This window comes from Zalophus californianus, chromosome 7 (genome assembly GCF_009762305.2).
Source record: "Zalophus californianus isolate mZalCal1 chromosome 7, mZalCal1.pri.v2, whole genome shotgun sequence".
NCBI lineage: Eukaryota > Metazoa > Chordata > Mammalia > Carnivora > Otariidae > Zalophus > Zalophus californianus.
Window position 1 is genome coordinate 143,787,483 of NC_045601.1, and position 125,637 is coordinate 143,913,119.

The 125,637-nt window shown below is 44.8% G+C and overlaps 10 protein-coding genes across 19 annotated transcripts; 4 read left to right on the plus strand and 6 right to left on the minus strand.

Moving 5' to 3' along the window:
- The first annotated feature begins 6,794 nt into the window (after window positions 1-6,794).
- TRIM38 (tripartite motif containing 38) lies at window positions 6,795-23,599 on the plus strand. Of its 3 annotated transcripts, none has more exons than XM_035728505.1 (7): window positions 6,795-7,266; window positions 8,354-8,775; window positions 10,221-10,343; window positions 11,957-12,187; window positions 13,186-13,208; window positions 13,305-13,417; window positions 20,159-23,599. In XM_035728505.1, the coding sequence occupies exons 2-7, from the start codon at window positions 8,383-8,385 to the stop codon at window positions 20,680-20,682; spliced, it is 1,407 nt and encodes a 468-aa protein (XP_035584398.1). In that variant the 5' UTR covers window positions 6,795-7,266; window positions 8,354-8,382; the 3' UTR covers window positions 20,683-23,599. The 3 variants fall into 3 exon arrangements, with proteins under 3 accessions (XP_035584398.1, XP_035584397.1, XP_027457964.1); XM_035728504.1 differs by having other exon boundaries at window positions 6,795-7,197; XM_027602163.2 differs by lacking the exon at window positions 6,795-7,266 and having other exon boundaries at window positions 10,248-10,343.
- A 21,090-nt stretch (window positions 23,600-44,689) lies between these two features.
- On the minus strand, window positions 44,690-54,378 carry H1-1 (H1.1 linker histone, cluster member). Of its 5 annotated transcripts, none has more exons than XR_003521427.1 (5): window positions 53,404-53,695; window positions 48,919-49,014; window positions 46,817-46,877; window positions 46,294-46,429; window positions 44,690-44,999 (listed from the first exon to the last, which is right to left on the minus strand). XR_003521427.1 is itself a non-coding variant. In XM_027602221.2 (5 exons), exons 1-2 carry the CDS (start codon window positions 54,341-54,343, stop codon window positions 48,978-48,980), a joined length of 672 nt encoding a protein of 223 aa, XP_027458022.1. In that variant the 5' UTR covers window positions 54,344-54,378; the 3' UTR covers window positions 44,690-44,999; window positions 46,294-46,429; window positions 46,817-46,877; window positions 48,919-48,977. The 5 variants fall into 5 exon arrangements, 4 of the variants coding, with proteins under 4 accessions (XP_027458022.1, XP_027458025.1, XP_027458024.1 ...); XM_027602221.2 differs by lacking the exon at window positions 53,404-53,695 and adding an exon at window positions 53,709-54,378; XM_027602224.2 differs by lacking the exon at window positions 53,404-53,695 and adding an exon at window positions 53,709-54,378 and having other exon boundaries at window positions 44,690-45,271.
- A 2,443-nt stretch (window positions 54,379-56,821) lies between these two features.
- Window positions 56,822-57,589, plus strand: LOC113926866 (histone H3.1). The gene has a single exon (XM_035728421.1). It carries the CDS (start codon window positions 56,827-56,829, stop codon window positions 57,235-57,237), a length of 411 nt encoding a protein of 136 aa, XP_035584314.1. The 5' UTR covers window positions 56,822-56,826; the 3' UTR covers window positions 57,238-57,589.
- A 6,946-nt stretch (window positions 57,590-64,535) lies between these two features.
- On the minus strand, window positions 64,536-64,862 carry LOC118357174 (histone H4). Its single transcript, XM_035728448.1, has one exon. The coding sequence runs from the start codon at window positions 64,860-64,862 to the stop codon at window positions 64,551-64,553; it is 312 nt and encodes a 103-aa protein (XP_035584341.1). The 3' UTR covers window positions 64,536-64,550.
- Window positions 64,863-69,602: 4,740 nt separating this feature from the next.
- Window positions 69,603-70,291, minus strand: LOC113926895 (histone H3.1). Its single transcript, XM_035728422.1, has one exon. It carries the CDS (start codon window positions 70,278-70,280, stop codon window positions 69,870-69,872), a length of 411 nt encoding a protein of 136 aa, XP_035584315.1. The 5' UTR covers window positions 70,281-70,291; the 3' UTR covers window positions 69,603-69,869.
- Window positions 70,292-71,103: 812 nt separating this feature from the next.
- On the minus strand, window positions 71,104-71,656 carry LOC113926867 (histone H2A type 1-B). The gene has a single exon (XM_027602240.2). It carries the CDS (start codon window positions 71,634-71,636, stop codon window positions 71,244-71,246), a length of 393 nt encoding a protein of 130 aa, XP_027458041.1. The 5' UTR covers window positions 71,637-71,656; the 3' UTR covers window positions 71,104-71,243.
- Window positions 71,657-80,785: 9,129 nt separating this feature from the next.
- Window positions 80,786-82,095, minus strand: LOC118357169 (histone H2B type 1-B). The gene is made up of 2 exons (XM_035728441.1): window positions 81,596-82,095; window positions 80,786-81,094 (listed from the first exon to the last, which is right to left on the minus strand). The coding sequence occupies exon 1, from the start codon at window positions 82,061-82,063 to the stop codon at window positions 81,683-81,685; it is 381 nt and encodes a 126-aa protein (XP_035584334.1). The 5' UTR covers window positions 82,064-82,095; the 3' UTR covers window positions 80,786-81,094; window positions 81,596-81,682.
- A 321-nt stretch (window positions 82,096-82,416) lies between these two features.
- Window positions 82,417-82,824, plus strand: LOC118357163 (histone H2A type 1-E-like). The gene has a single exon (XM_035728427.1). It carries the CDS (start codon window positions 82,417-82,419, stop codon window positions 82,807-82,809), a length of 393 nt encoding a protein of 130 aa, XP_035584320.1. The 3' UTR covers window positions 82,810-82,824.
- A 5,825-nt stretch (window positions 82,825-88,649) lies between these two features.
- Window positions 88,650-92,707, minus strand: LOC113926856 (histone H1.2). The gene has a single exon (XM_027602227.2). It carries the CDS (start codon window positions 92,679-92,681, stop codon window positions 92,040-92,042), a length of 642 nt encoding a protein of 213 aa, XP_027458028.2. The 5' UTR covers window positions 92,682-92,707; the 3' UTR covers window positions 88,650-92,039.
- An 18,603-nt stretch (window positions 92,708-111,310) lies between these two features.
- On the plus strand, window positions 111,311-119,613 carry HFE (homeostatic iron regulator). Of its 4 annotated transcripts, none has more exons than XM_027602215.2 (6): window positions 111,318-111,632; window positions 114,549-114,812; window positions 114,991-115,290; window positions 116,092-116,324; window positions 116,508-116,621; window positions 117,545-119,613. In XM_027602215.2, the coding sequence occupies exons 1-5, from the start codon at window positions 111,557-111,559 to the stop codon at window positions 116,601-116,603; spliced, it is 969 nt and encodes a 322-aa protein (XP_027458016.2). In that variant the 5' UTR covers window positions 111,318-111,556; the 3' UTR covers window positions 116,604-116,621; window positions 117,545-119,613. The 4 variants fall into 4 exon arrangements, with proteins under 4 accessions (XP_035584300.1, XP_027458016.2, XP_035584298.1 ...); XM_035728405.1 differs by having other exon boundaries at window positions 111,320-111,632; window positions 116,092-116,367; XM_035728406.1 differs by lacking the exon at window positions 111,318-111,632 and adding an exon at window positions 111,664-113,505 and having other exon boundaries at window positions 116,092-116,367.
- The last annotated feature ends 6,024 nt before the right edge of the window (window positions 119,614-125,637 follow it).

Here is a 125,637-nt window from a genome sequence, read left to right on the forward strand (position 1 = left end):
TATGATTTGAGAAATCCATGTCCTTGATTCCAAAAAATTCTCAACTACTATCTCTCCGAATACTTTGTTCTGCTCTTCTGGATCGACCTATTATATGTGTACAGAATCCTTTGTCTACTTTCTTAACTGCATTTTCATGTTTTTCTTGTCTTTCTGTTCTGTTCAGCATTCTGAGCAAATGCCTCAAAATTTTCTTCCACTGCCATAAGGCAGCACATCTGAAATTTAACATGCATATGAATTACCTGGGGAATTTACAAAAGTGTTAAGCATCTCAGTGGTCTGGGGTGGACCTGAAGTTTCACATTTCTATGAAGCTTCCAGAACAATGCTGATCCTGAAGCTATTAGTCCACTGATATTTTGTGCAGAAATGCTCTTATACTCTCTTCCACTATATTTTGTCTATAATTCAGTCCAGGAATAATATTTAGTCTAAGATTTATTTCAGCAATAAGGTTTCTTCTTTTAAGGCCAATGTTTTTTCTAGTATTTCTAAAATTTTAGAATAGTCCATTTTTCTTATCCAATTTTGACCTATTTCAGTTTCATAATTTCCTGGTGTTTTTATCATTTATTTCTTTGAGCATTCTAAACATAGTTATCTTTGTCTGTCTTTAAAATTATTTTCATCTGGAATAAATTCGCTTGTCATTTGTTGAGTTTGATCCCTGTCTTCGGGGTTCATGTTACTTCATGAATGTTGAAATTTTGGTGTGCAAACCAAATTTCAGTGTTTTTACTTGTCTGACTCTGACTCTGTCTCCTCCTTCTCTCTCTCCTTCGGGGCTTACCTTGTACTGTCTAGGATTTTTTGTGTTGCTTTCACCTGCATTTTAAGGTTCGCATTCCAGAACCATGCCAGGTCTTATCCTAGCATTCGAGGTCTCCCGCCTTGCAATGATACTCTGGCCATCACAAATCTGGTCTCTGATCCTGTAGGCAGCTTGACTGAGATGCTAGCTGCCAGCCTTAGTTTGTATTTGCCTCCCTACCTCTTCAGGACTACATCTTGCTAAGGCCCAGAGCCCTGGACATATGCGACCACAGACTGGTCTGCAGCCTCCTTCATGATGTGATAGACAGACTCAAAGATGCCTCCACGATCCCTCTCTCTTCATGTCCATGTCTGTGTTCACGTCCTTGAGTATGGATGTGACCTGTGATTTGTTTCTAACCAATGGAATATGACAAAGGTGATGGGATGTCATTTCCACGATTATATTGTATTATGTTATATTAGCCTCTGTCTTTAACAGGTTTGCCTCTCTGTCTCTCCTTTGCAGGCTCTGAGGAAACCAGTGATTGTATTTAGGAACTCCCATATGGGAAGACACTGTAGGCAACCTCTACCAAGAAATTTAAACTTTCAGTTCTGCAGCTGTAAGAAACTAGATTTTGGTAACAACCTGAGTGAGCTTGGAAGTGGCTATTTCCCCCAGTTGTGCTTTCGATGAGACCTCAGAGTCAGTCAATGTCTAGATTGCAGTCAGGTGAGACCTTGAAGCAGAGAACCCAGCTAAGCCATGCCTCAATTTTGGATTTACAGATGCTGAATAAAAATAAGTATGCATTGTTTTAAGCCTGTAGGACAATTTTGAAAAGCTCTAACATTTGGGTCATCAGAGCCTCGGAAGTACAGGAGAAATAGTACAGAGTGGGGAAAAAAAATATTTGAACTGATATTGACTGAAAACATCTCAAATACATTGAAAGACATAAGTGTACAGGGTCAAGATAATCAGAAAACTCCCAACAGGATAAAACAAAACAAAACAAAAAATCCATGATAAGGATGGATTGGAAGTACAACAGGCTGGTCTGGAAGTTCTCCTCTCAGTTGCAGAAAGAGAAAAAGATAAAAAAAATAAGCAAGCAAGCAAACAAACAAACAAACAAAAACAAATAAACAAGCCATCACAACACAAAGCCATTGGGGTAGAGAGAGATTGTAGACCAGACCAAGGGAGTGATAGTGAGATTTGATATACAGAGGGGTGTGTGTGAGAGACAGAGACAGAAAGACAGAGCCCTAGTCCCGAAGGGAAGAACCAAGCAGCCTATCTCCTCCTTAGGATCCCTTCATCTCACAGCCTAGAAGGCACAGGGTCCCTACTGAACCTGGGCCCTGGTGATATGGGTCAAAGGTCAATGGGACTTGTGGTTTTTAAAAATTTATTTTGAAATAATTTCAAACTTACAGAAAAATTGCAAGACGAATACAAAGATATCTCCTATACCCTTTACCTAGGTTCACCAATTGTTAATATCATGCCACATTTGCTTTCTCTCCACCCATGGATCTATTTATAGATCTGCGTCTCTCCCTCTATATAATTGCTGAAGCATTTGAGGTGAAGTTGCAGATACCGTCCTCTATCCTTAAATATTTCATCTCTAAATTTGAATTTCACTAACTGTCTTAATGATGTCTCTCCTAACGATCCCGCCTACCCCCAACCTGGGATCACACATTGCATTTAGTTGTGGTGTTTCTTTAGTCTCTTTTAATCTGAAACTCTTCCTCAGCCTCTTCATCTTTCATGACAATGAGTTCTTAAAGGGTAGAGGCTAGGTGTTTTGTAGATTCATTGAACTTTTAAACCCCCTGCAAAGTGCCCTTGGGGTCCAAAAATGTCTTGGCAGCAATGTTCAAAACAGGTGGAAGGTCTTAGGAGCCAGAGAAAAGGATCTGATCCAAGGGCTGATGGCCTTCTCATCCCCGCACTGCTATATCAGGCAAAGAGCTATGGACGTGGCAGCACCCCCATGACCCTGAATGGTGTCGAGGATGGTAAGGAGTCTTAGGGGTAAGAGACTCTTGGAAAGGGAGACTGGTCTGAGATTGAATTTAGCTGTACTAGGAGTCAGGGGTGGGTTTTAGTCCATCTCAGGGTAGAATCCACCTCAGGGCAGGTTCTGTATGTAGGTAATAGGTCCCTGGGAACTGAACTTAGGCTGTCTGGGCCCCTTCAAAAGGAGAGGATTTGGTGGGGAAGGGGAGATCCTAGCTTGGGCTGAGCAAACCAAGCAGATTCATTCTTCACCTTCCCCCAGCATCCCAGCTCAGTGGTGGTTATGAATTTTCCTTTTCCATGTAAACATCCTATAAAGGAAATGTGCAGGGAGTGGGGAGGAAGGAGATATGAGTTCTGCTAGTTGCCTCACTATGTTGGTCCCAGATTTATTTGAAACCAATCCTCCTCATGGACTCCATGCTCTTGGTTCTGGAACTTCACTGTATTCACATAACATGGAATACTTTTAATGACTCTTGACCTTTTCATATAGAGTCTTTCTGAATTCCTGGCCCCCTTCTTCCCCTGGTGAACTTTCCCTTCTCCTTCAGAATGTAACTCAGAGGTTATCAACTCTGCAGAAGTATCCAGATTCTGCCAGGACTTGCATGCTTCTTTATTTTTTTTCCCCAGCTTGTTATAGCATGTAGGATATAAATTTTTTTGTTACATGTTTTAGCTTTCTGGAAACTTTTATAGGAAACAAAGTATCTCTAATATAATTGGTATGTCCCCAGGGTTCAGCCTAGTGTCTGCCATAGAAAAGCTATTCAATAAATGCTTATTGTGTGAATAAAAACATTTAAAAATGACTGGATGTAAATGCTACTGTTAGCCATTTGAAGTCATCTATAAGAACAGATTAAGTTTACAATTGTTTTTAATATTGATCAAAGAAGTAGTCATGCTTTCTTAAAGGCAAAACCATATGGACATAAGACACCAAAAATGCAAGAGTGCCATCTATTGATCAACATGTAAGCGAAGAGGTCACCAAGGTGCCATGTAAAATACATGGTTTCAATAATGTGCCTCTTATGTAGTTTATATAAAATGTGAAAGAAAGATGGAAACAAAATTAAGAGATGTTGCTGTGGTATTTTCCTGGAAAATATTTTCTCCTAATAATTCATGCAAAATGCAATAATTTTATTTTTTTGTAAAGATAATTTAAAATGCCATAACAGTATATCAAGAAAAAATATATTTAATTTTAAATTATTAAAAGCTTTTTCCACCTCTGCCCTTCCCCCTAGATTAAGAATGAAACTAGGATGCCAATTCTCACAACTTATGTTCAATATTGTCTGGGAAATGCCAGCCAGGGTAGCATGGGAAGAAAAGTAAAGGTTAATGTTAAATGTTAATGGTCTAAATACTCTAATTAAAAAGCAAAGATTGCTAGAATCCATTAAAAAATGGAAGAACTAAACATGTTTGCTAGAAGAGAAACATCTGAGATATAAAAAAAACAGGTAAGTTTAAAATAAATGCATAGAAAAAATGTACTATATAAACAGTAAGCATAAAAAGACTGGAGTGTCTATATTAATAACAGATAGAGTTGAAGACAGAGAGTATTTCTGGAGATAGAGTGATATTTTGTATTGGTAAAAGGGTCAGTTCTTCAGGATGATATAACAATCATAAATGTGTATAAGCTTAACAACAGAGTTCCAGGATACATGGAGTAAAAAATGGAAAGAATTAAAAGGAAAATAAACAATTCTACAATCACAGTTGGAGATTTTAATGCCCTTCTTTCAGTAATGATGGAATAACTAGATAAAATATCAGTAAAGACATAGGAGATCTGAAAAACCCTATCAATCACTGGAATGAATTGATACTTATAAAACATTATACTGAATATCTGCACCCACTTTCTTTTCAAGGACACATGGTTTTATTCATGATAGACCACATTCTGGGCCATAATACAAGTTAATAAACTTAAAGGGATTTACTCTTTTTTAAAGATTTATTTATTTATTTGAGAGAGACAGAGAGAGAAAGGAGAAAGCACAAGCAGGAGGGGCAGGGAGAGGAAGAGAGAATCTTAGGCCGACTCCTCACTGAGGGTGGAGCCTGATGTGGGGCTCAATCTCACAACCCTGAGATCAGGACCTAACCCAAAACCAAGAGTCAGTTGCTTAAAATAGAGCACTGTAAGAGGGATCAGAAATGGAGAGGGGTGCATTTATAAATAAGTGGTCAGAGTAAGCCTCGTTGAGAAGGGATACCTGAAGTTGAGGGAAGGCACCCTGGGGTTCCGTGAAGGACAACCATTCCCCAAAGAGGCCACACTCAGAATGCATGCCTTTTAAAGGAGACTACAGTGACCCAGACTCACAGGGTTGAGTTTAGCCTCACTTATTGGAGGAGATGCATTTCCCCATGGGGCAGCTCCTATGGGTCTCTCTCTCGGCCCATATTTGGGGGGCATATCTCTGAAGGCTCATCTGCATTCCGCCTCTCTTCTAACCCTGCGGCTCTCTGCCTGACTCGTCCCTCCTTCATGCAACAGGCAAGAGGCGCAAGGTGGGGCAAGCTGTCAAGACAGACTCTGTCACGAGCCTGTAGCTTTTCTCTTGCTGTTATTTGTAGTAGCGGCAGTTCTCTTTTTGCTGTTCATTGGCTTCCTTTTCCTGATCCTTTGACAGGACAAGTTTGGGATGAGCTCCGCCTGGGTCCGGATCACATCCATGACAGGGAAAGTCATGGGGATCTGCAAGCATGCGTCATCGGATCAGGGATTCAGGGCGTCGCTCTTCGTCTTCTGTCTGCGTGCTCGTTGCCTCAGCAGCAGCTGTGTCCCGTGCGGGGCGCGGGGCCTGCCACCACCGACGCGCCAGCCGGGCACGAGGAGCCACTGGGGGGCAGAACAGCCGGAGTCTCTGTGGGCGGCCCAGAGAGCACAGCGCGTAAGAGAGACCCCTGTCTGGGAAGGGAAGAGAGGAACGTGTCCCACAGTTTGGGGCCGGCAGGACCTTGGCTGGGCGAGGACAGCCCCATAGCCTGTCCTCCATTGTGCAGGCGCCGTGACGGCCCCAGCTGAGGCCACTCTCGGCTGGGCCATCGCGGGCTCCGCTCTGCAGTCCTGGGCCGCTGCCTCTGGCCGTGGAGAAGTGACGAATTTGAATCCTCCGAGGGCCGCCGAGGGCGGAAAGGAGACACAGCGGGGGGCAGGGAAGTGGGGCTGGCGTGGGCAGACTTGGGGACACCCACAACCCTGCTCCTGCCACCTTCTCCCCACGCCCTTCAGCAGGAAGAGAAGTGCACGCGACCCAAAACAGCACAACACAAACATCAGCACCGAAGGCTACGGATCCCAAAGGGGTTAGTGGCAAAAGTAGAAAAATCTTGAATCTCTGCGGGTTTTCTGATTTGAGATCCTCTGTGCTAAGGTCACAAATGGTTGACGGGGTTATTCATTTGTCCCATCTCTTTATTGCTGTCAAAGAAGGGTATTTCATCCGCCCTCTTCCCTTCCCTCAGAGGTGCTGAGCGCAAAGCTGGCGACTCCTCCCCAGGGCCTGGCGGGCGCCCCCTCCCCGCGACCGGACCGGCGCCTCCGCCCCGGGACCTGACGCGCGCCTCCGCCCCGGGACCTGACGCGCGCCTCCTCCGCGGGACCTGACGCGCGCCTCCGCCCCGGGACCTGACGCGCGCCTCCTCCGCGGGACCTGACGCGCGCCTCCGCCCCGGGACCTGACGCGCGCCTCCGCCCCGGGACCTGACGGGCGCCTCCGCCCCGGGACCTGACGCGCGCCTCCGCCCCGGGACCTGACGCGCGCCTCCTCCCCGGGACCTGACGGGCGCCTCCGCCCCGGGACCTGACGCGCGCCTCCTCCGCGGGACCTGACGCGCGCCTCCGCCCCGGGACCTGACGGGCGCCTCTGCCCCGGGACCTGACGCGCGCCTCCTCCGCGGGACCTGACGGGCGCCTCCGCCCCGGGACCTGACGCGCGCCTCCGCCCCGGGACCTGACGCGCGCCTCCTCCCCGGGACCTGACGGGCGCCTCCTCAGACCTCCTTCCGGGCCCTCGAGGCCCGCCTCTCACAGCAGTTTCGCTTCTGAGTTTGAGGCCGGCGACCCGCTCGGCGGGGCCTCGGGAGGCGGCGGCAAGCGTGTGGCGGTTGGCGGTGGGCGAGGGTGGTGGGCACGGGTGTGTGGCGGAGGGCCGAGACGCACGCGTGTGCGCGGGGGAGTGTGTGAGGGGCTTCTGTGTGCGGAGCGCTCGCCGCCGGAACCCTGCCGACCGTCGGGGCTGCTGTTGGGCTTCCTCCGCCCGCGGAGTCCCCGCCGGGCCCGGGAGGGGAGCGCCCGGTGCGCGCCCGCCGAGAAGGCACCTGCCAGGGAAGAGAGGTCTCCAGAGGAAATCCTCGGTGACTGCGAGGTGACTGCGAGAGACGTTATCGGATGCTAGTAGCCCATCTCGCAACTTGAGCCGAAGCCCTGTTTTTAGGTCTGGCGCTGTCAGCGGGGCAAAGGAGAGGTCACTCTCTGAGCTGCTTCTCGCACCTCCGCGCCCCTGCCCGCCAAGGCGCAGGGGCGGGGGAGTGGGGGACAGGGCGAGGTCCCCCAAGCAGCTGCCGGCCGCAGTGGGCGCCTCTGGTCGGGCCTCCCTCCCTGTCACGGGTCGTCGGGTCCCCTCGCGGCTGGAGGCCAGGAGGCCCCGCCGGGGGGACGCCCCCCTCCCGGGCGCGGCCTGCCTCCTGCTTCCGCGCGCTCCTGGCTTCTGCGAGCCGCCAGGGCTCCCGTTACCCCGAGAGCCGCGCCCTGGCCTGGAGGAGAGCCGGTCCCCTCCCTCACTCTGCGGGAGCTCTGTTCCCGGGGACAGCCCTTCTTTTCCCAGCTCTTTCCAGATCTTTCTCTCGGGTCTGAGAGGACGATGGCAAAGACGCATTGGTTCTTCTGGTTGCCTTATTTACTTTCGTTATCATCCCGGCTGGGGCTCCGTTGAGACTTTATTAACCTGCTGCCCTTTGTTCCCTGTGGGCTGGGAGTGGGGGCAGAGAGAGCCGGCAGTGGGGTTCCAGTGGAGTGGAATTTGATGATCTCAGGGGAATCCTTCAGCGGCCACCCAATTACTTCAGGGTTGCCGCCCGCCGTGAAGAAGCAGTTCTGGTACTAAGGATTCTTGATGTTTATTAGAGTAGGAAAGAGTTTCACGCTCCCTTACTGAGTCCTCTCTTGCTACAACTTTGGTGAGGAAGCCCTCCTTGTTCTCTATCGCTGTCAGTGCTTGGTCTGAGAAGACTTTCTGCAACCAGGGAGTGTTACATATGGGTGCTCCTGGAGCCACCAGCGACTGCAGCTATTAAGCAACTGAAATATGGCTAGTGGGGTTGAGAAACAGAATTTTATTTTATTTTAATTAATTTAAATAGAAGTGGCCACATGTGATCATCACCACCATTTTCCACAACGCAGCCTCACTTTATGTGCCATCTCAGTCCCAATCCATTTCAGTGGCAGCCGGGGCAGTGCGGGGCACGGAGGCTCAGGTGAGGTGTATTCCCATACCTTTGGATTTTCATCTCCGCCTCTAGCTCCCATAGTGGAACTGTCAGGAAAAGCCATGGCCTCAGCCAGCAAGATGAAGGAGGAAGCCACGTGTGCCATCTGCCTGTCCCTAATGTCTGAGCCGATGAGCATCAGCTGTGGACACAGCTACTGCAAACTGTGCATCGTCAGCTTCCTTGAGAAGCAGGAAACATCGGTAAATATGGTCGCCTGTCCCCACTGCCGGGCTCCATTTCATTTGACCAGCCTCCGGCCCAACAAGCAGCTGGGAAGTCTCATTGAAGTCATCAAGGAGATGGAGCATGAGATGTCGTGTGAGGAACACGGAGAGCACCTCCACCTATTCTGCGAAGACGAGAGCCAGCTCATCTGCTGGCGCTGTGAGCGGTCACCACAGCACAAAGGGCACCACACGGCTCTCATCGAGGACGTATGCCAAGACTACAAGGTGAGCATATGGGTTGGAGGGCTTTGGCGAGTACCGCTCCCGTGCTGCTCCTTGGGGACTGAGGTTATTTAGCCTATAACCTGAGAAAAGGATCCTGAAATCCTTGTCTGTCATCATGTCACCCTTCATGTCATGTCTTTCATGATACGAGAAATAGTTTATTATGGGTCCTCATTGAGTCAAGTCCCGACTGTCCATCCCGACCTTCAACAGGATGGTCACACTCTTGTTCCTCTCCATTCTTGCTATGATGAACATCTCCCTGCTCCAGAATGCAATGTGCTCAAACCCAGACCTGCATGTTTTATTGCTTTGCACCATGTATATAATTTTAGAAACCATAACGTGCAAGACCATATGATACACTCTGAAAACACAGGAGACAAAGATATACCACCTTTTAGGTATCCTGTAGTCTAGTGGGGAAGACAAATCAGCAAAAGAGACTGCCTGGAATCAACTGGTTGGGGTGATGAGGAGGGACACCAAGGGGTGGGGAGTGGTATCTGAGGAGTCTTCTCAGAAGTGACTCCTGAAGAACATGTCACAGTTAACCATAGATACAGGCATGGAGAAAAGAGGGGGCATTCCAGACAGAGGAGACCATATGTGCAAGGGCATAGCCAGGGCGGGGGATGCAGGGAAAGCCAGGTGATGGCCTGGGAAGGGAGGTTTGGCCCAGAACCGTGGTATCAACTCAGAGTCGAAATCCTAGCCCAGAGTAGTACTGGCCACTGGGGGGGGGGGGGGGGGGGGGGGGCGGGGGGAGGGTTATTTGCAGATTGAAGGATCAGGTTGACATTGAAAAGGGCATTCTGGCCTTGAAAGTAAAAGGAGTATCAAGGAGTAAAATTCAGCTTATTCCTGTGAGAAGGGGGAAAGGGGCAGTTTCACGCAAGATTCAGGAAGGGGAGCTAAAGGATTTGAAAATGATTGTTCATGGAGGATGAAGTGGAGGGAGAGGTTTGGGGCAAGTCCTGTTTCTCACTCAGAAGCAGTAAAGGAAGGCTGGCCATTGCTGTAGGGAATGAAGAAAGGGCACAGTCCTGCCACCTTACTCTCTCTCTCCTGCCTAGATTTGAGAAAAATGTCCCCAGTGCGGGGCTCCTTATTCCCGGCTCAGGCCCTGGGGTAGCGGATGAAGTTGGAATCACAGCTCGGTTCAGCCAGTCAGAACCATCTATTAGTGGGAACCAGTTATAGCACCTTGGGCAAGTCATTTAACCCCTTCCTAAGCCTCAGTTTCTGCTGCACAGAAATGATGTTAAAAATCCTACCGATTGCTCAGTGCTGCCAAGGGAATCAAATATGTGATTGCACATACAGCCCTCAGTGTGCTTCCCAAACTACTAGAAATGACTCAGTGTATATTCAGTGTTATTCTAATAGTCTTGGAGGGCTGGGGTTCCCCTTACATGCCTAATGAAGAGTTACTAATTGAGTAGACTTTATTCACCCAATTTTTCCTTCAGGAAAAGCTTCAGAACGCTGTGACAAATTTGAGGCAACTAGAAGAGGAATGTATGAAACTGAAGGTGTTCACAACAAAGCAAATAAGCGAATGGAATGTAAGAATTTGTGTTTATTGATCTCAAGCTCTTTTCCATCCTAGAATGTAGGCATAGAGGATGGTTGGCAAAACACAATGATAATTTATTTTTACTAAACCAGACCAAATGAAACCAGATGAAACCCCAAAAAGAAACCATTGTTTGTTTTTATGCCCCTAGTTGTCTACATCTGTGAGAATTTATCTCCAATCCCTTCAACTTTTCAGTAGTAATTGGCTAGGATTCCTGATGCCTTAGTAGAAGCAGAATTGGTATGTCTATTTAGGTTAGAGCCATCCTTGACTAGGTTTCAAATTTTAAACCCCTCAAAGTACCTTCCTGGTTTGAAGGCCTCAACTTTATTATTTGGCACGCTTACCACAGTGCAGGCTGTGGCTTTCAGCCTCACAGGTTCAGAAATCAATCTTTGTGAACATTAAGGAAACAGAATCACTCCACGTTGAGATTCATATTGCTCAAGCCCATGAGGCTTGTATTTGATTTATAAGGAGGGTCGTAAGTACTGCAAGAACCTATACACATAAACTGCAGACTAAGTGTCTCTAAGATGATCCCCACTGGCTGACTAGCTCCCCATGATCAGAGATGCATTCCCTTTTGGAAATATTTATGTAATCCATCAACTTGTAGCCAAATCCCTCAGGCTGGTGGACCATTTTGCTTCTCTCAGGGGTCTCTTCCATCCTCTGCCCTGATCCTTTGTTTGTGGATGTTAAACTCTCCAAGGACGCTCTTACTTCCCTACTAGCCTGGTTGTCTTAGAGTCCAGTCTGAGTGATGTTTATTACAAGCTTTTGCTTCAAGAAATTTCCTCAGGCTCAGAAATACCTCCTTATGACCCAATAAAAACTCAGGTTTTTTTTTTTTTTTTCTCTGTAACTGGGAAAGTGTTTGACCTCAGCCTTAGTTCCACAACTAAATTATCTGGCACTACTGCCCCTCCTTCCCCCTGCATCTTGGCTGAAGAAGAAGGAAATAAATCAGGTGACTGTAGAGAATCATGACAACTGTCCTCTCCCACATCTGAGTGCTTGCCTCCTAGGCATGACTCTGCGGCAGGGAATTTATGACTTTCTTCCAGCTCTGATGACTCAGTAACGGAGAAAACTTTTTTCTGTGATGTTAAAATACACATAACATAAAATTTACCATTTTAGTCATTTGTAAATGTACAGTTCATTGGCATTAAGTACTTTCTCATTGTTGTACAACTATCACCACACATCTATTAGTGGGAGCTAATAGTGGAAACTAATCTCCAGAACTTTTTCATCATCCCAAAATGAACTCTGTACCTATTAAACACTAACTCCCTATTCCTTTCTCCTCTCAACTTCTGGTAACCACTATTCTACTTTCTGTCTCTATGAATTTGACTAGCATAGATACCCCATATAAGTGGAATCATATAATATTTGTCCTTCTGTTTCTGGCTTAATTCACTTAGCATAATGTCTCCAAGATTTATCCACATCATAGCATACGTCAGACTTTCATTCCTTTTGAAGTCTTAATAGTATTCCTTTATCTATATGTGACATTTTATCAATTCATTCATCAATGGACATTTGGCTTGTTTCTACCTTCTGAGCATACTTTCTTGACTCTAGGAGAAGACAGACATTCAGAAACAAAAAATCCAGTCTGACTTTAAGGATCTTCAGAGATTCCTACAAGAAGAGGAGAAGTCTCATCTGTGGAGACTGGAGAAAGAGAAAGAGCAGACTCTAAAGAGACTGAGAGATGATGAGGCCACTCTGGAACAGAAGAGCCAAGAACTCAAGAGTCACATCCTGGAACTAGAGGAGAAATGTCAGGGCTCAGCCCAGAAGTTGCTGCAGGTGGGGTTGTGCACTCGGGGGGAAGGAACTCTTGAGCTATTAAGAGAAGAAGAAGGGTGAGGGAACATGGGCAGATTGGTGAGGCCTGCCTGCCTCACTCAAAAGTGGCACATTGGTACGGGGAATTTAAAAAAATGTTTCTTTTAGATATACCTCAGTATGGCGTGGCCTTTACTAGTCTGTAGTGAATCACAAAAATCTGTTCATGTGAATCTGAAAAATGTAGCCCTTCTGGTGGATATGGTGGGGTCCTTGGCTAAATGGAATCATGGGGTAGCTTTTGCTACCACTTGCCTCTTTCCGTGTGCACAGAACCCTGACTGTGAAACTGCCTCCTGAAATACTCCACCAGGTGACTGGTGGGTAATAAAGTAGGGCAGCCAACCTGAGTGACAGTCTTTTCCCTAATTTGCTTGTACAGCCCTCCACAGCTCTTATGGGGCCTTCTTTCAGCTATATGAAAGATCCAGCCCATTAAGATAAAGCATGCCTGGAGCTATTAATTCTAGTTCCCACTAACAGGACTCGAGGTTACACTGTAAGTGTGAGACCATAGCATGACTGCCCCACCACCATGGTATACCTGATACCACCATCTTAGCGGGCCATTCTAAGAGGCTATGTGTGAATTCACCACTCAGGAACCTAGTGATAGGTGGTCTTTCATATGGGCTCACTCTGAAAGGAATTAGGTCACTGAAAGCAAGTCTTGGCAGAGGAAGCATGGGCAAAGCTCCTAGGCCTCTTCCCTAAGCGTCCCACAGGCTGTGACTGCAGACACCACAGCTTCCCACAGATCTCGGCAAGAAAGACAACAGACTCAGAGGTTGAGAAACATCCTGCTGACTATCCCAGGGCGCTGGGCTGGGAATCGTTCCGTCTGAGTATCCATCAATATCTAAGGCTAGGGTCACTCTCTTAACTTCTTTGGAAGGCGCATTTATAGAGAACAGAGCCCCATGTGCCTCCACTTACTTTTTGTCTTTGTTTCTCTGTAGGATGTGAAAGACACTTTGCGCAGGTAAGTCCTATATGACTGCACGAGGGAAGGGGTGTGGGTATATAAAGCTGAATGGAATGTATCACCGAAGAAGTCCTTGGCCTCTGCTTATTCCAGGAGTTGGGCTGTGACGTTGGAAAGACCAGAGGCCCACTCTTTGGAGCTTGATACTGTGTGCAGTGTTTCTGAGCTTTATTTTGATGTGAAGAAAATGTTAAGGAGCTATCAAGGTATGTGAAGAATCCCTAAATGCTATGGATGGAAGGGACCTCAAGTCGAAACCATGTTCACCACCTGTCCCCGGGCGGGCTCGTAGCCGGAGAGGTCATTTAGTGATTTTCAGTGGAGCTGTCTTGCCCCCCCTTGTTAGCATGCTCTAGTGCTTAGACAAGGACATAGCATACTGGTTATCTGTGCAGACCCTTCACATTCCTGATCCCCCATATATTAGCTGTGTCACCCCAGGCAAATAACCTCCTCAGTTTCCACAGCTGAAAAATGAAGATATGAACAATTCCCATTTCATTGGGTTGCCATGAAAAGTAAGTGTGTCAACATGTGTAAAGTGCTTAGTGCAGTGTCTGGGACATAGTGTTTGTGGTTAATATTTTAATCAACTTTCAGAGCAATATAAGGAAGATCGGTGAGTATTATGGACTTTGATTCAAATGGTTTCAGGACCTTGACCCAGACAACACAGATGGTAAATATTTAGAACCATAATGAAAACTGAATTTTACCAATTCCAAAGCCTGAACTTCCTGCTTCATTGATTCTCTTAATCAGTGCTTTCTATATTTCTGCAATCTGTTATTTATAATTACAAAATTTAAAAAGCTCTGAAGACTGAAAGTTTTTTAAAACTTGTTTGGCTACAAAATCAAACCTAACCTAAAATGATTTGGTGACTGTATTATCTCTTCCAGTAAACAAATTTAGCAGCTTTAAATAATACACACATATTATCTCATAAGTTTTGTGGGTCAGAAATCTGGGCACAGCTTAGTTGGTCCTTTGCTTAGGGTCTCACAAAGCTGCATATTAAGGTGTTTGCCAGGCTGGGTTCTTGTCTGGAGACTAGACTAGGGAAGAGTTCTCTTCTAAGCTCACTCAGGTTGTTGGCAGAATTCATTTCTTTATGATTATAGGGCATAGGGCCCTAGCTTTTTGTAAGCTGTTGGCTGGAGGCTGCCCTCAGCTTCTAGAAGGCACCCCTCAACCTCTTACACATGGGCTTCTCAACATGGCCAATTACGTCTTCAAAGTGAGCTCAGGAGAGTGTCTCTAGAGCATGTCTTTTAGAAAGATGGAGTGTCCCATATAATGAAATATAATATTAGGAGCCACATCTCATCATTTTTGCCATATTCTGTTGGTCAGAGGTAATTCCCAGGTCCTGCCCACACTCAATTGGAAGGAATTGCATAAGAGCATGAACACCAGAAGGCAGGGGCTATGGAAGACCAAACAGAATCTAACAATACATTAAAAAAAAATCATTTGCCATGATCAAGTGGGATTTATTCCTGGGAGGCAAGGGTGGTTCAATATTGGCAAATCAACAATGTGATACATCACAACAACAAGAGAAAGGATAAAAACCATATGATCATTTCAATAGATGCAGAAAAGGCATTTGACAAATTATAACATCAATTCATGATAAAAACCCTCAACAAAGTAGGTTTAGAGGGAACATATCTCAACATAATAAAGGCCATATATGAAAAACCCACCACTAACGTACTACTCAATGGTGAAAAACAGAACTTTAGCCCTAAGGTCAGGAACAAGACAAGGATGTGCACTCTCACCACTGTTACTCAACACAGTACTGGAAGTCCTTGCCACAGCAGTCAGACAAGAGAAATAAATAAAAGGCATGCAAATTGATAAGGAAGAAGTAAGACTTTCACTATTTGTAGATGACATGATACCTTATATAAAACCCCAAAGACACCACCAAAAAACTACTAGAACCACTAGAACTAAATTTAGTGAAGGTGCAGGATACAAAATCAATATACAGAAATCTGTTGCGTTTCTCTACACTAATAAGCAGCAGAAAGAGAAATTAGCGAAACAATCCCATTTACAATTGCACCAAAAGTAATAAAATACCTAGGAATAAACTTAACCAAGGAGGTGAAAAACCTGTACTCTGAAAACTATAAAACACCGATGAAAGAAATTAAAGACAATATTAACAAATGGAAAGATATTCCAGGCTCCTGGATTGGAAGACCAAACATTGTTAAAATGTCTTACACTACCCAAAACAATTTACAGATTTAATGCAATCCTTAATCAAAATACCAACTGCATTTTTCACAGAAGTAGAACAACAATGACAAAAAATTCTGAATCCAAACCCATTTGGCCCCAGGGGGTTCCGATAAGGATTATGAACCTGTATTTGTTTTCCCCTCAAGTTAACAACAACAAACAACAATAAGAAAAATTACAAAACAAAGCAACTCTGTATTTGATCCTATAAAGATTCAGGAAAGGAAAAAATTGGACTCCATGCAAATCACATCCAGATTTAACTGAGCAGATTTGTCTATTCTTGGCTTTTACGGAAGGATTACAACATTGTGCAAGTCCATCTCTTTCTAAAATGGGCTCATCTTTTAACTAGATCATTTATCATATTTATCATATTATTAAAACTTTTCTTCTTTCAAAAGTAATACAAATAGGGCGCCTGGGTGGCTCAGTTGGTTAAGCGACTGCCTTCGGCTCAGGTCATGATCCTGGAGTCCTGGGATTGAGTCCCGCATCGGGCTTCCTGCTCAGCAGGGAGTCTGCTTCTCCCTCTGACCCTCTTCCCTCTCGTGCTTTCTATCTCTCATTCTCTCTCTCTCTCAAATAAATAAATAAAATCTTTAAAAAAAAAGTAATACAAATAAATTATAATCAGTCAAACAATATAGATAGATATGAAGAAATATTCAAGGTTTCTCCCGCCCCTCTCCAATCCTACTTCTGTAGGTAACAATATCTATGTCTTTCTCTGTTTTTTTTTTAACAAACATTTAATATATAGAATGTCACTCGTTGCTTTTTAAAGCTAATAGTCCATAAGTACATCATAATTATACATAACCATACCCCTACCTTTAGAGCTTCAGGCTGCTTCCAGCACTTGGGTATCACAACACTGCTGCAAATAACTGCCTGGGCCACGCAAACTTCCATCCTTGTGTTTTCATACCTGCAGGACACATACCTCGCACTGGGGCTGCTGGGCTTGTTGTTAATCTTAATGCATATTACGTGTGGCAACATACAGTCTCACCAGCACCAAGAAAAGCAACTTACATATGCCAAGCACTCTTTTCATGACAGATGAGAAAAGCTACACACGTGTTTGTTACCTGTTTCATACCACAGTCCTCTCTGTAGGAAGCATTTTTCACTTTATAGATGAGGAAACTAAGACACAGAGAGGCAGCCAATAAGTGGTAACTCCGTATCTCTCAGAACACACTCTCTTAATCAATCACTCTGCAGTGTGGCAAAAAAATGAATACGTTGTGGTTTTGAATCCATTGTTTTGTGGAGCGGGCATTGAAGTTTATGTATAGTTGGTTTTGTTTGTTGCTGGTGCACACCATGCTACTGTGAATACTTTTCCATGTGTCGTTGTGTTCTGTGGATGGTTTCCTCTGAGACTATACCTTGAATTGAAAATGCTGCCGTGAAGGAATGCACATCTTAATTTGACTAAATACCGCAGATCTTGAAATTGTATCAGTTTATATCCTGCCGACAACATAAGAGCTCCCACCATTCCGCATCTCCCTGAGTCTTTGCTTATAATTTATAATTTTTGACAATCTGATGGATCTGAAATGGTACCTAATTGTGGACTTAATTTGTGCTCTTTGATTTTACTAGCAAGGTTGAGCCCCTTGTTAAGTCCATTAGCCTTTTAGTCTTCTGTGATTTATCCATGATTTGCTCTGATTTAAGCATTTTTCTATTGGGTTCTTTCTCTTATTGACTCATGGGAGTTTATTATAGCTAATATCTCTGGTAATGTATGGCATTTTACATTTTCATTCTATCTTTTGATATATAGGGTTTCAAGACACATTTTCCTTCAAAGTCTATGACTCTTGTTTCCAAGGAGCTCCGTCATCATCAATGGGCATTGAATTTATCCATGAGTTAGTTGTATTAATTGATAGGATCATGCAGTTTCTCTCCTCTAATCTGTTAATGTGGTGATTATGATAATTTTCTAATGTTAAACCATAGTTGCAGTCTCAGAAGAAGCTAAATTTTGATGTATATACAATATATATAATATAGGTTTGATAGCCAAATATTAATTTGTCATGAAGATCATTATTATGCTGTACTTACGTTGCTAGATAAAGGTTAGTTGCATAGAGCAGTTAAACAAATAGTCCATTGAGCAAACAGGAATCCTGACATTTGAAAAGTAAAGAAGGTTTAGCTGATACCTATACTCTGATAGCATGATGACTATGATAGAGTGAAGATGGGGACAGTTGCTGGGTGTGTCAGGAGAGGCTGCTTACACATCAGACCTCCTCACATAAAAGTGAGTCATATGTTTTCCTGGTAAGTATGCCTCTGCAAACACCTTCCTTCCCCATTACTATGACTAATACTCTATCAGCTCTGTTGATGACAACATTGTATGTTGGCTCCTCACCTTGACTCCTTGACTCTTTGTCTAGTTGGTAATAAAAACATCCCAGTCTTTTCATACAATTATACACACAAACAGAATATTATATATCTAATAATATATACTAAAACATTTGATATATAATATAGAGAGATTTTTTTTTTATTATGTTATGTTAGTCACCATACTGTACATCATTAGTTTTTGATGTAGTGTTCCATGATTCACTGAATGAGTTTTACTAAGAACTATTTTTCTAGAAAGTTATTCATGTTGTTGATATTTTCAACTTTATTAGCAACATAAAGTTTATCATAAATTCTCTTAATTTTTAATTTCTATATTCATTCCAATTTTGACTTTTTTTTTCCTCTGTTGATAGATTTTTTGGGGGATATGTCTATTGTATTAGTCTTTTCATGAAAGCTACTGTTGGCTTTTCCCTCTCCATTGCAGTCTTACTTTCTTTCATTTCATTGGTTTAGTATTTAAACTTTAGTTTCCTTTTTAAAAAAAAAAAATTCTCTTTGGGTTTCTCTGTTCTTTTCTTTTTAAGATTATTTATTTATTTATTTAGAGAGCACATGATCAGGGGGAGGGGCAGAGGGAGAGGAAGAGAGAGCATCTCAAGCAGACTCCCCACTGAGCTCAGAGACCCATGTGGAGCTCTGTCTCATGACCCTGAGATCGTGACCTGAACCTAAACCAAGAGTTGGACACTCAACTAACTGAGCCACCCAAGAGCTCCATTCTCTGTTCTTTTTCTATTTTAAGCTGGATAGTTAGCTTCTTAATTTCCAGCTTTTTTCTCTTTCTAAAATAAGCACTTAAAGGCTATAAATTTTCCCAAAAATTCCACCTTAGCTTCATTGTATAATTTTTTATATGTAGCATTTATTATTGCTCAAGTCTGTATGTCATCATATTATGATTTAGAAACACTGACATTTCCTAATATTGAGAAGATTTTTTTTATTGATCTTTTTAATTGGTTTCTAACCTAATTGTATCGAGGTGAGAGAACATGATCTATGCAATATAGGTTCATTGCAATTTGTTCAGACTTGCTTTCTGACTAGTCTACTCAATTAGTACATATTCCATCTATAGTGCAAAAAAGTGTGTATTGTCTATTTCTTAGTTGCTGAACTTTACATATATTTATTAGACTGGGCTTGTTGGGTTGTTCAAATCTTCCATATCTTCCCTTTTTTGCCTGCTTGATCTATCAATTATGGGGAAAAAAGAATGTTAAAATATCTCATGATGATTGTAGAGTTGTCATTTTCTTCTTGTAATTCTGTAATTTTTACTTTGTATATTTTGAGACTATAGTATCAATGCATGCTTGTTTGGAATTAGGATCTCTTCCTAGTGAATTATATATTTTTTTTAATTAGGTAACCCTTTTCGTCCTTGGTAATACTTTGCCTTAATATCATTTGATATGAGTATATAACTGTAACACCTATATATTATCCATCCTTTAACTCTAAACCTTTCTATGTCTTTTTGTTGTATGTGTCACTTATAAGCAATATGAGGTAGAATTTTTTTTAATCCAATTTGATATCTTCTCCTTCAAGTGGTATTGCCAGCCTATAAGCATTTTAATTTCTTAACTTGGGTTTTCCTGAATCACTAAGATAATAAAAATTGAACCCCAAACTTTTTGAGTCAGGCTCATGATAAGAACCGATTGGATAGCATTTAATAAAGGGGTTATCTACAAAGATGAGCAGTGAAGCAGCCAGGGCTGGGAATAGGTAGGGAGCCGTCACCTCCCTGGGACCTCAGTAGCAGGTGGAGGAACTGTAGGAGAGTATGACCAGAGGCAGGGGAAGACAGACCTTCCAAGTGATAGGCGGTGGGGAGGGACTTGGGGTACTAAATACTCTGAACTCTGCTTCTTTTTGCCCTATGGTCTCCTCCAGTACTTCCCATTGGCTTTGGAGAGGATAGTAACTATGTCAACTCTGGTTAGTTCTAGTCCTTGGCTCCTGTGAGTGACTAAGATATTATTATTACTACCACTTATTGGGCACTTACCATATTCCAGGAATTTTACTGAGTACTGAGCATACATTAACTCATTCAATGCTCCCACTATTCTTTGTGACGGATATGATAATTTCTACTTCATATGTAACAAAACTGAGTCTTGGAGAATGACTTGCCTAAGCTCTCACAGCTAGTAAGAGACGATGCTTGGGTTTGAGCACAGGCTGGTTTTATTTAAATTAAACTGTGCTCTTGGCAACAAAAAAATGTGTCTTATCTATTTATTTACTTACTTTTTTTTCAGTCAGTGTGACTCTGGATCCAGATACAGCTCATCGTGAGCTAATTCTGTCTGAGGATCGGAGACAAGTGACTCGTGGATGCCTCCAGGATAATCTGGACAACTCTTCTAAGAGATTTAGGATCTTACCCTGTATTCTGGGCTGTGAAGGCTTCACTTCAGGAAGACATTACTTTGAGGTGGATGTGGGAGAAGGAACTGGGTGGGACTTAGGAGTCTGTCTGGACAATGTTCAGAGGGACGTTGGTCTGACACAGAAGCCTCAGTCTGGGTTCTGGGCCATTAGACTATGCAAAAAGAAAGGCTACTTAGCACTTACCTCTCCCGTAACTTCCCTTTATCTGAGGGAGCAGCCCCTGGTTGTGGGGATTTTTCTGGACTGTGATACCGGAGTTGTATCCTTCTACAACATGACCACTGGATCCCACATCTTTACCTTCCCAGAGGCCTCCTTCTCTGATACTATCCGGCCCTATTTCCGGGTTTATCAACATTCTCCTTTGTTCTTGCCTCCCCCAGACCAGTAAGGAAAGAAGTAAAATCTCATTCTTGGTTTAACTAGCATAGAAAATATGTCAGTCCTGTGAGGGCAGAAATTTGGTCTGTTTTCTTCACTTCTTGTGCTCAGAACAGTGCTGGGCTTTTAGTGGCTACTTAATAATTCTGCTTTGAATGAATGGATAGAACAACTGCAAAAATACCACAGATGGTCAGCCTGAGCTGGGGAAAGCCAGATAATAGCAATGATCATGCATTGTCTTCCAGATCCCCCCCTCAGTGGATTCAGAGCTTTGATTTCCAAGAGTCTTTGGGTGACCTGCAGGGTGACCCAGAGGTCAGGAGGTCTGAGTTCTCCCAGTTTGTTTGATGCCATAGGAACTCATGGGTGGGGGATGAGGCAAAGCTGCAATTGTCTCTGCCAACTGCAAGAAGGAGCAGGAGAACCAACATAGTGACTCTTCTAACCACTGACATTTGATTATTCATCTGAGCCATAGCCCTGGATGATGCAGTGAGTGCAGATGCCTTCCAGACCTAGTGAGCTCTGCCTGGGCAATAACACGTAAAGTATGAAAGAAGAGCTAAAATTGGCTTACAGTGATATGTTTCAAATGGGAAGGAGATTCAGAATAAAAACAAATTTTCTTGCGGGACTCAGTACTGGAAAAGAAGTTGATATGTTCCAGACTGTGCTAAGCCAGCTATCTTGAAATAGCTAAAGATCTCAGCAAATGGTTACCACTGGCATGATTGTTGGCAGACTTTGTTATGATTCTTGTATGGTCAAAGAGACTTTAGCTATACCTGGGTCTATTTTGAAGAAAACATTCCATGTCAAACCTAAATTATCATGGCTGAGTTGACTAATGGCAAGATCATAGTGAAGTCAGCCAAGCCACAAACAACATAGATGATGCAGGTGTGATGCCTGGGGCTTGAGATCCTAGGGATGGTAGAAGTATGGCTAAAAGGGAGCTGGCAAATTTGGGGAGATGCCATACCAGCAATGGACTCTGGATTTCCGGGACTTTCTACATTTTCTGGACTGTCTACATGGGAGAGACATGAACTTGCTTCAGCCACTATCATGTTGGGTCTTCTAGTCAATGGAACTTAATCTAATCTACCAGGGCACAGTGAGTTGCTGTTCCTTTAAAAAAAAAAAAAAAAGTAGCCATAAAATCATCTACTCTTTACATGTTTTGTTTCCATGTATTTAATTGGAATTCTGTAACTTTCTGAATTTCATTTGTATGTATGAGTTTGTTTAGATTTTCATTCCCCTTCTTGGGTCAGTCAGGTCATTCAATTTCTTTTAAAAAGCAGTTTATCAAAGTTTTCAAATGTATTTGCACATAATTCTTCAAATTACTCTCAAAACTATTATTTCCTGTATATGCTCTTTCAGGTTTCCATTTTATTTCCTGTTTTCTTTTTTAAAAACCTTTATTAGAGTAGCTAATGCTTTGTTTAATATAGTAGCATTTCTTCCTGGTAAGGACTAGCAAAACCTATTTTTTGTTCTCTAACTTGCCTGAACCCCATCAGTTTCTCATTTTATCTTTATTATCCTTATTGTTTCCAAAGGTTAATTTTGTTAATCAAAGAAAAAAAATTTTTTTAGTTGAATGTTTATCATCATTCTTTCTTGTTCAGCAATCTGAGTGTTTAAGGGTATAGACTTTTCTCTGAGCAGGGTACTCGGTTCTAGGCCCGGTCAACATTAGGAGGCCACTCCTCCCTGGGCAAGACCACATTCCAAGCTGTAGGATGGAGAAAGGGACACAGAAGTAGAACAAAGGGCCTGCAGCTAACAGCTGATTTTTATGTAGCTTCCGAAAACCTACCATACGGCTTCCTACTTGCACTGCATTAGCCAGAACCAGTGGGCAGAGGCTGTGTGCGGTACCCTGTATGTATTTAGCCAGAAAAGAAGAGGGCCCCCCGGTACCCCTTCCTCAGACCTTCTAGACGACCTCTCCCACTGCAGTTGCTTGCAAGGTCAGGTATGTGTGGTCTGTGGCGCTGCACCAGAGGACCGGAGACCGAGCACCGCAGGAAGGAGAGGACAGCAGCTGAGGGAGCTGGAGGCATGAAAATGATCAACCGACCCAGAGTCTGTGCTGGGGTAAAACCCAACCTCCTCACCATGGCCTAGAAGGCAAATTCTGGCCTCACAGGCCTTGCCTTCTGGATTAATAATTACTTTTCCTACCTCTGACCTTCCACAAATAATGGTCTTCTCTTTGGTCCCAGACAGGGCCAAGGTTGTTTTGGCCCAAGGGCTTTTGAGCATGCTGTGTTCTAGGTTCAGAACGGCCTTTTCATGGCTGCTTTTCCTGACGCTGGGTGAGCTCATTCCGATCGCCCGCTGTGCAGACAAGAATTGGGGGGCAGTTCACATCCCAGGAGGGAAACTTCAATCAAAGAGGGAATGGGGTGGATGGATAAAGTCTCCAACCCAAATGACCTGCAGAGGAACAATTCTGGGACGACTTCTACATGTTGCCTCAAAGGACATCCAGTGAAATGGAACCCAAGTGCTCACAGCGGTAATCAAGCCAGGAATGCATCTGCCACTGCCTTTTCCACCTTCCCGGCCTCATGTCCGTGTTCCAGCATGCCTGCATTCTGGGGTTCCATTCTAGTAACCGCCTGCACCCACTTCCAGGTCTGAGCTCAACTTTTTAGAGCAAGCACCACCACCTCCCTCTCTCTTGTCCTCTTTCTATAAATAAATACAGAAATGGATATAGATATCAAATGATTAAATTCACAGACATTTATTGTGGAATACTGTAAAATATAGTAAATTATACTCCCAGTTCTAAGGAACAAACACTCCTACTATGGTGGTAAATCACCTTCCCCATATGTATGTTACATCTTGCATGTTTTTCTCAGCGGGAACTCTTCCCCATGGCATTAAAAATTATCTTAATATGTGGTTTTAAATGACTGTAGCAATCTCCTAATCACTCACATATACATTTGGGTTGTTTCTTGCAATTATAAGTAACGTTCAAATGAACATCATTGTATGTAATTAGGTCTTCAGCTCTCCTGTTTTTCCTCAGGGTGGGTTGCCGCAGTCACAGTATATGAACGTTTGGTTAAAAGACTATTAATATATTCTTGCCCCCTCTCCTTCCTCTTCCCCCACTTCCTCTATCCCCTCTTCTGTTCCTATAGCTCTGGCTGTCATTGGCTAGCCCCTCTAGGAGCTGGGAGCCTTGGGGGGGCTTTGATTACATGGGAACTATGGACAGGAGGTCAGATGGGAGAACCTTGCCCAGATGGGCGTGAAGAATGTTGTAGTTTGGAGGTGAAAACATCACTGAAGCAGAGATCACTCATTAATACGCACTTCTGTTTCCTCAATTAAGAAAGGGATGGATACAGAATTTTAAAAACTAGGGGGCTGAAGGGGCAGGGGACAAGAAGCTGGACACATCTGGGATTTTACTTCAGAAGCAACACTTGCTTCTCCTGAAGGACGGACAGAGCTGTCACTGTTGTAGAAGACTAATTCAAGGCCATCCACTGAATGCGTGTCAATTTCTGCATCAAACCGCCCCAAAACTTTGTTGCTTCAGGCTGCTATCAGTCATCACACTCACAATGCTCTAGGTCAGCTGGAGGTTCTTGTGGTCAGGGTTGTATGTGGCTGAACCCGGTTGTGCCTTCTCTTGTGTCTGCAGCACCTGGAGAATCAGCTGGTACTAGGTGATCTGGCACAGCCTCACCCCTAAGTCTGGGGGCTGGCAGGCTGTTGCCTGGAGGGCCTCCTCCCGCTAGCAGGCGAGCTTAGCCTCTTTCACATGGTTGTTTCAGGGCTATGAGAGAACCAACCAAAAGGGGAACAAGTTGCAAAGCACCTGGCTCTTTTGAAGCCTCTGCTTAGGTTACATTTGTTAAATCACTTGGCCAAGCCCAGATCCAAGCGATACAGAGATACATTCCACTTCTTGATGGGAGAAGCTGCAAAATCACAAAAGCAAAAGGGTACAAACCGAAAGAGGATGAGATGAATTCAGGGCAATTTTTGCAATCTATCATTAGAAACTTATTGCTTAAAGTCTCTACATCTCAACTAAGGGAGGAATAGAGATTCAGAGACACTCTGAGTCTTTGGCCCGTAGCAGATTCAGTCCCAGTCTCTCCCCAGAGACAAGGTCTACTGGAGTCTTGGCAACACCAGTAATTCCACTCTTTGCCCACACAGCCTCAGACCCTGGAACTCTGAGAACTGGTCCTCACACCCACCTCTCTTAGCCCTGCCCCTCACGCTTTTCTATGTGGATAGAGGCTTCTGTGATTATAACCAACCACCTGGACCTGCATATACAGGCACCGGCTTAAGAATGTGGTTTGTGAGACTCGTGCTGTGTGAATAACCTTGGGAACCTGGTTTCTTAAAATATATGATCTGGGCTCCAGGTCAGAACTGGCCCTTCTGTTCCTCACACCAAGAGCTACAAATCTTGTCTCACATCGCCTCCTGCTCCAAGCAGGGCTGGCCCCCCAAGGTGGAATCCGGGAGGGGTGGCAGACACAGAGAGCCCAGGCTCCTTGAAAATACAGAAACACGAGAACATAGAAATGCAGCTCGCTCCAAACTACACGTAGGTGAACAAATGTTTAACTTCAAACCCTGTTATTTGCCCTATGAATATGGTCTTTATGGGGATGGTCAGTTGGAAGTCTCAGCTGCGGGGAGGATGCTCTGCCCAGGGCTCCCAATCAGAACTCCAGCCTGGCTGTTTCCACGGGCCTTCCCCAGCTAATGAGGTTGGATGTTTTAAGTATCCTATTTGATGTAACTTTGCCTTATTCTCATTTATTGCCTAGTGTAGATTCCTTTCCTCTTCTGTTTCTATAATAATAATAATAATGTTTTCTCTCCTTTTTGAAACCAAAACGCGGCTGTTGTGAATCTTTTGTTCGGAACACATGCCCACCCATAACACCAGCCTGAAGTGGAGTTTGCACTTGGTTCTCTGGGACTCCCTGGGAAGGAAAAGAATTACCAGCAGATGGAATTGGAAATGCAGGAAACTCCTCAGGCCCTTCACCCCAAATTATCTTCTTCACCAGGAGGAATAAGGAAGACAGAGATTGTTGTTCAGGAAGGTGTTTGATTAGCATGTTAATGAGCATGTGGCCAAGAGAATCTGCTCCACTCCTTGAACTTATACGAATTTCTCTGGACAAGTAGATACGATCCCACCTGTCCTGTTCTAGGAATCGGGTGTCTCATCACTCCAGCCCAGAGGGAGGGCCTGCAGTCTTCAGAGCTCATTCTCCTTCCCACCTACCTTGCATCTAGCCACCTGACCCTGTCTTTCTCCAATGCCTAATCTCTCTAAGGACGGGACTGTTTTTGTTTTATATCTTGGTGCCAATCCTAAGTGCCTGCTTTAGTTTGTTGGACACCTGGATCCATTAAAGATAGTAAGTGAAGTATAAAAACGTTCACCTTTCTATGGTACAGCCAGATCTATGTCTGATTTCTGATTTTGATTTACAAGTGGGTGACACCAGCCTTCTGGGCTCTGTTTCCTCAAGGGTAATACTGGGGCAATAATCCCAGGCTCGGGTACAAAAGCACTAGGTATGTAACACAGTAATTAGGCCTTTTCTGTTAACTGATGTAACAATTGCAAAGCACTTCAATATACATGACCTGCTAAAGGGGACTTCTTGGGCCGCCATCATGTAATCTTTGTGGGATCCTGGGTAACTCAATCCCTTCTCTGGGCCTCCATCACTCCAGGAAAATACTAACCCAATTTTAGCGATGACAAAGAAAAACATTCACTACTGTGTGGTCCTCGACCCAGATCAGTGGTTCTTAACTTTTGCAGCCCACTGTGGTTATCTGCAGAGCTTTTAGGTAACACACCGAAGCCGGCCTGCCCTAGACAAATTAAAAGGGGAATGTGAGCGAGGGGAGCCCAGGCGGAAGGTTTACATCTTGAGCTTCTGCAGTGACACTGAAGGGACCTCTCCCCCGGAGGTGTCACTTCTTTGGCCTTACCGAGGTCCCCCCCCCCTCCCCATGAGCCTCAAGGAGGACTGAGCACCCGCTTCTCTCCTGAGGCGCGTCCTGGGGGCGTTCAAGGTCCCCCCCACCACCGGAGCCTCTCCTCTGGGTCACCGGCAGCGCGGAGGCGCCCGATGGGTGTGTGCCCCGAACGCGGGCACTGCCTGTAGAACCCCGCCTTCCACGCCGGGGATCATCTGCGCAGACTCCACGTCCGACGGGAATTGGGGGGCGGGGGAGGGAGACCTCGCGAGACCGGATCCGGCGCCAGCGTCCACGGAGCAGCGCCCGCCCCTCCGAGCGCCCGCCCCGGCGCCGGGGAGCGCCCGGCGTCTCCGGCCGCAGGAGCCCCGCCCCCAGTGCCGGCCCCGCCCACTCCAGCCTCCAGGAGCCGCGCATGCGCCGCCGCCCGGGCTCGTGTTCGGGCGTCTCGGGTGCGTTGCTGCGGTATTTCTCGTTTCCTCTGCTGATCGTGGTGGACTCGTCAGGGGGTGAAGATGGAGACCCCACGTCTGAGTCGGGCAGGAAGGAAAGAGGCGAGTCGCGTAGATGCCCCCGCAGGGCGGGTGGTCCGGGAACCAACGACCCCTACTCGCCTTGAGCTTGTGGTCTGTAGCCACTGGGCTTTCCTCAGAGAGGCTTCAAATGGAGAAGCACAAAAAAATAATGTAATGGAAACCTGCATATCCAACCCCCAGATCTTTAAAAGTTAACATTTGACTGTGTTTTTTCCAGATTGTGTTGAGAGAAGTAAAAGGGAACGAGCTGAAGGCAGAACTCACCGCCTATCCCTCTGAGAGTGAGCAGTGCTGCTGAAGATGGGGTGTCGTCACCCAGGACCCCCTTTTTTAATTAAAAATATTAAAGGTGCTTTCCGAAATACTAGATGCAGTACGATATCATTTAAATGAATTTTTAAGGACGGGCAAAATAGCATCAAGTGCTGTCTTGGTGCACTGCCCATTTATGGCTATCCTTTTGTCACTTGGCATTTTTCCCCCGCGGGGTATTGATTTTGGTTATCTAGGTAGATAACCTGAAGTGGAGTCCACTCCATTGAAAGAATACATCATAATTAATTCCTTTGTTCCTGTTGGTGATATTGGTGGAGAGCTGGCCGACTCTCACGCTGTGATCTCCTGCTGTTTCTAAGACCCTTCTGTGCTGCTTTGTTTCTAACTTACCTGAATCCTAACGACTGCAGGGCACCTCTGTGCAACGTGTGCGTCCTTTTTCAGCCTCCCAGTGAAAGACTCCCAAGTTCCAGCAGTTACGAAGTGCTGCCAGATACTCCTCCCAGTGGCTTCAGCACCTAGAATCCTGCATCAGTGCGTGAGAGTTTTTATGTCCCACGAACTCGTCTGTGCTTGCTTTTATCTAGCTTTCTAATTTGTGCCAGGCAAATAGGGAGTAAAGTGACCTCTCATTGTTTTATTTGACCATTTTGGGAACACTTGAGCTGTAATTATCTTTAAATGATTGTTAGCATTGCAATTTTCTCATCTGTACACTGCCAGATGATACCCTTTGTCAATTTTTTCTATCAAGTCAGTTACATTTTTTGTTGATTTTTCAGATGTTGATAGAGTTTAGCTATTAATCTTTTGTTGGTTTCTGATATTTCACGTATCTCCTCGCAAACATGGTAACTTTGTCATAGATCCTTAATTGAACAGAAAACCTTAATTCTAACGTAATCAAAATTATTAATTTAATTATGACTTGCGCCTATGGGATTTACTTCAAGTTCTCTTTTATTTACTTATGTACTTACAAACTTTAGAGTTTACCTTACACCCTTAGCCATTTAATTCATTTGGTTTCCACCCTTGTAGGTGATGGAGGGTTGGGATCCAGTTTAATTTTTGTCATTCAGTGAGCTAGTTTTCAGGACACCATCTACAAACGATCTGTTCTTTCCCCATGGACATGCTCTGCCTCGTTTTCATATGTTCAATCCCTGTATCCACCCATGTCAGTCTCTGAGCTCTTGAATGTCTTCCAGTGTCTTATTTTTTCCTGTCTTGCCAACAGTGCTGCACCTTACATTCTAGTACACATGTCTGTGCATATGTACAAGAATTTTTCTAGGGTATATGCCAAGAAGGAAAATTGTTGAGTTAGGGATGCACACTTTCGGATGGACTCCAGACTGTCAAGTTAGTGTCCTTTTTTTTTCCTACATTGCTGCCACTGAGGGTTTGAAATGGTATCTCACTGTTGTTTGAATTTGCATCTCCTTGCAAGTCATTTTGTAGTTTCCTCTCTTGCCAGTCTTCTGTTCAGTATTCTTCTGGGTTGTTTTCCCAAATGATTGATATTTAAGAGGTCTTTATGAGGGGCGCCTGGGGGGCTCAGTCGGTTAAGCGTCTGCCTTCAGCTCAGGTCATGATCCCAGGGTCCCGGGATCGAGCCCCACGTCGGGCTCCCTGCTCAGCGGGGAGCCTGCTTCTCCCTCTGACCCTCTTCCCTCTCGTGCTCTCTCTCTCTCAAATAAATAAAATCTTAAAAAGAGGTCTTTATGAATTTTGGATTCTAATTCTTAGTGATGTAACAAATGGTGTCTGCAGGTATATTGTTTGTACCTTAATTGTGATTAGAATGGATTTTGTTATGTAGAAAATGTTAATTTTGGATTGTTCAAGTTGAATACTCTATTCCTTAATCATTTTTGGTTTTGTATCTGACTTAAGGAATTCTGCCCTGCCCTGAGGTCATAAATAGTCTCATTTTCTTCTAAAATTTTAAAAGATTTTCTTTCCTAGTCTATTTCTTTACTAGATCCGGAACTTTTCGTGAGGGGTAGAACTACAATTTTCTTTTAATTCTGTATGCGACCCAGTTACTCAGCCTGAGTTGTCAGCCTTTCTCCACCAACTTTTAGCAGTGCTGCTCCTGTATGATCTGCTTTGGCACTGTCTCCAGGCTTTCTCTTTTATTGTACTGATTTCCTCATTTATTTCTGAATCAGGGCTCTCTTCTATTGGGGAAATAAAATAGTTCTGCCAACAGAAGACCCGTCTGGGTCCTCATAACCACACTATCATCAGGGAAGGCCAGTGTGGTGTAGTTCAGGATTCAGCTAGTGGAATGTTTATACCCCAGTTGTTCAACTACTTAGCAGGAGCCCAGTATGTGTGTGTTTGGTGGGGAGAGGGAGAGCGTGAAGGGAGAATCCTAATCTCCAGATCTGCCCACTCACTTGCCCTAGTATGTGGACTCTTATCATTAAGTGTTGATGTTTAAATCAGTATCTTCCTTAGAATTTAAAGTGTCACTAAAGGCTTAACATATAACATGTTTATATCCCCATAGGAGTGAGTTTATCTGATAGCTTTTTAATGATAGATAAGCCAGGACCTTTTGAAACAACCGGAATGATGAAATATGGAGGGTTTGAGTGGCCGCTTTTGAAACTATAGACTAAAATAAAATTTAGAGGTTGTTTTTAATTTTAATTAATCATGCCATTATTTCTCCTCTTTAATTTCCAGATATATTTATGAGTTGATTATAGTATTTTTCAGTTTTTACTGTGCTTAATTATCCGGATGATAATTGTCACCTGCCCCCATTCCAGACAATAATATACTGAATAAAAAATCAGTTTTATTGAGGGATAATTTACACACAACAAAATGCACTTGTATTCATTGTATGATGTAATGAATTTTGTATATCCATGTAGTGACCACCATAATCAAGATACAGAACATTTCCATCAACCTAGATAGTTTCCCTGTGCCCCGGACCCAGGCCCTGGGCCCTAGCCAGCCACTGACCTGCTATCTGTTATTATACCTTAGTTTCCCCATTCCTTGGATTTCATATGACTGGGATTTATATTATGTATTCGTGTATCTGGTTTATTTTTCTCAAAATGTTTTTGGGATTCATCCATGTCCTTGTATGTACTCCACTTTGTTCCCTTTCATTGCTGTCTTTCATTATAAGGATAAATGCCATTTTGTTTATCCATTCACCTGTAGAGGGGCTTTGGGGTTGTTTCCGATTTATGGCATTGTGAATACATCTGAGAGGGACATTTGTAAGTCATGGTGTGGACATGTTTTCATTTCTCTTGGATGGAATTGCTGGGCTGTATAAGTGTTTGTTTAATTTTATGAGAAACAGCCAAACTCTTTTTTCCAGCGTGGTGATAACATTGTCCACCTCCTTCCACAGTGTGTGAGAAGACTGGTTCCTCTAGACCCTTGGCTAACACCAGGTCAAGGTTTTTAATTTTAGGCATTTTATTAGGTGTGAAGTGGTATCTCATTGTGGTTTTGATTTGCATTTCCGTAATAACTAATAATGTGTAGCATCTTTTCATGAACTTGCCATTTGTACATCTTTTGTGACATGTCTGTTGAAAACTTACTTTTTTTTTTTTTTTTGCTTGTTTGTCTTATTATTATTCAGTTGTAAAGTTCTTTATATTTTCTGGGTACAAGTCCTTTGTCAGATATATGTATTATAAATATCTGTGGTTCCTTTTCTCATTGTCTTATCTGTTTTTTGAAGGACAGAGTTTTTACTTTTGGTGAGCTAATTTGTCATTTATCATTTATGGTTCATGGTTTTTGTGTATTTTTAAATAAATCTTTGCCTGTCCTGAGGTATTGAAAATTTTCTGTGATTTTAGTTTTTATAGTCAAAGTCTGTGATCCATTTGGAGTTAATTTTTGTGAAAGGCTTGAAGTTCTTTTTTTGCCCCATGGAGGATATCTAGTTGTTGGAGAACCATTTGTTGAAAAGATTGTCCTTTCCCTTTTGACTAGCTAGCTTTGGCATGTTTCTCAAAAAAAAAATTTTTTTTTAAGATTTTATTTATTTATTTGACAGAGAGAGACATAGCAAGAGGAGGAACACAAGCAGGGGGAGTAGGAGAGGGAGAAGCAGGCTTCCTGCGGAGCAGGGAGCCCGATGTGGGACTCGATCCCAGGACCCTGGGACCATGACCTGAGCGGAAGGCAGACGCTTAATGACTGAGCCACCCAGGCGCCTGCTTTTTTCTCAAAATTAACTGACCATAGATATACTCTGTTCTGTTCCATTGATCTTTCTGTCTATCCTTATATCAGTACATACTGACATACAGTCTTGATTACTACAGTTTTTTAATGAAGTCTTAAAATTAGATAGTAATAAGTCCTTGGACTTTTTTTTTCTATTTTGAAAGATTGATTTGGCTCTCTTTAGCCCTTCACATTTCACATTTCATGTAAATTTAGAATGAGATTGCCAGTTTGACCCCCCCCCAAAAGTTCCAGTTGTATTTTTTCATTGGGATTCTATTAAAGCTATTATATCAATTAGGAGAAATTTGACCTCTTGACAGGTTTTTGTTTTTTTTTGTTTTTTTTTAATTCAAGTTAGTTAACATATAGTATATTATTAGTTTCAGGGGTAGAGTTTAGTGATTCATCAGTTGCATATAACACCCAGAGATCATTACATCAAGTGCCCTCCTTAAACCCCATTCCCCCACCCAAACCTCAGTTATTCCCGCCGGCAACCCTTAGATGGTTCCCTATAGTTAAGAGTCTCCTATGGTTTCCCTCTCTCTCTGTTCTTATTTTGTTTTTCCTTCCCTTTCTCTGTGCTCATCTGTTTTGTTTTTTAAATTCCACAGATGAGTGAAATCATATGGTATTTATCTTTCTCTGACTGACTTATTTCACTTAGCCTAATATACTCTAGTTCCATCCAGGTCATTGCAAATGGCAGGATTTCATTCTTTTTGTTATCTGGGTAATATTCCGATTTATATATATACCACATCTTCTTTATCCATTCATCAGTCGATGGGCATCTGGGCTATTTCCATATTTTGGCTATTGTGGATAATGCTGCTATAAACATTGGGGTGCATGTGCCCCTTCAAATAACTATTTTTTTATCCTTTGGGTAAATATCTAGTAGTGCAATTCGTAGGTCGTAGGATAGTTCTATTTTTAACTTCTTGAGGAACCTCCGTACTGTTTTCCAGAGTGGCTGCACCAGCTTGCATTCCCACCAACAGTCTAAAAGGGTTCCTCTTTCTCTGCATCCTCACCAACATCTGTTGTTTCCTGACCTGTTAATTTTAGCCATTCTGACTGGTGTGAGGTGGTATCTCATTGTGGTTTTGATTTGTACTTCCCTGATGCTGAGTGATATCGAACATTTTTTCATGTGTCTGTTGGCCATTTGTATGCCTTTTTTGGAGAAATGTCTGTTCATGTCTTCTGCCCATTTCTTACCTGGGTTTTTTATTTCTTGAGTGTTGAGTTTGAGAAGTTCTTTATAGATTTTGAATACTAGCCCTTTATCTGATACGGTGTTTGCAAATACCTTCTCCCGTTCTGTAGGTTGCCTTTTAGTTTTGTTGACTGTTTCCTTTGCTGTGCAAATGCTTTTTATCCTGATGAAGTCCCAGTAGTTCATTTTTGCTTTTGTTTCCCTTGCCTCTGGAGACGTGTTTAGCAAGAAGTTACTGTGGCCGAGGTCAGAGAGGTGGCTGCCTGTGTTCTCATCCAGGATTTTGATGGATTTCTGTCTCACATTTAGGTCTTCCATCCATTTTGAATTTATTTTTGTGTATGGTGCAAGAAAGTGGTTCAGTTTCATTCTTCTTCTTCTTTTCCCAGCACCATTTGTTGAAGAGATTGTCTTTTTTCCACTGGATATTCTTTCCTGCCTTGTCGAAGATTAGTTGGCCATAGAGTTGAGAGCCCATTTCTGGGTTCTTTATTCTGTTTCATTGATCCATGTGTCTGTTTTTGTGCCAGTACCATACTGTCTTGATGATCACAGCTTTGTAATAGAGCTGGAAGTCCAGAATTGTGATGCCTTTGGCTTTGGTTTTCTTTTTCAATGTTACTTTGGCTATTTGGGGTCTTTTCTGGTTCTGTATAAATTTTAAAATTGTTTCTTCCAGCTCTGTGAAAAATGCTGGTGTTATTTTGATAGGGATTGCATTGAATGTGTAGATTGCTCTGGGTAGCATAGACATTGTAACAATATTTGTTCTTCCAATCCATGAGCATGGAACATTTTTCCATTTCTTTGTGTCTTCCTCAATTTCTTTCATGAGTGTTCTATAGTTTTCTGAGTACAGATCCTTTGCCTCTTTGATTAGGTTTATTCCTAGGTATCTTGTGGTTTTTGATGCAGTTGTAAATGGGATCAGTTCCTTGAATTTCTCTTTATGCTCTGTCATTGTTGGTTTATAGAAGTGCAACAGACTTTTGTGCGTTGATTTTTATATCCTGCAACTTTGCTGAATTCCTGTATCAGTTCTGGCAATTTTTTTTGGTGGAGTTTTTCAGGTTTTCTACATGGAGTATCATGTCATCTGTGTAGAGGGAAAGTTTGAGTTCTTCTTTGCTGATTTGGATGCCTTTTATTTCTTTTTGTTGTCTGATTGCTGAGACTAGGACTTTCAGTAGTATGTTGAACAACAGTGGTAAGAGTGGACATCCCTGTTGTGCTCCTGACCTTAGGGGAAAAGCTCTCAGTTTTTCCCCATTGAGGATGATATTAGCTGTGGGTCTTTCGTATGTCCTTAATGATGTTGAGTTATGTTCCCTCTATCCCTACTTTGTTGAGGGTTTTTATCAAGAAATGGTGCTGAATTTTGTCAAAAGCTTTTTCTGCATTTATTGAGAGGCTCATATGGCTCTTACCCTTTTCTTTTATTAATGTGGAGTATCATGTTGATTGATTTGCGGATATTGAACCACACTTGCAGCCCAGGAATAAATCCGACTTGGTCATGGTGAATAATCCTTTTCTTGTACTGTTGGATCTGACTAGTTAGTATCTTGCTGAGAATTTTTGCATTCATGTTCATCAGGGATATTGGTCTGTAATTCTCCTTTTTAGTGGGGTCCTTGTCTGGTTTTGGGATCAAGGTAATGCTGGCCTCATAGAATGAATTTGGAAGTTTTCCTTCCATTTCTATTTTTTAGAACAGTTTCAAAAGAATAGGTATTAATTATTCTTTAAGTGTTTGGTAGAATTTCCCCTGGGAAGCCATCCGGCCCCGGACTCTTGTTTGTTGGGAGATTTTTGATTACTGATTCAATTTCTTTGGTGGTTATGGGTCTGTTCAGATTTTCTCTTTCTTCCTGTTTCAGTTTTGGTAGATTATATGTTTCCAGGAATGCATCCATTTCTTCCAGATTGCCTAATTTGTTGGCATATAATTGCTCATTATATTCTGTCATAATTGTATTTCTTCAGTGTTGGCTGTGATCTCTCCTCTTTCATTCATGATTTTATTTGGGTCCTTTCTTTTTTCTTTTTGATAAGTTTGGCTAGGGATTTATCAATCTTGTTAATTCTTTCAAAGAACCAGCTCCTAGTTTTGGTGATCAGTTCTACTGGTTTTTTTTATTTCTATATCATTGATTTCTGCTCTAATCTTTATTACTTCCCTTGTACTGGATTTAGGCTTTATTTGCTGTTCTTCCTCCAGGTCCTTTAAGTGTAAGGTTAGGTTGTGTATTTGAGACTTTTCTTACTTTTTGAGGAAGGCCTGGATCGCTGTATACTTCCCTCTTAGAACTGCCCTTGCTGTGTCCCAAAGGTTTTGAACTGTCATGTTTTCATTTTCATTTGCTTCCATATATTTTTTTAATTCTTTAATTTACTGGTTGACCCATTCATTCTTTAGTAGAATGTTTTTTAACGTCTGTGTATTTGTGGTCCTTCCACATTTTTTCTTGTGGTCGATACCAAGTTTGATAGCATTGTGGTCTGAAAATATGCATGGTATGATCTCAATCTTTGTACTGGTTGTGTCCTGATTTGTGACCCAGTATGTGATCTATTCTGGAGAATGTTCCATGTGCACTCAAAAAGAATTTGTATTCTGCTGCTTTAGGATGAAATGCTCTGGATATATCTGTGAAGTCCATCTGGTCCAGTGTGTCATTCGAAACCCTTGTTTTCTTGTTGATCTTCTGCTTAGATGAACTGTCCATTGCTGTGAGTGGTGTGTTAAAGTCCCCAACAATTTTTTTTAAAGGTTTTATTTGAGAGAGAGTGAGTGTGAGCAGATGGAGGGGTAGAGGGACAGAGAGAGAGAAAATCTCAAGCAGACTCCTCAGTGAGCATGAAACAGGATGCCAGGATTGATCTTACGACCCTGAAATCATGACCTGAGCCAAAATGAAAAGTTGGATGCTCACCAGACAGCCACCCAGATGCCCTTGAAGTCCCCTACTATTTTGTATTATTATCAATGAGTTTCCTTAGGTTAGTTATTAATTGATTTATATATTTGGCTCCTCCCAAGTTAGGGGCCTAAATGTTTACAATTGTTAGATCTTCTTGTTGGGTAGACCCTTTAATGAGGACATTGTGCCCTTCCTCATCTCTTTTTGCAGTTTTTGTTTTTAAAATCTAGTTTGTCTGATATAAGTATGGCTACTCCAGCTTTCTTTTGATGTCCATTAACATGATAAATGGTTCTCCACCCCCTTACTTTCAGTCTGGGGGTGTCTTTGGGTCTAAAATGAGTCTCCTGTAAGCAGCATATCTATGGGTCTTGTTTTTTTATCCATTCTGATACCCTATGTCTTTTGATTGGAGCATTTAGTCCATTTGCATTCTGAGTAATTATTGAAAGATATGAATTTAGTGCCATTATATTACCTATAAAGTCGCTGTTCCTATAGATTGTCTCTGTTTCATTCTAGTCTTTGTTACTTTTGGGCTCTTTCTCCATTCAAAGGATCACCTATATTTCTCACGTGGCTGGTTTAGTGTTCATGAACACCTTTAGTTTTGGTTTGTCTTGGAAACTCTATCTCTCCCTCTATTCTGCATGACAGCTTGCTGGATAAAGTATTCTTGGCTGCATATTTTTCCCATTTGGCACCTTGAATATATCATGCCAGTCCTTTCTAGCCTGCCTAGTCTCTGTGGACAGGTCTGCTGCCAGTCCAGTGTGTCTGCCCTTGTAGGTTATGGACCTCTCGTCCCGAGCTGCTTTCAGAATTCTCTCTTTACCTTAGTATTTTGCGATCTTCACTATGATATGTCATGCTGTTCACCTGTTTTTGTTGATTCTGAAGGGAGTTCTCTTGCCTCTTGGACTTGAATGCCTGTTTCCTTCCCTAGATTAGGGAAGTTCTCAGCTATAATTTGTTCAAATAAACCTTCTACCCTCTTTTCCCCTACTCTTCTTCTGGGACTCCTATGATATGGATATTATTTCACTTTATGGAATTGCTGAGTTCCTAAAAGTCTCCCTTCATGATCTAATAGTTTTCTTTCCCTCTTCTTTTCAGCTTTCTTATTTTCCATAATTTTATCTTCTATATCACTGATTCACTCCCCTGCTTCGTCCATCCTCATCTTTATGGCCTCCATTTGGGACTGCATCTCGGTTAAGACATTTTTAAATTTCAGCCTGACTAGATTCTAGTTCTTTTATCTCTATAGTAAGGGATTCTCTAGTGTCTTCTATGCTTTTTTCAAGCCCGGCTAGTACCCTTATAATCGTTGTAAATTATTCTAGTTCAGACATCTTACCTATATCAATATTGATTAAATCGCTGGCAGTGAGTGCTACCTCTTATTCTTTCTTTTAGGGTGAATTTCTCCATCTTGTCATTTTGTCCAGAAAAGAGGAAAGAAAAAGATAAAACAAAAAACCCAACAATAACAACAACAACACAAAAAAAACAAACCTAGATCCTGGGTGTGTTTTGGTATGCTTGTTGAAAGAAACGAGATCCCAAAATAAGAAAGAAAGAAGAAGGAAGGGAGGAAGGAAGGGAGGGAGGAAGGAAGGAAGGAAGGAAGGAAGGAAAGTATATGTATATAAATAAAATACAATGAAAGGAAACAAAAATATATATATAAAGACAATAATTTAAAAAAAGAACTGAGAAAAATAGGAAAATAAATGAAAAAAATTAAAACAAAATTTTTTGAGAGCGAGCCAGGAAGAGTCGGAGGGAGAGAGAGGGAGTTGGAGGGAGAGGGAGGGAGTTAATCTCAAACAGGCTCCATGCCCAGTGCAGAGCCTGATACGGGGCATGATCTCATGATCCTGAGATCATGACCTGAGCCGAAATTAAGAGTTAGGGGCTCAACCGACAGAGCCACCCAGGTGTCTTGACAGTTGTAAGCTTTCCCATCCATGAATACAGTATGCCTCTCCCATTTATTTAGGTCTTAGTAAATTGACTTCAGAGGAGCATAAGGGAACTTTTTGGAGTGATGGGAATAGTCTCTGTCTTGGTTAGGGTGGGAGTAACATGGGAACATACAATTGTCGGACCTCACCAAGCTGTACATTTAGATTCTGTGTAGTTGACTGTATATAAGGGACTGCAGGGAAGTTTGTCTAAGAAGTAGTAACAAAAATTACCTCAGTTATTATATTTCTTTCACTGACATGATTCTTAATCAGAATCATTTGACTTGCACGTTATTTTAACAGTTGGTTTGATGCTGAAGGTGATGCATTGGTTTGTTCCTGTCTTAATTATGTAACACCAACCCAGTCCAGGGATAGATGCTGGCCCCAGTGACATGACAGGAAGGGGAAATGGGCCAGGCATAGTGATAGTCAGGAAAGCGTCTGTGTCAGAGACAATTACATGTTTACTACAGTCTCTTTCCTCTTTTCCCTGGACTCGAGGTCCGACTCCCGGTAAGGCCTACCGGTCAGTGTGTACAGTCAAGGGACTGAGCTCTGGTTTGTAGAAGGTGAGCAAAAGTGATGTGTGCCCTTCCAGACTTGACCCGTAACCACCAACCACTTCACAGTACTCCATGCCCTTTTCCTCTTGAGACTCCTGATTAGAGACCAACTGCAGGGCATTGTTGGGAGCCATAACCTGAAGGTGAATGAGCCACAGGACGGAAGGATCCGTGTCTCCCAGATGCCACCGGAGAGCGGTCACCCCACTGGACTTGGAGAGAAGTCTCCAATAGCCTCCTTTCAGCCCCAGTTGTAGTCTGCTTCTTTGATTCTCTCGGCACTCAGTGTTCTCTGGGGGAAATTCTAGATTCTCATATCTTATTCCTTCTTAATAGGGAAACGGCCTTTACGTACGTACATGTGAGGCAGAGCGGATCAGGACAACAGAGCAGGCTGAAAACAGTAAGACTCCATAGGAAAAGGAAGGCCTTGCAGAAGACTAGAGCTGTCAGGCAGAGAGTCAGGTAGCTGAGGGAGATGGGCACCAGAGTCAGGATGGGTCCTCGGGCGTGCCAGCACCCACCAGAGCCTGGCAGAGCTATTTAAAGAAATTGAGAAAAAGCTCTACCTACCACAGGCACAGAGGATCAGGCTGAGGATGATGGGTAAATCAGGGGCTAACATCTCCATTGTATCGATGAAGAAATTAAGTTTTATAGAGATTAAAATATTTGTCTTTGAATCTAGTACAGTACTTAGTTCATAGTAGATGCACAGTAAATATTTGTTGAATGAATGATTTACTAGTCTGACTCTTTTAATGTTGAAGCCTTCTACAGGGATTGAGAACTTATCTATTTGGTGGTGTATAGAGGGGTATGGTGCTGGTACCCAGGATGGACACACTGTGTTTGGATACAGTATTTGAAAAAAAAAAATTTTTTTTTTAAAGATTTTATTTATTTATTTGACAGAGAGATACACAGCGAGAGAGGGAACACAAGCAGGGGGAATGGGAGAGGGAGAAGCAAGCTTCCCGCTGAACAGGGAGCCTGATGCGGGGCTCGATCCCAGGACCCTGGGACCATGACCTGAGCTGAAGGCAGACGCTTAATGACTGAGCCACCCAGGCGCCCCGGTATTTGAAAAATTTGAATGTTAGTGTGCTCCCTGCTTTGCCCTAGGCCCTATCATGCCTGATTGCCTTATAACTCACCCAGTTTCCACGTTGATGTCACCCATCTGTCTCCTGTGGGCTGGCTCGTGTGGAATCGCTTCTTCCACTTTCCCATTCATAAGTCACCTTCTAGAAGGAGCTCATTCCTCACCTGTTGTTTTGCCTTCTCCCATCTCTTTCCTGCCATCGCCTTCCCATCCTTTCTCTCCCCTTCGCGGCCCACATATGTCCTCTGGATTTTCTCATGCTTTTTAATGTTATAAGCAGAAATTCTTAGACCATGACGCCTAATATGATGAGCTAGGAAACCTAAGCATCAAACGGAGTCGAATCAGGTGTACCATCTACAAGTCTGTGTTACGCGGATTTAAATATTCAAATAAATATTTACTTAAATAAATAAATATTGTACTGTGTGGTTAGTAGGCAAATGAGCAGTGTTTATATTTAACGCAACCTCTATCAAACTGTCCTATTTTATAGTTAACTGTGCTTTTATTCGTTGCAGTTAACTACCTGGGCATCGAGTCATTTTATCGTATTGTTTTCTTGTCTGCTGAATGAGGAGTTAGAAGGCGTCGTGTCTGTTCTGAACAAAAGATTTACAGCAGCTGTACTCTCAGTTTCAAAGTGGAAAAACCCCTTTATTGATATTATAAAAATATAGTAGAAATGGAAAGAAGAAAAGGGAAATCTGCACGTAGATGAGAGCAATAGGAGGCAATAAATGAGAATAAGGCAAAGCTGCATCCGCCCGGGTGCTTACCACATCCAGCCTCATCAGCTGGGTAAGCCCCATGGAGACGGCCAGGCTGGAGTCCCGGCTGGGAGCCCCGGGCAGAGCGTCCTCCCCTCGGCTGAGACTTGCCACTGACCGTCCCCATAAGGGCCACATTCAGAGGGGGAATAACAGGGTCTGCAGTCAAACATTTGTTCGCCTACGTGCAGTTCGGAGCAAGCTGCATTTCCGTGTTCTCGTGTTTCTGTATTTTCAAGGAGCCCGGGCTCCTGTGTGTCTGCCTCCCCTCGGGGATTCCGTCCTGGGGGGCCAGCCCCGCTTGGAGCAGGAGGGGACGTGAGACAAGATGTGTAGCTCTTGGTGTGAGGAACAGAAGGGCCCGTTCTGACCTGGAGGCCAGCCCACGTCCACTAACCAGGCTCCCACACAGCATGAGTCTCACACACAAGTCCTGAGCCCGCTGTGCAGGTCGGGGTGGTTGGGCCTGCGGGACGAATCCCAGGAACCTCCATGCATACAGTGCAGTGTGTGAGGAGCTCTCGGGGACATGCCCAGGGCTCCGTGCATGAGTGCTATGTGGACAGGTACAACCCAGAGCAAGGGGAGTGGGGGGACCATGGCGTAGGGCTGGGTACAGGTTGCCTGGTGCCGACCAGGCAAAGTTCTCCCGGAAAAAACTGTAAGAGCAGCTTCAGAACCTCCGTCCCCGGAGGCCACCGGAACCACTTTCCCTGGAAGTCCTCAGAGCACATCGTCTGGTGGAGCTGGACATCCTCCCCCTGTTCCTTTCTGGTCACTGTCCAAACTGTCGCCTTCTGACAGCCCTCCCCACAGTCGGCTTGGTTCCTCCTCCTGTGGGGCCCCAGGTGCTGAGGATCGCGCCCTTTACCAGACACACCCCCCCGGGGCGTGTGGGGACCGGGGTGCGGGAGGGAAACTCCCTCTGCCTGACTGTGCCCCAGCCTCCATGCATTTGGACCTCCGCCAGAATCTTGCTTCTTGAGGAGGCGGCTCCCGGCGCTGTGGCCGGGGTCTGCGGTCAGTCCTCCCCGTTGCTCACATTGGCTGTGACGGACTCCCCCCGCTCCTGTTTCTGTTTGGCCACTGGATCAGATGTACTTTGACCGCAGGACCTTTGCCTTACTTACGGAGAAAACCAAAACCAGTGGTAGGAACTCCCCCAACATGGAATCCGATATATTTACCCTTCTATCCTGCTGGAATATGGGAGACGGTGGTGAGACTTGTATCTGAACCGATGGGAGCGTTTTGTTTGTTTTAGAAGCTGGAAGACAGAATCACCAGCTTCCTAAGCTTTCTGAGTTCTGCTGGAATGTGAGCTGTCAGCCTAGCTATTGCCTTTGTGAGTTGTGTAATAATCCAAACAGTATCTCATAAACCTTCAACTCCGTTGAAACCTAAATGTGTCATATTTGATAATGAGCAAAAATTACATTTATGACATAGGAGTCCCTTATATTTTCTTTGGATAACAGTAAAGTATAAAGGAAAAATGCGTTTGCTTGGGAATTTTTAATATTTGGCCTAGCACATCTAGCCAACAGAGAAATCTGATTAAATGTTAGTTCTATTAAAGTAAGAACAGGCAGTTTGGAAAAAAAGAGGGGGTTTGCTTTGCTCTTGTTTTTTTTAATACTTGTATAAAATAATACTTGTATATAATAAAACTTAACTTTGAGGGGACCATTTTATTTCTAATAACCATTTTAAACTTATATGGTAATCTAAGTCGTATGTAGCTAATGCCTTCATAAATTAGGAAATTCTGATACAATCAATACAGTAATATGATGAAAACTTCACGAATGTCCATAACCATACATATTTTAAGGAACCAATTCTAAAGGAGCTAGTATCAGGAATATTGTAAAATAGTTAGGGCAGCCAAAATATTCTGTTTTTCCTCCTGACAAAGCAGATGAGTGACTCTAAGTTTAATCAGACCAACAAGTTTGAGGAATTGTGCAACAGAATCAGTGATTATTATGAACACACGGTAATCTAACAGAAATGTTTGGTTAAGTGAAACAAAAGTGAGGATGTACTATGACGATGGAAAATATACTCAGCTTGATAAAAAAAAATTATAAAAATTAGAATAATGTAAAAAAGTAAATATAGTTCTTCATTTTGTCCTGAATTTGATTTTTTTTTTTTAAGTGGGTGTCCTTTTTTCTAAACACTTAGGAACAGGGAAAACATGAGGATGGTCAGAAGCCGCCCACGCAGCGTGCTCTGGTTTCTGGCCAGCCTGCCTGCAGCTCGAGGCTTCCCTCTGGTGGGCAAGTGTGGGAACGCACCGAAAAGTCATCAGCCCGTGTTTTCTTCCCTCCTTGCTCCAGGTGAGTACTTCCCTTTGGGTTTCTGTGCTTTGCCCTCTTGAAGCCCAGCACGTTAACGTTTTTGTATCACCCCTGTCTCACCTCCAGTCTAGAAGAATCAGCTTATTGTCCCTAAGAAGGGTCCCTGAAGCTGCAGAAAGTCTTACTTTTAAAAACATGCCTGGTGTGCATCCTAGCGTGGGTTGTAGGTGTTGTGGGGGCTGTTGGGGAGGCCTCTGGAATATCAGTGGAGGTGTCGGATGAGAGGCAGAATGGGCTGGAGGAAGGGGAGTGACGATGTCGGGGGAAACTGCTGGAAGCTCAGAGGATGGAGATGGAGCAGCATGTACTGAAGATGCACAAACAGGTTTTAATCGATCCTGTACCGCGTAACAATGGGCTCCTGCAGGCAGTGACAGTCTCTTTCCTTAGGAGAGTTTCCCTCTTCTTACATTATGAGTTTAGCAGCAATTCTGCAGGGAATACTAGACTCCACAGCCTGGAGGAGTGATCTGCCCTTGCAGCTGCAGGCAGGCTCTGTGCTCAGTGGTGTGGCCCCCAAGGCAAGGCCATGAAGAGCTTAGATTACTGATAAGCAGGAATATGAAAACATCGTGAAATTTCAGGAGGAACACGGGTGGCTCCTTTTTGAGGCATATATTGGCCAGTGGCCTGGTTCTTAGACTGTCAGGAGGGGAGGAGCGAGCCCTGAGATCCCAGTGAGACCAACACCCCCCCCCCCCCCGTTCCAAAGCGAGGAGCGTGCTCTCTAATGGGGCAGTGGGGTTTTCAGCTTCAGGACTCTCGACCCCTCAGTTTCTTCCTTCAGTTGAAAAATTCAAGACCGTTATATTTTATGATGTTGCCAAGGCGCAGATTGGAATTCTACTCAAGGATGCTGGCAGTTCAAGGTGATGGTCGTGGAGTCTTCATTCTTGGTTCCTTGCATAATCACTTATAAGAAGTAATAAAAGTTTAGTGTAAGTATGGAAAAAATGGCCATAAAATGAGGAACAAAATTTTATTGATGGTTGAAAAGTGAGTTAGTTGTGATTTGGACTAACTGCTTCCCGTGTTCTCTTTTGTCTTGAGCTCTTAATTCTCTAGATGGTGGGGTATTTCCTTTTCCCAGGGAGCTTTGGGGCTCCCTGATGCTCATGTGTAAATATCCCCTATTATCTTCCAAAGTTGCAACTTGTACTGAAATTTCCAGGCCTGTGGGGAAGAGCAAAGATATTTCTACGTCGTCCCCTTCCCCCATGCCCCTGCCAAACTGTGTTTTGAACCTTTGTTCGTATTTTTGAATGGAGTTAAAATCAACATGTGTAGAGAAAGCCCAGCCCGTGGGCTTCATAGAAGCTGGTATATGACAACATCAAAGCCAGTGTGGATTTGAAGTTAGACTAACCAAGTGACAAACCTTACAGAACTGCAAATCACAGGAAACGGTAAGGAAGTTTTCTTATGAATCAAACAGAAGCCACATGATGTTTCAGTGACATTAGTACTCGGTAGAGACTCCCACTTTGGGAGTCTGATCCCAGACTGTTTTTACCCAGTAAAGTTCAGTGTAGAGCTCTGAACATGGAGGGAATGAGCAAACAAGCAAGCCTGCCTGATAGTTTTTGTCCCCACTTGGGTGAGAGGAAGCCCAGAGGAAGGCATTTATTGAGAACATTCTCTGAAAATAATGGTGTGTCAATAAATGTTTAATGGCTCTCAGGAAAACAAACAAGAACCCCTCCCCCCCACACACACAACCCCTTTAATTTGTAATGCTTGCCCATTTCTGTGGTGAAACTATTTCCACCACAGTGGATTTCAAACTAGCAGTGACTGAATGTGGAGTTAGTTACAAAGCAATTCACAGTAGCCCACGACGTAGTATCGCCGCCACACAAGAGATGTGAACAACCCCATGAGTAAGGACAATAGTGAAATAATGAGGAGACGTGGGGTATCAATTAACTTTTTTTTTTTAAGATTTTATTACAGCGCAAGTGAGCACGAGTGGGAAGGAGGAGCAGAGGCAGAGGGAGAAGCAGACTCCCCGCTGAGCAGGGAGCCCGATGCGGGGCTCGATCCCAGGACCCTGGGATCATGACCTGAGTCGAAGGCAGACGCTTAACTGAGCCACCCAGGCGCCCTTAACTTTGCTTTTTATATAAGCTATTTAATTGTAAGTTTATATAATTCAATTTTTAATAATCGTTGAGTTTAAACAAGCAGCTCTCAAAATGCCTGAAGGCTTAGCAGGCGGCCCTGGCGAGCGGTGTGTGTAGCCCCCACTCAGCTAGCGGCCCTCTTTGTCGTTCTTGTTCCGTGTAAATGATCTACTCCTGTGAGGTAGGGGATGCTGTGAAACTCCAGTTTGTAGCCAAGAATTCCAGACCTATGAGACATGAAGCCGATTGTCAAAGATCAGTGGCCAGGAAATGCTAGAGCGGGTGTCTGAGCTTCATTCTCTGCCCCTCCCCCGCTTTGAGTCCTGGGCCGTTTCTGTCCCCTCCTTCCTGTTAGCTGGTCCGCAGGTTCTCCCTCGGGACATCGGATTCTGTAAGTATCTGTCCTCTGGTGGTCTTCGAACCCCAGCTCTGTCCTGGAGGAGGATGGCCAGACCAGCCAGGGTGACGAGCCATGGGAAGCCAGGTGTCTTTCCAGGGCCTGAGAGTGAAGGCTCTTTTTAGGTCCAGTGAGTTCTGGGGAGGATGGATCTGTTTCAGCCCTGGGGGGTCCTAGAGGCTGGACAGTGATGTAGGAGGTAAAGGGGGCTGCCTCACCCAGGACACTGGAGTTAAATCTGGAAGAGGGTGAGGGAATGAGCCCTTGTGATATCTGGTGGCAAACATTCCAGATAGACACAATGATCGCTGCAAAGGCCCCAAGGCCCTCAGGGACTGCAAGGCCCGTTATTCCTGGGTGTAGTAAGCAAGGGGGCGCCCCCGGGGGCGTGGTCAGGGTGACAGTGTGAGGTGCCAGGGGGAGGGGGCAAAGCTTGTATAGACGGAGTGGTGTATTTGCCTTGCTGGGCATGACCCGTGAAGTATTCATGAAATCAATTTACTGGGCTGCTGCCAAGTGTTTCTGGATGATAGAGCAGAACACAGAGAAAACAGCGCATAAAAAGTCAAATCAGGGTAAGTATTGTTTAATGAAATACTTGTTTTGCTTTTGTGTATCTTTGCTGTGACAAATAGTTCTTACCGAGTGGAATTTTAAAAATAAATGCTTAAAGCCCTGGTCGTCAGACCTTGTAGGAACACTGGGTTTTATACTGAGTGGGAAGGGAAACCATTGGCAGGATGTGAGTCAGGGGACACGAAAGAACACCCTGCCCGCTGTGTTGGGAGCGGACTGAAGAGACGATGCTGGAAATAGGAAGACCAGTTGGGAGGCTGTTGCCACGGGTCCAGGGGAGAAGTAAGGGGGTGGAGTGACCATCTTAGGACAGGGGAGAGCCTGTGGGTGCAGTCTGGAGAAAGACTGAACCATTGGTGTTGGACATGCCAGGGCTGGGTTGCCTCCTGGACGTCCAAGGGGCAAAGTAAGTTGGCAGATTCTAGAAGTGCGTATGTAGTATTTAATTAACCTTACCCAAAGAGAGGTCTGGCCTTTGCCCTTGGCTGCTAGGAGGTGGTCTCTAGGCCCTTGGAGTGTCCCTTCCCGATAAGAGTGTCTTTGTTTACCTGGTGGCCTTGGCCACTGAACAGTCAACAGTATAACTCCTAATGGGAGCTTTGGGCCACACAGGATCTGCTCTTCCTCCAGGGGGGCTGAGGACGGCGGGTCAGCCATGTGAACATCAGTCGTGGAGCTCCAGAACTGTGGGAAAATACATGTCTGTGTAAGCCACCCAGGCCGTGGTGTTTTGTTGGGGGCAGACCAAGCAGAGAAGCACACAGTGCAATAGAAAAATGGGCAAGAGATGCAAAAGAAAACCACAGTGAGGTACCACTACACATCTGCCACAATGGATAACATTTAAAAAGGCTAACAATTTTAATAAAAAAAAAAAAATAGAAGGATGTGAAACAGGGATTTTCACCTAAATTTTACTCAATATTAGGTTTGTGAGGTTCATCCAGATGCTTATAACTATGGCTTTAATTTTCATTTTTTGATTCCAGAGCAGGTAAACTGGTACAAGCATTCTGAAAAAGTTTAGAGTTTGACCTAGTGATTTCTGATTCTAGGTTATAAACAACACACCTGTGTCCACATAGGTGCCAAAACACACGTGCAGGAATGTTCACGGCATTGTTTGTAATCCCTGAAAGAGAGAAACAAATGTCTATCAGCAGTGGAATAGATCCCTAAATTGTGGTATATTCATAAAATGGAAGATTATACAATAAAAATGAGTCACAGTTCTATATAGTGACACAGATGAATCTGTCAAACCTAATTTTCTGAGTAAAAGATACCAGGCACAAACGACTACCTTTTATTTGGTTTCCATTTTATATGAGATGCAAAAACAGCCAAACTGGATGACTGTGTCAGAAATCAGGATCGTGGGTACATTTAGGGAAGACGGAGGGGTTAGTGACTGGGAGCAGGTGTGAGCAGACAGGGAGAGTTGGTGGACGTTCTGTTTTTTGGACTTGTGCAGTGGTTCAGGACTCTTCACTCTGTGATCATCCAGGGAGCTTTACATTGCTATTTTGTCACGTTTTGTTATGGTTTTCTCTTTATAGGTTATGTTTCCGGATTAAAAAAGTTTAAAGAAGGTTGGGGGTCATCTAAAGAATATGTCTTCCATGAGAAGAGTTTTCAGCATCCAGAATAAACTTTAAAATCTCCGGTTTGCTTTCTGGGTAGGTTTAGGAGTGGCTTAACTGCTACTTACTCTTTTCATCTGTCAGTATCAAAGTACTGAATGAATATTTGATGCACAGTCAAGGCGCATGTAGCATATTAGCAGCATTATAAATAAAAGGATAAAACCAACCCACAAGATTTTGGGGGCAGTTACTACTGCCCTTGACTGAATCTTGTTTCCAGTGGTCCCCTTTCTGTGCGGGACATGGGAGAGTACAGATCTACGGGTCGCTTCCCACGTCTCCACTTTAGAGCAGCCAAGCGTCGCTAGGTCCTCTAGGAGCAGGGTCTAGGCTTGCACACTTGGACCTTGTGCTCTCTCTGAAGAGTTAGCAAATATGTGAGCGATCCTTTAAAAAACACAGAAACCTGTGTAAGTGTGGAAGAGGGTGGCTGCTTACAAAACCTACTTCGTCTTCCTCCGAGGCATGGGAATGAGAATACTTTACCTGCCTCCTTATCTGTTTCCTTTGTAGTTAGGATTCCCCATGTGGAAAGGGAAGCATGGTGCCCCTCTAAAGAGTTTGTAGGAAAGAATGATTAATTAGTTCAAAGAGAACACCCACTGATTCTAAGATCATAAAACTTATTCCAGTTTCTTCTCACTCATTCGCCTTGAACGTGGCTCGATATAAATGTCAGGTGAAAGCACACTGCCCTGAAGATATGATGGGCCCTTCATAGTTGATGGGGGTGCTGTGACATGAATTCAGAGAGCACAACACTCCCTGCAGAACTTTGCCAGACAGAAACAAACACTGACTGACTTCCAAAGCTTGGCTAGCTCTAAGCATTCCACCGTTCTTTGAAAAGCTAGAATTGTCTTATGATTGCCCTAAAATTGGAAAATAAGAACAGGAACGGTGGATGATCTTTACCGTATTTTGGAAGGGATCATCAATCCTCAATTAAAACAGCATGGTGCTAGTCCTTGGACAGATGGACGGATGCACAATAGAAAGTCCAGAAATCGACAACATAGGAATTTTGTATGCCATAAAGACAGCATTTTTTTTTTTTAATAGGTTTCATGCCCAGTGCAGAGCCCAGGGTGGGGCCCGAACCCATGACCCTGAGATGAAGACCTGATCTGAAATCCAGAGTTGGACATTCCACTGACTGAGCCCCCGAGGTGCCCCATAAACAGCCCTTCTCATCACTGGGAGTAAAGTGTTGAGACAATGGGATAGTCATTGTTTAAAACACCACATACTAGGATACACTCCAAATGGATCAAAGACTGACATGCCAAAAAAAAACAAAAACAAAAACAACAACAAAAAAAAAAACCCAGATGAAAATACAGGTGAATTCCTTTGATTCTTGAAGTGGGAAAGACCCTTCTTAACTTACCAAAGTTAAAAGACAAATGACTATCTGAAAAAACATTTTACAACACCTGGTATAAAGGGCTCAGCTCTCTGATACAGACCCAGAGCTTCTGGAACCCAAATAAACCGTTGTTCCTTTACACATGGTATATCACGTACCCGTGGAAAGAGATGGAGAGCTCTGGGTCCCATTACAGCCAAAGATCCAGGACAGACTGCTAAATGAACAGCGGTAGAGAACTTGTTCGCATTATCCTGTGACAGGGCAAGAAAGAAAAGTATATATATGTTTTGTTTCTATTTGCAGAAAGAAACACCAGAAGGGGACCTGAGTGGTCAAGGTCAGTGATGTGGAACTTGACTTCTCAGCCTGTATCTTTTCATGTAATTTGGATTTTTGTATCAAACTATTATAAAATAAAACAAAATAAAATAGATGGTGACCCGTGGTAGTCTAGGTCCAGTCACATTTCGGTCTTTAGGCATTTGTATTTATTTGTTTTTAAGATTCCGTGATGATTATTTTACTGCAGCTTGCAAGGTTGCTTTTTACCCTTTGATACAGAAATCCCACTCCTGGAAACCCATTCTGAGACACACTTGAAAATGACTGTAGTTTCTGTTAAATAAATTTTTAAGATCCAGCAGGTGACTGGTGAACTAAACAATGATGCACACCCACTCTCGAACCCTTGGGTAGTTGCTAGGCCACGATTTTACTGAACAACCATTTAGTAGTTAATACTTCGAGTTTAACCCAGTTCTATTTTTGTACGCAGAATAATTTTTCCCCTTAGATTTGCATGTACACATTTTCAAAGATCTGAAAAATAGGTTATGGTGTAAAGAAAAGAACAAACTCACCCCCCTCCCCAATGTTCCCCCTTTTCCTTTGGGCACGTAGGACACAATAAAACCTGCAGCATTAAGATGTGAGACTTCCCCTCCTCTCTTTTTTCCCATATATGTGCAATTGTAGGACTTACAGAGCCAAGCTCATTATCTGTCGTCAGTACTTTAAAGGGCACACACTGATCTTCCATCAGCCCCGGAAATCCTGTAACTCCTGTGCTTTGCGCCTCTCTTTTCTTTCCTTTCAAAAATCCCCACAGGCAAGGACAATTACATCAATTAGTAAATAACAGAATTTGTATGTCACGTGTTACCCACTTGTCTCTGGAAGATCTCGGGGACAATGAGATGGATTTCAAGTCTCTACCGTCTTATATAGCTGTTAGATCTGATTCTGTGGTCAGAACATCAAAACAGCAGACTCGGGATTGTGAAAGACCATAAGGGAGCATCTTAACCACTGGTTTTCAGACTTGATTGTGACCCCAGTAAGACACGCATTCTTCTTCACGACCCAGCACATGCATACGTATGCCTAACAACGGAAGTGCCCCAAACCTAAGTTCCAGGAAGCCATAGATACCTCAGTATGGCATGCTCTAATATGTTCGAATGTATTCTATTACCGACAAGCCATGAAAAACACTGCTCTAATGCAACTTTTTTTTTTTTTTTTAAGATTTGTTTGGCAGAGAAAGAGAGCACAAGCAGGGGAAGCGGCAGAGACAGAGGGAGAAGCCGACTCCCCACTGAGCAGGGAGCTCGATGTGGGAGTCGATCCCAGGACCCTGGGATCATGACCTGAGCCGAAGGCAGACGCTCAACCATCTGAGCCACCCAGGCGCCCCTCTAATGCAACTTTTAAATTAGCAAAGGGAAGCACAAAGAAGTAGAATAGTTACTCATCTTTATCGATGATGAATGGTCAGGACTAAGTCTCCTCTGCCCTTGAGGTTCAATGCCTCAGGACTTAGCACTTTCCTCTTTATACTCTTCTCTACCTCAGTCATCCCCTCGGCGACCTCACCCAGGTTCACGGCTTTACATGCCATCCGTATACCAAGGAGTCCCAAATTTATAGTTCCACCTTAATTCAACTCAGTCCTCCCCAAACTATTCACAAAGCTGTCGGTCACCTCCATACTACTTAACCAAGAGACTGTTCTCAGGCCTGTACTCAATTCAGTCACTCAATCAGCAGCGTTTGAACCCAGTTGCTAATATCCCTCATCCAGTTGGTAATCTCACAGACTCAGAATTTCTGACTCCCCCCTTCTCCAGCTCTACCACAGCACACCTGCTTCTGTCTTAGATGACCGCCTTATAAAAACACATCTTTTTCTAGGTCGCTCTTTCAGCCACACTGCGTTTGAAGAAAATCATATATCAATATATTAAAGTCTAAGAGCTATTGAAAAATTTTCTAAAAGTAAAATAAAATTTGAAGGTATCATTTAAAATAATGGAGATGCCAAAAATTAACAAATGTCCTAAAGGACAAACAATAGCTTAATTAAAACCAAGAACTAAAAAGGGATTCCTGCTAAATTATTTAACTTTACTTCGGAAATTCTCAGCAAATGCAGTACAAAAGGGAAATAAAATGCTTGGTATTCACATTGAGGAAGACAAAAAAAAAAAAAAACCAATATAAGTTATTTTGCTGATGACTAGGAAAGACTCAAGGGGCTCTATTTTAAAAAGTAACAAGACGTGGAATTACAGAAATTGGTAAATTCACTGGATACAACATATCAATACATTTCCTCCTTCCTAGCAGTAAGACCTCAAAAGGGAAATGAGCCTTCCATTCACAGTAGAAACAAGCATACAAATTAATAAACATGACTTATGTGGAGAGATCAATAGAAAAGAACACAGAAATCTTATTTAAGACTTTAATAACAGGACATACAGTGGGAAAAACGGATGGATTGTAAATTGTGTTAGGACAACTGGCCATCTATCTGGGAGAATGTAAACTCGGATTCTATCTTAAAGTGCATAAAATTTTAGATGGATTAGAGACTAAAAAAACTTTAGGAAGCAATTTTTAGAAGAAAACCTAGGCTGTTGAATGAATAATGGAGGGGTGGGGTTCAGTTTCTTAACCAAGAATGGAAATCTAGAAGCTTTAAAAGATAGGTTTCTAACATTTAATATCTGGGATTTTATATAGATCTTTATAACATTTAAATGGAAAATCCACCATAAACAAAATTAGTAAAAAATGCCAAAATTAGAAAGCTATCTGCAACAGAAGTGGTAAGTAGTTCCTTACTATATAAAAAACACAATGGGACAAGAAAAACTGCCCAGTGAAGAAACGAGCACAGGGATAAGCCTGCATTCTCTGAAAAGTGTATTCAAATGACCAATAAACCTAAAGAAAGGATATAACTAGTGGCCGTGATAATGCACATCAACGTGACAATGTGAAGTAATTTTACACCCTTTAGACGGGCAAAAATTGAGCCCACACCTTGATGGCTGGAATGGATGAGGGGGAGTTCTTTTCGGGATACGTCAGCACCAACTGAAATATAAAATTCACTCCAATCTAGCAATTTCGGTGCTGGAACTCTGTTGCACCAGTCCGCCGTGGTAAATGGAAACAATGTCAACGCTTATCAAAAGGAAATGGATGAATAGCTTATGTTACTCCACGTGGACATTAAAAAGAGGCTTTGACTTGAAAGGATTTTGGAAAGGTTTTAAGAAGCGGTTTGTATAAAGTCACCGTTTTATAAATAGCCCTCACCGAAAACCAGAAGGAGCAATCATGCATGTGTAGGATAGGTGCTCCTAAAAGACGGAGTTCAAAGAAATCATGAACAGCTAGCTACACGCCAGTTTAAGGGACGGGGGAACAGAGATGTGAAGTGCCTGTATGGCAGATGTTATCGGATAGTGGGCTCGGAGCCCAGCAAGACAGTGGGGGGAAAAAAGATCACCTAAAAAACGGGAAAAAAAAATATGTAGGGGCATATGTAAAAATAAGGCTTGACAACAAATTGAGCTGTGTTTAGTAACCCTGGCTCACCATATGGTGTTTTCTCCCCGGAGGTGAAAGATGTTATTAAAATCGGTATCCTGAAATTTCAAAAGCCTAAAGGGACAATTCTTTGAAAGTGTCCTTCCCTACTTAATATGCTGTAGCACCACCAGAATTGAAAACACCGTACGCAATGAAATACGCTCTAGTCAGGTGCAGAGTGGATTTTCAAATATTAGCCAATCAGGGCAGCTTTGTTTCCCATAAACACAGTAGCCCGGTAAGGGCTTGTGGGCTTGGGCTCCAAAACTCCGCTGCAGCCAAGCTCCTTTGTCGGGACCACCGCCAAACTTGCGGGCAGCCAAGTCGACCCACGCGGAGGCGCCGCGCCAACAAAACCGACCAGCGCTTCCAGAGCTCGGCCGTGATGGCCCCGCAGGAGGCGTGCGAGGCCTACCTGGTGGGGCTCTTCGAGGACAACAACCTGTGCGCCATCCACGCCAAGCGCGTCACCGTCATGCCCAAGGACATCCAGCTGGCGCGCCGCATCCCCGGAGGGTGTGGCTAAGCTTTCGGTCTCACTGGTTAGCACCCAAGCACTTGTCAGGGGAACCCACACCGGAGAAGGCCGCTTTAAGCACTACTGTCCCGAAAACCCCAGGGCCCGGTCTGAACTCAACAGGGAAATGTTAACAGCCGGGTGCGCACGCCGCGCACGCTCCCAGCTGGGGCCAGGGTGGGGCTCCCACCCAGCCTAGTTACCACGGATGACCCAGCAGCCTAGGGCGCGGACTTACGGTTAGGGACAAAGTCCCCCAGGTCTTGCCAACACAGTTAACTCTAGGCAAGACGAAGCTCGCCGAGGCCAGTGGTCCCCGAGCCGCTAAGCTTCACCTAGAGGTTGGGCACGCCGGAGGGAACCTGAGCCTCCGAGGAATCGCCGGGTAGGGTCAAGGAGTAGCTCAGCAGCGCCCCCGCAAGGGGGTGCAAACTCCGCGTAGGAGCCAGGAGACACGTACTAAAGCTCTTTCCTCTGAAGTATGTTGGTGGCTCTTAAAAGAGCCGTTGGGTTATTGGAATAAGTTCCAACTGCAACGCTTACTTTTTCTTGGGTGCGGCCTTTTTGGGCTTGGCTGCCGTCTTTGGCTTGGTCACCTTCGCCTTGGCCGCCTTGGGCTTAACAGCCTTGGCTTTGGCAGGACTCTTGGCTACTTTCTTAGGCTTCACAACCTTGGGCTTCTTGGACGACTTCTTGGCCACAGCCGGCTTTTTGGCCTTTTTCGGAGTCTTAACAGCTTTTTTAACAGTCGCCGTGACCTTCTTAGGTTTTTTAGAAGCGCCCGTCACCTTGGCCTTCGCCACCTTCGTGGGGTTGGCCTTAGCCTCCCCCGAGGCCGCCTTCTTGTTGAGCTTGAAGGAGCCCGAGGCGCCGGTGCCCTTGGTCTGCACCAGGGTGCCCTTGCTCACCAGGCTCTTGAGGCCCAGCTTGATGCGGCTGTTGTTCTTCTCCACGTCGTAGCCGGCGGCCGCGAGCGCCTTCTTGAGCGCGGCCAGGGACACGCCGCTGCGCTCCTTGGAAGACGACACCGCCTGCACGATCAGCTCCGACACGGAGGGGCCCGCGGGCTTCCTCTTGGCAGCAGCCGCAGCCTTGGCCGGCCTCTTGGCTTTCTTGCCAGCCGCAGGCTTCTCGGGGGGAGTGGAGGTGGCCGGCACGGGCGGCGCGGTCTCAGACATAGTGAGAGCGGAGCAGGCGGAGCGAGCTGCGAGGGACCTGACGGAGCAGGAAGACGCCGGCGGCCCCGGCGCGGCGTATTTATAGGGCGGGGCCGCGCTGTGATTGGTGCTCGCCGGCGCCCGCCTCTCGCCCCCTAGCGCCCCCTGCGCCGCGGCCCTGAGCGCGGCGGCGAGGGGACTGTGCGGCGGCAGAGCCCCGTCGCCTCGCGCAGACCGCACTTCTGGGCGGGGAGGGGTCGGGAGCCCCCTAACGCCAGACGGTGCCGCTTTCCTCTATAAAACAAGCCTTTTCATTCCGGGGGGCGGAGGAAGAGCAGTTTGCAAACGAGGCACCCAAGTAAGAATGCAGGGGGGCGTCGTGAGGGGCATCCGTTCCTAATCCGCACCGCACGTAAAAGGCCGCGTCCTGACTGGCCGGGGAGGGAGAGAGGAAAGCGGGGGGGGGGGGGGGGTGTGCAGGAGTGTAGGCCTGGTCCGCCGGCCTGGGACCAGTCCTCAACGCCATTGCCCCGGCGACGCCGAAGAGGGACACGCCTGGTCAGGACCTTTCATGAACTCTGGTCAAAGGAGTAGCGTGGTCAACACCGCAACGCGCTGACCCCGCGGCTAACACGCGGGCGGCACTGGTGGGAAACACTACGCAAGCCTCCCGTGAGTGAATGCCAAGCTGTGGCTGCGGTCCGGCGCCCTGGGCGAGCTGCAGATGCCCCTTCAGCCTCAGCACAGGCCGCGGGCAGGGGCTGACGACACTGCTCCCTGGCGGCGCGCTCTTGCTCAGCCACAGCCCCCCCCCCCCCCCCCCCCGGCGCACCGGGGGCGGTCAAGAAGCGCGGGCCGGACTAAGCGCTCCCCTGGGCGGCGCCGTGAGGGGGCGAGAGCGCCTCGGGCGAGGGCGAGAGGCCCCGGGTAACCGCCTAGGGCGAGCCTCCTCCGACTTCTTCGTGGCTGTGAGGGGCATCGACACGCACAGGACAAGGCTCAAGTGATTTCACGGGGCGAATCAGACGATGAGAGAAAAAGTGCCTCTCCCAGGGCTGCGCCCGCGAACCAGCACGCCCTGCCACAGGCTCGTGGCCGTCGCCCGGCGGCCGGGAGGAGGCAGAGACGTCGCCTTCCCGCCCTGCGCTCCTGAAGTTCTCAAACAAGTCCGCGCGGCCTAAGTAACCCGAGCTTCCCGCTCGCCCTCAAACATCCGAGGGCCTTGTTGCCGGCCGGCGGCCAGTAATGGGGTGTTCCCACTAACAGCTCCGCCACCCTCAACGACCTCCCGTTTTCCCGAGAGTCTGTGTTTGCGGACGCAACCCGCAGCTTCTACCAGTTGGGAAGAGAACAATCGGAGCTAGGCGTTTGAAGGAAGAGTCAGTTTTAACAGGTACACGACCTTCCTCCAAATCTGGAAGCTTTTGTAAGTGAACATCTTCTGAGAGCCAAGCTTTTCCTAGTGTAATAAACGAGGACTCTAATTAAACGTAGCTTTTTAAAAGGGAACACTGGATTCGGCAATTTCTTAAGGTTCCGGCCTCCTGTGTATCCATTGGATTAAATAGGCTTCAAATAAAATAGGAACGTTCTACCCAAATGAAGGATGCTAGGTTTCTTACTGGCCGATCAGTATAAAAGTACTCAACCAATGAAAAGGTAGACTCTGGCCTACCTACTCTTAGTACAAAACGGTCACATTTGATGTTTCTAAGCTTGAAAAAATTTAAGAACTATAAAGTTAGGTCTTGGTAATGAGAAGTTTGCCCTCTCGTGGCTCGGAATCCAGTTGATTGGACCCGGGACACGCCTGCTCCGCAAGGCTGAGAGAGGTTGGTGCTGGAGAATTTAGTCACTGATATTTTACACCTGGCAAAATGTATTCTAGGCGTGAGAAAAAATAAGTTCCAGAAAGCTGCAAGTTTAGAAGTCAGCATTAACATTTAACAAATGGGCGTCCGATTACTGGAAATGCTTCTGTAAACGCCAGTGTAATTTTACGAAGGTTGACATTGTCTCGTAGGATGCAAAGGAGTTCCTTCATTTTAGCATTATAAAGGGATCTCATTTTTTTGAAATTCAGAAACTTGTAATACCATACGGGGTTATTGGGGTTATTGAGCAGGGAGTATAAAGAGTACATTATTGGGGCCAATATTTCTCAAATTTCTCTCCAAGAATTAAAGAAATAATAGTTTTGAACTACAATACCAACGAAGTCAATGTTTGGTAACATTCAAAGCACCGCATTCTGACTAACGAAAATCATTGTGTAAGTCACAGTGAGCTAGTTGTGGAAAAAAAAAACCCGAAGAGACGAGGATAACGTGGTAGCCAATGAAACTGCGCCGTTGTTGGAAAGCAAAATATAGACCAATCAGAGCCTGCAACCTTATACGTCACATTTTTCTTATCCAATCACTTCACCTTATGTACTATAAATACTAGGCAGTCTGGTTGCGCGATCTATTTGCGCTAGTGTTTGCTACGTTTGTGTGGGTGTCATGGCTCGCACGAAGCAGACAGCCCGCAAGTCGACCGGCGGCAAGGCCCCGCGCAAGCAGCTGGCCACCAAGGCGGCCCGCAAGAGCGCGCCGGCCACCGGCGGCGTCAAGAAGCCGCACCGCTACCGGCCCGGCACGGTGGCCCTGCGCGAGATCCGGCGCTACCAGAAGTCCACCGAGCTGCTGATCCGCAAGCTGCCGTTCCAGCGGCTGGTGCGCGAGATCGCGCAGGACTTCAAGACCGACCTGCGCTTCCAGAGCTCGGCCGTCATGGCCCTGCAGGAGGCGTGCGAGGCCTACCTGGTGGGGCTCTTCGAGGACACCAACCTGTGCGCCATCCACGCCAAGCGCGTCACCATCATGCCCAAGGACATCCAGCTGGCGCGCCGCATTCGCGGGGAGAGGGCGTAATACACTACGGTCTTTTTTTCCTTGAAACTTCAACCAAAGGCTCTTTTCAGAGCCACCCACTTTTTCAAGCAAAGTGGCTGTAAAACTAATACTCCAGAGTTTAATATGACTAGCTATGCACTTAGAAACGAAGGGATATGGATTAGCAACACTTTTAATGGGCCACAAATGCTTACTTTTGTCTAAATGTTCCCTGCATATGCGAACAAAACTGGCCCTTTAAGAGGTTAGGAGGTACTGCTAACTTAGGTCCTAAGGAAGAGTCGGCGTTTCAAGAGGGGCATGAAACAGGTGGCATTTGAAGGGCATTAAGTAGGGCCTCCTCTGAGCATCAGTTGTAAAACGAACAGGAATAGTATAGTTTCATCAAACACGTATTAAAAGTAAAACATCTAGAAAAAACCTGGTTTATCATCAACTATAAGCTGCTCAACATTTCTTTGATCTTGATATTTTTGCCATTACTGAAATTACTGCGAAACAAGCTTTTTGCCTTAAGTATTCTATTTAGAATATTTTTGGAATCATACATGAGCTTACTATAAACCCAGTTCGTTAGAACAACGTAGTCCAGTTAAGGGAGTAAAGACCAATGGTCAAGCTGGGTTCTGACCCCCGCCCGCCCTGAGTTCCTGGGGCTTGGAGGCGGGATTAAGGGAGGGGACTGCTGGCGTCACATTTCCCGCCTGCGCTCTTTCCATTCTCTACATCTGCAGGGGGTGGGGTTGGAAGGGACGTCGTTATATAAGGACCAGCTCTCACTTGCTTTGTCACTGGCTGTTGTTTTGCTTTCTAGAAAACCATGTCTGGCCGCGGCAAGGGCGGGAAGGGCCTGGGCAAGGGCGGCGCCAAGCGCCACCGCAAGGTGCTGCGCGACAACATCCAGGGCATCACCAAGCCCGCCATCCGGCGGCTGGCCCGGCGCGGCGGCGTCAAGCGCATCTCCGGCCTCATCTACGAGGAGACCCGCGGGGTGCTCAAGGTGTTCCTGGAGAACGTGATCCGGGACGCCGTCACCTACACGGAGCACGCCAAGCGCAAGACGGTCACGGCCATGGACGTGGTCTACGCGCTCAAGCGCCAGGGCCGCACCCTCTACGGCTTCGGGGGCTGAGCTCTGATTTCATCACCAGAAAACTACATTTCATAACCAAAGGCCCTTTTCAGGGCCACCCAAACGTTCAAAAAAAGGGCTGTCTTGATAGACCCTCCACTGTAGTTAAACTTTCTAATCTAGAGATCTAATAACTGAATCCCGTTAAGATTGCAGGATTTTTGAAGGTAAAACCGTGCGACATCCGTATACACCAAAGGAACTCCCTTAGCTGAACAGTATTTAGCCTGCTCTTCTGTCCCTATTCACTGCATACGAGTAAGGGTTTTAGGAATGATATTCCAACTCAAAAGCGGGGAAGGACCAAGTGGAGCGAGGAACTTGCAATGATTTCCAGGAACAAAGAGGAACATTGTCCAATCAGCAAGTCCCATCCGTGGTTGTCAACCAATCAGAACTGATGATCTCATGTGCCTTCCCCCCCCCCCCGCCCCCAAACGGCCAGACGAGCCAGACTGGGGGATGGGAAGGCTGGCCAGAAACCCCAAAGCCCTGGGTTAGGAATTTTTATCATTTTGCGGATTATGAAATAGACCCAGACCTGCAAGTGTCCTTCAATCAAGTCCCGAGAACAGTACTGAAGTTTCACCACTAACAGAATGATTTGTCTCCAAAAAATAAGTCTCTGGAAATGGGCAGGGGAGAAACCAGATTCGGGCTGCCAAAAAACCCAGGGCACTGGATTCAGGGGAGAGTAACATCTGGTTTGTGGGGGGAAAGTGCCTCTTTCATTGTCAGAGCCTGTACGAGTTCGCCATATCTTCCTTCCTTCACAGAGAAATGGAAATTAGGGCGGCTAATTTGGGGTGAATTTTATGGTGTATAAACTATATCACAATTAAATAGAGCGAGTGCGACAGAGCCCCCAAGCTGTTGCAAGCTCAGTATGTCAGCTTCAGCCGGTGTCTCTCCTAGCTTTTTTGGTCCTCTTTTCCACCTGATAACCGTCCTCTAAGATTTCTGGGGAATGATAAAAGTACCTAGCCTGGCTTAATTTAAATTAACATTTGGGGAGAATTCAGAGCTGCATCCGGATTAGACAGCCAGAGGAGCAAAATGGGCCTGGCTGGGAGAGTGGTCATTTTATGTTCTCCTTAGCTGGTGTTCCTTCAAGAAATATCTATTGACCTCAGGTAATGTGCCAGATACTCTTGTAGGCATTGGGGTACATCTTTGAGCAAATCAGACAGAATTCCCTGTCCTGGATGCAGAGTATATGTAGAGAGGTGTGTGAATGCAGATTTTCTAAATGGGAGGGGAGGGGTAGTTGCTCCAACAATAGACATGACTAGCTTCTGTGATGGTTGGTCTGGCTTCTTTATTCATAGCCTTGAAGATAGTACTATACCCATTTTAGTCGTTCTCACTGCCCTGGGGGAAAGCCTCTGAGCCTTCCTCAGTCCTAATAATCATGAAGGCCTTGTTCAGAACAAAGAGATCATGCTGCGTGATTTGCCATTCGGCATCATTCCTCAGATCTAGAGGAAAAACTGCCACACTGATTGATTCAGGCAGTGGTAAGTCAAGAAATCGTAGAGAATCAATTGTGGCAGCACTCTGGTGGGCCTAGGGTCTTGTGTAGAAAATTCACGTGTGCGTTCATTCAACTGATGGGGTTCAGGACATGCTATCTCCTAATATGCCACCTTGGTATATTAAATATATTAAACTCAAGGAGTTTGAGCTTCAGAAGCAGGAAAATCACCCTGACATCCCCTACACCCCCCACGTCACCCCCCACTTCTTTCTTTTTTCCTGAAAGCAGAAGATAAATCTTTTATGTGAAATGTACCCTCCTGTACCAGGAGGAAGAAAGACATCCTCACGACCAGAGACGAGGAACTCAGGGCTGAGAAGGTTTTATGAATAAACCTTGTCACTTCTTTACCATTTACTACTTCTAGCCCAAAGCACTTTGTCTTTTCACGTCTTTAGAAAGGTATTCTTTCTTTGTCTAACAGATATAAAAGCTTCCTGCTCTGTTCACTTCCTTGAACCTTATATCTTTGTGGGGCTCCTGTACTTATGTACATAATTAAATTGGATTTTCTCCTGTTAGTCTATCTTTTTATTACAGGGAGGTCTCAGTCAAGAATTTAGAAAGGTAGAAGGAAAAATATTTTTCCTCTCCCCACACAACAAACCTTCATAGACTACCTATTAGCTGTCAGCCCTATTCTAGATGCTGGGGACACTTCAGGGACAAAATAAAATCCCTGCTCTCAAAGAATTGTATTGTAGTTGGGGGACAGAAACAACAATCAGACATATATTGATACACGTGAATCGTGTATCATTACATCATTACATCAAATATACATTGATCGAGTCCCGCATCGGGCTCCCTGCTCAGCAGGGAGTCTCCTTCTCCCTCTGACCCTCCTCCCTCTCGTGCTCTCTCTCTCTCATTCTCTCTCTGTCCAATAAATAAATAAAATCTTAAAATAAAATCTTTTAAAAAAAAATAAAATAAATCTAAAATATGTTATTGTAAAGAATGAGTAGAAAGTGGTATTATTTTACATAGGGTGGTCAGGAAAGTTCTCTTTCATAAGAAGGTGTTTGCGCAGAGGCCTGAATGAAATGAAGCCTGCAGCCATCCGGGGACAGGTAGTAGAATACGCCACACAAAAACCGCCTGTGACATAAAGATTAAAGGCACCTTGAAAAACAACAGGTGCTGGAAGGCACAGTGATCTCTCCTTTTTATTCCTGAAAGCAGATGAGAAATTCCCCATATAGAAGATGTCATCCTTATATGACAAGGAAAGCAACGTTTTTCTCACCTTGGGTGAGGAGCTGAGGCCCGGAGAAATCTGTACAAACCAACCTTGTAAACTAACCCTTATCTTCCTAGTTACTTTTCCACAATACACTACCCTAACCCCAACCCCCTTGCCTTGTGTTTTCAGCTTACTACTCTTTGTCCAACTCAGTATATAAGTGTTCAACTCTAACTGCTTCTTTGGGTCTTCATTTCCTTATGAGGGTAACTTTGTCATGGAAAAACATTGGTGTACCCCAGTGTCTAAATATATAAATATATATGTATTTATATTAACGTAAAACGAATGGTATGTTTTTCTCCTGTTAACCTGTTTTATGTCAATTTAATTCTTAGGCCTGCCAAAAAACCCTAAGAGGGCAGAAGTAAGATCCTCCCCTATACCAGGATAAGATACTTCTAGGAAGATAGAAAAATAAGCACAAGGGCTCTGAGACTGGAACATGCTTGGTCTGTTCCACAAACAGCAAAAAGGTCAGTTAAGACAAAGAAATGTGACAGCAAATGAGATCAGAGGGTGGCCACGGCCCAGAGCATGCAAAGCCATCTAGGTAGGGTGACAAACTCACCCTGTTTGCCTGAGACTTTATTCAAGTTTTAACATTGAAAGTTCCACATCCCCAGAGACCCCTGAAATTCAGGCAAACTGGAATTTTTGGCTACCCTCCTTGTAGGCTGGGATAAAGACATTGGCTTTTATTATGAAGATGGAAAACCACTGGAATGTTCTCACGGTGGACATGACATCTTTTGAAATAATCACTCTTGTTGCTGGGTTGAGAAAAAAAAACAAGCTATCAAAAGCGAAAACAAAGACTAGTTAGGAGCCATTATGGTCATCTGGACAAAAGGTGATTGTGGCTTGTCCAGGAGTAAGTAGCACAGAATGTAGTGAAAGGTGCTCTGATTGACTGGTAACATAGAGCTGACTGGGTTGGATTAAGTTGTAAGAGAAAGAGCTCAAACAGGACGGCAAGGTTTCTGAGCTGAGCCCCTGGAAGCCTCCATTTATTGAGGTGGGGAATACTGGAGGAAGAACAGATTTGGGGTGTTTATGTGTTCAGATATCTAATTTGGACAAGTCAAGTTTGAGATGTCCATTAGGTACTGGAGTAGATATGTCAAAAATGCAGGTGGATATGTGGCAAGCTTCATTATGAAGTTTGAGGTGGGTGGAAGGAAACTGCTAAAAGTATAGGGGTGATTAAAAACTCCCTCCTAAAAACAGCCATTGGGATTGAGAAACATACAGAAGTTGACACAATCATAGGCACTGTCACTACAACCTGAACTGACACTTAGGGCTAGGCCATGGCGTTTTCCTGTTGAGCATAAACCATTTCACAGAACACAGAACATATCAATAGTGAGACCAAGAACAGAAAGGGGGCCCAAGAAGTGAGCCGTAGGTACTCTAGAGCACATACTGGAATAGAGTTTCTCTATTCTTTCAATAGGGCTGTATAGCCTTCCATTTGTTATGGACTGTTTGTATCCTCACAAATTCATATATTGAAATTTTAATCCCCTATATGATGGTATTAGGAGGTTGGGCCCTTGGGTAGTGATTAGGCCATGAGGATGGAGCACTCGTGAATGGAATTCGTGCCCTGTAGACATAAGAGACTTCAGAAAGCTCTCTGGCCCTTCCCTCTGCCATGTGAGGCCACAGCAAGGCAAGTCTATGAACCAGGAACTGGGGTCTCACCAGACACCAAATCCTGTCTGAAACTGTCCTGTCTGAATCTGCCAGTACCTTGATCTTGGACTCCCAGCCTTGAGAAATCAGTTTGTTGTTTAAGCCACAGTCTGTGGCATTTTCATTATAGCAGCCTGGGTAAGACACGATTTCATGGGTATAGATAATATCCAGTCCTTCCAGTGACAATTTACATTTCTATTTACATTTCCACTAATTATTTTTATATTATTATACATATTATACATATAATATATATTATGTTATTATAATTATTCTACGTTATTTACATTTCTATTTATTATTACAGTGTATTGCAGTAAGTGGTGTTTAAATTCTTACTGATCTGATCCAGACTCACCATTTATAGGTTGGTGATTCCCCAATTTTCCTCTAAACCAAAGCAGACCTCTCACTTGAACTCGAGAATCTTTCCCAACTGCCTATTCAGTATCCTCTTGTGTCAGAGAGACATGTTAGCAGAGTAGCTTGCTCTCCGAAGCAGCCGCCAATATACTCAAGCATTAAATCAAAGCTATTCAGTTGTCCGATTTATCAATTTGGGGACATACTTCAAAACACTTACTGTGTTTGTGGGGTTTTTTTATTTTGTCTGACAGAGAGCAGAGGGAGCTGCAGGCATAGGGAGAGGGAGAAGCAGGCTCCAGCTGAGCAGAGCCCGACGTGAGCCGAAGGCAGACACTTAACCCACTGAGCCACCCAGGCGCCCCTCAAAACTTGGTGACCATGTGTGAAAGCTTCGTTCAAAAACCCCAAACCTTACAATTTGCAGGAGGCAGAAGAAAGAGGGAGAGGAGCTGGGCGGAGGGACGAAGGCGGAGGATGCAAGACTGTCGCCAGAGCCAGTGGCCTCAAAGGAGGACGCGCCCCCCTCAAGCCCTCAAGGTTGGGCCCTGCCACAGGCCTTAGGGTCTCGAGCAACCCGAGGCCTGAATCCGAACAGACCCCCTTCGCCTACTAAGTGGGAAGTTTCCAAACTCTGCTTGGCCAGGCGCCTCGGGGCGGCCGGGTACCCGAGCCCGACACTGGAAAGGCCGAGGCAGCGCGAAGCCCAAGACCCCCGGCGGCAGCCTCAGAGGCGCCCACTGCGGGGCCTGCTCCTCTCTCCGGACGCCACTGAGGGGCACACAGCGAGGACTGGACGTTCGGCGCCTCCGCGCAGGGCCTTTCAGCCCACCTGGCTCCCTGGGAGGCGGGCAGCGGCCGCCCGCAAATACGCGTTATTTACCGGCCCGAGCCCTCCTAAAGCGAACGAGAGCTGGGCGGCAACGGAAGCCCTGGCGCCACCCGCGCGCTTCCCGGCAGGGAGCGTGGCTCGTACTTACTGCCTCCACAGGCGCGCAGGGGCAGGCGGGGGCCTTGCGGAGAAGAGCTGTGGGGGTCAGGCCCGCTCCTTCCGCCGGAGGCCCGGCACCTCCCCACTGGCTCCGCCCCCCGACAGCCCCTACTCCTGATTGGCGCAAAACCCGCGCCGCGCACTACGCAGCCCACTCATTGGCTGAGCGAGCATCCAGCGGCCGCGGTGTTGTCAGGCTTGTGTTGACAACGAAAAGGCAAGTAACCACGTAAAATAAAAGCTCCATAAACCCAACAAAACCGGGGACACAAGGCGCGTACAGCCCTTTTGGAGAGAGGGTGGGCGGCCCTAAAAAGGGCCTTTAGAGAACTTTGGAAAACAAACGAAGACGAGGCCTTTAGCCCCCGAAGCCGTAGAGAGTGCGGCCCTGGCGCTTGAGCGCGTAGACCACGTCCATGGCCGTGACCGTCTTGCGCTTGGCGTGCTCCGTGTAGGTGACGGCGTCCCGGATCACGTTCTCCAGGAACACCTTGAGCACCCCGCGGGTCTCCTCGTAGATGAGGCCGGAGATGCGCTTGACGCCGCCGCGCCGGGCCAGCCGCCGGATGGCGGGCTTGGTGATACCCTGGATGTTGTCGCGCAGCACCTTGCGGTGGCGCTTGGCGCCGCCCTTGCCCAGGCCCTTCCCGCCCTTGCCGCGGCCAGACATGGTTGCTCGGAAGCTCTGTGCGAGTTCGACACAGAAGTGGCTCTGCGCCTCCGGCAGGAGAAATTATAAGCAGAGGCCGGACCTCGTTGAGAACTGAAAGCGCGCGCGGGAACCGCGGCCCCGCTGCCCCACCCCGGGCTCCGCCCCTCTCCGGGCCGATCTCCGATGACTGTGGCACAGGGAGCAGGGCGGTTTCCCGCGGAAGCTCTGGATTGTCCTGAGCGCCGTGGTATTTGTAGCTGCAGCTCTTCCTATGAGAAAGTGAGTAGGGGCTTCTAGTTTACCACGAAGTACTGTCGTTCCCATTCAGAAGGGAATGATTGTTAGCCGGGAAGGGAACCCTCAGATGCCACCCCAAAAGAGGAGTGTAGGAGTTCAGGACAAACCGTCTCCACACAGGCCACTTTGGTAGGAAGGGTAGCAGAATATGCCACCCCCAAATATGCCTCTTTGGCATAAGGACTGTTTGTGAGCAAGTCATTTTTAAGAAACACCAGACACAGGAGAATCTCTAAAATCAGAGTAGAACTCTGTCTTAAGGGACATGTTACATTTATACAGGAGATCTCAATCTGTAAGTGTCTCCCTCTCAGTACCAGAAAGAGAAGGATGATTAAATCACCAGACAGTTTTGTCCATGGAGAAGGCCCGAGCCTAATTCTGCATCACAACCTTGTTTACCTTTTCCCGGTAACCCGTCCCCGGCTCCCTGTGCACTCCGCTCGCACACCGACATCTTTTAGCTGAAGACGGTATTTAAGGCGGTGGCTTGGGCCTTTCCTGGGAGTTTTACTCAGTTCTTCAGAGGATCTCTCATGTATACAGGACGTATACGTGTTATTAAACTGCTGTTGGTTTTTCTCATTACTCTTTTATTACAGGGTTCTCAGCTAAGAACTCAGAAGGGTAGGGGAAAGTTATTTTCCCTCTTTTACAGCTGTGTGACCTTGTAACCTTGCCTTAGTTTTCTTCATTTGTAAAGGTGGAGTGATGATACTGCCCATGTAGCTTTTGTGAAGATTTAAATTAACTAATGTAAGCAAAGGCCTAGAACAGAGATTGGCACAAAGAAGTCCTACGTAAATGTGCCTGGATTTTAGCTGGTATTATTACTTAAAGAATCTGTCTGGAGTTGGGAGATTGCCCTGAACACTCATTTTCAAGCTTTTACTCTGAATACAATATAGACAACACAGATACATATATTATAGTGAAAGTTTTTGTTGTTGTTGTTTGTTTCATTTTTTATTTTTTTTTAAGATTTTATTTATTAATTTGACAGAGAGAGACACAGTGAGAGAGGGAACACAAGCAGGGGGAGTGGGAGAGGGAGAAGCAGGCTTCCCGCTGAGCAGGGAGCCTGATGCGGGGCTCAATCCCAGGACCCTGGGCTCATGACCTGAGCTGAAGGCAGACGCTTAACGACTGAGCCACCCAAGGTGCCCCTGTTTGTTTGTTTTAAATCACATTTAATAAAATACAAGACATTGATGATTTCTGGTTTTTTGGGTTTGTCTTCAATTGCAGTATAGCTGACATACAATATTATCCTAGTTTTAGGTGTACAACATAGTGAATTGATGGTTCTACACACTATGAAGTGCTCATCGTGATGTGTTGTGTTACCACCTGTTACCATACAAAGTCATTATAATATGATTAGATTCCCTATGCTGTACTTTGCATCCCTGTGACTTATTTATTGTATAACTGGAAGTTTGTGTCTCTTAATCTCCTTCACCTATTTTGTTTCTTACCCCCCACCCCCACAACTACCAATTTGTTCTATTTGTCTGTTTTGTTTTTTTAGATTGCACGTATTCAGTGAAATCATATGGTATTTGACTTTCTCTGTCTGACTTAGTTCATTTAGCGTATACCCTCTAAGTCCATCCATATGAATAATAAGATTTCATCCTTTTTTTATGCTAATATTCCATTGTTACACAGTTGACCCTTGAAAAAGTCAGGGGTTGGGGTACTGGCTGCTACACAGTTGAAAATCCACGTATAACTTTTGAATCCCCCCTCAAAACTACCAATACCGTACTGTTAATTAGAAGCCTTACTGATGACATAGTCTATTAACACATATTTTGTACGTCCTATGTATTCTATACTCTATTCTTATTATAAAGCAAACTAAAGAAAATATCAAGAAAATCATAAGGAAGAGAAAAACATTTACAGTAGTGTATCATATTTATTGAAAAAAATCTATAAATAAATGGGCTCATGCAGTTCAAACCTGCGTTGTTCAAGGGTCAACTCTATATACCGTATATTCTTTAGCCATTCATCTATTGATCGACAAGACTCTGATCCTACATGACATGTTAAATATGGTTGTCTGAAAAATATTCCTTTGTGTCCTCTCCCAGGGTGCACTGACTCTGTCCTTCAGTCAAGCCTGGAATGCAGTTCACATCTCTAAACTGACTTCCCACTGTTGTGTTCAGTCTCCCTAAAACACTCATTGATTAGTAAGTCACTTCTCCTGGGATGACTGGAAGGACTACTACTAAATTTTTTAGTCTGAAAAATGCACCCTGACCTTGCCTTCCTCCTCTTTTCTGAAAGTCTGTAACAAACCAAAAGTGTGGTTTTAGACAACAACAGCGTTAGCTGTAAACTTTAGCCTGTGTGGTAATATCACTTTGTGGTGCCTGGGAAAGAAAAACTCTCTGTGACCGAGGACGTTGCAACAACCGTTTAAAAGATACAATCTGTAAGTTAAACACTCCTTTTTTTTCTCCAGCATGACCTTAGTCACACCGCTAATGTAATAAAGGCTTAATGCATTAATATTAAAATGCTGGCACAACCTTTGGTCCAATATGTTCAGTAAATTTTCTTTTACAAATGCGAATTTCTTCCATTCTTTGGTTTTCAAATACCTGCTGAAGTTTCATTTCCAAACTGAGCAACAAAGTAATGCCAAATGAAAAGGAACTTTAGAAGTTAAAGTTTGCATTTTTATTTCAATTTAAAAAAATCTTAGAATATAAGGGAAAATAATACACAGCTCAGGATAATTCATAGCATTTATACAATGCTCTGTGTCCAAAAATCAACTCATAGTATCCCAATAACAGTTCTGAGGTGGGTAGTATTACCCCCATTTTTCTGATGATGGAGAAATCAATTTGTGTAAGAGGTCACAGTAAGTAGTAAAACTGAACTGGAGCACTGGCCATCTATCATCCAAGTGCCGCTCTGTGCTGCCTGCTTCCAGAGGCTCCTGGAGAAAGATTAACAAGGTTATGAATTCTAAGATGGTTCAAACCTTACTTTCCTAGACACTGGACAATTATTCTTTGAGGAACTCAAGTAAATGAAGACTTAAAGCCAAATCCTTGATCCTTGGCTGGGAAAGGGGGGGCAGGTGGTGGGGCAGGAGCATAGTCTGAGCCACTGTCCTCTGGCCATCTAACTCTCAGACAGCAATGGGTACTTTTGCTTTTGTTAAAGTTATGCTCTCAGGCCCTGTACCTAAAACACCCTTTTTCTAGCAGCTACATAAAATATTAGGGGGAAAAGCCAAACAATGAACATAAGAGCCAGCACAGTTATAAGAAAAACCAAGATACTTGGACTTCAGCTGGGACCCAGAGCTGGAGAGCAAAGTCACCCTGGTTCAAGCCAAGGGTATTGGGTGCCTCTGACAGACACTTTGTATGGGTAGCAAAGGTCTGTGCCGGAGTGGTACGTATGAGAGTCTGGAGAAATTAAATGTTGAAAATACAACACAGTCACACACACACACACACACACACACACACACACACACACACACACACACAGAGAAATGTCCAACCTTATCGTTTTAAGAATGCAAATATGTTGTAAAACAAAAGTTGCTTTATTAAAATCCTGGAATGTAAATAAATCCAAGGAAACCACACAATTCAAGTTTAATCTGTGTTTTATATTTCTTGTTGAGTTGTCCGCATGATTTAATATGGTACATCAACTCACCTCTCAGACGGAGGCCCAAAATTTTAGATATTAGGACCTAAGGTGTGGAAAACAAAACACACAAAGCCTTTGGAATTTGCTGCTGTCGTGTTCTACAGCATTCAGTATTGTTCTGTTAAAGGTAGTTTGTAAGTATAGTGTAAATGCTATATAATTTTTAAAATAATTGTTTTTAAAAAAATATTGGGTGAAATATGGAAATTAAATTTTAAAGCAAATGTTATTTTTCATCAAGAATCAGCCACTATTCTTATGTGGGTCATCTTCCTTCCAGTACTGAACCAGCAACTCCAGAGAGCAAGATCAACAAAAGAAAAATAATTAGGACTCCTAAACTTGAATAGAAACTACAGCCAAGTGAAAAAATTATTGCCTAGGCCTAGAAGAAATAAAGCCATGCAACCAATCGCAAGCAGGGCCACAAATAAGAAATAACGTATTAAGCTATGCCTCATCAACTTATTAACAATTAAGAATGGATAGTTAGCTATAAAGAAATGTGCAAGCAGCTAGGTTCTTAGTTCAGCTGAAACTCCAGGTTATCTTTAAAAAAATTAAAAAAGATGAAATGTTACAAGAAAACTATTGGGGTGAGGAAACTTTTTTGTAAGAAACTACTAAAAAACCGGGAATATTTATACTCATTTGAAACTGATTCCAAATCACGAATGAATAACTTGTGTTAAGAGGTAAAAATTATGGGCTTTGTTTAAAATGCGAAGATCATTAACAGGATCGAAACAAAATGAAGTACATATTCTCTGCTACCGTTTAAAATGGCTCGTTACTGTCAAGCTACTCTCGCTTATCTAGGAAAATTCACCGCAAGTCTACTATTCCACTGTTGAACCTGATCATTCCGTCGTAGAATATGCCAATGACCAGGGTTAGCACGGATTCCCAACTTAGCAGGGTCAGGGTCACAGTCAAGAGTACCGAAAGTATCACAGCCACTTTTGCTGAAACTAATTGGGTGGCTCTGAAAAGAGCCTTTGGGTTTAAAGTTGGCACGGAACCAGGAAATCACATTTAGGCCCTCTCCCCGCGGATGCGGCGCGCCAGCTGGATGTCCTTGGGCATGATGGTGACGCGCTTGGCGTGGATGGCGCACAGGTTGGTGTCCTCGAAGAGCCCCACCAGGTAGGCCTCGCACGCCTCCTGCAGGGCCATGACGGCCGAGCTCTGGAAGCGCAGGTCGGTCTTGAAGTCCTGCGCGATCTCGCGCACCAGCCGCTGGAACGGCAGCTTGCGGATCAGCAGCTCGGTGGACTTCTGGTAGCGCCGGATCTCGCGCAGGGCCACCGTGCCGGGCCGGTAGCGGTGCGGCTTCTTGACGCCGCCGGTGGCCGGCGCGCTCTTGCGGGCCGCCTTGGTGGCCAGCTGCTTGCGCGGGGCCTTGCCGCCGGTCGACTTGCGGGCCGTCTGCTTCGTGCGAGCCATCTCAGAGGCGAACTGAGTGTGTCTTCACCGGAGCCGGTAAAAGGCAAACAGCCCTCCTGCTTTTATACAGCCAGACCAACAACCATTGGGCCCAAGAATATTCAAAAATTCCCGCGCCCTCCCCGGATTGGCCCAGCTCCGTGAGGTGCCCGGATTAAGAGTTGCTTTCGGGTTGGTGAATGAATACTAAACCCTGCCCTTCACTGTAGCTACTCTGACGTCATTTGTTTACCCTTTCCCTTCTTAGATCCACTGTGCACAAAATTCTTGCACCGAGCTTAAGATGTTTTGAAATGTACGGTAATCACGCAAAGCAACATAGGAATTTCCAATGTATCTTCTTTTTAAAGAGAAATCCTCAAGATAATTTGCAGGTGTTTAGGGAAATAAATGGGCTGCATCTAAAACGAAATTCTGGGTGTGGCACAAATATTGTGAATTAGGAAAATGGTCTTTATTCGCAAGCATGAATTATCAAGGACCTGTAACTTACTCTCATTTGCTTAAGCAAATGTGCATTTTCATCACCTTGGATCTAGATGGAGAATGTGGGTATTATCTTTACCATAAAATGTTAAGATCCCAACGCTATTTTCATTTTACAAAGTATGAAGCTGTCCTTGCGATAAACTTGCAAACTTACCTATAGACCATAGCCCTTTCTGCCTGACTAGAAAGTAGCCTACCTACTATGGCCAAACACGGTGAATACCGTTAGCCACACTTGCACTAAACTCACGTGTGGCTTTTACCTCAAAGCTAATTGTTACTGACTTTTTATGGAGGGGGGAGCAAAGCTTTCTGGGGGTTGTGACATTTCATGTTTTTAAGCGCTCGTAATAGCTCAAAGCAGGACAGCTCTTTCGGTGGAAAAGGTGGGTGGCTCTTAAAAGAGCCTTTGCAAGTTGTTAGGTTAACTCTTGATTAGGAAAAAACCCACGTTAAGAAAATACGGCCAGCATTTCACTTCCCCTTGGCCTTGTGGTGGCTCTCGGTCTTCTTGGGCAGCAGCACGGCCTGGATGTTGGGCAGGACGCCGCCCTGCGCGATGGTCACGCGGCCCAGCAGCTTGTTGAGCTCCTCGTCGTTGCGGATGGCCAGCTGCAGGTGGCGCGGGATGATGCGCGTCTTCTTGTTGTCGCGCGCCGCGTTGCCCGCCAGCTCCAGGATCTCGGCCGTCAGGTACTCGAGCACGGCCGCCAGGTACACGGGCGCGCCGGCCCCGACCCGCTCCGAGTAGTTGCCCTTGCGGAGCAGGCGGTGGACGCGGCCCACCGGGAACTGCAGGCCGGCCCGCGACGAGCGCGTCTTGGCCTTGGCGCGAGCCTTGCCGCCTTGTTTGCCGCGACCTGACATGGATCCTGGCGTAGAAAGCAAACGCCTTCAGAAAAAAACAAGCAGTATAAAGCAAGAGCGAGCGCGAGAGAAATATTTATACTACCGGGAGGTAGGCTGTTTGCAAGCCTCCCATTGGCTACTTTCAACTAACCAATGGAAAAGCAGAATCAGCATCCCTCATTTGCATACATGCCCTCCGCCTAGCGGAAGGTTTTTGCATGCTGTCGCTGTAGTGTAATGAGGCCTGAAGAGCTTTTACTTTAATACTAATGAATGAATCAATTTGGTTCTTTCAAATAATATTATTTCAAAATGCAATCAGAAGCAGAAGTGATTGTCCTCATTTCTCTGTCTTTTGGCCATTTTTCCTTTTCCGGGATTGTGACTCTGGAAAGGAAGAAACAAAAATTGCTGAATAAATAACATTTAAAGAAGTCTGTCTATTCCAGCAGTTGCGTTAACGCTTTGAACCTTAAAACAGAAAAGAAAGAAAGGAACAAAATAATTCTTCGGGGAAATCTGGCTGGCGCAGTGGGTTAAGCATGGGACTCTTGGTTTAGGCTCTGGACCTGATCTCAGGGTTGTGGGACTGAGCCCCAGGGAGCCCCAGCGTGGGCCTCTCTGCTCTTAGGGCGGTTTCGGTTTAAGATTCTCTCACCCTCTGCCCTCCCACCCCTCGCTTGCTTGCTCTCAAATAAACAAATCTAAAAATAATAATAATAATAATTCTTTGTCAGAGCCCAAATCTTAAATTATCTGAACAGTGAAAACTGAAAGCAAGACCTGGACGGTACAGCCCCGGAGCTAGGACAGCAAATTTTCTGCTTCAGACTTTATCTTACATATGAGGCCTTACGAGGACCACCCTCAAGGTATGTAGAGTACTGTGTTCACCTTAGAGACTGAAAAACTTAGAGACTGAGATTGTTTGTTTGACCTTGTGCAGACTCACGCTGAGTTAATGAGACAAGGACTCCAAACTCCTGACTAGGAAAGTCATCATTCCCAGTGCCATTCCCAATTCTCCTGCCTTCTCTCTCTCTTTTCTCATTTGGCTGCAACACAAAGGATTCTAGTTGGTTCGGGAAATTCCGCCGTCATCAAGAGAGATTGCCAGGAGAAATGCTGTTTTTCCTTTTACAGTCCATGAGATAGAACTAAATGGGGCGCAGATGGAGGTGAATAATTATTTCAGAAATTTTTTCAGGCTCAAGCTAAAGGTCTCCTGATTCCCAAACAGGATGGTAAAAGGAACAAGAGCCTATGTGTGAGAAAATCTACTCATAAGCCAACTCTGTCAGAGAACCATCTTTTGATCCAGGGAACCTGGCAGGAGAGTAAAGATGCTCATCTTCTGTTTCTTTTTTGCCTTCTCTTGAGTCTTCTGACCCTTTTGACTTTTTTTTTCTTAAGAATATTCAACCTCCTGGGTGCCTGGGTGGCTCAGTTGGTTAAGCGACTGCCTTCGGCTCAAGTCATGATCCCGGAGTCCTGGGGTCGAGTCCCACATCCGGCTCCCTGTTCAGCGGGGAGCCTGCTTCTCCCTCTGACCTTCTCCCCTCTCATACTGTTTCTCTCTCTCTCTCTCTCTCTCTCTCTCTCAAATAAATAAATAAAATCTTAAAAATAAGAATATTCAACCTGCTTTTTAATTTCATCGTCATCTTCACTATCACCAACACTGATAATAACCACTGGCTCAGTGTCTTTGCCAGACCCCAGATGGAGATATAAAAAGATATCTCAAATCCTGCCTCGAAGACTTGATATTCTTGAAAAGGCAAGAATTGTATATCTGAAGACTAAATAGTAGAGCATAATCTGCATCCCCAAAAGAAGGTTTAAATAATAAGTAATATAAGACCACATGGAGGAGAAGAGTAATCACTGTGGGTTAGAAGGGGAAGAGAGTGTGTGCGGGAGATGAGCATCCAGCATTCAGTCAACGTATATTTACTGAACTCCTGCTACATGCCAGTGTTCCAGGTACATGGAACAGGGCAGTGAAAAAAGCAGGTAACAACCTGTTCGTACCCTTGTGGTGAGGCTCTTCTAGTGTGGGGAAGCGCACAATAAGCTAAGTACATAGTAAAAGTGCACAGTGCATTTTTTGGAGTTGAGTGGTTTGGACAAAAGGTAGGAAAAGGGCATAGATACAAAGATGGTCAGGGAAAGCGTCACCAAGACGGTATCATTTGAGCTCAAACCTGAAAGAGGGAAAGAAGTTAGCCAAACAAGAAGAATAAATGCTTCAATAAAAGGCCACATGCATCCAAAGCCAAGGGAACGTCAGAGGCTAAGGGCCAGAAGATAGAAGTGTTCTCATTTCTTGAATACACTGTAGGTCACTTTGGATGGAGCAGTGGGTATGTACAGAGCTAGGTAAAATAGAAGGCAAGATTAAGGCCTGTTTCAAAAACCCAGAATAGAAACTGCAGTCACAACATCACAAATCTATATTCCATTGAATCACGGATGAAAATAAGTCATCCAGTTATCTAGGTCACTGTGTCAGACAAATCGACAAACACTTGGCCTCTGCTATGAGTAGAACAACTTAATGAAATCCTATTAGCAAGGTTTCAAAATCAGCAACACCTAGGCATTTGACTCTGAAGAATAATGTGGAGAGCAGATATTGGGGAGGAAGATGAGGGGGGTAAATTCTTCCATAAAAATATGAGAAGAGTAGCTGTTCCCAATAACCCCTCTTCTGCCAGGAGCAGGACACTTTGACGCATATGGGTTTATATAAGCAATGAAAGAAAGTAAATATCTTTTCCTTGCTCAATCAAAAAAGTGTAATGTGACTTGAACTCACTTGAGAAAATCTAACTGGCCTTGAGGTTATTGTTGAAGGAGTCCAGAACATGCCCTCCCCAAATATGCTACTCTGGCATATTGACTAGTTGGAGTTAAAGAACTTGCAAAAGAACAGCTGTGAGGACAATCTCATTTTTTACCTTTTTTTCCTTAAAAGCAGGGGTTGAAATTCCCATGTGAAAGATGTCCTCCCTATACCAGAAAGAAAGAGTCATTCTTCTCACCATGGCCAGGAAATTGAGGCTAAGAGAAATCTGTACAAACATTGCTAAACTAACCCTTAATCTTCCTAGTCTCTTCACCCGGTTAACTACCCCAGCCCCAGCCCCTTTGCCTGTCACGTTGTCACACACCTGTTTTTTGTCCGACACAGTATATAAGCATTAAATTCTAACTGCTTCTTTGGGTCTTCATTTTTCTTTCAAAAACTCCCATGTACATGTAAACAAAAAGTAATAATTAAAACTTGTAGGCTTTTATCCCATTAATCTATGTCAGTTGAATTCTTAGACCCAGTTGGAGAGCCTGTGAGTGTAGAGAGAAATTGTTCCTCCCCTACAAGTAGAAGCATTTGGAAGAATCTGGGTTCGAGTACATTCAAGCTGAAGAACTTGGCAATCTAGAAATGGCAAAGAGAGCAAACAAACAACGGCAACAATAAAGACATAAAACAAGAAAAACCTGGTATCTCTAGCCAAAAGACCAAGGGTCGACCTAGAAAGTAGAAAACTTATGAAATAAGCACTGTGCTCCAACGAAACACCATGGAAAAAATTGTGCATCTGCCTCCCCATCTCCCTAGGCATAAGGTTTCCACAGAGGCCACATGGGGATCCTGGACATCACTTACTCAGCAATGATGAGACACTTCTCCCTCTCAGCATGTGGGAATCATCCACCCAGGATTTTAAGGCAGCCATCATAAAAACACTTCAGTGAGCAATTATAGACACACTTGAAACAAATGAAAGACTGGAAAACCTCCAGGAAAAAGATAAAAGATGTAAAAAAGAACCAAATTCAGATTTTAGAACTGAAAAAATACAACGACTGAAATAAAAAGCTCCATGGATGGGCTCAGCAGCAGAATGGAGAAGACAGAGGGGAAAAAAAATCAGTGAATCTGAAGATAGAATAATAGAAATTACCCAATTTGAACAACAGAGAGAGAATAGACTGGGGAGAAAAATCAACATCAGAGACACGTGGGACAATGACAAAAGACCAAATGTTGCGGAGAGATGCTGAAGAACTCCTAAAATTGACAAAAGATGTAAACCTACAGATTTCAGAAGCTACACAAACCCCCAGGTAGAATAAACCAAAACACATTCTTGCCACAAAACACATCATAATCGAACCTATGCAAACTAAAAGCAAAACAAACAAAAAAAATCTTGAAAGCAGTGAGAGAAATAAAACCTACATAAAAGGGAAAAATCAATTCAAATGACAGCAGATTTCTCATCAGAAACCACATACCAAAAGGCAATGTCACATTTTTTAAGAGCTAAAAGAAGGGAACTGGTACCGTCACTCTGAATTTCATGTCCTTTAGGAATCGGTGGGGAAATAAAGACATTCTCAGATGAAGTAAAGTGGAATTTGTTGCTAGCATATCTCTCCAGAGAAGAATGGCAAGAGGAAGTTCTTGAAAAAGAATGGAAATGATATAAGATTTTTGGAACATCAGGAAGGAAGAAAGTAAAGAAAGAAATATGGGTAAATACAATTCCCTTCAGTTTTCTAAATTATGTTTAGAAGCTAAATTTCTTATATTATCTGATGTGGTTCTCGATGTATATAGAGGAAATATTTCAGATAATTATATTATAAACAAGAGAGGGCAAAAAGATTTAAAAGGAGACAGGCTTTGTAAAGTTGAACTGATAACTAGATACCGGTGGACTGTGATGTTATATGTATGTAATATCTAGAGCAACCACTAAAAACTATGAAAAGACAATAGATGATTCAAATTCAAATTGTCTCAAGAAAATATTCAAGCAGCCCACAGGAAAGTCTGAATTAGAAAACAGAGAAATGAACAACAGCGAGGGAAAAATTAAAAACAAACCAAAAAAAAAACCCACCAGAAAACAAAAAGTAAAATGGCGAACTTAAGGCCTAACATGTATGGAAGAAAAATTCTTCCTAAACCCCTTTAGAGTCCCTGGCTGGGTGTGATAATTAAACTAACAAAGATAAACTAGCAGGAGAAAAGCATACAAATTTTATTGGAACTTTTACATGGCCTTGGGAGCCTTCCTAAAAAAATGAAGACCTAAAGAAGTGACCAAAGCAGGAAACTTTTATAACTTTAGGCAACAAAGTAGATTTCTAAAGGACTGAAAAGACAAGGGGGTTTGGGCAATGGGTATAGTAAATGTTGAAGTAACATTTTTGTTCATAGAGTCTTCTCAGCCCTAAATTCCCTGTTTCTGGTGATGTTTTTCTAATCCTGCCTTTAGAGAAGAGGGGTGAGGAAGAGGAGGTCAAAGTAACCTTGGTTTGCTGTTTTCCCAAACGCCTCTAGCGTAAGATATTCAGTATGTCAAAGTGCCATCTTTTGGGGTAGTATGCCTGAACCCCATCATTGTCAATAATTGCATTAAATGTACATGGTCTAAATACATCCATTAAAAAACAGAGATCGGCTGAGTGGATAAAAGTACATGCTCCAAATGGATGCTGTTGTAGGGAGGAAAAATAATTTTCCCTCTATCCTTCTAGATTGTTAGCTGAATTCAGTTTGTAATCTAATACAAGAGAGATTAACAGGAGGAAGCAGAATTTAAAAAAAAAACAAGAAACAAAAAACCCCAGAAGTTTCATAACATGTGTACCTCCTGTATACAAGGGGGAGATCCAGGAAACACTGAGTAATGCCTCAAATGGCCCAAGCCACCACCTTAAATACCATCTCCAGCTAAAGGCAAAAGATGTTCAGGGTGGAGGGTGGGGAGGCCCATTTTGGGAGGTTACCAGGCAAAGCACAGTAAACAAGGCTGTGGTTGTTAGGCAGATTGAAGTTTTTGCCTTCTCCAATGAGTTCCCACAGGTTTAGTCATCCTTCCTGGCACAGAGAGGGAAACACTCTTGCAAATGCAGATTTCCCTTGAAAATGTAAATTTCTCTTACGAAAGGCTAACTTCTACTAGGTTTTCAAAGCTTTTTTAATGTCTGCTATTAAAAAAAAAATCAGGGGCGTCTGGGTGGCTCAGTCAGTTAAGCATCTGCCTTTGGCTCAGGTCACTATCCCAGAGTCCTGGAATCGAGCCCCACGTTGGGTTCCCTGCTCTGCGGGGAGCCTGCTTCTCCCTCTCCCTCTGCCTGCCTCTCTGCCTACTTGAGCCCTCTCTCTCTCTGTCAAATAAATAAATAAATCTTTTAAAAAAGATCAGTTTAGGTAATCCTTATGCCAAGGAGGCATATTTTAGGGTGGCAAATAATGTTCCCCTTCATTGTCTACAGGAACTCACTTCAAATATAACTATATACGCATGCTGAAATTATAGGGTAGAGGAAGAACAACCCTGCAAATATCAACAAAAGGAATCAAGGGTGCCTATATTAGTATCAAGTAAGTAAACCAGAGCAAAGAAAATTACCAGAGATAGAAAAGGACATTACAAATGATAAAAGAGTCAATCTAATAAGAAAACCAAGCAATTTTTTTGTTTTGTTTTGTTTTTTAAGTTTTTATTTATTTATTTGACAGAGAGGGAGATAGGACAAGCAGGAGGAATGGCAGGCAGAGAAGCAGGCTCCCCTCTGAGCAGGGAGCCCGATGCAGGGCTCCACCCCAGGACCCTGAGATCATGACCTGAGCTGAAGACAGACGCTTAACCGACTGAGCCATCCAGGTGCCCCAAACCCAGAAATTCTTTATAAATGTGTAAGCACCAAATAACAGCCTTACAAAATATGTGAGGAAAACTGGTAGAACTGCAAGGAGTAATTGGTAGACAGGTAGACAGGTCAACACCCCCTCTCAACAATTGATAGAACAACTACACAAAAATTTAGCAAATATATAGAATTCAACGAGTGGCTTGTTTTCATCTGTAAACCAGCAGTGGTAATGTAGAGGTGGAGAAATGTTCCCTTCTTCCTTTCTAGGCTCTTTGGCTGGTTTAATAATTACATTTTGACACAAGGCAGATTAATAGGAGAAAAGCAAATATAATTTCTTATGTCTGAGAGCCCTGTAAAGACATGAGACTCAAAGGCAGTCAGGCAATTGACGATTGTATGATATCCATACGTGGTGAGGACCTGGGGCTTCAGAGGAGAGTTGGCAATTCACAGGAAGGTAAGAGTAGATGTTAATCAGATGTTTGCCCTGCCTCGCAGGTAAGTTTTTCAGATTAAAAAAAAAGTTATCCCTGACAATAGCTCTCTTTCTGGTACTGTTAGACTAGGCTAGGCTCTAACAGGATGCCTGGAGGCCAGCAAGGAGGCAGGCATGGGCAGCTGTGGGGAAGGTCATAGGCCTGTCCTGGCAGCATCCACGAGAGGCCAGATCCCACCGGACGGGCCCACGATGGCAGCGCCACGACAGGAAACCCCTGAGCAAGTGAGGAAGAAAAAGCAGGGGGAGGCCGCTCCTTCTCTCTCATATCTCAGGGGTATACTTTTAACTTTAATAAACTTTCCGGCTTGTGTCCCTTGTCCTCTGTGTTGCATGTCTGTCCTTGAATTCTTTCTTGTGACAAGACCAAGAACCTTTGATCACCTCTTCGGAACCGGCCGAGTGGAGGCCCCAGGGCCCAGGGTTTCCCTGTTCACTTGGCAACAAGATCTCTATTAAATTTGAAAGGATAAAAGAAAGTATGAACTCATATGACATTAATATATCTATACGTTTATAGACTGGCACAAAATAAAATTTCCAGAAGATTGATGGCAAAAAAGTCCTGGATAATGGAATTACAGTTGATTTTCATTTGTTTATTTGAAATTTTTCTGGTGGTTGTTATTTTAAAATAACGGGCAGGTATTATTTTGCAAGGAAGTTAAAAAGAACTGACTTAAATGTGTATATTATTTAATGGAAACGAAAAGCCAAGGAGAAAGACATCAGATGCTGCGGAGAGATGCCGAAGACAGGACGGAGAAGTCTGTGTCCTCTCATCCGCCAGGAAGCAGGGCCAGGGCATCCCATCTCTAACTGTGCCCTATCTCCTGAATCATGAACACTTTCTGGACGCCCTGTTATCTGTCTGTGGATCCTTCTTTTCTTTTCCAAATTCTCAACCTTTCTCCAAATTAAAAGTCTTCGGAACCCCCCTCTGTCTTGTTCCTGGCACCCAGAACTTAGCCCAGAGCAGCTCCCCTTTCCCTCCCTGACAGATTGAGCTCTTCCTGTCTCCAGCTCATCTTTGTTGGATAGGAAGGCAGGCAAAACTTCCCGTGGCTGCAAGAAGAATCAGGGAAGTAATACAGGCTTTTTTTCTTTTTCTCATTTGCCTTTTTACTCAGAAACTGCCTCTCTGGAGAAAATGTGGGTATTTTATTAGGGAAGAGGGTATATAAACCCTTGTAGAACTTCACTTGGATGGCTTGCCCTACTGGCTCTGCTGTGTCTAAAATTGGTGCCTCATCAGATGCAGCTGGAGAGATTTTATGAGTTTTTTCCTACTTTCTCACCACTCCCCACTATAGATCGGGAGTCTACCACAGAGTCCAGGTATCTGATTATTTAAATTCTCTGTTCACTTATTAGAGATCAGCCGGGTATTCAGTACAGATGGTAAAAAGGCCTAAGTCTAAGTTTACAAACCCAAGTTTAGTTTGAACTTGTCAATTAAGGGTAAAGTTTTAGGTAAAGCATCAAATATTAGGAATGAAGGGGAGCATGGAGGGGGAGAGAGGAGAGAGAGAGATGAAAGGTAGAAAGCAAGCGGGCAGGCAAAAGTTTTGAAGGACAAGATGGGAAAAAAATAATCCCTACCTCAGACCATTTTGAAGAGGTTAAGAAATAATATTAAGGGTCAGTGATTCTTAAACTGTTGCCTGAGTTCGATAATTAAAAAAAGGGGGGGGCAGAATATGTCTTTTTATAATTATTAATTTTTGAGGCTGGGGTCTCATTCACAACTATATTTTGTGTTGCTGAGACTTGTACTCATAGAGCCGTCGGCTGACGTGGGATCTGGGAAAAAGATCATTTAAATTTAAATTTTCTTTATAAAGGGGTCCTTTTAAAGAAATTCTACTGTATATTTTATTTCTTCATCCAAAGACACTGTTGTATGTCAACTACATAAAATGCTCATAAACAGATGAAAAATACTGTTTTCCTCTTTTTCGTAGGCAGTCAACAGCTTAGTCCTACCCATTCTCCTCTCCTCCCCGTCCCGGATTTAGAGCTGATCCATTACCTCCTCTTCCTCAACCAAGGTCATTTTCTGTCTACTGGGGATTATTTTTGGGAGTCCGGGTTCTTTGAAAAAAGTTTACCAAGAAACACCAGCACATCTTCCTCTCCCGACCTGGGCCTTCCCCGCCAGTCAGTGAAGTGGCGCGATTGGGAAGAGCGGGAAATTCAAACCTTTTGTCCTTCCTATGGCTGGAGGGCCATCTTTCCCGCCCTTCTAGTGGCATTCCCGAAAAGCCACACTCAGAACAGGAAATGGGAGCTCGGATTCCTGGAACGCAAGAAAAATTGAAACGGGTTTAGACTGGCTATTGCCATCGGTAAACAATTCTAACGCGCAACTAATTTTCTTTAATCTGCGCAGATTAAAGGTATACCCCAGAAGTGCCCACAGGAACCACGAGCGACTGTTTACTGTTTACCCAATGCTTTAGGGCAGGGAATTTAGGGTCCAGGTATATATAAGCCCCTGCCTGCTCTCTTTCCGCCACCCAAAACTGCCCCTCCTCCCAATGAGTCAAGTCTGGATTAATTATCCCCTGAGGGTCCCTATTCTGAAAACTTTTAACCACTTCTTTAGCCAGCAGGAAAATCCCTCTCTTCTAGAAACGTGGACACTGTTCAGGGCAGTGAACACTTACAAGCATCCTGAAGCTTAGGGAAAAACGGAACCCGGGCTGAAAAATAATTTCTCGGCTCTAAAATTGCCTCCAGGAACATCCTTTTGTTACATTCCTAAGGGCTCAAGCTATAGCAATAAAGTTGCACCTACACGGCTACGGTAGTAATTACAGCTCAATTTCGATCAAGTGGGTGGCTCTGAAAAGAGCCTTTGGGTTGCGGTCAGCGGCCGTTGGGCTCACTTGGAGCTGGTGTACTTGGTGACGGCCTTGGTGCCCTCGGACACGGCGTGCTTGGCCAGCTCCCCGGGCAGCAGCAGGCGCACGGCCGTCTGGATCTCCCGGGACGTGATGGTCGAGCGCTTGTTGTAATGCGCCAGGCGGGACGCCTCGCCCGCGATGCGCTCGAAGATGTCGTTGACGAACGAGTTCATGATGCCCATGGCTTTGGACGAGATGCCGGTGTCGGGATGCACCTGCTTCAACACCTTGTACACGTAGATGGAATAGCTCTCCTTGCGGCTGCGCTTGCGCTTCTTGCCGTCTTTTTTCTGCGCCTTAGTGATGGCCTTCTTGGAGCCCTTCTTCGGGGCCGGAGCAGATTTGGAGGGTTCAGGCATGGCTCTTCCTCAGGAGCAGTAGAAACGCTAATCGCCTTCACCACAACAAAGGTTAGTGGTTGTGAAGGGTCCAGAGCTCATTCTTTTATAGTTCTTCAATGCAAATGAGGTTTCAAGAATTGTCTCTTCTCATTGGATAAAATCAGAACGCTCTCCCTAAGGGGAGGGGCTTATGCAAATAAGGGATACAGATTCTCTCTTCCTATTGGATATACAGACTAACATATTTTGACCAATGGGATAGCTTGTTGGCTCATCCCCGCAATTGCTATAAAAGAATTTTTTTTTAAGTAGCTAATCTACGTTTCTTCAATTTTCACAGAGATTTGGTTGCCCAGCTAGGTTGGCTTGGCATGTCTGGACGTGGGAAGCAAGGGGGCAAGACCCGGGCCAAAGCCAAGACGCGCTCGTCGCGGGCCGGCCTGCAGTTCCCGGTGGGCCGCGTCCACCGCCTGCTCCGCAAGGGCAACTACGCCGAGCGGGTCGGGGCCGGCGCGCCCGTGTACCTGGCGGCCGTGCTCGAGTACCTGACGGCCGAGATCCTGGAGCTGGCGGGCAACGCGGCGCGCGACAACAAGAAGACGCGCATCATCCCGCGCCACCTGCAGCTGGCCATCCGCAACGACGAGGAGCTCAACAAGCTGCTGGGCCGCGTGACCATCGCGCAGGGCGGCGTCCTGCCCAACATCCAGGCCGTGCTGCTGCCCAAGAAGACCGAGAGCCACCACAAGGCCAAGGGGAAGTAAAGTCTAGCACAAACAGCACGTATCTTCCACTTCACTACAGCAAATTAAAGGCTCTTTTCAGAGCCATCCATATTTTCACAAGAAAGGCTGGTAACGAGTTTATACTACCTTGGTAGAATCAACCCTGAATACATTCGTAAAAGGTAAGGTTAAAACCTTGAGATCCAAGGAAAGCGGCCGTGTACCCTGAACTTAGTGCATACCAGACGTAACTTCGCTATGAGAAAGTAAAGGGACTGAAGTGTACAAGCAGGAAGAAAATTTGCTTTTGGCCAATAATGCCCCCCGTGCTTTTCAAGTTTCCAGTTTAAGGAAAAGCCATTTTACCCAAGAAAAGTCGGCGATCATTTGTTGCGGCCCACTGTTGTATCTAGCGTTATCAGAGCCGGGGCTTTACGTGTGATACTCCAAATCCACCCAGGGACGCCGCCATGTAGTTTCATACGAGAAAACTCGGTATTAGGGGAGCTATAATGACCAGACCTAGAAAGTGGCAGTCCAGGCGACCCGAGATTTACTTCAAAATAACTAACCCAACCATCTAGAGGCGAAGGTAACAAGATAAAATTGTACTCGATGAAATGTGCAGACCAGCAGGATTGATAACCTGCGAGCCTGTAAAGAATTTGGGGAATTTCAGGTCCCACTTAGATTTACAGAGCCACACAAATTACATATATCGTGCTTCTTAAATGGCTGGTTACCTAAACTGTACTTAATGAAAGCGTAAAAGAATCTTTGAACGTTAATTATTTCATACTGAGAAAGGGAGAGAGGGGGAGTAATTCATCCAATCAGATCCTCCACTAATTAAGCAATGTGGTTACCGTTCGACCAATGGATTTATCGCGTGGTTCTTTTGAAAAATTACAAGGCCAATCAGAAGGCTTCTTACTGTATATAAAGGAATCCTCTCCTTTACTCGCCAGGTTCTTAGTGGGTCTTTTGTTTCGCTAAATGGCTCGCACGAAGCAGACGGCCCGCAAGTCGACCGGCGGCAAGGCCCCGCGCAAGCAGCTGGCCACCAAGGCGGCCCGCAAGAGCGCGCCGGCCACCGGCGGCGTCAAGAAGCCGCACCGCTACCGGCCCGGCACGGTGGCCCTGCGCGAGATCCGGCGCTACCAGAAGTCCACCGAGCTGCTGATCCGCAAGCTGCCGTTCCAGCGGCTGGTGCGCGAGATCGCGCAGGACTTCAAGACCGACCTGCGCTTCCAGAGCTCGGCCGTCATGGCCCTGCAGGAGGCGTGCGAGGCCTACCTGGTGGGGCTCTTCGAGGACACCAACCTGTGCGCCATCCACGCCAAGCGCGTCACCATCATGCCCAAGGACATCCAGCTGGCGCGCCGCATCCGCGGGGAGAGAGCATAAAACAAACTACTGATCGTAAAAGGCTCTTTTCAGAGCCACCCACAGTCTCTTGAAAGCGGTTGTAACTATCAACTACCGAAACAGTTTAGTTGCTAGGAACCTTTGTTTGGGATGTAAATGTTTTAGTATGAGGTACTTGAATGATTGGCCAACTCCCTGTCTCAGGCTTCGTACCCCTGTTAGAAGTGTTTTTTAAGGTACGTTTATCATTTTCGGGGTGACTTAGAAGCAGGTTTAATTTCTTGGAGCAGTTAGACAAGCTTCACATGCACACCAGGAATAGAGGACAAAGTAAGCTTATAGTTGGATTTAAATTCCCCAGGGAGGTTTCTCTTTACATTTGTAGTGCAGTTCCTCGAAAACCCTTTCTATTCATTTACTTTTGCCTGTTCAGTTGGACTTCATTAAATTAAAGAGAATAGCATTTAGTCAGGTGAGTTTGTAGAGGGTCCCGACCATCCCAACAGCTTTTATTCCATTTAGCATAATAGAAGTAAATCTAACAGCATTCTCAGTATCCATAAAGTTATCAGTAGTCCACAAAACATTTCATGTATCCTGACTCCAGAATCTTGTATTGGTCTAACTGAGAAGGGATTGAAGCTCAGGTGATAGAAACACTTCTGTACTCACCAGCAGAGACCCACTAAATACATATATGCAATAAGAAAAAAGACTTGCCTATCATTATCCAAAGTTTCTTTGCCTATGCATCTTAAAATCAATAGGATTTGAGATTCTGACAGGTTGCTACCTAAAGTGTCTTTCCTACTCATGTCCCCCTTTACTAAATACAAAGTTATTGACTAAAGTGTTATTTTTTTAAATTTTCTAAGTATAAAATTATAATGAACTGATGGTAGTTCAAGGTTTCCTGAGGCCTAAAACTTACACAACTTGGCAACTCTTAACAATTACAATTCAAAATTTAAAATACAAAACTAGACAGTATTAATTTATAATTGAAAGAGGAGCCAAATTCCAATTTTACAAAAATAAAACCATAGCCATCACAAAGTTCATAAAAATAGCACATTTTATTAGCTCTTGAGTACAACACTATATTTTTTTTCCTTAGAATATTTTTGACTGCATACTCTGATTCCATTTTTACTTGAAAATTATTTTGGAGGGCAACCCTCTTGGGTCCCCTCCCTCCTTGGGAACTTAGTGCTATCGCTCAATAAACCTGGCTTTGCTGCCCAGCAAAAAAAAAAAAAAAAAAAAAAGGAGTATTTTCTATATATACAGTGGGAAGAAAATTCAGTATTTCCTCCAGGGTAAATTGATCACAATTTATTTTGTTCTCTTGATAGCTTAGAACTGAGTTTCAGCTTCAAAACACATTATTGGTAGTGTCATTTTTAAGACTGTTTTCAAATTTGGGAAATCCCTTGTCAAGCTTCTTTCATATGTGAGTGGTAAAATTTGGAAGGATTCTTCATGGACTAGCTTTCAGCTCTATACATTTCAAATCTTGATTCATCCGTACTCTACACCTTTACTCCCACTGCGGTTGCTACAAATACACAGATGTCATTATACGACATCTAGTACTACATCTTCTTGTCTGAAATCCAGGTAAGTTTGCCAGTGAGCAATAGGAGTATATTCCTTGAAACCACTCTTACATCCGATTGGCTAGAACAACTGAACTCATATGTGAGCACATCTGCAAATTTTATATCTTGTTAACCCTAAACTAAACATATATGAAGTAAATTTTCTCTTACCCAAATCCAAATGTGTTCATCAGTATCCTGGCATAATCAGGCAAAAGGTGAATTGTAATACGAAAGGGAAGATTGAGTGGCAATAAACAACGGGTTTAACCAGCTATGAATACAATATCTTAACATGGACATTAAAAAAAGAGAGAGAGAGAGACCAAGTGAACACACTCCCAAGAGCCCCTCTCAGGGCTTTTGAAGTACTGAGCCCAACATTTGAGTTTCACTAGCTTCAGGGTAAATGTGCTTCTGAACACTGTCTATGCTTTTCTAAATTATCCATGGCCTTCCCCGGCCCTCCTACCACTCTTCTAACACCCCTTAGCAGAGAGCCCTAAGAGTTGAGAATCGCTAGTTTGGGATGATGACTCATAGGCCTCTGGGATAATCCGAGCTTTGCTTTGCATGCTGCTTTGGATGGTGGTACCATTCTCAGAGATACCAGGACAAAACTTAGTGCGGAGGATATAAAGTCAACTCCGAGCAATTTGAACCCTTCAAGTGTAAATGTGAGTTTTCTGGGACAATATTGCAGGGTGTTAGGGATCTATTCTGGACTGAATATTGTCTTCCTTTAGAGAGGTCCCCCTGGGAGGAACAATAAAACCATGTTTTCATTGGAGTCAGTCTAGTAGCTAACATTCATAGTTTTCCATGGGTCAAGTACCACGTGAACTGATTGGCCTGAATTGTTATATATCATTCTTTACCTTTTTTTTTTAAGTAGGCTCCACGCCCAGAACAGGGCCCAATTCAGGGCTCAAACTCACGATGCCAAGATCAAGACCTGAGCTGAAATCAAGAGTCAGACGCTCAACCGATTGAGCCACCCAGGCGCCCCTATATCATTCTTAATACAACACTGAAAGTCAAGTTCTCTCAGTGTCCATTTTAGAGGAAGAACTTTAGCCTAAGAGATTTTAGTTAATTGGCCAAATTTATACCACTACTAAATATCGTTGACAGGCAATCTCACACCAAACCTACACTCAAAATATCCTCTGATCAATAAGATTGCCCGGAAAGGGATTCTTAGATCTAGTTGCTCCTGTCTCACAGATTAGGCTAGCTGGGTAGGAGATGCAGCGGGCTGGCTAACTTCTATTGTCCGAGTCCTCTGCTTAGTGGCCTGGTATGAGATGAAGTGGGTAGGATGAGTAGAAGACACATCCCGTCTTAAGGATGCTCTCTGGGCTTCAGGACCAGGTCAGAATAATCATTTCCTTGGAAACATTTGGATTCTGCTACAGAGCAAGTATTTGCTTGTGTCTTCCCCAGAGTATTTACTATGGAGCTATATTGTCCAAGACAGTAGCCACTAGCCATGGATAGCTATTATGCACTTGAAATGTGGCTAGTCCAAATTAGAATGAGCTTTAAGGGTAAACTACGTACCAGGTTTCAAAGAGCTGTCTGAAAAATAGAATAAAAAACCTCCTTAATATTTTTTATATTTGATAACTTGTTGAAATAATATTTTTCTTACAGTGAGTTAATATACTATTAAAATAGATTTTATGTGAGGGGCGCCTGGGTGGCTCAGTTGGTTAAGCGACTGCCTTCGGCTCAGGTCATGATCCTGGAGTCCCGGGATCGAGTCCCACATCGGGCTCCCTGCTCAGCAGAGAGTCTGCTTCTCCTTCTCACCCTCCTCCCTCTCATGCTCTCTGTCTCTCATTCTCTCTCTCAAATAAATAAATAAAATCTTTTAAAAAAAAAAATAGATTTTATGTGTTTTTTTACTCTTTTAAATGTGGCTACTAGAAAATGTCAAATAATCTATATAGCTCTTATTGTATGTCTGAGGAAAAGCACTGGCATACAGAGGACAATTGCACTGGCTCACTGATAGGAAACTAGCTACATTCTTAATATCACCAATCCCCAATATTAATGACACCTACCTCAAAGTGCTCTGACAAGGTGTTTGATAATAAGTGGAGAGTGATGAGCAACAATGCTTGGCACATTGCAAATTAGAGCTCAGGAAATGCTAGCTCGAAACGCTATTGTTCCCACTCTGCCCTAAATCCCTCCACTGTGAAATCCTCTAATGATGTAATCTTGCTTCTCCTGGACCTATTCATCTCTGGCATGAATTTCAACCTAAAGTTACTTTCTACACTTCCCTTAGGCATAGAATGATACCTAGAACTTTCCCTATGAGAAGTAATAGGATATTTAATTTTTCAGCCATGAGAGAGAGCACTATGTATGGGCAGGAAAAAAAAAAGTTTGGCATAATGCATTATAATGCATTACAAGTAGCCTTTAATTTCTGTGTTACTCACGCTTTTGTCATACATGGACATGAGATCATGAATTTTCATTGTTGAATTATCAATCAGCAGTTTAGTTTATGCAGTTCTGGCTAATCAGCTATGTTTGGGCAATTATTTGAATGTATTATTGCCATTATCAATATGATCATAATAAGTAGAACATTGAAAATGATAACATTAATAATGTCAAAATAAAATATAGACTTCATAAACTAAAAATCAAGACAAGGACCTTTTTCTTTTTTTTTAAGATTTATTTATTTATTTTGAGAGAGTGAGAATGAGAGAGAGAGAGAGAGAGTACATGAGAGCGGGGAGGGTTAGAGGGAGAAGCAGGCCCCCCGCCGAGCAGGGAGCCCGACGCGGGACTTGATCCCGGGACTCGATCCCGGGACTCGATCCCAGGACTCCAGGATCGTGACCTGAGCGGAAAGCAGTTGCTTAACCAACCGAGCCACCCAGGCGCCCCAAGGACCTTTTTCTTAAAGCAGCCAAATTAGAGTCTAATGAATGGCTTACAGTATCAGACTTAACCCAGTCAACTTTGTGAACACTGGTGAGGGACTGGAACAAAAATCAAAGAAACATTGGTGAAGATTGTATCTAAAGTCTAGGTGAAATTAGAGATTTTTATGACAACTTTTAGCTCTCTGCGAATGAACTCTCCCTGTACCCTTACTAGAGAAGGGTGATTATATTTGTTTTTGAGGAATACATTTCATTTGAAAGTAAAGGACACCCGTTATTACCTAGGCAGATATGTTTGCAGGAGACATTCAATGTGAGGATCAACTGCAAATATACTAAACTCCAAAGGTGTGTGGACTTGAAAGCATTTGAAAGGGAAAGGGAGCATGGATATTCACTATGCCATAACCATAAGCACTAACTGGGATTCTATTTGAAGTGTCTTAATTAAGTCTTCTGGTTGCTACAACTTGACCCAACCAGAGCCAAGCGAGGTGACCCCACTGGCAGGAGTTCCGATGGCTAGGAGAACCAAGAACTCCAATGTCAGGAGCCCAGAGAACACCGCTCTATGCATCTCTTCTCTCTGCTCTGCTCTGTACTTGGCCCCATTCTGCTCTTTTTATTCACCAGACCTCTCGGTTTCTACTACAGAGTGTCTAAGAAGGCAGTTCCCCGGACATCAGGTCACCTCAGTTTCTTTAACTCAATTCTAGTTCTTGGAAGAAAATTTTTGATGGTTCATATTGGCCCAATGCCCTTTGGACCAGTCAACCATCCTTTAAGGTCGGACACTTCACCAAAAGTTTAGGCCACAGAGGACATAATATATTGACACACTGTCATGCAAACATTAAGCCAAAGATGAGGTTAGAGAAGACCGAGACATTAGGGACAGAGGGCATTCTAGACTTTTATTGTCCATATGGTTGCCACAAGCCACATATAGCTAACTGAGCTCTTGAAACAGGTTAGCAGGAACTGAGATGCGCTGTATGCATAGAGTTTCCAAAGACATGATATGAGAAACAAAAAAGAATGTGGAATATCTCATAAATATTTTTATATTGCTTTTATGTTGAACGAGAATCTTTTGGATATATTAGGTTAAATAAACTATGTTATTAAAATTGATTTCACCTGTTTCTTTTTTCCTTATTTATGTGCTATAGACAGCACTGTTCTAGAGGTTATTAATTCACACAGGCATAGATCCCTTCCATAACTGGCTATCTTCTTCAGCGTGCACTTTATGGGATGCTGGTCCTCAAGGAATCTTAAATCTCACAGGTTGCCATTTCAACAGTAAAAAGATGACAAAATATCTGGGAATAAAGGTAATAAGAAATATGAAGATATATTTGGAGAAAATTTGAAACATTCTCCACAGGTACAAAATATTTGAAAAAAAAGGGGGGGAAACATAAAATGTTCTTGAATAGGAAAATTCATCTCCCCAAATTAATTTGTAAATCTAACATCATCCCAAAGAAACTACTGATAGGGTATTGAGGGGTTTTTATGCATAATGGAGGGGTGAAGAGGTGGGAGGAAGGAAGCATCTTAAATTACATTTGGAAAAACGAAATAAACAAAAAATAGAATAACCAGGAAATTCTGAGAAAGAAGAGCAACGAGAGGGAATGAGCTCTATCAGCTATCAGTCATAACATCTCAGTTTATTAAACATTCAATTTTTATTTTAATACCTACTATAGGTCATGTATTCTCAGCATTGAAAATAGTCCTGTGAACAATACTTAACAGTTGTGATCACACTTGAGGAATGGCCAGGAAAGACCAAAGGAACAAAGTAGAAAACGAAGAATTACTCCAACTATCCAAAGAATTTAGCCCATGATAAAGGTGGCATCTCAAAATGGGGGTGGGGTAGGGGGGGCAGAAATGGAAGGGTTGTATACATTTATTAAACCTTACAACAAAATACAGAGGGCTCAATTGTTTTAAATGTGAAATTAACAGCACAAAAATAATGGGAAGTAACCATGGGAAAACTGTCTTCGTGAGTGCGCCCGCGCGCGAAGCGCTCTCAAAGAAGTGGAGGTCTTTCTACTCACGACAACGGACGTCAAAGTATCCCCACTCTGTCGGGAGGGGCGATGCGGGCAGGGATGAAACCCGTGGTCCCTACCAGGAATGGGGGAACGAATCTAGATTAATTAGCGACTAGATCCGTCATTGTGGCAATGGACAAAGAACTGAGCTGCAGTTCCCAGAAGCCCGTTCCTGGAACTTGTCTCGAGAAAATCTGTGCTCACCAGAATAAAAACGGGACTAGGACTTTCTCTGTCCAGAAGAAACGCCATGAATATAAAAGAACCCACAGATAACACCGTGAATATACACGAAAGCCCTTCATTAGACACCACCCCCACACATGCATACGCTTCCAACTGTTTACCCATATTTTGCTCCTCGCATCGAAACTGTTGGGACTTGGGGCCGCACAGAAATCCTTTAAAAAACGTCTCCGGTTTTGGGATGTTGACGTCTGCCTAAAACGAGGCTCGGGTACCCGCTGCCAGGACAAAATGGCCGACGAAAAGTTGTTTTTGATGCACTCAAATCCATCACACCTCTGTCCATATCCAAAGATATACGAGGCGAGGGATGGAAGGGTGCGGGTCCAGCCGTGCGCTTTGGCAGGGTCGCGGCCGCCGCCGCGCGCTTTTCCAGACGCGATACTTGGTGGCCGCGGCGCACGGGCTTGCAGACGACATCGCGGGGCGCAGGCGCCTGCACCCCCTCCTCCCGGGTCGCGTGCTGCCCCCCCCGGGAACCCCTACTTGACTTTCCAAGACATGGGAAGTGTCCGAAACACCAGATAACACGTTTTTCAGCGGGAAAAGCCCAAATCAACCCACCAGAAACAAAACATAGAACACACAAGAGGCCGAACGCCACCCAATAAAACACAGGGAAAAAATCACGGGCTGGAGGAGTGGGCCAACCCGCGAGCAGGGCGGGACTTTTGAATGAGTTTCCAACCCAATGGGGGTGTCCCTAAAGACACAAACAGGCTGGCTTTGATCTGTGGTTGTTTTCGATGTACCCGGCGCGGGGCGGGGCTGGCGGACGAGTGCGCGCCTCGGGACAGCGCTTCCGCACCGCAGCCTCCGGGGAGGCCACCCGGGGCACCGCAGGGCGGGGGACGCGCCCCACGGCGGCGCAGCGATCCCCTCCGCCCCTTTCCGGTTGGTGTAAGCCCGAAGTGGCCAACCACACCCTCGCAACCCTGGTTCTAGAGCTAAAGGTTAAAGGGGGAAAAGGCATAGGAGGAAAGAATGCTCAGCTCTTTCTCGGAGATAGTGGTGGCTCTGAAAAGAGCCTTTTTGGGTTTTAGAAGTAGACGTTCAACAATCTACTTCTTTTTGGGAGCAGCCTTCTTGGGCTTGGCAACCTTGGGCTTGGCAGTCTTGGGCTTCACAGCCTTAGCTGCGCTCTTGGCGGCCTTCTTGGGCTTGGCAGCCTTCGCCTTCTTCGGACTCTTGGTCACTTTCTTGGCAACAGCCGCCGCCGCGGGCTTTTTGGCCTTCTTGGGGGTCTTCTTGGCGCTCTTCTTGGGGGTGCTCGCCCCCGCGGCCTTCTTGGGTTTCTTGGCTGCCCCGGCCGTCTTCTTGGGCTTGGCCGCGCCCGCCTTCTTGGCTTTGGGCTTGGCTTCCCCCGAAGCCGCCTTCCTGTTGAGCTTGAAGGAGCCCGAGGCGCCGGTGCCCTTGGTCTGCACCAGGGTGCCCTTGCTCACCAGGCTCTTGAGGCCCAGCTTGATGCGGCTGTTGTTCTTCTCCACGTCGTAGCCGGCGGCCGCGAGCGCCTTCTTGAGCGCAGCCAGGGACACGCCGCTGCGCTCCTTGGAGGCGGCGACGGCCTTGGTGATGAGCTCGGACACCGGGGGCCCGGACGCCTTGCGGCGAGCCCCTGCAGGCTTTTTAGCCGCCTTCTTCTTCACCGGGGCCTTCTCCACCGGGGGGGCGGTGGCGGGAGCGGCGGGAGCGGTCTCCGACATGCTGAAGCTCTAGGAGTGGGTACAAGTGGCAGAGCGCCGTGGGTGCGCCGCGGCCGGGCCGCCGTATATATAGAGCGCAGGCGCGCGCTGATTGGTGCTCCGCTCGCCCGCCTGGCTGGCAGGCTCCGAGCCGCCGCGGTGCGCCCAAGTTGTGTTTGTTCGACTTCACAAAAGTGGGAAAATGTGAAAATGCCCCGCACCAAATCTCCCGGCTTTGGTCGGGAAAGGATCCGAGAAGCCTCAGGCTTCGTGCTCGCCGTTTATTTTTTCCGCAAGCCCAAAGACAACGCGTCCAGGCGCCCCCAACTCCCCCAACTCCGAGGGAAGTCCAGGATGGCCGGAGACCACTTTCTGTTTTTCTTCTAAATTACCTGTTCGCTCCTTTGCCCCTGAAAGTTCTTTTTCTCAGGGGTGGTTGGGCACATGCTTCCCTTCTCAGGGAGACAAAAACGAAATGGTTTCCACCTCAGTTTTCACGATAATTCTGTTTCTTCGCAAGGCAAGTAACACAGGTCCTCTGTGAATTCTGCGCCCAGACCCACAGGAACCGTGGACTGGGACAAGGATTCCCGGGCCAGTCCAAAGCCGTTAGGGTCGGATGAAAGGGGGTCCAGAAGCCTTGGGGGGTGTCCTGGATCGTGGGGGGTTAGAGACTTAAATCTTAGATTTGAAGACACTGAAATTCTTTATCAAATCCGGCTTTTCACAGATGGGGGCGGGGCCCTCTTCACTTCTCCAAAGGCGAGAAATTGGGCAGTTTTTAAAAAGGTCTCAGGTTCCCCTCTGGGTTGTGCAAGGCAGGGGTCTGACCCTCAAGAATAGGGAGAATGAGGGAAGAAGGGAGACCCCCTAAGCCTGCAAAAAAAAAAAAAAAAATCCTCAATAGACTTGGCAGCTATAGGCATTGAGATGATCTGTTTTCAAAGAAAACAAGCATTTATTTATTTATTTTCATATGCTCCAGTAAAGGGATGAATTTCAGCACATGAAAATTCGAGGTTTCTTCCCGTAATACTATCTAACACATGTTATGCTGTAGAAGGACACTCTCTAACTGGGAATTCAAAGACCTGGATGGAAGTAAAGCAGCTGACTTTAATGGGATACACTTTTATCAGATGAACTATATATTTGAAGTTGAGCAAAGTAGATGGCAAAATTTTAAATAGAAATAGAGGAAAAGTACTGGAACATATAAATTATTACACCATTTTTTTGTTGTTGATAAGAACACCTCTTCCCGTACCCTCTAAAGCGGGTCTTACATATTCAGTTCTCAAGTTTGCTTTACTTCTTTAAGGTTTGGTACTTCATATTTCAGCCTTTGGTTGCCAGCAGTCACAATATTTTCTCAAGAGAAAAAGCTGAATAAACTTACTACTCATATATTTAATATAATTGTATATTTATATTTAGGGACAAAGGAAGTATTACAACTTACCAGAAATTCCCATTCAATTATACAGTGACATGAAAATATGTATTAAAGATACCCGCCTTAGACTGTGATCAAGTTGTACAACTTAAGTTCGGTGATGAATAAAAAATGAGGCATCTTTTAGACTAAGGATGACTCCGTGGTTTTATTGAACAACCTTTGTTCAACATTTGGAAATTGTGTCTAGTACTGATCATGTCCTCTGGGAATTAACAGCCTAATAAGATTAGTGATGGATGAATGAGCAGCCGTAGAAAACTACTTTAGACCTGCCATACCTCACTGTGACTTTGGGTATAGGAATTGTAAGAAGATATTGAAAGTGTTTGAACAACTAAAGGACTTTTATCATACTAATGTACTTTGGTAACAGAATAACAAAACAAAATAAGAACATGGCACTTCGCTCTGATTCTCTGTACAATGAGACCCCCCTGGCCTGCCCCCCCCCGCCACAGGCATCTGAAATTCAGTTAAGTATGCTTTACCACCAGGAAAATAACAGTGGAAAATCTTGATTACCAGGTCACTGGACTTCCCTTCACTATAAACTGGTGTCCTGATTTATAAAACAGCAACATGTAAGTTTGATTACTGTGACTCAGTTCTCTAATATGATCACTCAGGTTCAATCAATCAAAACACATCTCCCCACGTGCAAATCTGTTGTCCAGATCTCAAGTCATTAGGATACCTGCCGCTCAGTCTTGCTCCCAACCTCCTGGCCGCATGGTATAGGCCAGAAGGCAGAGAAACAAATAACCCGTCTCCAGATCCCTGAAACTTGTGTTGAGAAAAGGTATCCAAAACTTAAAAAACAAGGGGAAACTATTTCTTCGTGTCCTTCCAAGCTGTATTAGAAAATAGTATTTGGGTCATTTGATGCTCTAAGGCAATGCTCTACAATAAAATAGAATGTGAGTCACATGTGTAATTCTAAGTTTTCTAGTAGTCCCATTGACAAAAGTAAAAAGAAACAAGTGAATTTAATTTTAATAATATATTCTACTTCAATCTATCCAAACTATGACAATTTCAACATGTAATCAAAATTTTTAAAAAATAAGATAGTTATATTCCTTTTTTTTTTTCCCAAATGGCAAGTCTGCCAAATCGAGTGTATTTTACATTCGTAGAACATTCCCTTTCAGACTAGCCACCTTACAGGTGCTCACTGGCCACAGGTGACTACTACTTACCATTCTAGATGGCCCAGCTTTCGAGAAGTTAACTGACTTCATATTTACTCTTTGATTAGGTCCACAGTATGTGAAATTAGACATTCATTTGTAGAAGATTGATACTCTAATAAGGGTTTTGTCCAGTCAAGAGGCAAATGAACTCTTTCCAGCAGAAAAGATAACCCTAAAAGTGATGATTGCATTGCCTCATAGAACATTAACCAGTTTTGTATCTGAAAAACTACCACTCATTCAGCCTTTCAGCATTTTTTCTTTTCCGGACTGAATAGGTATTTCATTCTCCTGTATCCTGCCTTGACCTAACTTTGTCATCTTGCTTGCAACCTCTTTAATGACTTACATCGTTCTTTGCCCCATGCTTGAGCCTGCTGTAAACAGTACTTGCAGGAGACGCATGTTTTTAACTTCTTGAAGATTATACTTTGACACCTGGTTAGTTGGTTTGTTCTAAGTGCTCCAAATCAGAATCTTTAGAAGCCATTCTAAAAATCAGAAGACACAAAACTCTTTGGCTGTCGACTTTAAAGTAACTTTAGATCTGGTAGGTGTGTCATGGAGTCTCAGGCTTTGAAATAAGATTGAACAAGCCTGTGAACAACAGAAAGCCTATTAAAATTAGTTCCAAGGAAAAATTCAGGTCAAGGGTGTGGTCTTCCCACTCAAAATTGGTGGCCTTAAGGTAGCCAACAATAAGCTGAGGACACAAATATTGTAATGCAATAAACTGTGTATTTTTGTATTTATACACATTCTGAATATTATGGATTGGCTAATTTTCTTTCATCTTCCTCAGATCTGGAAAGCTGGTGAACAAAATTAAATATGCAGAGCTGAATGTCATGTCCAAAAGGCTATAATGGCCACTGGACAGAGCGTGTGGGGGAGAGAGACTTGAACAGCAAGAAATACACAAGGACAGTGAGAGGAGCTGCTGGAGCAGGTGTAGGGATCCTCCTTTTACCATGCCAGAATAGGGTTCTGTCTGCTTCTGAAGGTAGCTAACCTGATATTCGTGAACCCTGTTACAGGCCCCCACTGGGAGCGATTAAAACCTGCTTCTTCCTGACTCACCAATGGATGAGGCTAATAATTGCAGCCGCTGCACTGGGCTGCCCGCTCAAGTGTAAATGGCCAACACTTTGGTCCACTGTGAGGTTGATGATATAGGGCAGCCTGAGAAAAAAATATTCAGGAAAGGGCTTCCGGAGATTTGCAGCCTAAAGAAGATTGTAAGTCTGATCGGAAAGACCCAAACCACAGAGAGAACAGAAGAATAAAAAAATTAAAATGTTCATGTGCTGGTTAACACCTTTGCCTTCAAGTCCTTACCAACTCAGTTGAGAAAATAAGACATCAGAGTTCAGCCTAGAGCAGTGGATCTCAAACTTCTAGATTTCAGGACCCCTTTACACTCCTAAAAGTCAGTAAGGCCCCCCAAATTTCATTAATGATGGTTACACTTATAGGCATATTAACTACATTAAAAAATTAAAACTGAGTGTTAAATTAATCTAATAATGTGTATCTATATTTACTTGGTAGTATTCATGAAGTATAAAAGTAATTATGTTTATAATTATATACATATAACATATATCACATATTCATTTGTATTACATTTTACAGATTTCTATGTATAACGTATGGTATAGAATATCATATAAACATTATAGTACATTATATTTTATGTATTATATTGCATATATAAATGATGGACGGTCAACTCAAAAAACTTCCGCATTCCCTAGCCAGTTGGAAATCCTGGGAGCCCCAGGCTAACCCGAAACTTGTCAGGCTGCCTGCAGGTAGAGAAAACAGCTGAGCTCATGGTGCAAGAGAGTAGAAAGATGGCAGTTTTGGAGCAAGCACATTGTTTACGATCCCAATTCCTCCACCCAGCAGCGGGGTGGCCCTGCTAAGTTCTCAGACTTTCCACTTCCATTGCCTCCTCTAGCACAGGGGAATAGCACCTCCCCCCAGGAATACAGTGAGAATTAAATTAGATCACATGCACACAGTTGCTGAGATAGGGCTGAACACACAGTTGCCTCTTATTTGAGGTTTCCTTCCATGAGATCCACCCACCATGGGACTCTGCTGTTTCAAAGTGACCCTGAGAAAGTTGGTGCTCTCTTTAATTTGGAGGAGGATGAGAATACACCCGCCAACAAGCTTGTTCCTCTTTCAATTAGGTGTGTTGCTCCTGGAAGCCTCTGAAAGGTAACATGCCTAGGTGTTAACTCAAGGAAAACTTTGAGAAGAGATTCTTTTTTTTTTTTTAAGATTTTATTTATTTATTTAATTGACAGAGAGACAGCGAGAGAGGGAACACAAACAGGGGGAGTGGGAGAGGGAGAAGCAGGCTTCCCTCGGAGCAGGGACCCCAATGCGGGCTCGATCCCAGGACCCTGGAGCCATGACCTGAGCCGAAGGCAGTCGCTTAACCAACTGAGCCACCCAGGCGGGAGATGTGTGTAGGTGTGTGAGCGCTCATGAGCATGTATGTGCATGCGTTTAATTGTGTGTGTGTGCGCGCGTGCGTTGGGGAGTAGTAGGTGAGCATATAACCCAGGACCATCACTGTCACTCAGAATCTACCCCCACATTGCTGTTCTTGGAGCTCACTCCTAAAACTCCCTGGGAAGAGAAGATGATGACACGCACATAGTCACCAGGTCCCCACCTTCTGCATCTCAGGTGTGTGCATACTTTCAATGGCAGGCAGGTATGGCTGTCAGGGAGAGCTGCGTGTTGCCGATGCCTAAGAGGGACCAAGGAACTCCATCACCGTGCCTTTTTTACTTCTAAACTCACCTAAACCTGCTTAAGTTCAAAAGAAATCCTTGTTAGGACCAAATTCTTATTACATTAGTCTACCTATGGATTTGTAGCTATACTTCAGTTAATACATAGATTTCTTATACTTTTCATGGTTAATGGTAGTGACATTTATATTGCCTCTTAATTTTATAAAATAATCCAAGAAAAATACAGAGGTGGCATAGTATATTTATCAAAATGACTGCCTCAGAGGCTGGAATGCCTGGGTTCAAGTTCAACTTTACCGTTGGACAAGTTATTTAATTTCTCTATGTTTCAGTCTTCTCATTATAAATGTCAGTAATACTACCTGATTCATAGGCTGTTATGTGCATTAATGAGTTAATATTTATGTAGCTCTTAGAATAGTACCTGCCATATTATAAGTACAAAATTTTATATATACATATTAAATAAAAGCACACATATATCACTATAACCACAACACAGCACAATCCTGCAACTCTTGGTTTAATAGTGTCAATAGTACTAATAAAGATAACGAGTAACTGCACACTTTATGGACCAGGCATTATATGCACTACTTTCGTTCCATCTTCACCACCATCCTATACATCCTTTACATTCAATATCATTTCATCAGTAAGAAAACGGAGATTGAGAATTCAGATTCCTCCTGGGACAGCCGTGAAGACAGTACAATCCATGTCCCCAACACCCGTGCACACACAAATACCCATTGAACTACAGTCAAAGATAAGACTTGTTTTTTAATCTATAAAGTGCATAAATTAAAATACACCCCAACTATTACTTACTATCTGTTTAGTGAGTTTTGGGTAGAAGGCCTTTCACAGTCAAGTACATCCTTTTTAGAACTCACACCTTCCTGGCAGGAGCAATTTACAATGCATCGTGCTGTTTGTCCTGATTGACGCTAGGTGGCGCTCCGAACCAACCAACTCTTACTTCAGGGGCACTTTCTCCAGGCCTTTAGGTAATTATTTAACCTCTCATTACACACTTAACAGTTTTCTGTCCCTTTTGGTGAACAGAAATTACTATCCCCATTTGACAGATGGTGATCCAGGGGCCCCTGGGGAGCCCTAAGACTACAGGACGTCCAGAGGCAGGAAAGAACATGAGAGGAACAAATTGAGTGACTTGGACTCTTGTCTAAGTGGTGTAGAGAAATCAGGCCGGATAATTCTTTCATTCCACGGAGAACTCATCAGCACCCTCGAGAAGCCCAGCACTGTGCTGGGTTCGGGGGATAAGAAAGTAAGGAGGACAGCCTCTCGGTGGAGGCTGACGGTGGAAAGGGTGGGAGGAGGCGGAACTAGGAAAAAGGAGGTCACGGTGGTTGTTCAGAAGACGTCAGAGGGGGCCTGAAAGAGGGGAACAGTCGGTTTTCCCCGGGGGAGGAGGTTAGGCCTCGAATCTTATAAGGGCAACTTTGAAAGTACTCAATTCCTTCTTTTCATTCTCAGAGTGCAATGACCACAGAGAGGAGGGGGTTTAGAGGTGAATACCAGAACTGGCTCTTCTCGTGCTTAGTAGGGAACAGAATTCTGAGATTCCTGGTTAAGTGTATCAGTACTGACCATGACGATAGTCCTAATAAGAGTAACCATAAATGTATTAAGCAGTGTGTATTGAAAGGGTTAGTGACTTCGCGATGCGTGGAAGATCAACCCAGCACCTTGACTGTAACACACACTCCTCAAACAAAGCCCCCAAAGGACGTTGCACTGAAGTGCGGGTTTATCCAAGTCCGACAGAAGAGGCCCTTGAGATGCAGAACATTAACTAATTGATTTTAAAACACCCGATTGCTAACTGGTAACTTTAAAGAGTTTTAGATAAAGAATTGACTATAAAGGTTATGTTTTTAACCTTTGAAGTGCCCAGGCGTAGTCGAATTGTTGAAGGATAACGGTGTAATACACAGATTGGCTTTGGCCTCAACCCTTTCCTGCCCCAAGGAATTTACGCCGCAGGATGCTGTTTGCGCGACTGGACACTAGATGGCGCTCCAGATTAAAACGGCCCGCAGCTGCCTGGCACCGTCATCAATCATTAACCTTGGGTTGACATTGTACTACCCAGATTTCAAACCTCATTCATACAGTCTGTTGTGACAGTATTGAGAATCAGTGAGGCTGGAGTCAGGGCCCAGAACAGTCGAGCCGGGAGGCCAGCTGAGGACTTTTGGGGTCAGTACTCCTGATAAAGAGGTACATTGTCTTGGACAAGAAACCCGCGAGGCTTGATCCACTCACTCCCCCAGTTACTAAGGAGGAGAAATACGGATGAGTATGCTCGCACTGCCTGCAGTTTAGAATAAAGAAGAAAACACATGGGAAGAGAATGGACAGGAGCGCAGAGCCGACGCCCAGGGAGGAACGGGTCTGGAAACAATCTCGGAGAAGCCACTGTGTGGGTTAAATGTGGGTAATCAACGGAGAAGTCACCTGTGTCTTAAATGTGAGCAGCAAGTTAAGCATAAGAACCCCAGAGACCTGGAGAGACTGCATATGCTTTATCTTTCTAAAATTATTATTATTTTAATAGTGAGAAAACCACAGTATAGGCAATCGGTAGGAGGGTACTGACCTGTAGAAAGTGACATCCTCAGGTCAGCAATGTCATTGACAATATTATTGTTATCATGTAGTATTATATAATAATATTATTTTTAGAATATATAATAATATATAGTATTTATTATATAATAATATTATATCAGAATATATAATAGTATATTATATAATATATATTTTAGAATATATCAGCAGCAGCAGCAGCATGGCTTAACCTTGATTATATACCAGACACTGTACTGAGGGTTTCATTTATCAATTTTTTCTTTTTTAAAATTTAATTCTAAATATCATTTTATGAAATAGCTGTTGTTATCACCTCTTTACAAATGAGAAAATTGAGACCTAGAGACTTTAAGTGGCTTTGCAATATAACTTTGCCTTGCAGATTGATTATATTTCACGTGTCTTTAAAGCACACTCACATGCCCATCAGAAATGATACATGATAGGGAAGCTTACAAAAACTCTGGTTGTACCAAAGTGAACAAGTGTAGGTTCTATTGCTTTTCTCATCAGTCATGCAAAAAATATATGGACAGTTTCCGTTGGAAGATATTAGATATCAAGGACATTTCCTCCCTGAAAGTTTCTAGGGCTGCCAAAGGAGCCGAAAGATAACAATTAACAGGACTAGTCACTGCGTTGACCTCCAACTCTTCCCAGCTGAACTAGACCTTTACACCGCGGTCTGTTGTTAGTTCTGATGGCACTCTAAACCAAAATGTATTTCATTGCAGTTCATTCCTAATCTGCTGGGTAATTATTACCTTCTACTGGTGTCTATATCTATTAATAGCTGTAAGAGGTCATTCACGTAAAGAATCGATTGGTGATCAGAAATGATTACCCACATTTAACAGATGAGCAGATTAAGGTTCAGAGGGTCTGGAGTAAAGCCATACAGTAGTACAATAAAAATAGCAGTAAACAGTACATTAAGAGGTCAGAAGTAAGCAACCAGGTCTTTGGACTCAGAGTTAGATAATGTTTGCACAAAGAAATGGAATTGTCACTCCAGTTGTGGACCTTTACACCTTCACCTATTTCTCCTACTGGTTATAGATCCAACAGAACTCCAGGCCACTGCTATTTGACTAGTTAATGTAATAGGGCATATCTTTGCAATCTGACCATAAACTTGATAGAGGACAAGATATTTTTGAAAATGAAATGAGATCATATATCCAGAAAGTTCATACATGGTTCTTAGCAAATAGAGTTCATCTTACCACTATTACATTGCATTATTTTTTTTTTAAGATTTTATTTATTTATCTGCGAGAGAGAGAGAGCACAAGCGGGGCGGGGTTGGGGGGAGAGCAGAAGGAGAGGGAGACGCAGACTCCCCGCAGAGCAGGGAGCCTGATGTGGGGCTCGATCCCAGGACCCGGGGATCATGACCTGAGCCCAAGGCAGACGCTTAACCAACTGAGCCACCCAGGCGCCCCAACATTGCATTATTTTTATTTAAAGGAACCAACTTGCAGTTAACCACACTGCTGGACACATGTCAGTCTCTGGTCCTTCTCCAAACTCCACCCTTTTATGGTAAAGGATTTTACAAAGAAAGCATAAACCCTCAAAGATGAAGAGAATGGGAGAGGAGACAACCCATGAAAGAGGTCAACAGAATTTTGGAAGCTGGAGAGCACATGGATGAACGCCTTGCCAGACCAGAGAAAGCTGTGTTCAACCCCAGCCAGGGGACAAAACCAGTAAGAAACAAACAAATTCCCCACCACAGAAGCCTAGAAAGATGTAAGTCTTTGAGACACCAGGTATCTCTGAGGTCAGGGTTGTGAGCAGGACTAGAAATAGGTAGGTTGGTTAGAAACCCGTGGAAGAGGCACTTTGATGTGCAGTTACGCCCCCGCACTAACAGCCAGACCACTACTGGAGCCCCAGGCGGCAGGAGACTGAGGGTTTTCCTTGGGTGACATTCAATCAGAGGGACTCTGGACTCAGACGCCTTAGGCATAGCTGACTGCAAAGGTGCAGCACCAAACTGAAAATAGGGTTTGGAAAGAGAATCTGCATACTCAAACTGTCCCAGCTCCTTCCCGTTGTTTCCTAGAACACTAATACCCAGGCTTGTCTCTCCTACGATCTCTTATTTCAACCGATTTTTTTTATCGAGTGTCTACTGTAAAGCACTGAGCCAGGTACTCTAAATGTTTTAGCTTATATTAGTTTGTTGCTATCACAAAGTACCACAGACTGAGGGGCTCAGCCAACAGAAGCGTATTGTCCCACATTCTGAAGGCTGGATATCTAGAACCAAGGTGTTGAGAGGGTTGGTTCTTTCCGAGGGCTGAGAAAGAGAATCTGCCATGGTCTCTCTTCTGGCAGCCTCCGGCACTCCTAGACTTGTAGATGACTGTCTTCTTCCCTCTATGCACGGATGTCTCAGTCCAAGTTTCCCCTGTTTTATAAGGACACCAGTCATATTGGTTTAGGGCCCACCCTAATGACCTCATTTTAACCTGATGAACTCCATGAAGACCCTATTTCCAAATAAGGTTGCATTCAGAGGTGCTAGGAATTAGGACCCAAACAACATAGCTTTTTTTTTTTTAGACTGGGCACGATTCAACCCATAATAATAACTGTACCTATGAATCAAACAAAAGCTTGCACGGTGCTTACATTCCAGTGGACGAGCCCCTGAGAATAACCTTGGCTATTTTCGCCTTAGCTGTAGAGTGAATGGCAGAGACATTTCCTGAGATGGGAAATGCAGATTTGAATGGAGGATAGAGAAGAAATTAAGATTCTAGGGTTGTTTTTTTTTTTTTTTTTTAGCCATTCTGCCAATTTCTGTTTTTGATTTAGTTATTTAGACCATTTACATTTAAGATGATTTTTGACGTGTGAGGGTCTAGGTCTGCCATGTTATTACTTGTTTTCTGTGTTTTTCCTGTTTTTCTTTTCCCGTCTTTCTGTAGGTTATTTGAACAGATTTTTTTAAATAATTCCATCTTGATTTATTTATAATATTTTTGAGTGTATTACTTTGTACAGTTTTGTCAGTGGTGACTCTTAGGTCTTACAATGTATATGACTTTTCATAGTCTACTCGGATCAGGTTTTATCACCTCAAGTTAGTCATGGATGCTTCATTTTTCTCCTCTCTATTTAAAAGTATTGTTTTGAGTATCAAACTGTGTTACAATTTTTGTATCAATCACCAAATACGATTTAGAAGACTCACGAGAAAGGCAATCTAATGTTTGCCTATGTGTTTACCCATATTTCTGGTCTTGCCATTGTAAGTTCTTCCTTCCTGGTACGCTAAGATGCCTTCTTTTATCATTTCTTTTCTGTTTCAAGAAATTTCTCTAGTCATTCTTTAAAGATAGATGTGTTAGCAAAAAATTCTTTCAGGTTTCCTGCATCTGAGAATGTCTTTATCTCCCCTTCATTCCTGAAGGTAGTTTTACCTAAAGGATATAGAACTAGCAGTTAACAGTTCTTTTCTTTCACTGCCCCAAAAGCGTGCGCCCTTTCCTTCTGGCCCCCGTTCCTTCAGAGGAACAACCCACTCTCCTCTGAGTTGTCCCTACATCGCTTGTTTCTTTCTGAATGTTTTTAAGACTTTTCAATCTGTCTTTAGTTTCTAGAATTTTTATTACAAAGTGATTGGCATGAGTTTCTTTGGTTATATTTTACTTGGGGTTTACGCAGTTTATGTCTTTTCACTGAAGTTTGAGATTTTCAGACATTATTTCTTCAAATACTGACAAATCAGGGTTGTCAGCCCTGCATTCTTTCTCTTGTCCTGGGAGCTGATGATATGAATGTTAGGTCATGTGTGTAGAGCTACTCAAAGTGACAAAAGTAAACATGTTCATTAACAGACCCAAAGATACAGTCTCTCTAGGGCATATAAAAATAAAAAGCAAAAGCATATGAACTTAAAGTGCTTAAGAGGTGTCTCAGTGTTCTATCTTGAAATGTATTTAAGTGGGAGTGCCTGGGTGGCTCAGTTGGTTAAGCCTCTGCCTTTGGCTCAGGTCATGATCCCAGAGGGTCCTGGGATTGAACCCCCACATCAGGCTCCTTGATCATCAGAGAGCCTGCCTTTCTCTCTGGTCCCCCTGCTCCTGCTCTCTTTCTTTCCTTTTTATTTTTAGTTTTTTTTTTAATTAATTATTTGAGAGAGAGAGAGCATGAGCGGGAGATGGGGTGGGTAGAGGGACAGAGGGGGAGGGAGAAGCAGACTCCCTGCTGAGCAAGGAGCCGGAGGTGGGGGGAGGGGCTTTATCCCAGGACCCTGAGATCATGACCTGAGCCAAAGGCAGATGCTCAACCCACTGAGTCACCCAGGCGCCCCCCTCTTTCTTTTTCTCTCACAGGCTCATGCGCGCGCGCTCTCTCTCAAATAAATAAAGTCTTTTAAAAAAAGAAATGTATCGAAGTGTCTATCTAATGATTATCCATCAATTAACAGAACATCAGAGCAAGGTTCTCAGTTAATGAAAGATCCACTCTGAGCATATGGGGGGAAAACAGGTACTCCTTCCCTTTGTACACCTGTTAAAGAGTTTTGAGTTTCCTGCCCCATCCCAGTTTTCCATGACCCCTGTTAATGTGGGTGTATTTTTTTTAAGACTGTAAGGTTTTTCAGGAATATATATACTGGGTTATGGCAGAAGCAACTGTGTAGCTCTGTGAGGTTACTCCGCAAAGCATCAGGATTATCAAGAAGAAAAGAGAAGGTCTCAAGCAGTGACGAATCTAGTAGACAGGCAATATACTAATATATATGTGTAAGTTCATGCAATGTATTCCCTAGTGTTCATGAGTACCAGGGGCCCCAGGAATATAGAGAGCCAGGAAGTCTTCCCGTTGGGTTTCCGTTGGCTTCATGGTCTGATGTTGGACATTCATTCATTTGCTCATTTATTTACTCAATTCACTCAAATTTATTGAGTACTTATATGAGGGCAACAGTGCTGAACGGTATAGAGCAAGGTCACTGGGCTCACTGTGAAGCAGGAGTTCAAGGGAAAGAGAAGAGACAGAGAGGTACAAACATTCTTGGCCTAGAAAGTTACTGTTCCTGTGGACAGAGCTTGAAGGGGTTTTGGGGGGGAGGGAGAGAAGTCAGGGGACCAACCAGGCGGAAGGGCGCCTAAACGGGCACAAGACATGTTTCTTTGTGTGAATGTATAGATGAAGACAGGAAAATAAGCTTTCCTGACAAGTTCTGGCATTCCTAGGAATTCATCGTGGATTTAGACCACCCACTTCAGAGGAAGACAGAGAAACAATCAAGAACCAGGTAGAATGAAACACAGCTTCTGTTGAACCTGGCCTAGTTCCTCTCTGATTCTATTGAAGTCATTAAGGCAAAAACTTATTCATTTCTGTCAGTTCACAGAGTTATTTGCCTCTGTGAACTTGGGCAAGACCCTCAACTCCCAATCTCCAAACAGGGATAATATATCTATTAAGGATTTTATTTATTTATTTATTTATTTGAGAGAGTGGGGGAAGGAGCAGAGAGAGAGGGGGACAAACAGCATGGAGCTGGATGTGGGACTTGACCTCACAACCCTGAGATCATGACCTGAGCTGAAATCAAGAGTCAGGAGCTTAACCGACTGAGCCACCCAGGCGTCCCAGGATAATATATTTTTAAGGAGATATTGAGAGTAAGTTCATCCTATATATAAACAGCCTAGCATGATCCTTAGTACAGGGATAGCATTCTGCAAATTGCATTTCCCTTGCCTTGCCTTTCCTCTCCTCGGGTAATAAGTAGGACTTGGGCAATTTGAAGTTACTGTTCGGGGTTAATTCTGAAATGAAAGTGTCGACAGGGTTGGTTCCTTCTGAGCAGGGCAAGAGAAAATCTGTTCCAGGTCCCTCTCCTGGCATCTAGCCTGCAGTCGGGTACCCCCTGTGTCTTCACATCTTCCCTCTGTGAACTTCTCTGGGTCAAAATCAGTCCTGTTGGATTAGGTCCCATCCTAATGGCCTTACCTTAGTTTGGTCATTTGGAAAAAAACTTTGTTTTCAAATAAGGTCACATTTACAGGTGCTGGGAGTTAGGACTGCAGCAACCATTTTAGTGGGGGACACATTTCAACCCATAACACCGGCCCATCCACAAGGGTTTCCAGAGACGTGAGGGGCTGAGGCTGAAGCACCAGCTGAGGGGCTGAGGCCAGCCTTCAAGTGGTTGTTGGTCTCGCGGAGTAAGCTAGTATCTCAGAAGCGAGGGCCCAGAGCCCATTCTTCCTCCCGCCCCTGCCCCTCAGAACCGCCTTCAGTATATGTGACCAGCCGCGGGACCTCTTGGCAGGAAGCAGTGGTGCGGTGCCCAGCCCTGCGTTTCTTCCTCTGTGCTACCACACCGGTACCAGTTCTCGCTAAGGGGTCAGGGCGGCCTGCGCTCAGACCACGGAGGGGGCCAGCCCAGCAAGGATGGAACCACCAGTAACACGTGGAGTAAGGAGTGAGCCTGTCAGGGTTGGTAGCCCTGGGTGGGTCTGGCCTATTTGCCGAAGCAGATGGCTGGGACAGAGGACCCAGACTCTCACACCCCGGGGAGGGGCGAAAAGAAGGGAGCAGTTAAGTACGTGGAACCTCAAACAGAGCCTTCGCCGTTCTCCAGGAACACCACTGCTTAGATGCCCACGTTAGCAAGCATTTTGGCCATGGCTGCCACTGGAGTTCTTTGGAAAAAGCTATTCTAATCGGGTAGGAAAGCTAAGAAGCAGCACACTGGGGCTTGCTGTCAGTGTCTTCTGCATGGCCGGCGTCTGGAGCCGCAGATCAGACAGCATCTACTGTCACCATATCACTTCGTGGAGAGTGAGAGCTCATCGCTGGCCGCTCGCTGTCCACCAAGTGGGGTGGAGAAGGCCCTCAGTCCTCCAGGCCCCCCCGTTTCTGCCAGAGAACGCATGCACAGAGGAGTGTGTGCGTGTGTGTGCCTACCCTCCGTATCCCTCGCCGCCACCGGAGCCCACTCCTATTCCACCTTTGCAGACTGCCTTTCTAATTAGTTACATGGGTATTTTTGGTTGAAAATGTCCTTCAGAGGGAGAATGTCCTTGTTTTGCATTGCATGTATTTTTAATTTACTAAACTAATGTCTTTGGTTTCTTACGGTACCCTATGGTGCAGTTTCCCCTTTTACTCATTTTACTCTCTCAGTGAAGGGTATACCCTATGTGCCTGCTCCTTCTGGTCACACACAGACATGTACCTTGAAGGATATATTTGAGAAAATCTTTACCAAGGGTGCCCGGGAACGGAATTGAAGCCCCAGTCTGCACTCCCATATCCACACAAACACTGGGCAGTATTCAACTTTGTAATTTCTTAATGCCCTAAGAGACAAAATTATATATCCCTTTTCGTTACCTTTTTTACCAAGTGCTTTGGATTTTTCTTATGTAAGTTTCTTGTTCATTTTTTTTTTTCACTCATTTCTGATTTGGGGTTTCTGTCTTGGTCTTCTTGATTTAGAGGAGTTTCTTTTCTGTTCTAATTACTAACCCTTCTGTCTGTTTCCAACATCGTATAAAACTTCCTGCCATTCCATCAGCTATTTATTAACTTAATCCACTGTATCCTTCATTGAACAAGAATCTTTAATTTTGATATATGCACTTTCAGGAACTAGATCAATGAAATAGAACTGAGAGTCCAGAAATAAATCCTCACATACACAGTCAACTGATTTTTGACAAGGGTGCCAAAATAATTCAGTAAAGAAAGAATAGTCTGTTCACACATGGTGCTGGGACAGCTGAATGTCTGTGAGATGATAGGAAATATATGTTGGACTCCCCCTCAGTTCCTAACACAGGGCTCCTAAAATCCTTATAATTTCCTGGTTAATAGGAAATTGTTCTTTTGTTCTAATGAGGTGACTCTGGTGGGTTCCTGGTGGCTCCTGGATGAGGGTCACCAGAAAGACCAAGCCATGAATAGAAGCTTCGAATACTCAACCTCCCCCCGCCCCGCCACCATCCTCCAGAGAGGGGAGGGGGGCTGGAAATGGAGTTGATAATTGATCATGCCTGTGTGAGAAGCCTCTATAAAATCCCAATAGAATGGGTTTTGGGGAGTTTCCAGGCTGGGGAAAGGCATCCACCCCAGGAGGGTGACGCACCCCGGCTCCACAGGGACAGACGCCCCTGTGCTTGGGACCCTCCCACATCTCTCTTTATGTATCTCTTCACCTGGCTGTTCGTCTGTGTCCTTTATCATATCCTTTAATAAACAGGTAAACCTACATGTTTCCCTGAGTTCTGTAAGCCATCCGTTCTAGCCAACTAACTGAACTTGAGAAGGGGGTCACCGGAACTTCTGACCAATAACCCATTGGTCAGAAGCACAGGTAACAATGTGGTCTTGAGATTGGCATGTGAAGAGAGGGCAGTTTCATGGGGCTGGGCCCCTACCTGTGGGATCCGGCACCACCTCCAAGCAGAGAGTATCAGGATTGAGTCAAATTGTAGGACACCCAGCTGATGTTGTAGAGAATTGCTTATTGTTATGGGGAACTCCAACCATTTGCTGACCAGAAGAGTGAGAAGTCAAGTATTTTGTGTGAGTAGTAAAGGAGACACACAGGATAGAAAACACAATGCAGAAGAACTGGTTTTTCCCCCCCCCCATACACGAAGGAAAAGCTGAGAGTCTTCCTTTACACACATGAAAAAGAATGAAGTTGGACCCCAACCTCATACCATATCCAAAAATTAACTCAAAATGGATCAAAGACATAAATATAAGAACTAAAACTACAAATACTTAGAAGAAACCATAGGTATAAATCTTCATGACCTTGGATTTGGCTATGATCTCTTAGTTATGACACCCAAAGTACAAATAACTAAAGAAAAAATAATAGATAAATTGCACTTCACCAACGTTAGCAGGTATCTTGCCTCGAGGCATACCATCAAGCAAGGAAAAAGACAACACACTGAATTGGAAATTCCAAATCATACATCTGGTACAGGACTTTATCTAGAATACATAAAGGACATTTACAACTCAATGAGAAAAAGCAAATAACCCAGATTTTAAAATGGCAAAGGATCTGAATAGACATTTCTCCAAAGAAGTTTTGCAGATGGCCACTAATCTGGTAAAAAAAAAAAAAAAAAAAAAAAAAAGTTCAATATCACTAGTCATAGGGAAATGCAAATCCAAAGTGCAATGAGGCACTACTTCTCACTGACTAGGATGGCTAGCATTATAAAGATGAACCATAAGAAGCGTTGGCAAAGGTGGAGAGAAATCGGAACTGTCATTCACTGCTGATGAGAGCGCGAAATGGTGTAGCCACTTTGGAAGACAGTCTGGTGCTTCCTCAAAAGGTTAATTAAACATAGAGTCATCAAATGACGCAGCAATTCCACCCCTAGGTGTACACCCAAAAGAAAATAAAATATAAGTCCACACAAAAATGGGTACACAAGTGTTCAGAGCAGCATTATTCCTAGTAGGCACAAAGTTGAAATCATCTAGTTTTCATCAATTGACAAATGGATATGGGGTCTAATGGAATACTGTTCGTCCACGAAAGAGAAACGTGAAAACATTATGCTAAATAAAAGAAACCAGTCGTGAGGAACCACATATTCTAGGATTCCATGTGTATAAAATGTTCAGAAGAGGTAAGTCTATTGAGACAGAAGGCAGATTAGTGACTGCCTTGGGTGGGGTGGGAGGCATGGAGGGATTTGGAGGTGCTGTCTAAAAGGTACAAGGTTTCTTCGTGGAGAGGATGAAAAATGTTCTAAAACCGAGGTAATAGTTAGTTACATGCCTTTGTGAAAATACAAAAACTCACTGAATTTTACACCTTAAGTGGATGAATCGTATGGCACGTGAATTAAATCTCGATAATCAAGCTATTACCAAGAAAAAGAATATTACAGTCAACCCCAATGTTCTCATCAACTGTATTCAACATTTCAAATCCCCCTACAGTTAGGCCCCAATTTCCAAGTCTGATTTTTTTTTTCTTAGATGGCCAAAATTGGCATACATGCTTAAAAAGGTATTGCTCATTGGATTTATTAGCGGTTTAAAGGTTTTTAGGAAAATCAGATGTATGAAATTCGTTAATATGTTTTGAAATATCTAAAGCAGTAGTTCCCAAACTTTGGGTGTGTGTGTGGTGGGTTGTGGGGGGTGGGGGTTAAAATTCCAATCCCCAGGTAGCACAGCACACCAGTTAAATCAGTAGCTGACGGTAAAAGCAGGGCATCAATGGGTTTAATGATTTTCTAGGTGATTCCACTGTTTTGTAAAGTTCGTGAAATTTAATTTAACTATGAAAATGTGAAAGATGTTTCAGTAGGTTCTAATTTATTAAACTTAGGATTTAATTATTTCTAATGTGGGAATAAAATGGAAGTTTTACACAAAAACCGTATTTTTACGTTCAATAACAAGATCGGCCAGCTGAACTTAAGATAAACACTTTGAAAATGTATCGCTAATTTTTAAATTACTATTTAAATATCGAATATCAGAAATTAAGCTATTCAGGTCGGACCATTGTTAAGCATATTTCCTCCCACCCACCCCCCCCCCCCCCATCAGCCACGTCCCCTTAGGCCTGGAAACCCGCAGGGACGGCTGGGTCACTGAGTGTTTCACAAGCCAGGGCTCAGGCTGCAGGAGAGAGTTCAAGTTCAGCAGGCGCGTTTCTTTTCAGCCACAGCCCGGAAAAGGATCGCACTGGCCAGGAAGTTTTGTCTGGAATCCCCGCAGCCCGGGCAGCGACTCCAGGGTGACTTGCTGGCCATGCCCGCGTCGCCGCCGCTCGGAGGCGGGTGAAGCTCCTGGACGCGCGGCCGCAGCGCCGACATGGGCCCGGGAGCGCGGCGCGCGCTGCTCGCGCTGCTCCTGCTGCGGACCGTGGCCGCGCTCCGGCGGCCGCCGCGTGAGTCCGGGTCGCCCGCGGACGAGACCGAAACCAGCTTTGCTGAGCCCCTGGGGTGGCCAAGTGCGGGGGGGACGCCTCGGCCCCGAGCGCAGCCTGTCCCCGACTCTCCCGGGAGGGGCTCCGCCGCCGGGTGCGGGCGGGTTTGCGGGTCCCCTCGCCCGGGACCTGTGCGTCCCCCACCCCGGCTGCGGCTCCCCAGGGTGGCGCTCGGAGCCACCCGCGCCCTCCGCCGACTGTGACGCTTTAACTACTTTTAACTCCATATCTGTGCGTTTCTCATCCAGGCTGAGCTAGGATCCCCGGGCCCTCGGACTCCGAGCTGGGTGCCCTCGTTCTGCTTTGGGCCACGTCGTGTTTTCTCCTGTCGTCCCCAAACAGGAAGTTCTTCTCCCCAAAGACGACGTGGGCCCGGCCGGGGTGTTGACGCTCAGGGCTGGCGGAGGGCAGCAGGCCCCGGCTGAGCGGGGTCCCTCTCCGCGCCCCCCCCCCGCCCCGCACCCAGTAGGGGGCACTGGAGCGAGCGGGGGGCTGGGCTTCCCGCGCCCCTCCTCCACCTCTTTCCAACTCGGGGTCGGGGGAGGCTCCCGAGACAGATCTGACCCCGGCCTTACTGACTCTTGGCGGTCGGTTATTCTTTTGCCTGGAAAAACTGTAGTTTTTCATCATAACTGTGATTTCTGGACTTTTGAACTGAACGGAAGAGTTCTCATTTTCAGCCGGGGGTGGGGTGTTGATTTGCAACGTTAATCGTACTATACATAACTAACTGGTTTTTACTAAAGGATGCCAACGTGATAACTAACATTTAACTCAGTTTTAAATCACCTTCGTCTCTGTGATCTGGTTTGACTCCACTAAGCATTGGGAGGTAGGAACCAGTCATAGGGCGATTTTACTAGTGTTAACTGGCCCTCAGGTTAAATTGCTTCCCCAGGTTAGAAAGAACGTGGGATCTGGTTCTCTGATGAAAAATGAAATACCGCCACTGTTCCTAATCTCAGGTGACCGTGAGTCTTTGCACACCTTCTACACGGTCTGAGAACAACGCTTGGAGGGTAGGTCGTATGTGTATCCACACTATAAAGATGACAAAAATGAGGCATGACCTGCTCATGGGTAATTTTGTTCCACGTTACCCTGGGCTTTTGAGGCAGAACCAGCGCCTCCATGGCTGTGATTCTTAAATGTCACACCACAGTAGAGGTTGAATCCTCAATTTGATGTGGAACAGAGGTATTTGTTGTTCACCCGTAGAAAGGGAGTAACAGAGCGTGAGTTGCACTGTTCTGGACCCCGGGGAGGTAGCAGGGAGCCAAGTCCTTGCCCTCTGGTATTTTGCGTTCTCTTGGGGAGATGACAGTAAACTAACAAGAGGACCCAGAGCCCCGGGTAGCGGCAGGAGCTGTGGAGACAGGTGAGGTGGGGAGGCTAGGGCAGTCTCCTCTCAGGCTGGCCGTGGAGCCGAGAGCTGAAGGAAACAGGGCTGGTGCCAGCGGGAAGCTTCCCAGACGAGCTGAGTGGACCCCACAAGTTGAGTGGAAGCAGGGACTGCAACCTCGGGGAAACTGACCCCTGTCTGTGGTGGGGACTGTTGTGTGCATCATAGGATGTGCTTTACTCACGGGATGTTAGTAGAAATCCCCCGGTCACAGGTGTCTCCAGACGTTGCCAAGTGTCTGCTGGGAGACACAGCTCCCCAGTTAGGAGCGGCTGGGGTGCAGCACGAGCGTAAGGACCAGAGGCCCGGACTCGTCAGGGGCTCAGCCACAGGCCACAAGCCAGGCCTCCTAGGACCTCGCGGGCTGCCGTGTGGGTTCCAGCTGAGGACGGACATGTTCTGGCACAGCTTTGGGAAGGATGGCTCTCGCAGGTCTGTAGGAGGCAGGGGTGAAGGAAGTCGCAGTCAGAGCCGGGGAGCAGCCAGGAGACCGTTGCCGGGTGCGGGCCGGACGCGGGGGGCCGGGCCTGGGGGCGAGCAGAGGAGGAGGAGAGCAGCATCCTGGATGTATTCAGGAGGAAGTTGCCGAAGGATCCCGGCGCCGTGTGAGAGAAAGAGAAAAGTCAAAGGCGACTCTGTTCTTTAAAAATTATTTTATTATTTTAAACGTTTTATTGGCCCGAGCAATGGGGTGATAGGTGATGCCATTTCTGAGATGGGGAAACAGAAGAAAGAGCAGCTTGGGGGAAATCAAGAGTTAAACTTAAGTTTGATTTTTCCAATTCCTCATCCAACCGGTGGTGTCCTGTCGGCAGTTGGGCGTAAGAATCTGGAGTTCGGGGCCAGAGATAAAAACCAAGGAGCTGTCATCGATCCATCTAATAAGGATGTACTGAGCTCCTAGTACAATGCCAGGCGCTGTTCTAGGCCTTGGGCGTTCATCAGCGGAAGGAAAGGAAACTCTCACTTGCTCTTACTGGGGCTTCTTCCGTGTTTGCTCTGAAAGTGTCTTAGTTATGGATCAGCAGATCTGCCAGCATTTCACGGCAAACATTTATGCAGGAAAGGGTTTAGAGACGGGCGTCGTGGAAAAAACCCAACAGTGAATTCCTCTGCACTTGGATCTAATTCGCCCTGAGCATCAACTCCTGAGCTCGGCTGCCCCAGCGAGAGACCCTTTGGGATCTCAGAGAGTTTGTGGGCTGCAGGGGAGATTGCCCTAAACGTGGGACGTGGGGCAGAGGCTGGGAGCTCCGAGGGGGGTGGTGGCAGCGCCCCGGGGGGTGAGAGCACCCAGGCCTGTGGCGGGGGGGGGGGGGGGGGGGGGGGGGGGCGGAGAGGCCCTGCAGCGCACGTGCGGTGGGGCGGGCCCAGACACAGCTGGTGCTGTGGGTTTGATCCAGCAGGGCTGTGGCCCCTCTGCCCCCCAACCCCGCTTGCAGCCCACAGAGCTGTCCTCTTGCCTTGCCCCCCAGGGTCCCATTCTCTGCGCTACCTCTTCATGTGTGCCTCGGTGCCGGACCTTGGGCTGCCCCTCTTTGAGGCCTTGGGCTACGTGGACGACCAGCTATTTGTGTCCTACAGTCACGAGAGTCGCCGTGCAGAGCCCCGCGCCCAGTGGGTCCGGGGTGGGGCCGCCAGCCAGCTGTGGCTGCAGCTGAGTCAGAGCCTGAAAGGGTGGGATCACATGTTCATCGTCGACTTCTGGACCATCATGGACAATCACAACCATAGCAAGGGTACGTGGAGAGGGCGCTTCTCCTTTCCGAGGTGGGCAGAGCACATTCCTGTAGCTCGAAGATGCCTCTGGGCGAGCAAGCAGGGAGTCTGAGGTCCTGGGGGAGGAGGGAAGGAGTCTGAGGTCCTGGGGTCCCTGGGGTTGGATGGTGAGACAGGGACTTACTCCTTTGGTTTCAGTAACGAAGCTCGGGGTGTTGTCAGAGTCCCACACCCTGCAAGTGATCCTGGGTTGTGAGGTGCAAGAGGACAACAGCACCAGGGGGTTCTGGAAGTATGGGTACGACGGGCAGAACCATCTGGAATTCTGCCCCGAGACGCTGGACTGGAGAGCAGCAGAGCCCAAGGCCCAGGCCACCAAGCTGGAGTGGGAAGTGAACAAGATTCGGGCCAAACAGAACAGGGCCTACCTCGAGAGGGACTGCCCCGAGCAGCTGCAGCGCTTGCTGGAGCTGGGGAGAGGGGCCCTGGACCGGCAAGGTATGGTGGGAGCGCCCGGTCTGCCTGCAGACTCTCCCGATGCAGCGGCGGCGGATGCGGGGCGAGGCCCGGGCTGCACTTTCCCAGGGGGCCAAGGTCACGCGACTCTCGGGAAAGGTGCTGAGGTCTGAGGTCTCCGCCTTATAACTGAGATGTAGGACCCAGCCAAGGGGCATGGTTTTAGGGTTGTTGTTTTTTTTTTTCCCCTACATGTGGCCCAAGAAGTATCTGTGATCTTTTGATTTAACCGAGAACCCTGTGTATATTTATACCTCTTAGGAATCTCAGAGATGTCAATTATCACATGAATGCCAAGCCAAGCGATTACCAAAGGAGGCAACCAGGCAGAGTAGCAGAATCCTTTGGAGGTTAAAGGTTACTTTTACAGAACAGAGAGAGAGTCCCTGAGGGCTTCTAATCTTCCAGGGCCCCTTCTTACAAGAATCCTTACTGGATTGAGCCAGGTAGAATGAACCAATAGGGCTTAGTCAATCAAATCCACAAACAGGGGAATTTCATCTGATTCCATTTACTGTATTGACAAAGGACAGAAGCTGTGAGGTGCAGGTATGCATATTTATATACGGGACAGGAGCGTGGGCTTGACTGTCTACCATGTAGCAGCCCATCATAGCGGACTCCTGCAACATGGTTTAGGACACAGTATGATGACTCACGCAGCTGCATCGGCATAGGGTTAGCTTCTTCCTCTAACCCATAGAGAAAGGGAAGTGAAAGTTCCAGTCTTCTTGTCAAGGGTAGAAAGCTCCCCTCTCCAGATCCTTCCTCCTTCCTGTCCAGTGCCTCCTTTGGTGAAGGTGACTCATCACGTGGCCTCGGCGGTGAGCACCCTACGGTGTCAGGCTCTGAACTTCTACCCCCAGAACATTACCATGAAGTGGCTGAAGGACAGGCAGCCGCTGGATGCCAAGGACGTTGAGCTGAAGGACGTTTTGCCCAACGGGGATGGGACCTACCAGGGCTGGGTGGCGTTGGCCGTGCCCCCTGGGGAAGAGCGGAGATACACCTGCCAGGTGGAGCACCCAGGCCTGGATCAGCCCCTCACTGCCACCTGGGGTACGGATGAGAGCAGGGGGGCGGGGGGGTGGAAGAAGTCCATTGTGGGTGGAACCAGAGGGGTCAGCATGGCAGTGAGGGGAGGGTCTGAGCTGGGCTGGGGCCACAGTCCCAGCTTTCACTTGCTTTTGCTGTTTCAGAAGCCCCGGTGCCTGGCACCCTGCTCACTGGAGTCATCAGTGGGATCGCTGTCTGCGTCATCCTCTTTTTTACTGGAATTCTGTTCAGAATCTTAAGGAAAAGGCAGGCTTCGAGTGAGTAGGAAGAAGGAGGAAGTCTCTCAGTTCCTCTGACCCCAGGACACACTACTGCATCAGGAATTGGGCTGAGGGAGGACGAAGGGGATTTGGTGTCCATCCGAAAGAAGCCTGTTCCTCTTTTTTCTCTTTGGGAACACGGGTTCCGCCCCGGGAGCAGGAATGAATTGTTTTCCTCAGAATGAAAGCTCCAAATTCAACAAACTTCTTTTGAGCACCTACTGTTTTGCGAGATACTACTTAAAGTAGTACACGGGCTTTGAAGTTGGGTTCATTGCTGTTGCTATTCTCAGAACCCACATCTAGAAGGGAATGAAATCTGTAGCACAAGTAAACACAGTTAAAGGAGAGCCCCTAAGGTCCTAAGACAGACCATTCTCGGGTGTCAAAGGAAGGAATGGCCATGACCTGCTGAGGATCCACCAAGGGTTCTGGGCCTTGAGGTAGATGGCTTTAGGAAAGGTTGCGGACAAGGCGGGGGGGTCTACCCAGATGGGGCAGCCATGCACATGGCAGAGCATGAGGCGTAGTGGGAGGTGAGAAATGATTGTGCCTCCACCTGTCCGTCACCAGGGTGCACGCCTGCCTCCTGAGCATCGGGGCGTGGGGGGGGGAGCAGATGGAAGGCAGCCAGGCGGAGCTCTGGGGGCCTTGAGGATGCTAGCCAGGGAGCCCTGGGAAGTCAGTGCAGGGACAGTATGGGGGACACGGTCTGGGCAGTTGGAGAATGAGTGTCAGGAGGTGAGATGAGAGGCAAGGAGCCAGCTAGAGAGCTGGTAAGCAACTCCAGGTGAGAGATGATGGTGCTCTGGGAAGGGGGTGGTCCCAGTTGAGGTGAATGGATGTGGGAGGCGAGGGCCAGGGTCTAGGCAGCAGGGTGCTCGGGTTTGCGATGCCCCTTTTCTGTCTCGTCTCCGCAGGAGGAGCCTTGGGGGACTACGTCTTGGCTGAATGTAAGTGACAGACAGCCTGCAGACCCCTTGTGGGGAGGAGACGTGGAGACTCAAAAGAGAGTGCGCCCCTGTGGCCTTCATCGTGTTCCAGGGCAGAATTGGACTGAACGGACATGGACTGCCCCAGGAACTCTCTGCTTGCGGCCTGCCATGTTCATTTTTGAGAAGTTTCTCCCATTTCGGTTTTTGAGTTCCCATGTGCCAATGAGCCACAGCGCCGGCCTCTGGGCAGAACCAGCTGCCTTGAATCTCAAGCTGCCTCTAGAGACTGCCTTCATTTCTGCATCACTTCCAACTCCGTATGCCCATGTCATCTCATCTCCTACCTCTGGAATAACGCTCCTGAAATTTGGGAGACTCACGGTTCCTTTCAACATCTGAGAAAAACAATGAGCTTTCTCCTCGGGACATAACACTCTCATGCCCTTACCAGAATTTTGCACACACATCCAGGCATTTCCTAGGCCCATCCAATTTCCTTTTGATCCTCTCTCTCTCTGTTACCCAGTGATTCACCTGTCACCAAGCCCTGTGGTCTCTTCCATCAGAGGGTGAAGTGGGTCATTGTACAGTGGTGAAGGCCGTGCACTGAACAACCCATGGAGGTACCCTCAGTAGAGCCATTGTGGATGCCTGTGTTTATTCATGATAGTTTTCCAGAAAGTGGGCCCGAAATGTCTTGAGGAGGGGTATGCTTTTCTAACTGGCAGCAAGGTGACACATAGGTTTCCCCAGAGTCACGATTTACACGAATGCATTCACAGTGCCTCTCTGGTGTGCCAGGCTTGAAGTAACGCAGTCATTTCCTACTTGGATTCTGCTAATGAAATGATAATGAAAGTGATCCTAAGGATGATGACGGTGATGATAAGGTGGCTGACACTTATAAAAAAAAAAGCACTTGCTGCCAGACTGAGTTCTGAGCACCTGCTTACATTATGATTCTTACCATAATTCTCTGATATAAGTACTATTATCCTCATGGGTTTTTTAGGTGAACAAAATGAAGTAGAGAGTATCTCACAGCCTTCCAGGGCTAGAGACAGGTTTCAGCTCAGTCAGTCTGACTCTGATCCATCTCACACACCGCGGCATTAGATGCTTTAGATGTGCCAGGAAATGGGGGGATGAGGGAGGTGGGCACGGCTCTTCTGTGGCCCCAGTGTCTTCATTCTCAGCGAGCTTGACCAAAATGAAGGGAAAACAGCAGAAAATAACCTCAGCCATTTCCTTTCGAAGTTTCTGTGGAAAGAAATCCAGCCTGTGGCCGGCTTACTCTGTTGCCACCCCCGGTCCGCTCTGTCTGGCGCATCTCTTGGGCCCCCAGGTCCGGACAGGGATCGGCGGTGTCCCTCAGTGGATGTGTTGGACCCCACGGTGTTTTCGCTCCGCCCGCACCTCCAGAGTCAGAACCCTGGTGGCATTTCCTTCCGGGAATGGGAGCGACCGTCTGTCCTATTAAAGACGGTAAAACGGATGCCACCGAGAGGCCTGGGGGTACCCTGGCGCATTCCCGGGGCTCCTGGGAGTCTGGTTCTCTTCCCCAACTGTGCACATTAAGAAAAGAAACTCATCTCACCAGACTGCTCAGGAATTACTGCATTCTGGGAAAGTAATTCATCTGACCACGTTCAAAAGAATACTAACACAGACACCCGGACGGCCGGTGTTTCCTTTTGTTGCTGTGTACATTTGGCTGCGTAACTGACAACAAGGCATTCCGTCTCCCAGGGCAGGTGCCTCAGAAGACCAAGTAAAGCTCAACGGTTTGTTTGGTAGTTATTGAATTTGGGCAAAGAGATCTCGACAATTTTTTTTAAACTTTTCTTTTTTTTTTTTTTCTGGTTACGAAAGTTAGGTGGATAAAAGTACATGTAATTTGTGCTTATTGTCAAAAAGTTGAAAATGAGTTAAATTGAAACTATCATTCCATTAGCTAGTGATAAACCCTATGAATGATCTGTGTATTTCCTCTCAGTATTGCTATATTAAAATATATAAAATCAACAAATAAACTTTAATAAGCATACAATTAATTGTGTTGTGTACTGTATGATTTTTTCTTTAGGGGGCGGAAGGGTAGAGGGAGAGAGACAGAGAGAGACTCTTAAGCAGGCTCCACGCCCAGTGCAGAGCCCAGCGCAGTCCTCAATCCCAGTCACAACTTCAGCCAAAATCCAGAGTCAGATGCTTAACTGACTGAGCCACCTAGCGCCACGGTATGATTTTCCTGAGGTACTTACCGATGTTATGGATTAATCAGCTTAATCATTGGGTCATTTGTGGGACATTGATATGCTTCCGATTTTTTTACATTTTGTTTTATGGAATATCTTCATTAAACTCTGGTAGCTGAATTAGTTGTTTTTCCTCACTCTAGAAACATTATCATCTAAGGGGTTACGTGTTGGTTATTTTACTTCCAAACCATATTGGATATCATTCTGTACTCAGAACAACTGCCCAAAAGGTTCCCTTGCTCTTCTAGCTCATTAAGGATACATTACAATTAATTAGGGAATGGTGTGTGTTATATTGGTTTTCTTTCACACAGACTGAGATTTCAAAAAACACCCGTCTTCACAGTGGGACTTTCACTAACCATTGGCGAGTGTGGCCTGTTACTTTTCCTTTTATATATGTATATTTTAAAGATTTTATTTATATATTTGAGAGAGAGTGAGAGAGAGAGAGCATATGCCAAGGGGGAGAAGCAGGGAGAGAGGGAGAAGCAGAGGGAGAGGGAGAGGGTGAAGCAGGCTCTCCGCTGAGCAGGGAGCCTGGCGCAGGGCTCGATGGATCCCAGGACCCTGGGATCATGACCTGAGCCCAAGGCAGACACTTAACCTACTGAGCCACCCATTCTTTTTATAATGGAAGTTATAAACCTCTATTTTCTTTCAGTGTTCCTTAGCTTACTTTTTCTTCCCTTGTTCATCAATACTTAAGATCAACTACATTTAAAAAATCAAAGACCTACATTTTAAATTCTGGATCCTATTTGGCCTCTGGCAAAACCACCCACAGACAAAGCCCGGTCGTGTGAAGAAGGGTGCCACCTGGTGGCTAAGATCGGAAGTGTCACAGTGGTCATGTGACTGTCTAGCCCTGGGGCGGGGGTTTTCCTGCAGGGCGAGGGAGAGAGAGAGAAGAGGTGGGCGCTGGAGATTTTTGTGGAGAAAAAGCCCCTGAGAATTTGAGGAAATAAGAAACGAGTCACCAGCTGGTTGGATCACAGGGCACTGTTGAGCTGCCTGAACTGAGAACAGAACAGAGGAAGACCTTTGGAAATCTTTGTAGTTCAGGTGCAGCTTAGGTTGAGACCTTCTGGGAGGTAGAGGCAGACATTCTTGCTGTGTCTGAGTAATATGGTCTTACAGGGCTGAGTGGGCTTGGTGCACTACGAAACATTCTTCATGGCCGCACACGTACACCTTCGAAAACATAACGCCTTCTCTAAAATGCTGGAAAATTCTTAAAAGCTACCATTTTTAAACTATAATTTCTTTTTTTTTCTAATCACACTCCAATCTAATAATGACTAGAACCACCCAGGCGCCCAGTATGTGTATACGTTTTAAGAATGCATGACTTTAAACATTTAAGATTTTCACAACGATGGACAGGTATTTGGGGTTTTGATTTCTTTCTGTAGACTTTGGGTCATCTTTTCTTCATTTTTCTTTTGGAATCAGTGTTAAAAGTTAGAATGTCAATTCATTATTAATGATCTTGTGTGACGATTTCATTACAAAGCCTGGGTTGACTTGACATCCTGTACGTATGCCTTCCATTGCATGACTATTTTCTAAAACTATTTTTTTTTTTTCCAGCTAACAATGATTATGTACTTACCAGATGCCGAGCCTTGTTCCGGATATTGTTTCTGAAGAATCCGGTGAAGTAGGAACCATGGTTATTTTTACCCTTATTTTGTTGTATAGAAACCAAAGCACAGAGAGGTTACATAACTTGCTGAAGCTTACACAGCTAGAAAATGATTGTGCTCGATTTTTATTCTAGCTCGTCTGGCTCGGAGTCAAGCTCATAACCGCTATAAAAAACCTGTTTCTGTGTCAAGAAAACATGTAGTGTGGCATTGTTATTATCTCTTTGAGATGCTCCTGGTGGCAACACCTCTGATGTTTGCTGCAGTGAGGAGGGAATCTGTTTTAACATTTCAGAATTTGCCGTATCCCTATAACTTTTTCATAAACATTTGGAAACATTTTCTTTACGTGTTTTTTTAATTTAAGGATTTTTTTCTGTTAATAAACAAATTTCTAATGAATAAATTTACATTTCTATTTATTCTCTTTCTCATTAAGGGAGAAATTTGGGTATGAGTAGCCTTGAAACACCTGTGAATCATTTTATTCACCAGATTGGGGTAGAAACTGTTGTTGCTGTTTGTTTGTGGGTTTTTTTTTTTTAAGTATTGTTATTTTTTACATATAAGATTCTAGCTTTTGATCCAAAGAGTCTAAAAAAGAGTTTTGGGGTCTTCTGTGTACTTGGGGCGGGACAGGGTGGAGGTGGGGTGGGTAAGTACCAGCATCTGTATAAACCCAGCGTTAAGTCTCGGTTAACCTTACTCTAGGGTTGATTAAATGCCCTGAATTTTATTTCTTAAACAGTTACCACAATGGCATTGTCATAAAACAGGGAATAACCAACTTTGATACTGCCAAAACATCTTGACAATGTGTGTAAAGAGAGCATCTGTTTTAAATATGAATGTAACAGTTAGTGGTCTTTCCTTTTATATGTTTGGAATCACAGTTTCACCATTAAAACAAGGGCAAAATACTTGTGCTTTGTGTATGCAGTTAGGAAAGTATTCAAGGAAATCTGAAAATCAATTTAATTACAGACATTTATATAAAAATTTTGAAACAAATAAATGCATAAGGAAGGATATTGTTAGAAATTCTCTGTCCAAAGAACTTTTTTTTAGTAGGTCAAAATACATTAAGAATGTTTATAGGAGCAAGCCCACGCCAAGACGGCAGGCTGAGGAAGTAGACAGGACAAAACTTTCAGTAGAATGTTTGGACTGAAAAGAAAAAGTAGAACATTTTCTAGAACAGGAAGGAGAGGAAGTAAGGAAACTAGGGAAAAAGCCAGGATATATTATAGACCACAGATAAGCCAAAGGGAATGAAAATCGAATTTAGGGAAAGTGAATAAGACAACGGGTATTCATACTGGGGTCAAGGTTAGGTGGCTGGAAAAGAGAAATGCACTGAAGCTTTAAATTGCAGTAAGAACTGTCAGCCAGTGGCTGGAAGAGCTGTCTGCCCCAGACCAGGAGGGATGTCCCCAAATGCCTGGAGATAACTAATGTTATAAAGCCCTGGAAAACTATGTTGCGTCAGGTTGAACGTATACCTTTCTTCAACTGTAATGTATGTCAAAAGCATTTGTACCCTAGGATTTTGTCTCACTGAAGAACAATTACACACTTAAAAGTGATAGTGATATAGTGGTAGTTCTCAACCCTGGACAAGTATCAGAATTGTTTGTGGACTGACTATATACATTTGTATTTATATGTATAGTAGACACAGCATTCCTCAGCTCTGATACTCTGATTGAGTTAATCTGCTGCAGAAGGTGATTGTAGGCATCTCATGTTTTTATAAAACCTTTGATTAACCTCATGGTGTTATCTGTTCAAATGTGTGATGTGACCTATTAGCCACAACTTGTTTGTAGGGTTTTTAGGTGAAGGGCTTTCCTCACATGTTGAATGAATGGGGTTCTCTGAAGCCAGGTTCTCTCTGAGGATGGTGGGGGGGGGCGGTGAAAAGAAAGCCAGCGATACAGGTTCCAGAGTGAGCCACCCCCTCTCCCGAGCCTTATGACCGACCAAGTAGGACCTGCACTCTTCCCCCCGAGTGGAAGGATCCATTTTTAATATACATCTATATGTGTATACGTTTTTTTAAACATACTTTATTTTTTTAAGATTTTATTTATTTATTTGAGAGAGAGAGAGAGAAAGCGCACATGAGGGGGGGGGAGGGTCAGAGGGAGAAGCAGGCTCCCTGCCGAGCAGGGAGCCCGATGTGGGACTCGATCCCGGGACTCCAGGATCATGGCCTGAGCCGGAGGCAGTCGCTTAACCAACCGAGCCACCCAGGCGCCCAGTATGTGTATACGTTTTAAATATTTCTGTTCTGACATTCATGATTTTTGAGTCAACGTCATTGAGAAAAATTGATAAAAGAGGACATTAGGAGAAGGGACTAGAAAAAAAGACTAGGAAGTCAAAATAAAAGTGAAGTTTTATTAATGATCGAATGGGCAAAATAAAATTGGGGGGAAGCTGGCCTAGATCTCTTCTTGAAATGCAGAGGGCACCTGCTGGGATGTGCATAAAGGGTGGCTCACACCATGGATTTTTGCATGAAATTACCATATTATATACACGCTATTTTTATTTATTTCCATGAAATAAAAAGCACGTTGAGATTTCAGTTTTACTTATAATCTCAGACCCTACACTTTTTCTCTGTAGTGTCTGACATTTCTTCCTAGCTAAGTCCCCCTTATAAAGTATGTGTGGTGGGGGAGAGGAGAGTAAAAGTCAGGAACCTAAAAACCCTCAATTTGGGGCAGAAGAATGTAACTACTTAATAATTCCAGACGTGTTACAGATTAATACGCCATTTAGAGCTTTTCTACCCTCTCCTGGAACTCTTCTTTTTTCACCTGAGAAAGTATGAGGTTTTATATATATATATACACGTGTGATCACTCTCGGGCCATAGTCTTAAGTATCCACAACAGGCATTTATTTATTAAATAAATAAATAAGAAGGATATTGTTAGAAATTCTCTGTCCAAAGAACTTTTTGGAGAGAGGGGGTGCCAGTAAGTCTGATCATGGAAATTTTCAAAACCTGCAGCAGGAGGCTAAGGAGAAATTTTTATTTGAGAAGGGCCTCTCCCAACCACATTCAGATCCAATTCTGCTCTATTCTGCTTTTTTTTTTTCCCTTAATGGGATTAGCCTTGTTTAAAACACCAATAATCTCATCAAAAGCCCTCCAGGGGAGGGCCCTGTAGGCTTTGTTATGACCTTAATCAAGTATTAGCCCTGCCCTACAATTAATCCCCCACTCAACAAAACGTTTGTTCTTGTCTCTAAACCTGGAGAAGGTTGAAAAGGCATCAATCAGTTAGTTAAGGAGGAAAGGGGAGTTTATTAGGAACTGCAGGCAGGTCAGAGAGGCCCAGCAGGCCAGGAAGAGGGTCCAGGGGCAACTGATTGTCTAAGCTTAGCCTTAGGTTCCCTAAGTCTCGCACAGACTTTTGTAGAAACAGGAATCACTCAATAAATGTTTGAAAGGGAACAAGAAGTTTTAATTTGCAATTGTTCGGTTTTTTTTCTGTTTCCAAACATAGGGCCAGAGCTTTTAGGTGGCCACGCTTACACTTTGTCCAGCATAAAGGCCTTCTAAGTGCGTCAGTTCAATAGGAATACTAAAGAAGCCGGAGGGGAAGTCCCTTGACCTATAAATCCACCGTCCTTCACATTATTTCCTCTACATTCCCCCCAAGGAATCATTACATAATTTATTAGTTATTAAGTGGAAATAAAAAGAAACGTTGAGTGGTTCTCTTTGCTCGGCGGCTTTACCTGGTTAAAAAAAAACACATTCCATTTGCAAACGCGGCCTGAAAAAAATTCAGGATAAAAGAGACACAAGCTTTTCATCCAGTGAGGGCTGTACCTCCCCCTCCAGCCCGCCCGACGAAGAGCGAGGTTTCACTGGCCAATCAAAACACCCAAATGTTAATGAGGCCTCCTTGCCCCACCCCCTTACTGACCTAATTCGGAAAGAACACCAGGGCACGGTGTTCTCAATCAGGTCCGCACAAATGCTATTTAAAGGGCTGCGTGACGCCGAGGTAGTCACTTCAACCAGCACCACCACCACCATGTCTGGTCGCGGCAAAGGTGGGAAGGGCCTGGGCAAAGGCGGTGCTAAGCGCCACCGCAAGGTGCTGCGCGACAACATCCAGGGCATCACCAAGCCCGCCATCCGGCG

Bases quoted from the DNA above. Each gene is read 5' to 3' on its own strand.
- TRIM38 (XM_035728505.1), top strand. From the start codon at position 8,383: ATGGCCTCAGCCAGCAAGATGAAGGAGGAAGCCACGTGTGCCATCTGC. The intron at 8,776-10,220 runs GTGAGCATATGG...CTAATTGAGTAG, and splicing joins ACGTATGCCAAGACTACAAG to ACTTTATTCACCCAATTTTT. The intron at 13,418-20,158 runs GTATGTGAAGAA...CTTTTTTTTCAG, and splicing joins AATGTTAAGGAGCTATCAAG to TCAGTGTGACTCTGGATCCA.
- H1-1 (XM_027602221.2), bottom strand. From the start codon at position 54,343: ATGTCTGAGACCGCGCCGCCCGTGCCGGCCACCTCCACTCCCCCCGAG. The intron at 49,015-53,708 runs GTAAGCGTTGCA...GCCCTGTCACAG, and splicing joins AAGGCCGCACCCAAGAAAAA to GATAATGCGAACAAGTTCTC.
- LOC113926866 (XM_035728421.1), top strand. From the start codon at position 56,827: ATGGCTCGCACGAAGCAGACAGCCCGCAAGTCGACCGGCGGCAAGGCC.
- LOC118357174 (XM_035728448.1), bottom strand. From the start codon at position 64,862: ATGTCTGGCCGCGGCAAGGGCGGGAAGGGCCTGGGCAAGGGCGGCGCC.
- LOC113926895 (XM_035728422.1), bottom strand. From the start codon at position 70,280: ATGGCTCGCACGAAGCAGACGGCCCGCAAGTCGACCGGCGGCAAGGCC.
- LOC113926867 (XM_027602240.2), bottom strand. From the start codon at position 71,636: ATGTCAGGTCGCGGCAAACAAGGCGGCAAGGCTCGCGCCAAGGCCAAG.
- LOC118357169 (XM_035728441.1), bottom strand. From the start codon at position 82,063: ATGCCTGAACCCTCCAAATCTGCTCCGGCCCCGAAGAAGGGCTCCAAG.
- LOC118357163 (XM_035728427.1), top strand. From the start codon at position 82,417: ATGTCTGGACGTGGGAAGCAAGGGGGCAAGACCCGGGCCAAAGCCAAG.
- LOC113926856 (XM_027602227.2), bottom strand. From the start codon at position 92,681: ATGTCGGAGACCGCTCCCGCCGCTCCCGCCACCGCCCCCCCGGTGGAG.
- HFE (XM_035728405.1), top strand. From the start codon at position 111,557: ATGGGCCCGGGAGCGCGGCGCGCGCTGCTCGCGCTGCTCCTGCTGCGG. The intron at 114,813-114,990 runs GTACGTGGAGAG...CTTTGGTTTCAG, and splicing joins CAATCACAACCATAGCAAGG to TAACGAAGCTCGGGGTGTTG. The intron at 115,291-116,091 runs GTATGGTGGGAG...CTTCCTGTCCAG, and splicing joins AGGGGCCCTGGACCGGCAAG to TGCCTCCTTTGGTGAAGGTG.